The sequence below is a fragment of the Zingiber officinale genome, chromosome 10B (assembly GCF_018446385.1).
Source record: "Zingiber officinale cultivar Zhangliang chromosome 10B, Zo_v1.1, whole genome shotgun sequence".
NCBI classification, from domain to species: Eukaryota; Viridiplantae; Streptophyta; class Magnoliopsida; order Zingiberales; family Zingiberaceae; genus Zingiber; species Zingiber officinale.
Window position 1 is genome coordinate 88,874,690 of NC_056005.1, and position 144,179 is coordinate 89,018,868.

The window sequence follows — 144,179 nt, forward strand, 5'->3', positions numbered from 1 at the left end:
CGTCGACTTCCTCTCGGGCGAAAACGTAGCCGCAGCTCGGGCTTCACCTCCGGTGGTCGGACAAAGACACTTCCGTGAGATCTTCTTGGACCCGAGCTTCTCTTGTCGAAGGGGGCACGCGGACACAAAAAGGAACGCCGAGATTTGAAAATAGCCAAAACCTAGCAGCCATCTTCTCGGTTGTAAGTTAAAGAGCAAGGGTGAGTTGCTTCTCACCTGCAGTAAGATAGTTCCGGGTTCTTTTCCTTTTGTTTCGAATTTTTTTTTTTGATGATTGTCGGTTTAGGGTTTTTGCCGTGAGTTGCTTGTTTCAGATTTGATCAGGATGTATAGTTAGGCATGTGGTTTATTTTCCGAAGCATGAAGTAGGGAGCAAGGAATTTATATTGCTGCCGTGAGTTGCTGTGCAGTTCAGAATTTACTGTTCTAAGCAATGAGCATGAAGAACAATTAGGGTTTTAGGTTTCCAGTAGCAAATTCTATACTATTTGCAATTGCACACATTGCTATGTGTTCATTGGGTTCTTCAGGATTTGGATTTCGGGTCTTTTCTTCTGTACGGCAGTGGGTGGCGGCATTTTATCTGATTGGGAGTGTAGCAGTTTGCAAGAGATGAGTTTAAGAATGCAAATCATTAGATAAGCAATGTTTAGAGTATTAGTGGTTATAACTTAACTTTATTAGTTTGCTGCCATGGAGACTTACCAATTGGTACCACCCGAACCAAGTCTCTGATAGCTTAAAATTGATAAGAACAATTTTATTAGATGTTGTTTTTTTTTTAGAGCCTTAGTTACTGCTGTGAACTTATATTAACCCTTACGTATTCTGTTGGTTATTCTAGTAAGCACGAGGTTTCATTTTTCCCTTAGCTGCAGTTTGGTGTCATTCCTGTTTTCGAGTGTACAGATTTGAAGTTACCATTCCCTTGATGAGCAAGAATAGCCTTGATTAAAATATGTAGTATTAGTTTCCTTGCGTATCATAGTATGAACAACCTTAAGTTCCAGCATGTAAACATTAGCATTTCTGTCACTTCCATTTGGTTTCGGTTTTGGTAATGTATGTGGTTTCCTGGACAGATTCGTAGCAGATAAAGATGGATTTTCATTGGGTTTTATTCTAGTTTTCTACCATATATGCTAGTTCCTAGATTAGTTCTTGCAAGCATTAGTATACAATCCAAGTTCTGCATTTTATTATAGTAGTTTTTCCTTTGGACCTTTGTCTCTTAATGTTGCATAGGAACTTATATGAAGCATGTTGTTTTCAGCAGTTATGTTTTAATTGAGTAGTGTTAAGTGGTATTCTAAAGGTGAAGTGCTTTTGGATGCTTTAATTTAGACTAAGCATTTGAGATTAAACACCTTGAAGTATATCATTTTAAGCATTTAGTTTAGTTTTGTTAGAGTATATATGAGAACTCATCCCCTCTAAATAAGATTTTTGATAAGTATTGTATGTGCAGATTTCTTTTGTATTCTATGCATGATTATGTGTTACATAGTTAGTTTCATTCATAGATGCATAAGAAAGATAAATAAAAGTATAAGAAAGATAAAAAAAAAGTATAAGAAAGATAAAGAAAAGAAAGAAAAGGCCGAGGCCTTAAGTAGATCCCAAAGTCAAGACTTTAGGGATTTTTGGCACACAAGATGTCTATTAAAATGCCAAGGTATTTAAAAAAGAAGTAATTAAGATTATAAGTATTTTACTTTTAAGAAGAGGCTAGTACCCGACTTCCGAGGTTGTCGTTAAACAAATCCAGGTGTCCAATTCCGAGGTCTTGGCCCTAGTAGACCAAGGTATGCTCTTTTAGGATTGGCGGCTCGCTACCCCAACCTATTAGGGAACGCGCATAAAATGGTACTATGCCTGGGCCCAAGAGAAGTTGATTATTATTTTGAAGTATTAAAAGTATAAGCTTTTGAACAAGTAAAATAAGTTTCACATCAATACAAAAGTATTAAAAAATAAGTTTCACATAAGTATTAAAGAATAAGTCTTTAAGCAAGTGAAATAAGATACAGAAGGTGTTTAGAATTCAGTAAGTTAAGTTCTTTATGCAAGTATGATAGTATAGACTTGCTTTACATGTTTAGCCTTTCAGTATGTTTCTTTACTAATAGAAGAGCATGAGTTAGTTTACTGTTATTTGCTATTTATGAGCATGATTAGCTATACATGTTTAGTATTTCAGTTAGTATGATTCCTTTGCTATTTATGAGCATGAGTAGCTTTATATGTTAGTATTCAGTTTTAGCATGTTTTTATTTATATTCATGCATATCGAGTTTTTGTGAGTTAGATAGCGCTCACTAAGCTTTATGCTTATAGACTGCACTTCCTCCTACTGCAGATAAAAGATAAAGGAAAAGGATAAGAAGGAAGGCGACAACGAGATGCTGTGACGATGTGTGATGCCAGGACTATGGAGAGATCTTGGGACTTAGCTTAGAAAAATTTATTAAGACTGCTTCCGTCGAATTGTTAAAAGAATTTAGAACTTGTATATGCTATTTTCATTGGAGTGTTTTTATCATGCATTGATAGAGTTATTTCTTTCAGTATTTTGATTCTTTTTCATATATATAAACTGCGTGGTTGTCTGATATATGTTCCAGCCGCCTGTGGCTGATGTATACAGTGTTTGTATATCAGTTTAAGGTCACCGGTACAGGGGAGATTCTGCCGAAATTTTTCGGTAGGGTTTCCATGTGATTTTTAATCACACCGGTTAAGTAGAGTTAGTGGTTAAGTAACGGTCACCCTTAGTTAGTAGTAGCAGTAAGAAGGGTGGTTGTTACAGTTGGTATCAGAGCAAGTTCCCATTCTCTAGTATCACACACACATCAGCATCATCCTTGCCGTCTTCAAGTAAGAAAGTATTTAAGTTTTCCTTTTATGCTTTCTTTATTATTTGCAGTATAGAGTATTTGCTTATATGCTCTTTAGTAAGATAGAGGTTTATTTCTCTCTTATCTATATACCTAAGTTTGATTAGAAAGGATAAAGAAAATATCAAGTCTTTCTTTTCTTTGCATAATTAGATGTCAAGAAGAGGACGCCCACGTACCGCTCGTACTGAGGACCAGGCTCAGGAGAACGAAGGGCCCAGAGTAGCTGAACCAAACTCTCTGAAGTTGTTGCTCAACTCCAGAGACAAGTAGCAGAGCAGCAGCAAGTGATCGTCAATCTGATGGCGAATCAGCAGTCAGTCCCTCCCACTCCTCCAACCATTAATGTGGAGACTCCAGTGGTGACTGAGGTTCCACCAGCTGCCCTGGAAGTCCCCACAACACCTAGAAGACAAGAAGCATATCTGATACAGTGGCTGAAACTAAAGCCAGAGAGTTTCTCAGGCACGACTGAGCCCTGGGATGCTCAGGCTTGGTTCAAGACACTGGAAAGCACCATGGAGCTTCTTGACTGGCCAGAAGTCGAGAAGGTCAAGTGTGCCTCTTTTTGCCTATCTGGAGATGCTCGTATGTGGTGGGAGCGAGTTAAGAGTAAGAGAATAGTCAACCAGATGAGCTGGGCTGACTTCGAGGAAGAGTTTTACGAAGAATTCTTCCGCCAACGGATTACCAATAAATATTATGAGGAGTTTATAGAATTTAGACAAGGTGACCTGACGGTGGAAGAAGCAATCAAAAAGTTCAATAGGCTAGCTCATCTCTGCTCAGAGCTAGTAAGTACAGAGAAAGAACGAGTCAGACTGATGCTCCGAATGCTGAGGCCAGAAATAGCACTTAATGTGAGTAATGGAACTCACCAACCACTGACTGGTGAAGAGCTGGTCAGCAGGGCATTAGTCGCTGAGCACTATCTGAACAGCATCAAGTCACAACAAGCGCTACTCAAGCCAGTAAAGTTAGAAGACAAGACAGTGGGGAATCAGAGAGCTCATTCAAGTGATCAGAACTGGAAGGGCAAGGGTAATAAAAGGAAGCAATGGAATTCAGGAGGTAGCCACGAGGGAGGTCCAGCAAACAAGCAAACCAAGTTTCCTCCCTGTCCTAAGTGTGGAAGAGTGCATCTAGGAACCTGTCTTTTGGGTACGACCGGATGTTATTCATGTGGGCAAGAAGGACATCTAGCTAAAGCATGTCCTAACAAGTTTAAGGCACCTCAGCAACAGTCAGTGCAATATGGAGGCAGGCCTACACAGTTACACCATATGATAACATCACTAGAGGGACCCTATCTCAGTCAGGGAAGGTTGGAAGCTCCACCAGTTCAAACTGATGCCACAGTATTTTCTCTCACTAAGGAAGAAGCTGCCAGTGCCTCCGTGGTAGTCACAGGTCAAATAACTAACCTTTAGCATTTAGCTACTGTCTTATTTGATACTAAGGCTACCTACTTTTTTTTTTTTTGTGTCAATTTCTTTTGCCCAAACTTAACAAGTACCCACTGTCCAGAATTATTCTAAGTTCGAGGACGAACTTTTTATAAAGGAGGGAGAATTGTAACACCCCAAATTTCATGATTTAGAGTTCTAAAAGTCCATAAAAATATTTGAAAATACTTTTAAAATATTCTAGAGATTTTTAGAAATTTTTATGCAATTTTTGTAGTTCGTTTGGTATTTTTACCAAGAGGAAGAAGTTTAAAAAAAAAGAGAAAAGGAATATGTTGAAGCCAAGTTTTAAACCCACGACCTCGACTCGAGCCGAACCTCAGCCGAACCCAACCAGCCAACTAGTCTGCAAATGTTTTGTTAATTATATATGGAATAAAATGTATATAAGGTAGAAGTTAGTAACAGAGAATAAGAGGAAAAAGGGGTGCAGCGAGGATCGAACCTGCGATCTGTGGCTTCGAGAAAAACCTGCTTGACCGACTGCGCTCGCGGGCTGTGTTAACCTAAGAGGGAGAGAAAAATATTTAAGTTATAGTAAAGAACAAAGTTAGACCTAGGTTATAAAAGGGATATGTTAAGAGGAGAAGGGAATTATTCCCGTGACCTAATCTCGCGATTCCTTCCTCTCTCGTGGTGTCGACTTCCTCTCGGGCGAAAACGCAGCCGCAGCTCGGGCTTCGCCTCCGGTGGTCAAACAAAGACACTTCCGTGAGATCTTCTTGGACCCGAGCTTCTCTCGTCGAAGGGGGCACGCGGACACAAAAAGGAACGCCGAGATTTGAAAATAGCCGAAACCTAGCAGCCATCTTCTCGGTTGTAAGTTAAAGAGCAAGGGTGAGTTGCTTCTCACCTGCAGTAGGATAGTTCCGGGTTCTTTTCCTTTTGTTTCAAATTTTTTTTGTGATGATTGTCGGTTTAGGGTTTTTGCCGTGAGTTGCTTGTTTCAGATTTGATCAGGATGTATAGTTAGGCATGTGGTTTATTTTCCGAAGCATGAAGTAGGGAGCAAGGAATTTATATTGCTGCCGTGAGTTGCTGTGCAGTTCAGAATTTGCTATTCTAAGCAATGAGCATGAAGAACAATTAGGGTTTTAGGTTTCCAGTAGCAAATTCTATACTATTTGTAATTGGACACATTGCTATGTGTTCATTGGGTTCTTCAGGATTTGGATTTCGGGTCTTTTCTTCTATACAGCAGTGGGTGGCGGCATTTTATCTGATTGGGAGTGTAGCAGTTTGCAAGAGATGAGTTTAAGAATGCAAATCATTAGATAAGCAATGTTTAGAGTATTAGTGGTTATAACTTAACTTTATTAGTTTGCTGCCATGGAGACTTACCAATTGGTACCACCCGAACCAAGTCTCTGATAGCTTAAAATTGATAAGAACAATTTATTAGATGTTGTTTTTGTTTAGAGCCTTAGTTACTGCTGTGAACTTATATTAACCCTTACGGATTCTGTTGGTTATTCCAGTAAGCACGAGGTTTCATTTTTCCCTTAGCTGCAGTTTGGTGTCATTCCTGTTTTCGAGTGTACAGATTTGAAGTTACCATTCCCTTGATGAGCAAGAATAGCCTTGATTAAAATATGTAGTATTAGTTTCCTTGCGTATCATAGTATGAACAACCTTAAGTTCCAGCATGTAAACATTAGCATTTCTATCACTTTCATTTGGTTTCGGTTTTGGTAATGTATGTGGTTTCCTGGACAGATTCGTAGCAGATAAAGATGGATTTTCATTGGGTTTTTATTCTAGTTTTCTACCATATATGCTAGTTCCTAGATTAGTTCTTGCAAGCATTAGTATACAATCCAAGTTCTGCATTTTATTATAGTAGTTTTTCCTTTGGACCTTTGTCTCTTAATGTTGCATAGGAACTTATATGAAGCATGTTATTTTCAGATTTGAGACAGTTAGATGGAGAAAGATTTTAGCAGTTATGTTTTAATTGAGTAGTGTTAAGTGGTATTCTAAAGGTGAAGTGCTTTTGGATGCTTTAATTTAGACTAAGCATTTGAGATTAAACACCTTGAAGTATATCATTTTAAGCATTTAGTTTAGTTTTGTTAGAGTATATATGAGAACTCATCCCCTCTAAATAAGATTTTTGATAAGTATTGTATGTGCAGATTTCTTTTGTATTCTATGCATGATTATGTGTTACATAGTTAGTTTCATTCATAGATGCATAAGAAAGATAAAGAAAAGTATAAGAAAGATAAAAAAAAGTATAAGAAAGATAAAGAAAAGAAAGAAAAGGCCGAGGCCTTAAGTAGATCCCAAAGTCAAGACTTTAGGGATTTTTGGCACACAAGGTGTCTATTAAAATGCCAAGGTATTTAAAGAAGAAGTAATTAAGATTATAAGTATTTTACTTTTAAGAAGAGGCTAGTACCCGACTTCCGAGGTTGTCGTTAAACAAATCCAGGTGTCTAATTCCGAGGTCTTGGCCCTGGTAGACCAAGGTCTGCTCTTTTAGGATTGGCGGCTCGCTACCCCAACCTATTAGGGAATGCGTATAAAATGGTACTATGTCTGGGCCCAAGAGAAGTTGATTATTATTTTGAAGTATTAAAAGTATAAGCTTTTGAACAAGTAAAATAAGTTTCACATCAGTACAAAAGTATTAAAAAATAAGTTTCACATAAGTATTAAAGAATAAGTCTTTAAGCAAGTGAAATAAGATACAGAAGGTGTTTAGAATTCAGTAAGTTAAGTTCTTTATGCAAGCATGATAGTATAGACTTGCTTTACATGTTTAGCCTTTCAGTATGTTTCTTTACTAATAGAAGAGCATGAGTTAGTTTACTGTTATTTGCTATTTATGAGCATGATTAGCTATACATGTTTAGTATTTCAGTTAGTATGATTCCTTTACTATTTATGAGCATGAGTAGCTTTATATGTTAGTATTCAGTTTTAGCATGTTTTTATTTATATTCATGCATATCGAGTTTTTGTGAGTTAGATAGCGCTCACTAAGCTTTATGCTTATAGACTGCACTTCCTCCTACTGCAGATAAAAGATAAAGGAAAAGGATAAGAAGGAAGGCGACAACGAGATGCTGTGACGATGTGTGATGCCAGGACTATGGAGAGATCTTGGGACTTAGCTTAGAAAATTTTATTAAGATTGTTTCCGTCGAATTGTTAAAAGAATTTAGAACTTGTATATGCTATTTTCATTGGAGTGATTTTATCATGCATTGATAGAGTTATTTCTTTCAGTATTTTGATTCTTTTTCATATATATAAACTGCGTGGTTGTCTGATATATGTTTCAGCCGCCTATGGCTGATGTATACAGTGTTTGTATATCAGTTTAAGGTCACCGGTACAGGGGAGATTCTGTTGAAATTTTTCGGTAGGGTTTCCATGTGGTTTTTAATCACACCGGTTAAGTAGAGTTAGTGGTTAAGTAACGGTCACCCTTAGGTAGTAGTAGCAGTAAGAAGGGTGGTTGTTACATTACCATCCCACTACCGGCTCAGTTGGACCAATTCTCCGAAGGTGCCACAGCAATAAGTCTTTGCTTTCTTATTGTTCCTTTCTTCTTATCCTGACTTCTTGTTTATATGAATAGGCTTTTTCCCAGTCAATGCTATTGAGTTAGACCTTCTCGTATATATAGCGGCAAAATAAAATCTTAAAGGATCGTGTATCCGATCTAGAGTCTCAACTTTCTGACCCCTCTTCAGTCATTTCCCAACTAAAGAAGAGGTGGAGACCTTGAGAAAGGTAAACGCATCCCAGGCACAGACCCTAGGCCAAGCGCAACTGGAGACTGACCGGCTCTGGGATGACGAGAAGATACTAGAAGTGTTCCACTAGTCCTCTGAAGCTAAGTACCAAGAGGAGCTGGCTCTCAGTGAGAAGGCACAGTCAGAGCTGGCTCAACAAATTGTAGCCTTAGAGGACTTCAAGCTCATGCATAAACAAGAGATGTGTCGTCTGACCAAGGAACTTAACTCTAAGGACATGCTCCTCATAGACCATAGAAGGGATCTGGAATCTCAAACTCAGAGCTGGACTCATTATGAGTAGAACTATCTCAAACCCGATCGGCATTGTCTCAGTCAGCCTAGGCCTTGGAGACTTACACGGTGGGAGAGAACGAGCGTCGTTTGACTGATCGGGCAGAATACCTGCACTGTCCAGAGTTTGGCTCTCAAGTGGGAGATCGTTTTCTTTGATCGCTGGACTATGGAGCGATAGGAGTAGTCCAACAACTTCAAGAGGGAGGGTACCTGTCATCTGATCCTCCCGATGATTTCTTGGACCATCATCGGATCATTAGAGAAATGTCGGATGATGTTTTTTTTTAATTTCAATGACCTCCTCATCTAGCACCTATATTATCTTGTTTCCTGCTTATGAAGGCTTGCTTTATGGCTCCTTATTACTTTTCCTAGGGGTTTTCCTATTTTTCTTGGATTAGTTTCACATGTGTAAGTGAGGTATAGTGTGTTAGGTCACCAACCCTAGAACTGTATGTGATAGATCTTTTCGAATCTTTGCCCACCCTGGCTGAGATGACCAACCAGGGCTGATGAGCTTGGTCTGAGGCTTGTAGTAGGATCTATCTAAGCTCTACGTTCGTAACTCAAGGGCTTCCCATGAGGACTTCCGAAACGCCTGACCGAAAGCTTAACTTGGGTCGGGTTTAACCAGCCAAGGTTTTGCTCATATGCCAGTAGCTCTCATCTCTGGGCATGAGATCTTTTTAGCAAACAACTACTGTTACAAAGAATCATACTCTCATACATAATAAGGTTGGAGGTAATTAGCACTTCAAGGACGCTCCAAACCTCTACCTTGAGCATCCTCTAGATAATAAGCACCGGACACAAGCTTCTTAATGACCTTATAAGGGTTGTCCCACTGAGGTGTTAACTTAGTTACCTCTCCGACCGATCTGATCCTTTTCCATACTAAATCCCCTTCTCCAAAGAAGCAGGGAATCACCTTCTTGTCATAGGTTTGTCGTATCCTTTGCTGGTATGCGGTTAACCGGGCAACCGTCCTTTTCCGAGTTTCACTGATTCGATCCAACTCTAGAAGTCGCCACTCAACATTCTCAGGGTCATACAGTAACCGCCGATCGAACAAGACTCCAACCTCGATAGGCACGACTACTTCGTTGTCGTAGATGAGATGGAAAGATGTGAGTCCCGTACTTTCTCGCAGGGTTGTACAATATGCCCAAAGAATGCTCGGGAGATCTTCAACCCAATCGCCACCCACATGATCCAACTTGACCTTTAATCCTCGGATTATCTCCCTGTTGGTGACCTTGGTCTGCCCATTACTTTGTGGGTAGGCCACGGACGTGAAATCTTGAGTGATGCCAAATCCTCGGCACCATTCTTGAATCTTGCATCCTTAGAACTGTCGACCATTGTCTGAGACTAACTTGTATGGGATTCTGAATCGGTGCAAGATGTTCTTCCACAGAAACTGGATGACAAATTCCTCCGTTATCCTGGTCATGGCCTCTGCCTTCACTCATTTGGAAAAGTAATCCACCACCGCGAGTAGAAAGTGTTTCCTATCGGAAGCTATAGGAAAAGGTCATACAATGTCCATACCCTATTAATCGAAGGGGAAAGAGACTATGGAAGTTCTCAAAATATCTGTCGGCCGATGGGTCAGGTTCTGATGCTTCTGTCAAGAGAGGCAGGTGATTACCAACTACTGAGCGCCCCATTGCAAGGTAGGCGAAAAATACCAGTCCAGGAGTACTTTGCGAGCTAATGTCCTTCCACCTACATGGTTACCACAGCGCCCTTGATGCACTTCTTGCAGAACATATTCCACCTCGTCCGAGCCTAAACATCTAAGCAGGGGTCAGGAGAAGGCCCTCTTGTACAATTGATCCCCTATCAGTGTATACGCATACGCTCTTTTTCTGATAGATCTGGCTTCTTCCGCCTTGGGCAGGTAAGATGCCTTATTGAAGATAGATGATCATTGGCGCCCTCCAGTCAATTGACTCATCCATATTGTTTTGTAGATCGATCTGGACTATCAAGAAGCTCTGGGCTATTGACCTATTCAATACCCAAGTGACCAAAGAGTTGGCCATTTTAGCTAGTTCATCAGTCCTTCCGTTATCTACTCAGGGAATCTTAGTCACTGTGACTTCCTTGAAGCCCTCCTTCATTTTCTCATATGCTTCCCTATATAATTGTAGTCTCTCACTGTTAACCTCAAAGTTGCTGACTATTTACTGAGCTACCAGCTGAGAGTCTGAGTAAATGACCACCCGAGTGGCTCCGATGTACCGAGCTGCCTGCAATCCTGCTAATAGCGCCTCATACTCTGCCTCATTATTGGTGGCTCTGAAATTTATCCTAACGGCTAATTGCATGATATCTTCCTGAGGGGATATTAGCAGTATCCCTACTCCGCTTCCCTGCTGAATGGATGACCCATCTACAAAGACCTTCTAGGTTTTTTCAGAGTCAGACTGATGGACCTCCATCAAAAAATCTGTCAGGGCTTGTGCCTTAATCGAAATTCTGGGCTAATATTGTATCTCGTATTCTCCTAGCTCGGTAGCCCATTTGATGAGTCGACCAGCTACCTCCATGTTAGTAAGGCCCCATGGTGTTGTTGGTCAGAACAATGATTGGGTGTGCCAAGAAGTAAGGTCTTAAGCGGCGAGCCATGAGGATCAATCCATAAACCAACTTTTCCAAGGTCGTGTATCGGGACTCGACCCCTTTCAATAAGTAACTGAAGAAATATACTGGCCACTGTACATCATCCTGCTCCTTTACCAACACTGCCCCCATGATCTCAGAGGTAGCTGACAGATATACCCAGAGAGGCTCTCCAGCAATAGGCTTAAATAGGGAGGGTAAGGTCTCCAGATGTTGTTTTAATTCCTCCAAAGTTTTGCTGTACTCTTTATCCCACTGAAACTTGGCAGCCCGTCTGAGTACCTTGAAGAAGGGGAGCGCCCGATCTGTAAATCGGGATATGAACCTAGAGAGTGTTGTAATCCTACCCACCAGTTTCTGTACTTCCTTCAAATTCCTAGGCGTTTGCATGTCATGGAGGGCCTGAACCTTCTCCGGGTTAGCTTCGATTCCTCACTCAGTAACGAGATACCCTAGGAATTTTTACCCCTCGAGCCCCGAACAAACACTTCAGTAGGTTTAACTTTAAGTCATATTGTCGTAGGGTATCACAAGTTTCTTCCACATCAGCTATAAGGCTAGTGGTTGTGGTGGACTTGATGAGGATGTCATCTACATAAACTTCCACATTCCCCCCGATCTGCTTCCGAAAGTTCTTGTTAGTCATTCATTGATACGTAGATCCTGTGTTGCGTAGACCCAACGACATAACCATATAGCAAAAAGTGTCATTGACTGTGACGAAGCTAACCTTCTCTTAATCTTCCAGAGCGAGAGGGATCTGATGGTACCCTTGATAGACATCGAGTATACAGATCCTATGACAACCTAAAGTAGAATCCACCATCTGGTTAATTCTTGGTAACGGGTAGTAGTCTTTAGGGCTAGCTCGGTTGAGGTCTTGGAAGTTGATGTAGACCTTCCACTTATTGTTGGATTTGGACACAAGGATCATGTTAGAGAGCCAGGATGAGAACTATACTTCTTTAACATGCCCTGCTTTCAAGAGTTGGTTTACTTCAGCTCGGATGATCTTATTTTGTTTGGACGAGAAGTTCCACTTCTTTTGCTTGACTGGCCGAGTATCAGGCAGAAGATGTAGCTTGTGCTCAGCTACCTTGGGCTTGACTCCCCGCAACTCCTCAGGGGATTAAGCGAAGACGTCCCTATTGCACGTCAAACATTTGACCAGATCTATTTTGATCTCGATCGGCAGATCGCCTGATATACAGGTGATGCTCTTTGGTCACTCTAGCTAGAGCTGGACTTCTTCTTAAGGGATGGGCTCCTCAACTATAGGTAAGGGATCCTCTTGGATGACGTGGATTCCGCCATCTTAGTTTCTTTGGGCCTTACGGGCCTCCACTCTTACCATGTCAGTGTAACACTTGCGAGAGACCAGTTGCTCGCCTCTGACTTCCCTGATCTGGTCTCCTACAGGGAATTTAATCTTTTGATGAAAAGTGAAGACTGCCGCCCGGAACTCGTACAGTGTCGGTCTTCCCAGGATAACATTGTACAAGGATGGTGAATCCACCACTATGAAAGTGCTTCTCCACGTCCTCACTGGGGGCTCGCTACCCAGAGATATGGCTTGCTTAATTTGGCTCACTGGTCTTACCTCATTGTCGGTACCCGTACAATGAAGTGGCCACTGGCTGGAGCTCACTAGCGTCGATTTGCATGTTGTTGAAAGCATTCTTGAACAACACATTGACAGAGCTCCCGGTATCAACAAAAACTATGGTCACATGGTTGTTGGCTATGACTGCTTTGATTATTAGAGCATCATCATGCAGGAGCTCCAACCCTTCCAAGTGTTACGGTCCGAAATGTAACGTCCGCCCTCCCACTGCTTAAGGAGGGACGGGGTTACTTACTTACATACATGCATACATATAAAATCATGGCAGCAGAAACAGTTATTTATTTTTTTTTCTCTACACTAATCATCATACTTATCATACTGAACATGTAGACTTACTAGTATTCATGCATACAACTTAATTAATACCAACTACTTGAAACGTAATTCATGATATCATAAGCATACTAGCATGAACATGAAGAACATAAGTGCATAACTATCCATACTAGTTAAAGTACTATCAAAGCATAAAGATAACATATGGTTCATATGCAAACTTAGAACTTAAAAACATATAGCAGTTTTCTTCCACCGTGCCACTGCCACACACACTCTTGCCCTTCCTGCTGCTCCTCTTAGTTTAGTCATTCCTTTCCTTTTTCTGCAGTACAAGGAAACATAAAAACTATAAGCTCATAGGCTTAGTAAGTCTCTTTCCTACTCACAAAAACCATGATTCATGCATGAATATAAAGTGATAACATGTTCATTTGGTAAATCATAACATAACATGTGAGAGCATAACATAAAGTCATATCATATCATGTGAGAGCATAAACGTAAAGTCATATCATATCATGTGAGAGCGTAAACATAAAGTAGTAACATGATCATATAAGCATCATAGACATATTTCAAGAGCATCTTTAAGAAGCATAAAGAAAAACATATAACATGAACTTGTAAAAGCAAGATGTTCTTTTGAAAACATGTATCATGAAATGAGTATATACAAGATGTCCTTTTGAAAACATATATCATATACATACTTAAACATAATCTCAACATAAGGGCCCGGCTTGTACCACATACATACATAAATGCGCGCATCATAAATAGATCCAAGGTAGCAAATCTTGAACCTACTAGGAACTAGGCCCGTTTCATAGATCATCGACCTAGGGGCACTTAGGAGCTCATCCCTTTTACTAGGCCCGTTTCATAGACCATCGACCTAGGGGCGCTTGTGGAGCCCACCCTTGGTACAAGTCATACAAAGTAAAATAGCATGTCATATCTTGTCATATCATAACATATCATGTTCTTGTCATATCATAACATTTCATGTTCTTGTCATATCATGAAGAGTGCTCTTGATCCCAACTTAAGGGAAGCATCTCTTAGGCTTTTTCATCTTACATAAGCCTTGCATAAACATAGCATGATGGCACCAAGTCCACATAACATATAGTATATCATAAAAACATAATATGATAACATGAAGTGCACATTATATAGCATCTCATAAAAACATAACATGATAACATAAAGTGCACATATCAAATAACATGGTGACATAAAAATTCATATCATATCATAAGAGTCAACATCATACATGATTAAGGTTTTTGAAACTTCTTACAAGCCCTAAATCATGCTTGGCTGAAACATATAAACATACATCATATATTTTCAATCAACATGGATACATGAAATCAACTACCTAAGTCTTCATAATCATTAATCATAGCATGTAAGACCTTAGGAACCCTAGGTAGCTTCTTAACCTCATTCTTCTTATCTTGGCCGAAACATGAAGGCATGTTTTAAATTTTCCTTTAATCAATTTAAAGCATGAAACTTTTGCAACCTACATAGCATAGCAAATGAGTCCTTTGGTAACCATAAGTGAGGTTCTAACTCTAATATTCAACCTTGGCCGAAACCTCAATGTGGTGTTTCTAGGTTTTTCATGCAACATAAGCCATGGAAATTCAACCTAACATTGCATAGGAAATCATACATCATGAGGAAGCATAAAGCAAGTATAGTTTAGGTCTACAACTCTCTCTAAGCCTCTAATTCAACCTTGGACGAAACCTAAAGGTAAGGTTTCTAGGTTTTTCATGCAACTTAAGACATGGAAATTCAATCTAACATTGTATAGAAAATCATACATCATGAGGAAGCGTAAAACAAGCATGGTTAGATTTCAAAACCTTGCCCTAGACCTTGTGTTCATCCTTGACCGAAACCTAAGGTAAGACTCTAGGTTTTGTTTATACATCATGTAACATGAAAACTTAACTAACAACATGTAATAGATCATGTATCATGAAGGAGCATAAACAAGCATGTTTAGGTTTCAATACTTTGCTCTAAACCTTATGTTCCATCTTGGCCGAAACCTAAGGTAAGGTTCTAGGTTTTGTTTATACAACATGTAGCATGAAAACTTAACTAACAACATGTAATAAATCATGTATCATGAAGGAGCATAAACAAGCATGTTTAGGTTTCAACACTTTGTTCTAAACCTTATGTTCCATCTTGGCCGAAACCTAAGGTAAGGTTCTAGGTTTTGTTTACACAACATGTAGCATGAAAACTTAACTAACAACATATAATAAATCATGTATCACGAAGGAGCATAAACAAGCATGTTTACGTTTCAACACTTTGTTCTAAACCTTATGTTCCATCTTGGCCGAAACCTAAGGTAAGGTTCTAGGTTTTGTTTACACAACATGTAGCATGAAAACTTAACTAACAACATGTAATAAATCATGTATCATGAAGGAGCATAAACAAGCATGTTTAGGTTTCAACACTTTGTTCTAAACCTTATGTTCCATCTTGGCCGAAACCTAAGGTAAGGTTCTAGGTTTTGTTTACACAACATGTAGCATGAAAACTTAACTAACAACATGTAATAAATCATGTATCATGAAGGAGCATAAACAAGCATGCTTAGGTTTCAACACTTTGATCTAAACCTTATGTTCCATTTTGGCCGAAACCTCAAGAGTGAGGTTCTAGACTTTTTGTTACAACATGAAGCATAAATTGTAAACTTGACAACCATAAGTGACCACAACTTCTTATCTTGGCCGAAACTTGCAAGGAAATCCCTAAGTTTTTTTTTTCAACAACCTTTAAACATAAAGCGTACGAAAACTATTGTACTGTAGGTGAGGGGATACTTGCATCTCTCGCTTAATTCTCTAAGAGAAGTAACCTTGGTTGTGAAGCTTTTCCTAGAGAGAAACTCCTTTGCTTGGTTCGGCAATGGTGAGGAAGAAGGGGCTTGGGTTTCGGTGGAGAGGAGGAGGGAGGAGGAAGAGAAGAAAATGAAATTTTCTCTTTCCTTTTCTCCTTTTATTCCAAATGAAAGGAAGAAGAAAAAATGAACTTTTCCTTCCCTTTTCTTTTACTCATCCTAAATGAAGGGAGGAAGTAAAACTCTCTTTTCATTGTAAGAAGAGGAAGGAAACTTGGACTTCTCCTCCTTAGTGAAGAGAGTCTTCACTTTCCTTACCTTTAACCATAATTTCCCTCTTTTCATATCAACACACCCCTGCTGGGGCTACTGGTTATAACATGGAACCACTCACTAAGAGGTCCAAGGTTCAATCCTTGGTCATGCCTCTTTTTGGTTCTTTTTATTATATATATATTTTTAAAGAAGAATCCACATGAAACCTATTTAATCATGCATAAATTCATGTAAAATTTCTAGGGATTCTATGCGTGTTACAGTCCCCCATATCTCATAAAAGTTTGTCCTCGAACTTAAAAATAGCTCCGGGTAACTAAGGTGGCCTAGGACTTCCTGCTGAGTGCGTCAGCCACTTTATTCGCCTTTCCCGGATGGTAGAAGATCTCGCAGTCATAGTCCTTGACTAGCTCAAGCCATCTACGTTGTCTCATGTTTAGGTCCTTCTGTGTGAAGAAATATTTTAGACTCTGGTGATCTGTATAAATCTTACACTGTGCTCCATATAGATAATGCCTCCATATCTTGAGAGCAAAGACCACGGCTGCTAGCTCTAAATCATGAGTGGGGTAATTTCTTTCATGTTCTTTGAGTTGCCTAGAGGCATAGGCAATGACCTTGCCATTCTGCATGAGTACGGCTCCGAGTCCTAATCTGGAAGCGTCGTTGTACATATCGAACCCTTCGTTACCTTCCGGAAGAGTGAGAATTGGAGCACTGGTCAATCTCCTTTTCAATTCTGTGAAACTCTTCTCGCAATCGTCTGTCCATTCGTACTTCTTATTCTTCTGTGTGAGAGTTGTCATAGGGGTTGCAATTCTAGAGAAACCCTCTACGAACTTCCGGTAATAGCCTGCTAGCCCGAGAAAGCTTCTAATCTCACTGGCATTCTTTGGCCTGTTCCAGTTACTCACAGCTTCAATTTTGATTGGGTCTACCATTGCTCCATCTTTAGAGATAACATGACCCAAAAATGATACTCGATCGAGCCAGAACTCGCATTTGGAAAATTTCGCATACAGCTGCTTCTCCTGAAGAATTCGCAAAACTATGTTCAGGTGTTCAGCATGCTCCGCTTGAGTTCTCGAATAGATGAGGGAATCATCGATGAAGATGATCACAAATTTGTCAAGAAATGCTGAGAATACCCGATTCATTAGGTCCATAAACAAGGCAGGAGCATTTGTCACTCCGAAGGGCATAACTATAAACTCATGGTGTCCGTATCTTGTTTGGAAAGTCGTCTTTGGTATATCATCCCTTTCACTTTTACTTGATGATAGCCAGACCTCAGGTCAATCTTAGAGAAGACGGTGGCACCCTTTAACTGGTCAAACAGGTCGTCAATCCGTGGTAGAGGGTACCGGTTCTTGATCGTCACTTTATTTATCGCTCAGTAGTCTATGCACATTCGCATAGACCCATCTTTCTTCTTCACAAAAAGTACTGGAGCTCCCCATGGGGAGTGACTAGGGCGGATAAGTCCCTTGTCAAGTAACTCTCTAGCTGTTCCTGAAGTTCCTTCAATTCAGCCGACGCCATACGGTAAGGTGCTTTAGAGATCGGTTTAGTATCCGGAATCAATTCGATCTCAAATTCGATCTCTCTATCTGGGGCTAACCCTGGTAGTTCGTCGGGAAATACCTCTGGGTAATTGCATACAACTCTGACATCTTCCAGCTTCAATTCCTCTGCTTGACTTGTATCAACCACATGTGCTAGAAACCCAGTGCATCCATTGTCCAACATCTTCCGTGCCTTTAAGGCTGATAAGAATTTCTTAATTTCTTTCCTTGTCTCTCCAATAAATTCGAACGTCGGTTCTGCTTCTGGCTGGAAGACCACTTTTCTCTTATGGCACTCTATCGAAGCACCGTACTTGCTCAGGAAATTCATGCCCAATATAATATCATAATCCTGCATGTCAAGCACTATCAGATCACAGTAGAGTTCTCTGTCTGTGATTCTGATGGGCGTGGCTCGGAACATATAAGTAGATGACATTACTTCTCCCGAAGGCAGGGTCGTTAAGAATTTGCAATCTAAGGCTTGGGGTGACATGTCTATCTTTCTTGTGAACAGGGTAGAGACGAACGAGTGTGTTGCCCCAGTATCAAATAATACAGTAGCATGCTGACTAAAAATAAATATCTAACCTGTGACAACGGTAGAAGCATTCGCCACATCTTCCTTGGTGAGGGAGAAAATTCTGGCATTCATCGTAACTAGCGGGGCCTCCAATCGCCCTTGACTTATCTGAGGACCTTCTATCGCAGCCTGCATCAGGTGTAGCTGTGGGGGAGCACCTCTATTCTGGACATACTGCTAAGGAGGTATCTGACTCTGGGTAGGACAGTTTCTGGCTATATGTCCTTCCAATCCACAATTGTAGCACTTATTCGTGCCCATACGACATTTTCCCGGATGATTCTTCCCACATGTGGTACACTGAGGGAACGTAGGTTGCTTGCTTGCTGGACCACCCTTAGAGTCATTCCATTGCTTTCTCTTGCCACTGTGGTTTCCTTTCCAGTCGGCTTTGGTGTTTTGAGATTTCTGTCCTCCCATCTGGGCTTGACTTTTGCCCTCGTTCAGCGACTTCAAGTAGTGTTCGGTGATCAGGGCACTGCTGATTAACTCTTCGGTAGTCTGCGGTCTATTAACTCCACCGGCCACATTCAGAGCTATCTCGGGTCTAAGCATCTTCAGCATAAGTCTGACCCTTTCTCTTTCTATGCTGACCAACTCTGGGCATAGGCGCGCTAGACGGTTGAATCTCTTCACAGCTTCATTAACTGAGAGGTCACCTTGTCGGAACTCGGTGAACTGGTCGTAGTGCTTGTTCGTCACACGCATGTGGAAGAATTCCTCGAAGAATTCAGTCTCGAAGTCCGTCCATCTCATTTGATTTACTTGTCTCTTTGCTTTAACTCGGTCCCACCACATTCTGGCATCGCCCGTAAGACAGAACGATACACACTTGACTTTCTCATGTTCAGGCCAGTCCAATAGCTCCACTATGCTCTCCACAGTCTTGAACCAGGCTTGGGCGTCCCATGGCTCATAGTTACCGGAGAAAGCTTCCAGCTTCAGTCTCTGCCACTGAATCAGATACGCCTCCTGACGAACCACTGGAGTTGGGCCTATCGGTGGTACAGGTGCCGGTGGCATTGGTGCAGCCACAGGTATGACTAGCATCGTATTCTGATTCCCTGGTGGGGTAGCAGGGTTCCCTTGCTAATTCATCAGAGTATTTATTATTTGCTGTTGTTCTGTGACCTGACGCTGGAGTTCAGTGACTACATGCATCAGATCAGGTGGAGGTACTGTCTCATCGGTTCTAGTATTGCGTCTTCTAGCCATGCTTATCTTCATGAATGACAACAAGGCTAGCATAAGTTATAATTATTCCTAATCTACCATCATGCATACTTAAACTAAAACTGTAACTTATCATAAATAAAAAAAAATGGAGTAGACATGCATACTTAAATTAAAGCATTCCTTATCATACATAAAAAAAAAATAGCGTAGGCATAGAAATTCTAACTTGGAGCGGCAGGATGTAGGCTTGATGTGTGTGTGTAGTGGAAAGGCAGACCTGCTCTGATACCAAACTGTAACACCCACCCTCCCACTGCTTAAGGAGGGATGGGGTTACTTACTTACATACGTGCATACATATAAAATCATGGCAGCGGAAACAGTTATTTAATTTTTTTTCTCTACACTAATCATCATGCTTATCATACTGAACATGTAGACTTACTAGTATTCATGCATACAACTTAATTAATACCAACTACTTGAAATGTAATTCATGATATCATAAGCATAATAGAATGAACATGAAGAACATAAGTGCATAACTATCCATACTAGTTAAAGTACTATCAAAGCATAAAGATAACATATGGTTCATATGCAAACTTAGAACTTAAAAATATATAACAGTATTCTTCCACCGTGCCACTGCCACACACACTCTTGCCCTTCCTGCTGCTCCTCTTAGTTTAGCCATTCCTTTCTTTTTTCTGCAGTACAAGGAAACATAAAAACTATAAGCCCATAGGCTTAGTAAGTCCCTTTCCTACTCACAAAAACCATGATTCATGCATGAACATAAAGTGATAACATGTTCATTTGGTAAATCATAACATAACATGTGAGAGCATAACATAAAGTCATATTATATCATGTGAGAGCATAAACGTAAACTCATATCATATCATGTGAGAGCGTAAACATAAAGTAGTAACATGATCATATAAGAATCATAGACATATTTCAAGAGCATCTTTAAGAAGCATAAAGAAAAACATATAATATGAACTTGTAGATGCAAGATGTTCTTTTGAAAACATGTATCATGAAATGAGTATATGCAAGATGTCCTTTTGAAAACATATATCATATACATACTTAAACATAATCTCAACATGAGGGCCCGGCTTGTACCACATACATACATAAATGCGCACATCCTAAATAGATCCAAGGTAGCAAATCTTGAACCTACTAGGAACTAGGCCCGTTTCATAGACCATCGACCTAGGGGCATTTAGGAGCTCATCCCTTTTACTAGGCCCGTTTCATAGACCATCGACCTAGGGGAGCTTGTGGAGCCCACCCTTGGTACAAACCATACAAAGTAAAATAGCATGTCATATCTTGTCATATCATAACATATCATGTTCTTGTCATATCATAACATTTCATGTTCTTGTCATATCATGAAGAGTGCTCTTGATCCCAACTTAATGGAAGCATCTCTTAGGCTTTTTCATCTTACATAAGACTTGCATAAACATAGCATGATGGCACCAAGTACACATAACATATAGTATATCATAAAAACATAACATGATAACATGAAGTGCACATTATATAGCATCTCATAAAAACATAACATGATAACATGAAGTGCACATATCAATTAACATGGTGACATAAAAATTCATATCATATAATAAGAGTCAACATCATACATGATTAAGGTTTTTGAAACTTCTTACAAGCCCTAAATCATGCTTGGCCGAAACATATAAACAAACATCATAGATTTTCAATCAACATGGATACATGAAATCAACTACCTAAATCTTCGTAATCATTAATCATAGCATGTAAGACGTTAGGAACCCTAGGTAGCTTCTTAACCTCATTCTTCTTATCTTGGCCGAAACATGAAGGCATGTTTTAAATTTTCCTTTAATCAATTTAAAGTATGAAACTTTTGCAACCTACATAGCATAGCAAATGAGTCCTTTGGTAACCATAAGTGAGGTTCTAACTCTAATATTCAACCTTGGACGAAACCTCAAGGTGGTGTTTCTAGGTTTTTCATGCAACATAAGCAATGGAAATTTAACCTAACATTGCATAGGAAATCATACATCATGAGGAAGCATAAAGCAAGTATAGTTTAGGTCTACAACTCTCTCTAAGCCTCAAATTCAACCTTGGCCGAAACCTAAAGGTAAGGTTTCTAGGTTTTTCATGCAACTTAAGACATGGAAATTCAATCTAACATTGTATAGAAAATCATACATCATGAGGAAGCGTAAAACAAGCATGGTTAGATTTCAAAACCTTGCCCTAGACCTTGTGTTCATCCTTGACCGAAACCTAAGGTAAGACTCTAGGTTTTGTTTATACATCATGTAACATGAAAACTTAACTAACAACTTGTAATAGATCATGTCTCATGAAGGAGCATAAACAAGCATGTTTAGGTTTCAATACTTTGCTCTAAACCTTATGTTCCATCTTGGCTGAAACCTAAGGTAAGGTTCTAGGTTTTGTTTATACAACATGTAGCATGAAAACTTAACTAACAACATGTAATAAATCATGTATCATGAAGGAGCATAAACAAGCATGTTTAGGTTTCAACACTTTGTTCTAAACCTTATGTTCCATCTTGGCCGAAACCTATGGTAAGGTTCTAGGTTTTGTTTACACAACATGTAGCATGAAAACTTAACTAACAACATGTAATAAATCATGTATCATGAAGGAGCATAAACAAGCATGTTTAGGTTTCAACACTTTGTTCTAAACCTTATGTTCCATCTTTTGCCGAAACCTAGGGTAAGGTTCTAGGTTTTGTTTACACAACATGTAGCATGAAAACTTAACTAACAACATGTAATAAATCATGTATCATGAAGGAGCATAAACAAGCATGTTTAGGTTTCAACACTTTGTTCTAAACCTTATGTTCCATCTTGGCCGAAACCTAAGGTAAGGTTCTAGGTTTTGTTTACACAACATGTAGCATGAAAACTTAACTAACAACATGTAATAAATCATGTATCATGAAGGAGCATAAACAAGCATGTTTAGGTTTCAACACTTTGTTCTAAACCTTATGTTCCATCTTGGCCGAAACCTAAGGTAAGGTTCTAGGTTTTGTTTACACAACATGTAGCATGAAAACTTAACTAACAACATGTAATAAATCATGTATCATGAAGGAGCATAAACAAGCATGCTTAGGTTTCAACACTTTGATCTAAACCTTATGTTCCATTTTGGCCGAAACCTCAAGAGTGAGGTTCTAGACTTTTTGTTACAACATGAAGCATAAATTGTAAACTTGACAACCATAAGTGACCACAACTTCTTATCTTGGCCGAAACTTGCAAGGAAATCCCTAAGTTTTTTTTTTCAACAACCTTTAAACATAAAGCGTACGAAAACTATTGTACTGTAGGTGAGGGGATACTTGCATCTCTCGCTTAATTCTCTAAGAGAAGTAACCTTGGTTGTGAAGCTTTTCCTAGAGAGAAACTCCTTTGCTTGGTTCGGCAATGGTGAGGAAGAAGGGGCTTGGGTTTCGGTGGAGAGGAGGAGGGAGGAGGAAGAGAAGAAAATGAAATTTTCTCTTTCCTTTTCTCCTTTTATTCCAAATGAAAGGAAGAAGGAAAAATGAACTTTTTCTTCCCTTTTCTTTTACTAATCCTAAATGAAGGGAGGAAGTAAAACTCTCTTTTCATTGTAAGAAGAGGAAGGAAACTTGGACTTCTCCTCTTTAGTGAAGAGAGCCTTCACTTTCCTTACCTTCAACCATAATTTCCCTCTTTTCATATCAGCACACCCCTGCTGGGGCTACTGGTTATAACATGGAACCACTCACTAAGAGGTCCAAGGTTCAATCCTTGGGCATGCCTCTTTTTGGTTCTTTTTATTATATATATATTTTTTTTAAAGAAGAATCCACATGAAACCTATTTAATCATGCATAAATTCATGTATAATTTCTAGGGATCCTATGGGTGTTACACGAAACTGATTTTGGGTCCAATAACTTGCTCCCGACAGCATCTTACAGCATGTATCTCTAGACGACGCTCATGAGATTTTCGAGCCCTAGCGGAATCTCCATCTATGGGCCCTTCGGAGATCATGCTGATCTCTCGGATGGCCGTATTTTCCCTGTTCTCCTCCTCCGGGGATTCCCCTGGCTCCTTGCTCTAACCTGGCTGTTGGCTTTCCTTACCTGTATTTTCGGGCAAGGATTTACCTAACTGACCTACCACGGTAGGCTGGCTAGCCAGCAGCCTCTGAAGCTTAAGCGTAATCTCAGGCGGAGGAAGGCCTAGTTCAGCTGCACGCTGAGTGTCACGAGCGAACAGGACGCAATCCCTAGTGGCATGGGTGTGGACCGATGGTAAGTGCAATAGTGAGGTCCCCACTGACCGAGTCTTGGAGCTTAGACAGATTCTACTCGTTGAGCCGACCTGGAGTCTTGACCGGGTAGGAATCCTGGTCATGCATCCTTGGAGCAAGGAAAAGGCTGAGCTGGAGGTTGGAGTGGTCTTTTCTCCGACTTGTTGGCAGGAGTAGGCGCCTTGTCTGCTTTTCGCCGAGCCATCTGGGCCTCTTCTACGTTGATGTAGCTGCGGCCCTCCCCAGCATCTCATCAAAGTTTCTTACTGGCTCCCGAATAAGAGCCCGGAAGAACTCCCCCTCCACCGAGCCGTGGGAGAAGGCGCTCATCAATATCTCCGAGGTAGCGGATGGTACGTCCTAGGCTACCTAGTTAAAGCGTTTGATATAACTCCTAAACGGTTCCGCAGATCCCTATTTGAGGGCAAAGAGATAGTGGTCTATCTTTTGATACTTCCTGCTACTAGCAAAATGATGTAAGAAAATGGTATTGAAGTCTTAAAAGCAGGTGATGGGCCCATTCGATAGCCCATTGAACCATTTTGTGCCAAGCTGAATAGAGTGTTTAAGAACACCCGACATTTGATGGCGTTATTGTATTGATGTAGCAGCGTAGCATTACGAAACTTTCAGAGGTGATCCTCCGGGTCCTTGATACCATCATATTCTCCAATGGCTGGGGGCATGTACCCCTTCGGTAGCTTTTCCTCGAGTACCCTTAGAGAGAAAGACACTTACTCTTCAAGTACCTTCCTGGGCTCCTCCCGGAGAACTATGACTTTCCCCTTCTATGAATCTCTAGGCAAGGAGCTCTTGGCCATGGAGGCTTGTGGTTGCTCTTTCTTATTATAACAGTTCGGGCCCTTGTTGTAATAGTCCGGGCATGGCTCCCGATAGAAGGCTTGAGGGAAATTCTTGGGTTGTCTTCTTTTAGATCCCCTATCTGAGACGCGGGATGGGTCCTTGGAAATTGCAGGCATCTTGTGTGAGTGTAAAGTGGTGGTCTATTTTTCGGAAATCACTCGCCTCTTGGCCTCCTTAAACAGTTCATATTCTCCTATTGTCATGGCGACGCTGATTCTTCCAGTATCCTCCATCTTCACGTTCCAGAATAGACGAAGGAAGTTCCCACAAATGGTACTAAATTGATCCTATCCGGAATCTGAGTCAGACAAAGGTCGGATGAGCTGTTACTGGTGTTGACAGAGAGGCAACTAAGACACCCTTATCATATGTGCCCAAGAGAACAAACCCCCATGTGGCACTGACAGACGGTGGTAACTAAGTCAGCGTTACTTAAGATTTGCGTACACTCAAACAAGCACACGAAATGTTAGAGGCCGGAAACCAGGGGAAAAGTCCCCGGAGCAGGCCCTCCGATGCTCAAGTCAGGTACTTTTTTCCCAAAAGAAAGGTGTACGAAGGAAAAAGAAATGTAGAGGACAAATGCAAAAGTGCACGCGTACTTGCTCAAGGGAGAGGATCTCCATTTTTATATGACCATGCGTACCTCTGGCGCCTGACTGATGTCAGAAAATGTCGAGTGACAGGACCTGTTGGGTGATGGAATACGCGTGGCACCCTCCCATAGATTGGAAGAAGGTTCCAGTCACAGATGACCGCAGACCATTGGAATATTCCCTGACATACAGCGGTTATTCTCTGACAGACGGTTATGATTCCCTAAACTTGTTGTCACCTAGTGCCTTCTATCCCACCCGGGTTTGACTAGGGGTAGCCCGAGATGATCTTTCGGGTATAACACCTGGTTCAAGTCTTGATGAGAAGGACAAGCTGTGACAAGAGCCTCATCTTCCTGTTTGGATTGCTAAAGATCCGACCCAGAGTTGGCCTACTGAGAGCATCAGGACTAGATATATAGACCGAACTGAGAAAATCTGACCAGTTGGAGCAAGTCAAGCATTACCTCGGTTGCACATCATGTCACAGATCTGGGATCCCAATCTGTAAGCACCCAACTGGGAATCCTGCAGCTAATGACGTCAGGTGGCTCCACTTCTTCTTTCCCTAACTACTAACTGTCACGTCCCCTTGACTTCTGACTATCACGTCCCCTTAACTTTTGACTGTCACATCCCCTTGACTTCTAACTGTCACGTCCCCTTGACTTTTGACTGTCACGTTCCCTTGACTTCTGACTTCCTGACCTTATCAGACCCTCTCATTATATACCGTATCAATACTAAAGATAAATTTAAACTATCAATTCCTACAAAAATCATAATTCTACATTGTTAGAAATCACTATTCATTTTTTTATTTCAAAAATAATTATTTTTATCTAATCCATTATAAATACATATTTTGAATATGAATTTGGCCATCCTACAAGCAATTGTAGGGTCAGGCTATCCATTGAGCTAATGATCAATGGACTAGTTGAATGGTCTTCACGGATATAATTGAGTTGGTACTTAAATAATATATTGTCATATAGTTGGGTTGAACGGATTGTATTATATAAATTGATGAATCAATTAGATGGATTAGGTCGGATAGGTTAAGTGAGTCGGGCACGTCCTTTAGGCTAAATGCATCAACCAACATGGGCAACCTATATAGACCAATTGAGTCGACATATAGGGTTGGACTAGCCGAGCAAACTACATGAATCCATTGAAAAAGTCAAGGTGACTGAATTGGAAGGGTTAAATTAATATAAATTATCCTTTATCATTTGGATGACATTATTCTCAAGTTTCTAATGACTTAGTACTATTCATAGGTGCTTTTGTATATTTAAACTTTGCAAATTATAATAATTTGAAAATGTAATCTTATTTAAAAAGATATTAGAAATTACATATGTGAGTTTGATTTATCTATAATTTTATGTATTATCCTATAATCACCTTATAAATTGGATTAATGTACTCTCCTAATCATCATTACCATGTTAAATTACAACATTAGTTATCCACACAAATGCCATAATGGAATTGGGGCCAAGTTTCTTCATTCTTCTCCTACTTCTACCTGTTGTTAAGTTCAACTTCCAACTCTCTTCGTTCTCGAATGGACTTCAACGACACTCAAATGATCTAAATTCTTTCTTCTTCACTCCTTCACAGCCCTAACTAATGCTACTCCTATCTTAAACCATTCGCGGCTCTAACTACTGTTACTGTCGTGTTCAACTGTGTTGGATATTTTCTTTAAGAAAAATATAGGTGTATTGATTTTTAGTATTGAGATACAATAGTTGGACCCAGTTAGTCATCTCAACGATAAGTCGATGACTCTAACTGGTGGAACTCGATATAGTGATGTGGACCTTGTTCCATTTATACTCTTGACATCCCCTTTCGGTTATCAAAGTACCTCTTCGGATAAGAGATATACCTTTCTTGGTATCATTGTTACTGGCCTAATCTCGTCAGTTGTCGAGTTATCCCTTCGGATATTGACACAATCCCTTTGGGTAAATTTATCCCTAAGGATAAGAGTATTAATGTCGAGGTGAAGGTTAGACCTTCTTTCCTTAAGATGATATTTCCCCACCCAAGTGCATACGGTTTATTGGCAATCGTCTCCCAAGATACAACGACTTGCGTCTCGAAATGGGAGCACTCCAAATTTCAAGCCCTGTCAAACTTTCGAAGTCTTAAAACTCTTAAGAGAGGAAAGAAAGAGAAGAGAACCCAAGAGCAGAATTCACAACTTGATAATTGAGGTAGTGTTTGGTTTAGAGGTTTAGGAATGAGGGAATGGATTTATTCCCAAACTTTATATTAAGTTGATGGGAATTGAATTAAAATTTTAGAATGAAACCCAAAAACTTAGATATTGATGAAACTCACCTCCTCCCTTAGGTTTTGATGAGAATGAGAATGAGAATTAAGTTTTGGATGAAAATTCCCTTAATATATTTATTCAATTTTTCTTTCATATCACTTTCTCTCTCCTCATTCTATCATCACACTTTCTCTCTCATCATATTTTATCTCTCCCAACATACACTCTCTTTTCTCATTTTTTTCTCATCATACTTTCTCTCTCTTCATTCTCCTTGTTAATCATTTTTTTATGTTTCTCTCCCATCACACTTTCTTTCTTATCATACATTCTCTCTCATCATACTTTCTCTCCTCATTTTCTCTTATCACACTTTCTCTCTCTTCATTCTCTTTCATCACATTTCTCTCTTATCACATTTTCTCTCTCCTCATGCTCCCTCCCATCATGCTCCCTCCCATCATACTCTCTTTGCTCATTTTTCTCTCATCACACTTTTTCTCTCATCATTTTTTCTCATCATATTTTCCTCTCACATATGATTTTTTCTCTTATTTTCCTCTAAGGATAAAAAAGAAAATTTTAGTTTATTCCGATAGAAAATATTCAACTAATCAAACATTATTTTTAAGATTGATATCCATGCTCATACTCATTCTCATTCCACAATACTATGATTTTTATTCCCATTCTAATTCCTAGGAAAAAAACAAACACCACTTGAGTGTTTTGAGTGGAAGGAATGAGATTTATTTTATAGGGATGAAAGGTTACTCCTAAGAGGTGATAGGTTTCTTCCAAGAGGTGAAAAGATATGGGATGTGTCTTTTCCCTTAAACCTTTTCATTATGATTAATTAATTTAATTGATTAATATGATTAACTATTTACTTAAGCTATTATAAATATTAATTAATTAATTAATATCATAATGATTAATCTTTTAATTAATCAATAAAATTAATTATAATTTCATACCCTCAATGGTTCCACATACTCGAGTTAGCGTTCATCCATAAATCTAACTCGTATGCAAATTTCTGTCCGATCATATTGGACCAACCCTTCATTAGACATTAATTTCTCATTCACTCGAAAAATTGATTTACGATGGTCTACTCATGAAATAGTCGTCTTATCCCTACTAGTCACCAAACTAATTTTTCAACAATCCCCAACATGAATGGAAATTATTGATAAGTTTCAAGTCTCAAACAAGAGTTTTATCGGAAAACTATTACATCAGGAGAGGTAGCTTGTGACTTTGAGCCTTCCGTAGTATAATACGATCGGATTTACTTAGCTGCCCAATGAACTACGTCTTAAATTGTTCAGTCGTTGGTGTAAACTAAGACAAACATATCCACACAATAACCCCCTAGGATAAACCCAAAACTTATCAACATAACTTTTATTATCTCCTCAATGTTTAAGCCATTATTATTGAATTGAGGTGAATGTGATATAGTCAATTATTGGAATGTTGTTCTTCCTTGAAAAACATTCCTTGAGCAATATCCTACATTCTCTCCCTCGATCACCATAGATGATCTTGTTTAGTTGATTTTTTCAACCATATTTCTAATGTTTTATAAAACACTTCAAGGGCTTTAATTTTTCTTAAAAGCAAGTCTCCATAACTCCAATCTTCTATTTCACCCAGTTAAAACTGCGGTTGTCTAATCAGGATGATGATCACTATTGCACTTGTTGTAAAAAAGCGAGCTCAATCTAAAAAGTATGCATCACTTGGTCTTCCAATTTCACTCAACTAGAGCTATGATCATCTGATTGAAGTGTTGACCAGAATTGAATTACTCTTAGAGAGATACTCGACTCAAGAAGCATGCATCCTTTGATCTTCCAATCTCATCGAGCCAAAGCTGCGATTGTTTAATTGGAGTGCTGACCAAGATTGTATTACTCTTCAAGAGATACTCGACTCAAGAAGTATGCATCCCTTGGAGTGCTGACCAAGATTGTATTACTCTTCAAGAGATACTCGAAGTATGCATCCCTTGGAGTGCTGACCAAAATTGTATTACTCTTCAAGAGATACTCGACTCAAGAATATGCATCCCTTGGTCTTCCAATATTATCGAGCCAAAGTTGTGGTTGTCTGATTGGAGTGTTAACCAAGATTGTATTACTCTTCGAGAGATACACTACTCAAGAAGTATGCATCCCTTAGTCTTCCAATCTTATTGAGTCATAGTTGTAGTCATTTGATTGGAGTGCTGACCATGATTGCATTTATTCTTTGTGAGGCACTTGACTCAATTCTTAGTCACTTGTAACACATGTAATTCAATCCTTCTAACTCATCTATTTTGACCTCCACTTAGGTCTTATTGAGTTAGACTCAAGTCTAGCTTTTTACTAAGTGGGCTTGATCTTCTATCTGAAGACCTTTATTAGCCCTCTTTTTGGATAGTTTAAACTCACTATCCTCAACTTTGTGACTTTAGTCAAATGGCTCCTACAAAGCCTTAACCATCATTATACCCATGGTATAATTTTGTTGTCCATCTTTTTAAGGCATGGTTCTCACATAGAATAATTATATTCTTCCTTGCGAGTAACTCTCACATTACTTGAGGTTCACTTTTAGATGCGTTAGGACATCTTTTTATAGTAACCTTAAAAGATACATTTTCTTCAAGTAATACAATGTCTTTTATTGTCATCGCTTAAAGATGATTATGGAGAATTTCTCCAATTTCTATCAGTAGGAGTGGGACCCATGGTCGCCATAATTGTCAAAATCGTCTTAAGATTGTTGGATATTTTTCTCGACATGTATATGGATCTATGGTGTTGAGATCCAACAGTTGGGCCCGGTTAGTCATCTCGACAATGAGTTGATGACTCTAACAGAGCTCGGTATGACGATATGGATCTTGTCTCATTTAGATTCTCGACATCCCCTTTCGGTTATCGAAGCACACCTTCGGGTAAGAGACATACCCTTCTTGGTATCATCACTACTGACCTAATCTCGTCGGTCGTCAAGTTATCCCTTCGAATATCAACATAACCTCTTTGGGTAAACTTATTCCTAAAGATAAGAGTGTTAAGGTCGAGGTAAAGACTAGCCCTTCTTTCCTTAAGACGATATTACCCCGCCCAGGTGCTTACGGTTTATTGGCAATTGTCTCCCAAGATACAATGACTTGCGTCTCGAAATAGGAGCACTTCAAATTTTTTGCACTGCCGAACTTTCAAATCCTTGAAACTCTTAAGAGAGGAGAGAGAGAAGAGAACCTAAGAAGAGAATTCACTAACTTGAGAATTGAATATTTTGAGTGAAAGGAATAAGGTCTGTTTTATAGGGATGAAAGGTTACTCCCAAGAGATGAAGGTTTTTTCTAAGAGGTAAAAAGATATGGGATGTATCTTTTCCCTTAAACATTTTCACTTAAACCTTTTCATTATGAATTAATTAATTTAATTAATTAATATGATTAACTATTTACTTCATCCCTTATAAATATTAATTAACTAATTAATTAATATCATAATGATTAATCTTTTAATCAATCAATAAATTAATTATAAATTCATACCCGATGATAGTTTCACATATTTGAGTTAGCGTTCATCCATGAATTTAATTCGTATACGAATTAAATTTTCATCCGATCATATCATATGAATCATTCATTAAACATTAATTTCTCATTCACTAAAAAAAAAAATTAATTTACAAAAATCTACTTATAAAATAATTATCTTATCCTTATTATCCTTATTAGTCATCAAACTAATTTTTCAATAAACTGTTTGTCTCACGTGTTTCAAAACTGGGATCACCGACAGCTTATTGCTTGCCGACAAGAATCCTAACCAGCTTTGGAGAAGCTAATCCGCGGCATCCTCCTTCACTTAGTCCGGCTGAAGAGAAGTTTTGGATCGACTAGAATGTCGGTAGGCTCAAACTTATTCAGATTTACAAGTTTCTTTTAGAATACTTTTCTGGTAAAAGGAAAAAGTTTCTAAATAGATCAAGTTGCATAAATGATTTGAAACTTCGATTGAAAAAATGGACCCAACTAAACAGCAACTTGTCAAATTTGAAAATCATGCCGATCCATAAATAATAATTAGAGAATGATGATGAACAAGAAGAGCTCTCAGAGGTTCCTTTCAAGGATCCAACAGCACCAGACACTAAAAGCTTATTCCACTGTACATCTGGATAATATTACAAGGGTGTTGCACATGAAATGTGGCCTACAACTTTCACCACACCGACACCGACAACAATGCCAGTAAAATATAGCCAGTGTGTTTTGCTTCCTCTGGTAACTTATGATTCACAGGGTTGTGATATGAAGCTAGCTGCAAGGAATTGATGCAAATGGATACGAATTTATCAAAAGTTGACGGTTTCTACAAAATAGCATAAAAAATAGAAGTTTATTACTAATAACCAATCACTGTAATATCAAAGTTGATCAGCGCCATGGGACGAAGATGTTAGGCATATAATGGCACTTGAGAAGAACAGTGTTAGTAGTTGAGAGACACGAAACTCGCTTTGTCAGCTAATCAACCATCACCAAAAGATACTTCTTCGATTTGAGCCTTTGATATAATCACTTTCTTGTAATTCTTTTAAAATCTCCAACTTGTCGAACAAAATGACCAGAAAACTTAGTGAAAAATGCAGTAGAGACAGACCATACTACTATCAGATGCTCCAGGCTCATTCAATCTGGCAATTATTGGTCCATGGAGACCTGAGGGCCTGCAGATTTGAGAATAGCAAATGCGACAGCCTTTTCAGATGACAGCAACTAATCCCACGATGTCACGGATAATGCAACCCGGAGATCATTGGATGTCCCACATATGTACATGCGATGCGTCTGGATTTCTTCCATGTTGGATGTAGGAACACCAGTAGCATACTGACTGTCTTGTATGCGATCGTTAATGGAGAAAATTATTTCTCTTAAGATAGGTTCGTGCCCATTTAGAAGATTCCCCATGCTCAATACTTTTCTCCATGATTGAGTGGCAGTGGCGGGAGGAAACAAACTTGCTACAGCATCTCTTTCATCCATCATTATCAACTGCTTGGTTTTGAATTCCTAAAACAAGTAAAAAAAAGTCCAAAAATTAGACAATACTCAAAAACAACTCTCTTGCAAAAGAACTTGCTAGGAACGGTAAAAGATTAATTTCATAGTTATGCCTATAGCTATTGACTTCTTTGTCGACAAGAATCTACAAAAAAAAGATACATTTATCTTAGCCTTTTATCATCTTCGTGAAGTTGACAGGTTTCACTTACTCCTCCATACTCTACTCACTTCTGGAAAATAGCCTACAGACATTAAAAAATATCTTTTTTTTTGCCTCCTAGACTTTTGAGATTCTCCTCAATTTACTTGTCATGCAAGGTTTTGTTAGAGCCTGACCATCTAATGGTCAAGCCATGTGACCACCACATGGAAGCGATATGGAGATCAGTAGTGTGAGGAAAAGAAAAAAATAAATAGAATAACTAAAAATATATCTGTTTGGATCATGGTCAAACTGTACCAACCTTCATGTGGCTTCCACATGGGTGCCACACATCCTAGGCAGTTTGGGTATTAGAGGCAAACCAAAAGGGAAAATAAAATTGAAAAGAAAATTAAGGGAAAAAACAGCATAACTAATTCTAAGGTTTAGCCATTAGACTAGGTATGTCTCAGATGAGGTTTTCTGTTTTTATCTAACTCCCTCTCAACTTGGAGATTACATATCTATTTTGCCAAATTTGCTATACAGAGACATAAATGGAGTAACAATAAGAGTTTTACCAAAAATGTCTATTCTTAGACATAACTGCATCGTGAATGAGGTGAATTGACCTCAATGTGTTTAGTGCATTCATGCAAACAAGAGTTTGTTTGGAATGTAGGTTGCTTGATTCTTGCAATATATTGGCTCAGTACTAAAATACCAATGGCGTTATATTGGACAGGCTTAATGATCCTCTTCGTTGCACTTGAGATCAAAATTGAGTGACTTCTTAAGGGTGCTTTGTAAGCTACATGCAAGAATTTTATTTTAGATTGTAATTTGTCTTTTTAAGCCAACATATCTGATACCTTAGTCACCCTACAAGCAGCATGTGCTGGAGGTTACACCATGTAAACTGTATCAAGACAATCATCAAATAGAAAAAAACACTTTTAACATTCATCTGATAGACTCGAGTCACATAGGAGAAAGTCTTTAAAAAGTCCACAACATTGGTCTGTGCATCCTTTGGATTACAATGGTCAATTTGGCATTTAAGGAGATACTTAAATATAAACAATCATTGACAAACACAGGTTCTACAATCTAGGTAGGAGAAACAAATTTTCATTTTTATCATGATTGAAGGATAAACATCTGCTCATCCATAGCATGTTTCCATTAGTATTAGGATGTATATTAAAAGCCTAGCTTTTATATGAACATTTATTTTGAAATGAGAATCATATTGGTCAAATGTTTGCATTTAGTTAAATGCAATTGTCCATTTAATTTATATTGTTAATGTGTGGTATATAAATGCATTTAGTTAATGTGTGGTATCACACAGAAGATAATATTATCAGTTCCTTATAAATTATAAATAGTAGCTCACAACCAAGATGGATTGGGACAAACCATTGGCATGGTTGTAGTGTGATTTGATATTAGTTTATCTTGACTATAAAATTACACTAGTACACTATGTGTGTATTGAGTAAGACCATTTGAAGTTGTTTCTTTTTATATTAACTGCATAAAAGAACAAAACCTCTGTTATTATGGATGTGCATACTCTAAACCCCAATATAATAACAAACACATATACTTAGTATTTATTTCTTTAATTTATCAAAAGGTGAGATTTATTCAGTTAAATCAATAGGCCCGATAAGTTGAGAAATAATATTATTTATATGGTGTGTGATCCTGTCCGAATGTTGAATCAACGGACGCTAGGCATGTGGCGCTCTCCGGGCCGCCGATGTAGATCTCCGGCTAGTCTCACGAAGCTCCGGCGAACCTGCACAGAAGTCGGGCCGGGAAGGGATTCCCGGCGGCGACCCTCCGACGCTCAAGTCAGGCAAGCAAGCAGTGAAAAGAGTGGCTCCAAAGGTCTTGAACGTGTACCTCCGGCGAAGTCTGCGACTCCTTATATAGAGCGGTGAAAGAGCTTCTACACGCTCACCGAGGCACGTACGTGTCCGCAGCCCATACCTCGGTATGTGTTTGTCAGAAAGCTTACCTGATGCCATACTGCAACAATCCCATCGCGCCTTCGATGGGACAACAGGACACCCCGTTGTCAGACTAGGAGTATAGCCTAGCCATACGACTTGACGGCTGTCAGCAGATGTTCCTGTCCCTATTTACCCACCGCCGGCCAGGACGTCCGGCCGGAACGTCATCCGGACGGCCTTAATTCCCGGCGCCCGCCCATTACGTCCCGCCTTCTCTTAGGCTTTCCGCCGATCATTATTCTATCGTTTACCGAGGCGTGAACCCGATCCTCGTTAGGCGCCTTTTACTATCGATGTTTACTAGCGACCGATCGGCTGCCCTTTTCTCACGAGTCCGGCTCACCCTTCTTCGACGGACCACCGGCCCTTGACCTCCACGTGGCGTTGACTTTGGGGTCCCTCTTACCACCGGATCACTTGCCTTCCCTCGAGTCTAGTCGAAGGAGGCGAAGTCCACCGACCGACCGCCGAACGATTGAGTAACGACCGCTCATTAGTCCGCTCGGCCGTTTAGGAGTGCTCATCCGCTCGGTAGATTCGTCTGCCTTATATTCTTCTCGACTCCACGACCAACGCCTCCCTCATCGCTATCAAGTGTCCGCGATAAGGGGCGCCATTAAATCGCGACCGCTTACACGCGGCGATCGTGCGTTTGTCCGAGTATGGCGGCGTCACCTCCGATGGGACATCCGCCGTTTGAACGGTTGGATGATGACCTCGTTATCAACACCTGGATCGGACGGTGTAAATTGATCATGCCGCCTTTATAAAGCTCCCGACCTCTTCGCGCGATTTCGACCTTATCGCTCCACCATCCCTCCCTTTTTTCCGCGACCTTGCGTTCTCTCCGACGACTCTGTTCTCGATCATCTTCTTTGCCTGTAAGGATTCCTTTTCCTTGATGCCTCCTTTTTCTCTCTATTAGCTATTTCTTCATCATCCCGCATTCTTTCCCTGCTTTTATTTCTCCTCCTTCCATCGCCGTCCATCCCTAGCCTTATACCATGGCCAACACCTCACAGCCGACCGGCGGTGCTCCCATGGAAAGCCGGTTCGACGAGGAGGACGCGTTGCGTCTCGCTCGGACTTACGACATTCCTTCCGACCACCAAATAGTATTAGCCACACCGACCGATCGGCCTCACGAACCGCCGCCCCGAGACCAATTCTTAGCCGGACTGCGTTTTCCACCCCACAAGTTCTTCTTACAAGTCTGCAATTATTTTCGATTCCGCTCGGCCAGTAGTCCCTAACTCCATTAGTTGAGCGGAGTGATAGTCCTTTTAAACCGAACAACATCCCCTCGACCCTAAGATTTTCACTACTTTTTTATCCCAAGCAAGCCGAGGGGGTACCTTTATTTTCCAATCTATGATAGGTTTCGTCCTTTTGATAATATGCCGAGCTCCAACAAACATTGGAAGCTTTTCTATGTCGTTTTCCCGAGCCGCCAACTTTTCGTACCAAGTGGCCGGCGCAACCGGAGCTCAGCATATCTTCATGCGGCCGAGCGGTTGGTGGGTCAGCGCTATCACATTGACAAGCTACTCCTCCCAGGAGTAATGTATATATTCGGCCTGTCTTCCACCCCAGTCGATCTACCCTGCAGCATGAGTAAGCGATTCTCATCCCTCCTTTTTCTTTTGTTCTAATTGATTTAATCTTTGCTTCTGCAGCTGAAGTTATGTGGCGTGCTAAGGCGACCGAGAAGCTCAAATTGAAAGCCGCTCAGATTGAGGCGGTGAAGAACAAGGAGGTCGTCGAGCGGGGCCTTGATCCAGCCGATCCGACCGGCGATTAGGCGAGGGACTCGGGATGCCCCTGAAGCCTTAGCAGCTACTACCTCTCACGACGAGGCAGCGGGCGGCACAGAACCTTCTACCCAAGCCGAGGCGGAGGGCCGTTCGGCCGATGACGTGCCGCTACCGTCAACCGCCTTTGATGAGCCACACCGAGCGGGCGCGGATGCTCCGATGTTATCGGGGACCATTTCTCTAGAGTACCCCACATGGCTCTCGAGGGCAAGCTATGAGGTGCCACCGTCCCACCTTCTAGAACTCTACGCCAGATCGTTTGGCTTCCTCCTCGCCCACCCAGAAGGCCGATGCTTCTCGAGTGAGCCGAGCGGCTCGAATTTAATTAAAACCGCTCGCCTCCCTCGGAGGAATACATACGGTCTGGCGATACGGCCGGTGGTCCCCGAGCGATTAGACACCTTAACGGCCCTCTTGCAAAAGCTGGGAGGACGCCGGTGCCGAATAAAAGCGATGACTCCCGGCAGCTCGGCGACAGTCACCAGGCCACCGGTATGCTCTTTTCTTTGTTCGTGTATTTGAATTAAGTTTTTACCTGTTCTTTTTGCTCGTAGAACTGGGTGGAGCAGATTGCCATTAGCAATCGGTTGGCCGAGCTGGAGGATGAATTGAAAAAACTTAAAGCCGCCCGGGACAACCGACAATCGACGGCCGCTCTGGAGCAGGCTTCCGATCTGGCGAGCAAGGTCGTTCGGCTTGAAGCAATGGTCAAACAACGAGATAAGGAGATCAAGACGGCGACCACTTGGAAGCGACAGGCCATCGATGACATGGACCGAATGAAGGTGGAGATCAGAGGCCTGGAGCCACGCATCAAGGATCTGGATGCTCTTCTGGCCACCGAGAAGAAGAGCCGCTCGGCCGATCTTCAAAGATTTGATGGAGATTTGAAGGATCTCCAAGCTGCCAGCGACGCTGCCCACGCCGAGCTCAAAGAGTATCAAGAGGGGGAGTCGGCTCGCTCCGACGAGGTGAGGAAGGCATTCGTCCGCTCGGATGCCTTTGGGGAGAAATTTACTGACAAGATCTCCCTCACCTTTGAAGAGGCGATCAAAGCGGCTGTGGATCACTTAAAGGCCAAAGGCCACCTGCCCGCCGAGCTGACCATCCCTCCCGAGGACCTCGCGACCGTGATGGGCGCCATCCCTGATGCTCTTTTTGATTTCGACGCATGAGGAGTGTTTCTTATGAACTTTTTTGTATCCCCGCCGTTCGGCCAAACTTATTTTTGCTGTAACTTTTTTGGTTAGCCCTGTGCTTAATAGATAATCTTTTCCTTTCCTTCAACTTTTGTTTTGGCAAGAAATTTTTCTCTCGTCATAACTAAAGTGTTCTTTAAAACTCCTCCGCTCGGCACCACGCTCTGTCAGACTAAAGTCGATTGTCTTTAATAACGTCTTTCATCATGCGACTGAGCAGCCGCTCGGCATGAGAACGCCCTTCTTTGGTATGGTAATTATCTTTAGTTCTCATTAATCAATCTTTGCTTTGTGCCTTACCTCCCAAGGGGTTTTCAGCATATTTTTGGTAAGCGAGCCGCCGGTAGATGTTGGTCTTAACGACTGTGCTATCGTTGATCAGATCACGTGAATGGCTATCCGCTGACGCGTTTATACGCCGGCTCGTCTCGCGATATTTAACGTCGAAGCTCGACTTTACAGACGCCGGCTCGCCTCTCGATATTTAACGCCGAGCTCGACGGTCTTCCGCCGGACGTTTATGCCGCCTCGTCTCTCGATATTTAACGTCCGAGCTCGGCGGTCTTCCAGCTAATTTCGCCGATCGGCGGATCCATTGGCCATCCTTTGAATTAATTTTGCTTCCTGCATTACAAGGACATGGGCGACTAACATATACAAAAATGATTTACATTCGTGCACCTTTCACCCCGCTCGATAAGGTTGGAGATGATTCGCACTCCACGGTCGATCCAGCTGCCGCCCGTCTTCATCCTCCAAATAATAGGCTCCCGAGCGGAACTTTTCAATAACCTTGAAGGGGCCCGCCCAAGGAGCTTCTAACTTGCCGACATCGCCGACCGGCTTGACTTTCTTCCAGACAAGATCACCGACCTGGAATGATCTGGGGATTATGCGGCGGTTGTAGTTTTGCTTCATCCGCTGCCGGTACGCCATCAGCCGAACGGACGCCTTGGCTCGCTCCTCGTCGACCAAATCCAGCTCCATGTTCCTCCGTTCGGCGTTGCCATCGTCATAGCTCTGGATCCGGACGGACTCAACGCCGACTTCAACCGGAATAACCGCCTCGCCGCCATACACCAAATGGAACGGTGTGACGCCCGTCCCTTCCTTCGGAGTCGTTCGGATGGCCCATAAGACGCCCGGCACTTCATCCGGCCAACTTCCTCCCAAATGGTCGAGCCGAGCGCGCAGAATACGAAGAATTTCCCGATTGGCTACTTCGGCTTGACCGTTGCTTTGGGGATAAGCCACGGACGTGAAGTGTTGCTCGATGTCGTAGCTTTTGCACCAATCCTCTAGCACCTTCCCTGTGAATTGCCGCCCATTGTCGGAAACCAATCGGCGAGGGATGCCGAACCGACAGATGATGTTTTGCCAGATGAATTTTTTGACTATCTGTTCGGTGATCTTTGCCAGCGGCTCGGCCTCCACCCACTTGGAAAAATAATCGACCGCCACTAGCAAAAATTTCCTCCGCCATCGGAAATGGACCAACAATATCCATTCCCCATTGATCGACATGAAACGGTTGATGCCTTCATTTCCTCGGCGGTCGGTGGGAGAAGTTATGGTACTTCGGCACGAAAGGCACCGAGCGTCGTCTGCTTGTAAGGTCGGCCAAAAGTATCCGGCAGGATCTTCTTAGCTAGTGATCGTCCCGGATGTCCTCCGCACGATCCTTGATGTACCTCTTGGAGGATGTGCCGAGTCTTCCGAGCTCACGATTTCAACACGGGCGAGAAAGCCTTTTTGTAAAGCCGATCGCCGATGAGTGTGAACCGACCGGCCCTCCTCCTTAACAACCGGGCTTCATACTCATTGGATAGTGTGTCGCCCGAGCGGAGGAACTCTATGATGGGTGTCCGCCATCGCTTGGAAATGTGAGGCCTTCCATCCGGTCGACGCGCGCCACCAACAATACTGCTGAATGGCGACCGGCGTTATTGAGCTCGCGAGTTTGGCTAACTCGTCTGCTACCGGGTATCTTCTGGACAATAACTTTTCTAAAATCAGCTTGAGCTTCTCAAGGCTTCAGAGAGCTTGAGCACTATTGATTTCAGGTACCAGAAAGCTGCCGAGCGACCAACTGCGAATCCGAATGGAGCGTTACCCGACCGAGCTGCCTGCAAGCCGGCCATGAGGGCCTCATACTCCGCCTCATTGTTGGTTGCTTTATAATCCAGTAGGACGGATAGGTGCATCTTTTCTTCTTGGGGAGAGAGCAGATCCGCTTCCCTGTTGGGTGGACGACCCATCCATATATTTTCCACATAGCTTCCGGCTCGGCCTTTGAACCTCGTCACGAAAATCGCCAAGGATTGCGCTTGATCGCCGAGTGGGGTTGGTATTGGATGTCAAATTCACTTAACTCCGTCGTCCATTTGATGAGCCGTCCGGATGCCTCGGGATTTAGTAGAACACGTCCGAGCGGGCTATTGGTTTTGACGATGATCGTATGCGCCAGGAAGTATGGACGAAGGCGCCGAGCGGCGAGGACCAGAGAGAAAGCCAGCTTCTCGAGCCCAGTGTAGCGAGATTCAGCATCCTTTAAAATGTGACTAAGGAAATACACAGGCTCTTCTCCGCTCGACCTCACTAAAGCCGAGCCGATTGCATGCTCGGTTGAAGACAAGTACATATAAAGTGGCTCACCCGCAATCGGCTTGGCTAATAGAGTTCAGATATGCCTTCAGTCTTCGAACGCCCGATCGCATTCTTCATCCTAGTGAAACTTAGTGGCCTTGCACAAAATTTTGAAGAAAGGAGGCTCCGGCCGTTTGGAGATGAATCTGACAAAGCAGCTTATCCGACCGGCCAAACGCACTTCCTTGACTTCTTGAGACGGCATGTCTTGTAGAGCTTTCACCTGCTGGGATTTGCTTCGATTCTCTACCCCAGAAAGCGCCCTCCTTTTGCTCCGAACAGGCACTTCGGGATTTAGCTTGACTCCGTATTTGCGCAGTGAAGGTTTCCTCCATGTCTTTGAAGAGATCGGCGCTCGGACGGATTTGATGAGAATATCGTCCACATACACTTCCAGATTTCGATTTGCTCTCTGAATACTTTATTCATCGAGCGCTGTGGCTCCCGCGTTCTTCAACCCGAACGGCATCACATTATAGCAGTACGCGAAGCCGACTTTTCTTGATCTTCACGGCGGCGGCACTGATAGCCTGTAAGCGTCGAGCATACGTATTAATCCGTAGTAGTCTACGGTGATCTATCCGGCGGGGATAAAAGTCTTCGCAAGCTTTGTTGAGATCCACGAAATCTATCACTCTCCATTTGTTGCCCGGAGACCCGATACTACGTTCGCCCACCGGAACCGCACCAGATACGGCCGGCTTCGAAGCTTCTCCACCTCCTTGGGATGATGGCATTACGCTCGGCATTGAAATCTCTTTTCTCCTTATCTACCGAGTGTCGGTCGGACACGTGTAACTCGGTCTTCTGCTCGAAATTCGGCGGCTCATGTCGACAGACGAAGACATCATGATTTCTTCGGAGGCATTGGATCAGCTCTTCTTTCTGCTTCTCCTCCAGATCGGACGCGATGAAGGTCGTGGCCTCCAATCGGGTCGGGTGTATCTGCACTTCCTCTTTTTCTTCATAAACTAAAGAGGGAGGCCTTTCAGTTATGGCGTTTACCTCGATCCGGGGCGATTTCCGAGCGGAACTTGCTTATACTCGGACCATTTCAATGTAGCATCGCCGAGCTGCCAGTTGGTCTCCCCGTACCTCTCCCACTTTGTCTTCGACGGAGAATTTGATCTTCTGGTGGAAGGTGGAGACGGCCGCCCGGAACTCGCTGAGCGCCGGTCGTCCTAAAATGAAGTTGTAGGAAGAAGGAGAGTTGACCACCACGAAGTTCGCTGTCCTCGTCCTCCTGAGCGGCTCCTCTCCCAGCAAGATAGCCAGTCGGATTTGCCCAACCGGCAGGACTTCATTGCCCGTAAACCCGTAGAGCGGGGTCGTCATGGGCAGCAGCTCGGCTCGGTCAATTTGTAGTTGATCGAACGCCTTCTTAAATATGATGTTGACCGAGCTTCCTGTGTTAATAAATACGCGGTGAATAGTGTAGTTGGCTATTACCGCTTTGATGAGCAGAGCGTCGTCGTGGGGCACTTCAACTCCTCCCAAGTCCCCGGGCCCGAAACTGATTTCGGGCTACAGCCGACTGCATGGATCTGGAGCTGCCGGACGCTCGCCTTTCTGGCTCGGTTGGAGTCTCCTCCAGTCGGACCACCAGCTATGATGTTGATCTCGCCTCGGGAAGTATTGCTTCTATTTTCCTCTTCCCGAGCGGACGGTCGGGACCGTTCTCTGGACGCTCGGCGATTCTCTTGCCTTGGAGAACGATGCCGATCGGGAGTCTGTGGCTGTCGCCTATCAGCTCGCGTCCGATCGGCTTCATTAGTTCTCTGTCGCCTGTCGACTAAGGGAGACCGTCGTCCGGCATTCCGGGGCACGGGATGAGTCACGAAGGGAAGACTTCGGTAATCCCTTGTGTTGTGTGTATCCGGGGTCCATTTCTTCCTTGGCTTGGGCCGGGCGGCAGCTACCTCTTACACATGGGACCTGACGTGGGGGGATCGGATTGCTTCGGCCCTTGGTCCTCTGGGCGGCTGATGTGTGGCGTGTGGTTTCCGCTCGGCCGGAGGAGCCCTCTCGGTTGGAGTTTCTTTTTTCCTAGCCGTTTGTGCCTCTTCCACGTTGATGTATTCGTTCGCCCGGTGTAGCATGTGATCATAGTCTCGGGGCGGCTTTCGGATGAGCGATCGGAAGAAATCCCCATCCACTAGGCCTTGTGTGAAGGCATTCATCATGGTTTCCGAGGTGGCCGTTGGAATGTCCATCGCCACTTTGTTGAACCGCTGGATGTAAGCTCGAAGCGATTCACGGGCTTCTTGCTTGATGGCGAACAGGCTTACGCTCGTTTTCTGGTAGCGTCGACTGCTCGCAAAATGATAGAGGAAGGCCGTTCGGAAGTCCTTGAAGCTGGTGATGGATCCGTCCGGCAACCTCCGAAACCACCGTTGAGCCGATCCCGAGAGGGTGGTGAGGAAAACCCGACACTTCACCCCATCTGTGTATTGATGCAGGGTTGCCGTGTTATCAAACTTACCCAGATGATCATCTGGGTCGGTTGTCCCATTATACTCGCCGATCGTCGGAGGCACGTAGTGCTTCGGCAGAGGATCTCGTAGAATAGCCTCTGAAAATTGGCGATTAATTCTCTCGGGCGATGCGTCCACTCGGGGGGCTTTCCCTTTCCGGTCATCTCGTCTAGGCATTTCATCTGAAGAAGATCCCCGATCTCCGGCGGGGCTTCCGCTCGACCGCCAGACGCTAACGTTGCTTGCTGCTCCGGCCGCTCGGCTGTGGCTTTCTGTTTTTGCTCCACAAGCTTGGCGGCCCTTATCTCGATCAGAGCGTCGAGTTCCTCGTTCGAAAGCGTCACCATGTGTTGTCGTCCAGCCTCGTCCATTGTTTCCGCTCGGATACAGGAACGTTCCCACAGACGGCGCCAAATTGATCCTGTCCGAATGCTGAATCAACGGACGCTGGGCACGTGGCGCTCTCCGGGTCGCCAATGTAGATCTCCGGCTAGTCTCACGAAGCTCCGGCGAACCTGCACAGAAGTCGGGCCGGGAAGGGGTTCCCGGCGGCGACCCTCCAACGCTCAAGTCAGGCAAGCAAGCAGTGAAAAGAGTGGCTCCAAAGGTCTTGAACGTGTACCTCCGGCGAAGTCTGCGACTCCTTATATAGAGCGGTGAAAGAGCTTCTACACGCTCACCGAGGCGCGTACGTGTCCGCAGCCCATACCTCGGTATGTGTTTGTCAGAAAGCTTACCTGACGCCATACTGCAACAATCCCATCGCGCCTTCGATGGGACAACAGGACACCCCGTTGTCAGATTAGGAGTATGGCCTAGCCATACGACTTGACGGCTGTCAGCAGATGTTCTTGTCCCTATTTACCCACCGCCGGCCGGCTAGACGAAGAGCGCCGTCCGGACGGCCCTAATTCCCTGCGCCGGCCGGGCGGCGCGCCCATTACGTCCTGCCTTCTCTTAGGCCTTCCGCTCGGTCATTATTTACTATTTCATTGAGTGTCGGAACCTCGATCCCTGTCAGGGCGCCTTTTACTATCAGATGTTTACTGGCAGACCGATCGGCCTGCCCTTTTCTCATGAGTCCGGTCGGCTCACCCTTCTTCGACGGACCACCTGGCCCTTTGACCTCCACGTGGCGTTGACCCCTCATTAGGGGGTCCCGGGCTCTTACCACCGGATCAGTGTGTTATTGATTATAAAAGAAAATTGTGTCATAGTAATCTAAGTTGATAATGCCCCCTTGAGGAGCTCATAAGGATTATCATGTAAACTCTGCAGGTGGACTTAGTCCGACATGATAATAAGGTTGAGTGGTACTACTCTTGGAGTTAGATGTTAATTAAGTGAGTTGTCAGTAGCTCATTTAATTAACGGACATACGATATCTTAAACACAGGGAGACTAACGCACTCATGATAAGGAGTCCATATTGTAATATGGGATTGGTGTGGTAGTTCAATAATAACTCTTTAGTGGTATGAGTTATTATTGATGAACTTGAGTTGGGTGTTCGGGTCGAACACAGGAAGCTCAAGTCCATCAAGAGGTCAAAACCAATTCCTCCTCTTGGTTCATGTTGTAGCCTCTATAAAGCCTCGCATTCACCCGTTTTAGTTTTGCTTCCTACCCAAGAAAGGGGTCGGCCACATCCTTGCTTGGTGCCCAAGCAAGGGACCGGCCAAGCCTTGCTTCCTACCCAAGAAAGGGGTCGGGCAAGCCTTGCTTGGTGCCCAAGCAAGGGGCCGACCAAACCAAAAGGAAAAGAAAAGAAAAAAAATGGGAGATTTTTTCTCAACAGAATTAGAGATTTTTCTAAAAAGAATTACGTTGATTCTTTCTTAGAAATTTTCTAAAAAGAATTATACTAATTCTTTCTTAAGAAATTTTTCTAAAAAGAATTATGTTAATTCTTTTCTAAGAGATTTTTTCTAAACAAAAATCTATTACTTTTTCTCCTTTTTTATCTGGGACAAAGGGTTATAAAAGGAGAGGAGGTTGTGCCACAAAAATCAACAATTCAATTAAGAATTGATAAGTTTCTCTCAACAACTAAAAACCCTCTCCTTTCCCTTAGTGTCGACGCCCCATTCTTTCTTTTCTTTCCTCTAGGGCTGGCGCCCCACTTCTTTTCTTCTTCCCTTTTCTTCCCTCTAGGGTCGGCGCTCCATCTTCTCTTGGTGGCCGGAGCTTGGAGGAAAAGAAAACGAAAAGACGAAGCACCTTGGTGGCCGGCGGTTTGGAGGAGAAGAAGAAGAAAGAGGCTTTGTTTCTTTGCATCCTTTGGTGGTAGGCGGCTTGGAAACAAAAAGGGTTCGGGTGTTTTTTTTGTCTTGGTAGATCGTCGCCCACACGACGTCCAAGTCCAAGAAGAGGAGAGGAATACGGTAGAAGATCAAGAGGTCTTTGTCTACGAAGAAAGGTACGACTAGTTATTTATTCCGCAGTACAACTAGTTTTGTTTTCTTTGTATGGATCCAGAAATACCAACACAAGAGGCTAGCGATTTTGTGTTTTCGTTTTCATACTTCGATTTGTGTTTCAATCTGTGCTTTGACTGAGGTCTCGGTAGTTAAACCTAAGGTTACTGTGAAAAGTTTAAATATTCAATTTCTTTGAAAGACTTTGTCTAGGAAGTGGTGGATGATCCCATAATCAAGAAGGCCTAGTGCCTCGCCTACGACCTAGAAGACGATCCTTGAAATAAATATTTAATCAGCTTCTGTAATATGGTTTAACTTCCGAAGAACACAAGGGTTGAACTTGGAGTAAAAATGTTAAGTTTCGTTTCCAATCCAGATTTAACTTTGAAGAACGAACTTGGAGTAAAAATGTTAAGTTTCGTTTCCAATCCAAGTTTAACTTCTGAAGAGCACATGGGTTGCTAGGAAAAGTTCTGTGCTTGTATAATTTTTTTTTTTGTACAGGGCAAACAGAACGGTATTCCAAGTAGCACCCAGCAATTAGGATCCCTAAGTTTGAGAATCTTGATAGATGACAATGACATGACAAACTTGAAAAAAAAAAACATGAGCTTAAATTCTCAAAGGAAATAGAGCTGCCAGTAGGTTGCACGGTGGAAACATGCATGGCTTTTCTGAGAAAAAAAATAGGTGAGTAAATTTTAGAGGAAGGTGGATCAGAGATTGGAGGATCTATGGTTAGAGATCGCTAGTGGAGGCCAAGAATTTGATGAAATAAACTTTCTATGCCAATGATAGACCTCTAATGTGGACTTTTATGGTAGAGAGGAATGAGGTTGATTATAGTAGTATAATTTTAAAAGGTGATGATGAAGAAGCCAAAGAAATATAATAGTCTATAAGTGTATATTAGTAGACATACTAGATCATAAAACTTGAAGGCCCTTTGAGCTCAAGAGTATCCAAGAAGATGTCATGAATAGATCTAGGGCTATGTTTGTCAAGTCCAGGTCCAAGAATATAAACAAGCAAAGACCCTTGATACTAAAGTAAATTTGTTTAGGAGAAAGAAATGAGAGAACAGTTTTATCATCGAGCATAGAAGAGACATGATTAATGAGATAACATGAGATTAAAACATCTCCACAATATTGGGTACATGCATATGAAACATGACAATACATGTAATATCAAGTAGGTGGTAACTTTTGCATTCAGTGATACCATTTTATCAAAAGATATATGCACACAGTTTAGTGGATGATGTGTTGTGAAGCATAACATGGTTAATTACAAGTATACAAGGGCATTAATAGTGCATACATGTTGCTCGAAATGAAAACTGTCTTTATTTTGTAACAAAATAAATACAACAAGGACCTCCGAATGAGTTCACAATACATATCACAATGAACAAGGCCAAAGGGAGAAGTATTCTTATGAGTACTAGAGGAAAAGGATATACATAGTGCTTATCAAGCTCACATGCTTCACATTAGAACTTTTCGTGAAGGTGGATAACTATAAACTCTTTTATTTTAGACATACAAATGGCCAAGACGATAATGCCACTAGTATGGGAATATGGGATGATGTTGGTGATAGTACGAACATTGGAATAGAGTTGGTTAGTAGAGTGAATCCTTAACAACAGAGAAAGGTGAGTACAAACATAAGTACAGAACAATTCACAATTACATCATATGTAAAGGCACACCTCAATCATGTAGTTGGGAAATCTTGGATTTACCATGGAAATTTTATTAAGAGTGGAGATAGTTGTAACAAAATTGAATGAACTAGATAAGTTCTAGAGTAATGCTTAAAATTGTTCATATTTGGCAAAACTCAGTCACTATTGTGGGTGTATGTCTAGAGTTAGAAGATAATGAAGTTGTGTTTGCTTGTGTATCAACTTGTGTTGTAGGTGGCCTAACTTATTCTTGCAGTGATCTGATGATGGTTGGGTAATTACAGTGGACACAAGGTGGATATGAGCTATATCCAATTCCACACCCACAACCTCCCAAACCTTGTCTAATAGCATGAGTTCTACTGCCTTATATGAAGATGAGAAAGTTCTGGGTGGAGGGTAATATGAAGTACTCGAGCATAAACATTTGATAGAAATGGTATTTGTAGAATCTGAAAGTAATTGAGTGGATGACTGGAACTTGAAATTCTTCTTGTTAGTGCTTCAGAATGTTAGATTCGAGGAGAAATGATGATGTATAACCAGTTCATCCTACTTGCTTCAGAAACAGCAGAGATTTCTATATTCAATAACTATATTTCTATATTGAATGGATATCTTGTTTTAAATTTATTTATTTTTATATCTGGTTATGCATGAGACATTTTGCCGAGGAGACATATTTCTTTAATAGTTGTTTTAAATGGCATATTCAGGCCTTATTATCTTTATGCAATTGCTCAACGTTATATGGTAAACCTGACAAATAAGGGATGAAGGGAGAGAAACTTAAAGGGATGTTGGCGTCACACACAATAGGAACATCAAACATCATTTGAGTTAAATAACCTAACATATGTTTGGATGTTTGTGATGAGGAAAGCGAGATTGTGGTGCAAGATGGAAGGGGCATTATCTAATAAATATTATGTTAAAATTAGGTATTTTATTATCTTACCAGATAGAGTTAAAGTCATGTATTTAAAGCCTATAAACATAGGAAACTCAATCTAAGATTTTCACACAAGACTAGGTATGTCATGCACTGTTTTCTCTAATTATCTAACGTGTCTCTTGCACCCTATCCACCATATGATCCACATGACTAGAGGTTACTTGTAATTTGATTAACAAAGTCTCATTTGGGTGTAAATTATACGAAATCTGGTAATTTTGACGTCTAGGAAAAAGTTGCTAAAACATGTAAAATATAGGTACAAGATGAGATTATTCCTAAAGTAAAAGCAAGAGATTAAGAAGATACATTAGCCATATTGACTTAATCCTAAGACAAGGGAACATAGTGACATGGTACATGTACCATCGAATTTTTGGTCTCTTTCAAATACTCTCATCATATTCACACCACATGATAGTTAGACACCGACATTTCGAATCCACATCTTTGACCAAGTATAAATTATTTAGAAATAATCGCATTAGACACTTAGATTTGCACCTATTAGAGTCCGAGTAACAGAATGTATGATGATCTATTATCATGTTGAAAAATGAATCAAGAACTCACAACTCCCCAAACTTCTACTAATTACATGAACTGGATCTTGCAAGAAGAGGAAAACCCCAGACCAACTAATTATGGTAAATTAAAACCTAAAACATTGGGAACAACACCCAAAGCTCTAAGCATTTAAGCTAATTGACACCTTTAAGAAGGGAAGCACTCCACCCAAATGATGAAAGCAACACTACAACCAAAAACTTAGGAAACAACTCTCAAGGCAGGTTTCAAACCCAAGATCTATATAATATATTGTTTAGAAAATATCAAAATGATTGTTTTAGATCAAAATTAAGAAAATTTTAAGGGGAAAACAATTAAACATGATCTAGACAATTGAAACAATGGATAAAATGTGTTCCAACAAAACTGAGTAGGAAACATGTTATTTTATCATGAAAATAAGGGTAAGCATAAAATGCATTCCAACTAAGTAGAAAGCATGTAATTTTATTAGGAAAGATAAAGTACCTGATCATAGCATATGCTCTCTAAACTTTTACCCATTTTAGGTTGGTAAAATGCAAAATAGTCATTGAACACTGCTTCCGAAAGTCGTGGAGCATCTAGCAACTTACGATGGACTGAAGCTGCAAGGATTAACAGCTTCTCCATGTGCTCAAATACAAGACAAAGCTGTCTCAAGTTGCCAATCAATTCATCCTTCTCAAGAAGATGATTTGCTGTAAAAAAGAAGACTTAGAATTGGAAGTTGTATGTGTTCCATTTCGCTAATTCTAAAAGTAGTGTACTTAGAATGGATAACTACCACTACAGTCAAGCAGATGATGTATGGAATTCACCTAATCAAGCTACAAGTCATTGACAACAATGGAGATGTTGAATAATAGTTTCTGAGCCACAATAAAGGAGTTCAAATTGGTCATCCAAACCATTGCATGTAAAAGGGCAACTACTGCAGATGTGAACTACTCACATTGGCAGCAAAAAGTTGTCATTAGATTTTCAGGATATCAGATCATTTTTATCAAATTTACAAGATATTGAAGACAGACATTAGCAATGAAAGATAATTAATATTTGAACTTAAATTAGGGACCAAATTGCTAGAAAGTCTAAAGTTTACAAGTTGGAAGGTAAGTTTTCCCTTTGAGCTAATATCACATACCTTGAAAATATTTCAAAATTGATGCTATTGTAAGATAAATTTGATCAACTTCTGTTTTCATATGTTTGAAATCACCATATAAAGTCTGGTTCAGAATGCCAGTTGATGCTCTAAAGGCTGCGCAAACCATTTGCTCAAGCAGCTGATGTGGTCTCAAAGTTTCGAGGTAATGGAGTATCTGTACAAAGCATCAAAATTCTTGAATTCATGTTATATAATTACACACTTTTTGTTAGACTTGGATTTATCCATGACAGGGACAACAGACTATAATGGCAATTAAACTCACTGAACACACTAAAAGCATACAGATCATAAGGCGAAAAAAATGCACCCACAATCACATCATAAAAACACGCTGGTGCAACACATACCTAAACATGTGTTAAACTCAGCGCTCCTGGAGCAATTTCATAATCTGGATATCTACTCTATAAATTGACAAAAATATCTACCTTTTATTTTCGAAAGTAAAAGATCTTATCCCACATAGCTACAACAAATATTATGTAGTTTGAACTTTGAGCCTAAGAGAAACATGTAGAATACAAGTCATTTAGGACAAGTACCAGTAGTACAAAGTGAGACAAAAGCTTCCAATAACATCAACATGAAGGTTGACGATTCTAGTATATTACAAGCTTCAAATGTTAAAGCTACAAATTGGTACCGTCTATAAGATAGTTTATTCTGATAACATTCTTTAGGACAAGTATCAGCAGTTCAAAGTGCGGCCAAAGCTACTGATAACATCAATATGAAGGTTAACAACTCTAGTATATTATAAGCTTCAAATGTTAACCAAGCTACAAATTGATACCGACTATAAGATAGTTCATTCAGACTTCGAGTATGCCAATTATGAACATTTATCTAAAATTTTAAGCTATTTAGAATGACCTGCATATTCTTGAGAAGGTGCAAAACACATGTACCCCACAAACAATGACTATAATCTACATTCAATGCATAAATGAGTAACTCAACAACATATTACATGAAACTCAACAATCTAATTTTAGATATTCGATCAGAAGAGCCTAATGGCAGAAAGTTAAAAAGAAAACAAGCACCAATCTGCCTCCCTAGTAAGATTCTTTTCATGAAGGTGCAAATAAAAACAAAACTTTAGCAAGTACTTGATATTCAATAGAATAAGTACCTTTTCTCCTTCTCGAATAGGATCAAGAAGTGGCTTCTGCTCAGAAACAGGTAAAGGTAGGGAAGTATTCCAAATCTGCCGCCATAAATTCCCATGTTCAGCCATACGTTGTGAAAGCTTCCCTTGTGGAGGCCAGTGATTTAGTTCACCTGTGCGTGCTTCCATTTCATTAACCTCCCAATCACCAGGTGAATGCCACCGGATAAAATCTTCAAACACTGCATCTGGGTTTGCAGCCTTGAATGCTGACATATCTAATCAAGCAACATGAAACATTAAATTCCATGCATGAATTTCTAATTTATACATACTTTCTCTAGGAAGACAAAGTGAGTTAGATAAGAATAGTAGGGAGAGTGGAACAAAAGGAACACCAGAAGGTTTGACTGATTTAAGCTTAACATATTTTGACCTGCACAAATCTATACAGAGAGATGATTATGAAGCTGACTCAAAAAGGGTGAAAAGAATACATAGCTTCATTGCTTACTCAAAAAGGGTGAAAAGAATACATAGCTTCATTGCTACTGTCCCAAAAAAGAGCCTACCACATTGGATATTAAATTAGCAAAAGGAAAAAACAACTTATCATCAAAAGTGAATATGACAAATTTGCAACCAATTATCAAATATCAATGAACTATACATTTACTTCATTCCAAACTGAAAAGAATAAACATACAAAGGAACTGAAAATAAATAAAAGAAACTAATTTAGAAATGCAAACTTGAATATCAATAACTAGAAGAAAATTGCTGAACCAAAGAAAAGCTACAGAAATCTTACCAGATGAGAGGATATCTCTTTCCAATTGAGCAGAGAACCTCTGTACACAAGAATTTACACAAAAATTCTCATGCATCAAATGGTGAAGATGTTGATTATTTACAGAATAAATAGGAAACATAAAAAATGTAAAATAATTTTCTGAAATAAAATGATTCAAATATGTTCTAAATAGAACAACTTGGCATAAGTAGAATTCAAAGAAATAAAACAATATGCCTTTATACCAGAACAGAGATATTTAAACTAAATCGACTCTTGCTTCAGGATGCCTTCTCTCCATATTTAAAGGAAATTAGATTCAGGGAATTTTCCCATCCAGAAACTCTGCAAAATTTTGATGGTTATTATTTTGAAATCAAAATACTAGCCCATCATTCATGGCATCATTTCATATGGCTGGTGGATAGAATTTCAATTATGTCATGCAGAGAAGGATCGTGGACAGAATTCCAATTAAGTGGTCAAACCAATGGTGATAGGAAAGGATGAATGTAAGTGAAATCATCTAGATATGCAATATTTAAGTCAGTTATGAATGTTGAGATAGCCAAACTAGTATCTTTACTCTATATAAATTGATTACCATATATTAGGGACAATAAAATAAGATAAAATTTATTTAAATAAAGATGAAGATATAGTAGGGGATAGAGCCCAATGACGTAGAAGGATCCATACAACCGACTCCACTTAGTGGGATAAGACTTGGTTGTTGTTGTTGCTATTGTATATTCTTTGCTTTACCACACTAGGCTTTTCAGAGAGAATGAATAAATATCTCTTGGAACACTAATTAACTTTCAAGATACAATGTTAATCTCAATTTTGGTGCTAGTCTACTCCTAACTTGGAAAGATACTCCATTCTTGCTGAATCGACACAAAATATGGGTGAATCCTGACCAAGCAGTGAACCAACATTTTGCATGAATTTGTTTCATTCTTATTGGCATAATCCTGATTCTTCAATCAACCACGCTCTTAACTCTATTTAAAATACAGTTCCCTCTGATTGCTTCCATAAAATTATAACATTTACCTCCACACTTTAAGATTGTTGTTTACCCTATCAAACTATGGCAAACTTATGATATTTTTCAAGCCTAACTCAATTTTCCACAAGTCTCAGATCTCAAAGATTTCAAAATTAATCTCGTTGAAGTGCATATAAATCACACTAGCTTTTCAATTTGCAACTGCTTCCAACAAACTTTGCTTATTTTTTCCATGTAGCATAATGATGTAGCTGGAAAATTCTAAATAAACATTTGAAAATTTTTCCCTCTGGCATCTTCAATTTCCTTAGATTTTGATCTAAATAAACATTTGAAAATTCTCCCATCATGAAGCAATGTAACAACTTCGAAAAGATAGAATTTAAACTTGAAATGTGAAATCACATCAATACTTAGTAATGACTAATGAGTACCATAACTTGATAGCAAAGTTTCAAAAAGTGACCTACATGGCTGCTGCATAGGCATTTGCAGCAACGGACCACATCCCGTATATCCAATGCTATATGCAGTTGGACCACACGGCCTATGCATACACAATTTGTGCGGTCATATATGCAGCCATTATGAAGACATACAAAGAAATATTAATAATAAAAAAAAAATGAAATTGTGGTCATCTTATGATTGTGAAATACTTTGTAAGCTAAGCTTTTGGTGTGAACTTATGGGTGTTACTTTGAACATTTGTTTCAATTATATGCATGTTACATATATATGAAATATTCTACATTGCCGATTATTATAGTATCATAGGTTGTATTAATTTTATATGGTTACATATACTTTGTATATGGCCTACATGGGATAATAAATAGGAAGTAAAGAGTTTTTAAGGTATCAAAAGTAATTTGAATTATTTTGAGCAAATTAAAGATTTGTGTCTTTCCATATTTATTTAATATTCTGATAAAGTTGGGCACTGATATATGGGCAACAGATATGAGCGGCACCAACTCAACCTTTGAAATGATAAGGGTGTATCTAGAGTAAACAATAATAATGTTCTAAGTTATAACTGTATTTGTTTATTTGGTTGTGTTAATAGCTCGTTTCTAAATTAGATGGCATCTAGTTGCAATATCAACTCTGCAATGGTCAGCAAGGTCAGGGTAGAGGAATCGTCTAAGGCACACCTGCTGGACCAGCAAGTTTTGCATAATAAATAAGAACTTTACATACTCTGTGTGTGTGTGTGTGTGTGTGTGTGAGAGAGAGAGAGAGAGAGAGAGATGTTAAAGTTAGAAAAGGAAACCAAACTTACAAAAGCATCACCTAAAGCTTCAACAGCATGGAGCCTTTCTTCATGCATATCTTCTGTCATAATTGGTGCATCCTAAAATTGAAGACATGGAAAGGACATTTAATACATCAGAAATAAATCTCTGATATGTAGAAATGCACAAAAGAACCAATATGAAAAGATAACCTGTGTGTATGGAGCATGCATCTTTTGGCAAGAGCGCAACAGCATCATTGAACCAACAATACCAGCTGATCCTTTGTGTAGTTGATTTGTTGTTTGTTTATTAGGATATTCTTCTGTGCTAGTAAGCTTTTCAGAAGAACTTGAGGAAGATACTTCTGAATCTTGATGCAGAAAAATTCTCAAATTACTGTAAAACAAAGTTTTAAGTAATTTAAATATGAGGATAATGAACCATAAACAGGTTATCTTGACCATTACATGAGAATTCTAGAATAGTAGTATCTAAACTCAATAGATGCAAAGATGGGCTAATTGGACCCATCTGAAATATAGAAGATGCAGTCAGAGAGGGCTACCTAAGAATTTCTCTCTAATCTCAATATGGCATGAGATGAGAGTGAGTTTCTTATCTAGGAACAGCCTTACCAATCTCATCTCAGTCGATTGGCTGACATCCCTAGGCACGCAACATTCCATGCTCGAACATCCCCTCATTCTTGATGTAACATCTCTCGATCTTCAAGTGCCTTCATCATGACTGATTAATATGACACCTCTATTGTCGTCCAATCACACTAATAGCAATGGAACCATCGTCGCTTCATCACCCATAATCCCATCATTAAGGAACTAGATCCCAAGCATTATTAGAATTGTAAGGTTGCCATTGATCAACCATAACCTATCGTCATCTAGATTAGATAATCCCTCAAAAACAATCTTAGAAATGGAATATGAAGCTAAAAAAGAAATGAAATTTAGGTAAAAAAAAAAATCATTTGAGATGTATCAAAAATATGATGTGAAAGACACCTGCGAATACCTTTTTAAGATATATCAAAATCAATGGTGAAGTCCAAATCAGATGCCAAAACAGGAACTCGGAATGGTGTTAGTAAAGTAATAGTCTCTAGGAGCAGCAGCAGTAAGCTCAACTCTTGGCCTCCGACTATAATAAGTTCTTATTGGTGTTGAAATCTCTATAGAGGAGGACTATGAAACAAAAAGTGGAGTTGGAACAAGAAGTTTTGGGGTAAAGTAGGAAGAACATGTATATCAGACTCAAAAGTAGGCAGTGTGTAGAAAAGAACAGAGTATAATCAAAGGTCATATCAATAGAAATAAAGGCACATTGCAACTCAGAAAAGTAGCCTAATGGCCTGTCTTTGTGCAAAAGTAACCAAGAAAGAAGCATTTGACTTTCTAAAAGACAACTTGTCTACCTAGGGATGAGAAACATAGAAAACATGTATACCTAAAGACAAAAGGTGGAAGTAAATAAAGAAAATTACAACAGTAAAGAATAGTGAAGGGGAATGACTATTAAGAATGGAAGAATTCATGATTTATAAGATAACAAGCAGTGAAATGGCATCATCCTAGATTTCAATGGAACTCCTACACGCAGTGAGATGGCTCAATTAGATACCTACTTTCCTCTCATAATACCATTTTGTTGAAGTATACGACAAAGAAGATTAATAAATGATACCTTAGCTAGAACTAAAGGATTAAAAATTTTAAGAAAATTACTCAGCATTTTCAGTTCTCAAAGTTTTAATAGCCATTCCAAATTGAATCCTTATCTCAGCAAAATAGAAACAAAAAATATAAAAGAGTTAACAATATTCTTTTGATAAAAAAAAAAGCTTGTTATTCTAGAATAGTCATCAATGATTGAAGGTACTGAGTATTTGAAAACAAAGCTTTGAACAGACATGGCTTGTAGCCTAAATAGCAGTGTACTATGTAATAAGGTGCAAAGCTCATGCTAAGAGACAACGATTCCTAATTAACAAGATTCAAGTTCAAGATTATAAAGATTGGATAGGCTAGGGGCCATCTTCTTTAGGTCTCAAATGATATAATCCTCTAGATCCTCGCCCTATACTAGATACTTAGTTCGTCAATTCTTAATGGAAATAAAGTAGCAAATTTTATTGAAAAATTTAGAAAACTAGTGAATTTTCTTGCCTATTGCAAACATAATAAAAATAAAGGTAATTAAACAACCAAAAAAAAAAGTAACAAAAGATGGTGTATGTGTGACCTAGACAAATGCCCTTCTTAAAGTCACTCATCTACTAGGTTGGCATGGAAAGCATAAGATGGTAATGTAAGGTCAAAGAAAAGAGAAATGTTACTAGACTTATGCTCAAAAGCTCTTAAATCTAGAATCTAGGTGTTCTCCACGAACAAGGCTGCTAGAGACTGAGCTAATTAATGCATTTTGAGTAGCTTGCAACTGAAGAAAGGATTTACAGTCCTCGATACACCAACAGTGTGTTTGGTATTGAAAGGCTTACTACCAAGAAGGCCAACATGAGCATTTTGCTTAGTCATATCATGATGCAGAGACTGAAGAGATCCATACTGATTTTTTTTTTCTCATTTTTGGAATAAGTGTACAATCTGAAAGCAACTAACCGAAGCACAGATTGGAAGGATCAAATCACAGATCACAAAATTGATATGAAAATTGCAGATTTCATCAGCGCTGTAAACCGATGTCTGGAAATCTGCTATCAAAGAAGCAGTTGAAGGGGCATCTGGAAGAAGAACGTAGGTGAAGGCTGAAAAAGAAACCAATCTGGGTAGATCTGCACTTCAGCAGTACGGTGAACCCAGATCCAGAGAAATCAACTAGAAGCAAACCTGTCAGCAGAAAAAACAAAGTGGAGCTAATATCTGATCAGAAAGTGGATAAGCAGTGGAGAAACTGGAAAACTCTAAGAAGTATACTGTATTCTGGAAGAAGTCAAATCAAAGAAAGAAATTGGAAAACTGGAATGCTTAGGTAAGCTGTTCTGAAGGACAGGAAGAAATATGTTCTGAAAAATCAGAAGAAAAAATCAGATCAATTCTGAATAGGCCAAAAACATAAAACCATAAGCGGTGTTGCTGACAGTAGGTCATCTTCCCTATTGTGAGCATCCAGATTCAACAGAGACCAGAAAACCTGCACATGTTGATACTGAAAAATGTAGGAGTACAAGCATTAGGTAAAATATACCGTCTCTAATACGACATGGATAAGATGATATCAAAGTTGAAAATAATAGCTAAGAGTGTATTCGGTGAGTCAAAGGAACACACCACTAAGTAAGGAATTTTGGTGATGGAATGCGAAAGTATAAGAAAAAGTGAAGGAAAAACGAACAGCTTAGAAGAAATTATTATAAGAATGAGGAAAACTTAAAAAAAATATATAATAGTCAAGAAAGATACTAAGAAAGTAGTACTTGAAGTAACGAATGAACTTTTGAACAATTATATCAAAAATTGGATACAAAAGCAGAGAGAGAAAGAGACATTTATAGAATAACTAAAGTGAGAGAAAGGAAGACAAAATCTTATCCAAATAAAATATATTAAAGATGAATGCAATAGGGTACTACTAGTAAACGATGGAGAAATGAAAGAGCAGTGGAATAAATATTTTTATCAACTTTTAATAAAGGTTTATGTGACCAACTTAACTTAGGTAATTTAATTAGATCAAATGAGTATAGAAATTTAAATTTTTATCATCGAATTCAAACTTTAGAAGTAGAACAAGTTTTAAATGGAATGCACACAGTTGGACCAAATGATATTCTGATAGAGATATGGAAGTGTCTAGGAAAATAAGGTATTAAATGACTTACAAAATTATTTAACATGATATTGAAAATTTTAAAAAAAAAATGCATGATCAATAAAGGGTAAGTGCTCTAGTTACCTTATATAAGAACAACAGAGACGTACAAAATTATACAAACTATAAAATATTAAACTAATGAGTCATACCATGAAATTTTGGAAAAGAGTAATAGAAAAAAGATTAAGGAAACCACGGTTACCAAAAATTAATTTGGGTTCATGCCTGGAAGGTCAACAATAGAAATTATACATCTTTTTAGAAAAATATCAGAATCAAAAACAAGATCTATACATGATTTTCATTGACTTAAAAAAGCTTATGATAGAGTCCCGAGAGAAATTATATAGAGAATTCTAGAAAGAGAGGTGTTAGCATAACATATATTAAACTAATTAAAGATATGTATGAGGATGTAATGACCAGAATGAAAACTTCAAACAGAGTAACTTAAACATTTCCAATGAAAATAGGGTTACATCAAGGATCAACTCCAAGTCCCTATCTTTTTACACTAATTATGGAAAAACTCACTTCACGCATTTAAGACACAGTACCGTGGTACATGTTATTTACATATAATATTATTTTGGTAGATGAAATACGTGAAAAGTAAATGCTAAACTAGAATCTTGGTGGGAAATACTAAAAAAGAAAGGTTTTAGGCTTGATAAAATAAAGACAATAAATGGAATTTAAGTTTAGCAATATTAGATGTAATGAGATAATTGTTAAAATAGAATATGACGAGTCACCTAGAACTAAGAGCTTTAAATATTTAAAATCATTTTTATAAAACGATGAAGGGATTGAGAGAGATATCTTACGTAGAATATAAGTAGGATGGTTGAAAGAGAACGTCGGATGTTTTATGTGATCATAAAGTGCCTCTATAACTTAAAGGAAAGTTCTATAAAATCTCAGTTAAACCTGTTATGTTATATGAAGTTAAATGTTGGATTATAACTCGAGCACATAAGCAGAAGATGAAAGTTATCGAGATGAGGATGTTAAGGGGGATGTGTGGGCACAAGGATGGACAGAATAAGAAATTAGAGCATTAGAGAGAAACTTGGAGTTGCATCTATTGAGGGAAAACTCTGATAAGCGTTTAAGATGGTACGGGCATGTACTTATGTTCTAGTTAGGCGATGTGAAACTATGACAAACACACACATCAAACGAGGAAGAGGGAGGAAGACCAAAAAAGACTTGATTAACAATAATAAAATAAGATAAAATTTATTTAACTATAAATAATGATACAGTAGGGGATAGAGCTCAATGGCGTAAAAGGATTCATATAGTCGACCCTACTTAGTGGGATAAGGCTTGGTTGTTGTTGTTGTTGGTATTTTTTGTTTCTTGAGAATCTGGAAGAAGACCTCACTACGTGGGAGTAAACATGCAAAGGAACACCATAACCATGCTTCTAGGAGTGGATGTGACAGAACACAAGGATCTCTACAACAAAGCTTTTAAGGCAATGCAAGAAAAGGTTATTTGTGGTCAGGGACACCAAAAGAGGAAGAGTGGAAGACAACAGATCGGACACGAGAAGTTAAGATTCTCTCATGGGAACTAGGAAGGAATAGGGACACATGGCTCTAATACCGTGGTAATTTTCAGGGTAATTGTTATTCTCCTAGATATTTTCTTCTACCTTGATATAGATTGTCATTATTGTTCATTTACATTTATAACCTTCAGATTGGTATATTACAATTTACTCCTCCCCCCCCCCCCCCCCCCCTTCCTTTTTGAGGATAAAAATTATGGTCCTAATACTGAGAGGATATTGTTCCTATTTACTAATTTTACAACTCTGAAGTTGGACTCCAAAAAGAAGGGATCCCATCATAATGAACAATATTGGTTGGTTTTATAAGGTATTAAAGATTCAGTATATCCAGTCCTATTTTCTGATGCAAACAGAAGACTACCATGAGGTAGCCAAGTAATTTTCAATAAGAAGAAAGTGCACATAAAGAATTGGAATGTGCACGTTGGAAATAAATTTTATAAAATTTTGATATTAATTAAAATCGTAGTTTAAAATCTCGAGCCGAGTCAAGGTTTCAATCCCGAAACAAAATGATACAGTTTTGGTATTGTATCTGTAATTTCGGTATTTTTAAAATAAAAAATATATTAACTAAAAAAAATTAATCTAAATATTTAAAAATAAAAATATAACAAATAAAATAATTTTTTTAATATATATATATATATATATATATATATATTAATGAGATTATTTTATAAGGCTTTAATTAAGCATATTTAAATTATCTCAATCATACCTGAGAGTTGATTAATAATAATATTAATTAAAGCCTAAATTAAAAATCACCTATGTTCCACGACAATGGCGGGCCCGCGTGGCCCGCGCGACACATCCGAACTTGTCACCGAGCCTGGGCTATGCATTCGAACTCGTCGTCAGACTCGGACAAAGCGTCTAAACTCATCATCAAGCCCGGGCGATGCGTCGCAGCACGCCAGCACCGGAGGCATACTTGTGTTGGTGCCGGTCCGCGGACGGAACGAGATGTCTCACCCATATCAGGTGAAACGGCTCGAGATTTTAATCCATGATTAAAATTCAAATCATTGTTACGCCCATGGATATGCATTATGGAGCAAAGTGGGTTTGCATAATACACTTATTTTTCTAATTTCACATCAGTTTTTTCTTGGTTAGAAATTATTTAAAGATTATCAACTTGCATCTGAATGCTAAATGCTCAAGAAATGGTTTATGACAACCAATGTAAAAGCAAGACAATAATAATTGCATCTTACCTATCATTTTCTTCTTTCACAGATTCAGATGGATAAGATGGAACATTTACCTGTATTTCGAGTTCAACGGTACTATAATCCACTCTTAACTGACAAAGAATAAAAAAAACCCAGAAAATAGTGGGTAAACCTTTTCATCATTAGTATGGTTCACATTTTCAGTGCTCTCGAAGTCATGGCTTGGGTTCTTCTTCTCAATGCATATTGCAAGCTTGAAAAATATGAAACACAAAAACTGAAATTAGACCATTTTATTAATCAAAAGTTAATCAATATGACTCGTTTATATATTCAATACCAATCAAATAGGAAAGAATACCACTTTTTACAAAATACAATAATCTCAATACACATCGAATCAAAAGAACTCTTACCAAACTAAAATATAATCATTGATCTCCTACCAAATTAAAATATATCAAACTTTTTTACACCAAAAATGAATAATTATCAAATCTTAACTCAAAATTATGACTAAAAAATTAATTCTTTTCCATGTTTGCATAGCAATTTCAAATAGTGTTCAATTCCAGTCAACACTTCAGCCCATTGACCAACACACAAGAACACCCAAGACAATAAGACTTCCTCACTCTACACACACGACAAGGACAATGATTGAAATGACCACATAAAAGATAAAACACATGCAATGAAAAATGTACGATGAAACCATGGCTAGGTTGCTAGTGCATCTCTCGTGGCAGCATCATTCGTGAACATCATTTCACAACACAACATCACTTGTGGAAGTCACTTGGTGACACGACAAAACAACTTCAACTTTTACATGATTCAACATCTGATTCAGTGATGGAACAACTCTGAATTGACCACCCCTTCCAATGTACAAGAAATTGAACTAGTGTTTAAAATTTTAAATAATCAAGCACTACAATGATTATGAGAAATCATTAAAAAAAGACAGCCGGTACACGAAGCTCCCATCAATGCTGCGTTCATGGAAGAGTTTATTGTACGCAGTCTTACTCTGCTTTGCAAGAGGTTATTTCCAAGAGTTGAACTCGTGACCTCCAAGTCACATGACAACAACTCTACCGTTGCACCAAGGCTCCCCTTCTGGATAGTCTACAATAATCATTACTTAATGCAAACTCTCTCCTAGTATCGGCAAGTGTTTCTCATATCAACTTAGTAAAAATCATAATGGGATGTTAAGTGGTAAATAAAGAAACTAATTCATTAGGCAAACATTGGATCATTTAATAGTTATATCAATATTTCCACCTTGATCATGCATTAACATATTGCCGATGTGTGATGGTGATGCTTGACACCACTCTCTACCACATAATGGGAGACTCCAAGGGCTCATGTTCATTGGATGAGTTCAACCACACTCATTGATTAGCATTTAATATATCATAGTGAGATAGTTTTTTGTTGTGAGATGATGTATTTCCTTTCTTGCAGTTGGCAGTTATTATTTTATTATTCATTGCATGTTATATTTTGTTGTTTATGTTTATTATTAATTATAGTATTGCTTGGCTTACTCAATTTTCCCTGATGACTTTCTTCCTTTGCCACTCTAGGCCACAAGTGGAAGCATTTTAGGTTCAAGTGAATTGAGGTCTGATTATTGCTAGGTGGAGACTTTGAGGAAACTTCACAAAGTCTTTCAAGGATTTCGGGCTTTTCAATTTTATGCTATCTATTATTTGTTGTCTTGGAAATTAGAATTCTTTTATATATTCTGATCCTTCATTTATCATTCATTTGTCATAAGTGTAAAATTGTGTTTAATTTTGCAAGTTGGATTTTTTATGGCTTCTCATTGTGAAAAGTTTTAAAAACAATGTCATGTCTATCGCTGCGGAGACTCACATGGGATATGACAGTGGGAGAAATGATTCATTCCCCAGTTGTCTTGTGAAGTTGCTGAATGTAGATCAGAATGCAGATCAGATATATGTGGCAAGCAGAAAATTCCATGTCAAGTTTCCAATTTCATCTGGATTTGTGTTATCTCCTGTGCTGCCAATGGTCGTGTGTTTGAATGGAAGAAGAAAGAAAATTGACCAGAGTAGTAGTGAATATGAACACTGAACACCAATGTCATGCCAATAAGGATTCCCCTTCTATCTCTAGTGACATAATTCGATAAAAAGTGATGTAATAATAACATCACAATTTTTCAATCTCCAGTAGATATATATGCCATTGTGTAGAAACAATGGTCAAGTGGATAGAGGTAGGATTATGCCTTGTAATACGTGGATCCATATATAATTCTTCTAAGAACCACCAAAATATTTCACTAATAAAGCCGGGTTATGAATCTCCAAATTGATAACCTTTAAACCTACTTCTTCACACACTAGACGATGTAACATTTGTTCCTAAAGCCATTTCCGTGTGTTGAGCCCGAACCCACCACAAGGAAGTTTAGATAATACATCTCTCAAACTTGTTAATTACCAATACTACCTGCCATGGCAAGGAAAGAAAACCTGTGTGCAGCTTGAGCTTTTTGTTCCCATCTTTAATACTAGTGGTTTCCGATAGATAAGGCAATTATTCATATGTCGCAGCAATAATTCTCCAAAAGCACAAACTCTAAGTTTGCTAATTGTGTTATTTAGCATAATTTTTTAGAACTCAATTTAGAGTTACGGTAACAGTAGACAGATTTTACCCTTTTTACTGTCCTTTTGTATGCCTAGGAGACACTTCCTCATTGGCATGCTTCATGCCTTGCCACATAGCATCATACATGTAAAGGCCAACTAATAATTAAGTGCATGAGGATAACAGAGGAATGACCATCAAAACTTATGAACCTTCAAATATTGGAGGTTACCTAAAGTTGACTGCGTGCTTTCTTTTCTCCTTTTGAGAATGCATCAAAAAAAAATCTTAAGCATGCTAAAAGATTAATCTTTGATATAATAGGTAGAGCAAAGTGATGGAAGATGTATTTTGAGGTGATAAAAGATATTAAGTATGTAAATCACTATATGCATTCAAAATTATGCAGCAGGAAGATGGAAGTGTACAATTATCAGTCATGTTAATTGTCAAACTAGGAGCCATACCATTTGCAATTTCTGATGTATAAGACAAGTAGACAAGTCAATGGTGGAACCCTTGGGCATATTTGGCAAAGGTTGTGCCTCATCCCAGCACCAGCAAACTTCACGAACAAATTCAATCCAGAGGGATGCTACAGCTAGATTAACAACCAAGTCATTCTTCAGATTAATGTAAATTTTATAAATATATGATTGAATTCAGAATTAAAATGGAAGTCAAAGGTAAATAAAATTTCTTAGTCCAACAAAGTTCACAAATAAAATCACAAATTTTATATTTTAAGAAGAGGCAGATGAGATCAACTATAGATACAAACCACGTATATTACAACCACCGAACCAAAGTGAATGTAGGCAAAACTGAGTAAACAAGGACTCTAGAGGTGCGCCTTTGATTGCACGGCAGTGTTTATTTTCACATTCCAAAGGCAAGCTTCCATCTGGAGGTAGCACAAAAAACCGAATTTATACAATGAAATAAAGAAATAATAATAAAAATCATTTGAGTCTCGTTCACAATAATTAAAGCATGTTAGAGCAAACCTCAATCATCATTTTTTGAAAACAATTAGTGTAGTTATCTTCTCAATTAGGAAAGTCATAATTCCTTTAGAGAAGGTGCAAGTATTAGCACACATGTCTACATGTTAATCCCATATTTAGAACCCAAATAGATGTAATACCTAGTCTTTTAAAATAAATTGCAATTTTTTAAATTAGGGAACCCTTTTGAAATATCACCAATTAAAATTCCCAAAACATTTTTTTTCTCTTCTCACCTCACTAGTTCAACAGCCCCTGTCGTGCAACTCAGCCACTATGCCATTCCCAAGATCCAACCTCCTCTATCTCTCTTGTGCTAACGCTACTCCAATCTCCTCATGAGACTTGGTCAACACTGACAATGTCATCAGTACTCAAGCCAAATGCCACTAACCTTTTTATAGACATTGTCTCCTCCACAAGACCGGAACTAAGCCAATCACCTCCTTCATACAACTTTGCATCCGTAGACAAACAGCTAACAAAGCATACCATTATTACTCTAGAAGACCATTTACAAGGATGTGTACTGGACTTTCATGGCAGTTGGGCAGGTCATTTACACCTTGTGAAGTTCGCTTCTAATAATAATTATCACTCATCAATCCAAACCTTTTGAGGTACTTTATAGGAAAGCTAATAGATCCTCAATGCTAGGAGATAAAGTTGGTGAGTGGCAACTGTTAGGTTTGCAGTAGGCTTAAAGAGATGCATGGTTACTATAGAGGATCAAACAGAGATGTAGAGAGCCGAGTCATTAGCTGGAGACCATTTTTTCATTCACATATCCCCTAATTGCGGAAATTTGGCCTTAAGAGGAAATTAACTCCCAAGTCTATTGGGTCTTTCAAATCTTAGAGCAAGTTGGTCTAGTAGCCTACACACTTGCTTTGTCGTCTTCGCTGGATGGGATTCATGATGCTTTTCATGTGTCCATGCAAAGAAAGTATGTGTCAAACCCAATTAGCAGTTCTGTTTCATCTGATTCAAGTGATGAGGAGCCTCTCGTTCACATTCTGGACCGTAAGGAGCATCATTGACATAACAAGAAATTATAGCCCATGAAGGTTGGCGACAACACCATTCATATCAGAAGGCTGCTTGAGAGCTGGAGGAAAAAATTCAAGCCAAGTACTCATACCTTTTTACTTAAGTTAATTAGCTAAATTTATGAACCAAAATTTATGTAAGAAGTTAAGATGCAATAACCTCTTTTTAAAAATTAAGGGCCAAAATGCAATTTCACTAGGAGATTTGTTTTGTAATATCACAATTAAAATCCTTTTCTGGGGCCCGCATTGATGGGAGCTTCGTGCACCGAACTGTCCTTCATCACAATTAAAATCCTTAAACTATTTTTCTCTTCCCCCTTCCTGATTAATTGCTTCTTCACAAGATAGCAACTACCATGTATCCTAAGATGGCAGCTAATATGTGATTCATGGTAATTTGTTGCAGGATGAGAACATCAAGAAGACAAATATCAGTATAAGATTCTTGACACAAACAAATAAGATAACATAGATGACAGCTTAATTATCTATGAGATACCATCATGAAAAATTTCTTTCAAAACACGATCAACAACTGTTGGGGGAGGTATAGTTGAAGACTTTGAACTACCAGATGCTGGATTTTCGACTGTCTAGCATAAAAGAGAATTAAAAAGTGAGGAAGAATAATCTGTGTATTAAATATACCACTGCAACAAGTACGGGACAGTGTAATAAACATAAAAAATAACCTGAAACAAAGTCTTCCAAAAATTGCGCCTCGTATGATTTCTCTAATGCACTTACTAGAAGATGTAATTGCGATGCAAATCCAACAAACTTTCCTGGAGAATCATGTATCCTAGAAGAAGTATCAAATAATGACTTAATTGACAATAAAATGGGAATAAAATATGTGGATGGTCAATCACTTTGCCCTAAAAAAAGAAATATCGAATAATAAGTTAATTGGCAATAAAACAAGAAAGAATAAATGTGGATGATCAATCATTTCGCATGCCAATTTCACAATGGAGGAAACTAAATTAGGGGAAAAAGATGAATAAAGGGTGTAAAGGAACAAAAAGAAAATTCTTATAAGTATTACATATGATGATGTCTAAAATGAAATCTTTGAGAAGTTTATAACACAAGAAAATACAAAACAACAAACTGAACTCTTTAGATTTCTCTTTTAGTAAATTATAGCAGAGGAAAGAGCAGAAAATAAATAACCTTGGAAGATGACAAATTGGGATAAAAGATTAATCAGTGCATTAAAAAGATTATATTATTCCAGAAAGAAAAATTAAACACCCCAAGCAGAGAGAAAGTACTGTCCCAAATAGGTTTAAGTTATAATGAATAACTTCATTGTTTGATGCTTGGCATTTATTGTAATCATCATCATGCAGTGTGTCCTGATTAATTAGGGCTCAATTATATGAATCTTACCCTTGCATTAAGCTCTATGCAAGGTTATAGCACTAATAATATTGAAATCAATTTTAATATACTAATGATAAATTTTGGTACAAGAGTAATGTTTGAAATCTTGTAATGTACTATTTACTATTTAGATTAATCAGGTCCAACAATGCATCAATAGGCGCACTATACAATTCCGATGGTTTCTCAATGAAATGGAAATGCAAGCACTGTGATACATACTACAAGCTACTCAGAATGCCCACCTATGCCAAGCAAAATATTGCTTGTATCAAGAAGCAAACAGCTGACATCACCTAATGGGATAAAGCTTGGTGGTGGTGGTTGTTATTGTTGAATCAAGAAGCAAACTGCTTCATATCGGGCAGTATGTACTTCCAATGGCTTATCAATCGTGTATTGCCCATATAGCTTATCAAACAAAATATACTGATTTAAAGTTGCTTGCATACTCCCTCAACCTCTATTCTTCTCTATTCCCCCAATTTCTTTTGTAGTCTTGAAAAATAATAATCATGCATGAATGCTATGAAGCTAGAGCAATTAAATCAATAAACATGCAAACATTGTGTTCATGTATTCAACCATGGAAGCTGATAAAATTGTAGACAAATTTTTATTCAACTTAATCAAATAATTATTATACAACCCTATTTATAGGCAATACCACATCTAGAAAATAAAGAAAGACAATTTATCAAATCTCCTTAAAACAATAAGGACTAAACTGGGAATATATATATATATATATATATATATATACACACTTTTGTTAAACTGCGGACAGTCCTCTGCTGACGTCGTCCCCGGCCGTAGTGTTTTTATTTTTTATTTTTTTGTTGATCCTAAGGACTTTCTAGGAGATCAATTAGCTAATTAACGGTTGAAACTGTATAAAAAAGAAGAAATATTCTCATGCGAACAGACACCTAAGGTCATCGAATTACTAGAATGCAACTAAAAGTTTTTGACAAATTAATTGAGAACCAACATAGAAATAATTCTATTTTTTTGGAATGAAACAATCTTAGAGAAGGGATATGAAAAGTAATATCTATATATCTATATATATATATATATTCTATCCTAAGGACTTTCTAGGAGATCAATTAGCTAATTAACGGTTGTAATTATATAAAAAAGCAAAAATATTCTCATGCTAACAGACACCTGAGGTCATCAAATTACTAGAATGCAACTAAAAGCTTTGACGAATTAATTGAGAACCAACATAGAAATAATTCTATTTTTTTGGAATGAAACAATCTTAGAGAAGGGATAATATCTATCTATCTATGTATAGCTTCCTATATCCTAAGGACTTTCTAGGAGATCAATTAGCTAATTAACGGTTGTAACTATATAAAAAAGCAAAAATATTCTCATGCTAACAGACACCTGAGGTCATCAAATTACTAGAATGAAACAATCTTAGAGAAGGGATATGAAAAGTAATTCAAATTTATTTCAGCAACATTCAATGTGTGCCAAAGTGTGACGAGTGTCAGCAATGCACAGCGCCAAAACTGTATTGATACTTCAAGATTGAACAATATTTTTAATCTTATGAGGAGTAAATAGAGGGTAACAATAATTATTTTCTCAATTTTTGAAAGATGAGTGACATACAGGGTGTAGTGTCCATTACCTGATTAATCAAAATTTAACAATATAATTGAATAAATTGATTAATGAGATTGAACTCACTTATTATGATGCTACTAGAATCAAATAAGTGTGCATTCTAAATCTTAGATAGAATGCTTCGAATTCAACCAGCATAGGAATGAGCCAGTACAGTTTGATGTTATCTCAGAAAAATTGCTGAAGTGAACATGCAAACAAAGAAGTCTTACATGTTCGGGGAAATGACAGGATATAGAAGCCACTTTTCTGCATCAAATGAGGATGCATTTTCTAGTTCTGCCATCTCAGGAGAAGTCTCAAATGTCCTACTTGACCAAATTGCGACCAGCTCAAAAGCTGAAACGAACAGGAGGTAATAAGTCATATCATCAAGTGATAAAACTGGGATAAGTGCCATTGTCTCAGAAAAACTGACTAATGCACTGAACCATTAAACCTCAGATTGAAACTGCAAAAAAATGAATAAAATAGATTCGTAACCAACTTCTTTGGGTATGAATCAATTACCAATACAATATATGCTAGGCAAGAAATCCATCTTAATATGAATCATCTTAACATCAAAGAAATCATTAATTGAAGTTGCAACATAAACAAAATTTCTTGGACCAATTTTGCAGAACCACAATGTTCAATGTCAATATTTAAAACTAATTACGATCGCATGAAAAAAACGAGGAGTTATGGTCCACCTGTTTGAAATAATCTAGCTGGCACGCTGCATGCAGAAGTTGTGTTCAGCAGCATTTAATCAGGAAACAGCCTGTTGAATTTCTTAGGCTGATGTGTAAACTGAAGGAGGAAGGAGGCTTGGGATTTCGGGAGTTAACAAGTTGGAACTTAGCTACCTGGCTAAAGTACTTTGGCGGATTGAGGTAAAAGCAGATGCTCTTTGGATCAAATGAGTCCACCACAGGTATCTATATGAGACGTGCAGATGTGTGGTCCGGGGAAGTATCCCCTTCAGATTCACCATTGTTTAAGAGGTTACTACTAATACGGGACCGAATTTTTTAGGATGCGGGCTCAGCATCTGATGCTAGACAAAGACTAGGTGGAGTGGCACAAGCATATAATTTCTTTAGACGTCCCAGTCCAAAGAAGGTATGGACGCGAATGGTGTAGAAAACTTACTTGCAACCTAGTCATGTTGTCACTTGTTGGATGTTGGCCTTGGGGTGTCTTCACACTAAAGACAGGTAGGAGTATTTCGAGGATAAGTCGTGTGCATTTTGCCAACAAGAAACACGGGAGTATCTGTTTTTTGGGTGCCCCCTATTGCTAAGTTATGGAGGAGGGTCTGGCTCGAGCCATACACAAAAGAAGATATCCTCTTTCAGACGGGCTCTAAAGTGTTTGGGAGATGTTATCGTGGGAATAGGGTATTAACGAAGGCTCTGTACTTGGCGGTCTTCGTTAATACACTATGTATGGAGAGTTAGAAATAAATGTATCTTTGAGGGTGAGCAACTACGTGTTGAGAGGATATTCAGGAGTGTGTGTATACATGTATATAGGTCTTTAGGGGTGTTGTAGCGTTTAAAAAAAAACTGGTTCACTTAAACAAACCAAGATTTATGTTATTCTTTAATTCTAAAGGGTTTAAGTAATTAATATATTAATGGGTTAACGAACCCAACCCAATTTGCTAGCAACCCGACCCGGCTTCTTTTAAATACAAGTTTTATCTTTCCTCCCCTCACCCTTAAAGTCGTCAGCCTCCCCACACCCTCATCCAAACCCTAGCAACTTTGGAAGAGATAGAAGAAGAACCTTGTCAAAACGCTTATGGTCGTCTTTCCCTACGTCTCCCGAGTGATCTCCCATACATAAAACACCAAGGCAAGTACTCTATTGTTCATTTTGAATTTATTACACCCTATGAATTTTATTATGATATTTTGATGTATTTTGCACGTTTTAACAAGGTTTTGTTTTTGTTATTTACTGCATCATAAGGATCCTATCATTAGGGGTGTCAAAAATGAACTCAATCCGACGACCTAACCCGAGTTAACCCGAAAAAAATAATGTTCGGGTTGAGTATTTCCGGATTCAAGTTCTAGTTCGGGTCGGAGGGTTTTCGAGTTAAAAATTTTCGAGCCGGGTCGGGTTAGGTTTTAATTGACCTGGGAATTTAGGGCTTAGTGGATTTTTTTTGGGTTAAATCAAATTTTATTTTAAAAATAAAGATTTTTATGTATATTAATACCAATGTTAGTATGATAATGATAGAGTATCAAGATAAAAGTGAAGAATTATATGAAAAATAGCAACAAAAAAAAAAGTCGTTTTGATTCCAATTTTTGGGTTATTCGGGTCGGGTTCAGGTTCAGGATTAGGAGTTTCGGGTTGAATTTGAGTTCCGTTCGGGTTGGGTTTAAAAAAAAATTCCAACTTAACCCGAACTCGACCCCACCCATCCGAATTGATACCCTTACCTATCATGTAGATTTGAAGTTGATTTCCGGATTTGATAGTTTATGGATTTGATTCCCAACCATTATGATGCTTTGATAATGTTTTATCTACTTCTTGACAGGAAATCGGGACGCTGGAATTTTCGGTGGAAGATGGCAGGTCGAAGAGCAGGGAGGAGGAGGATCGGCGGCTGGAGATGCTGGGCAGATTTCGTGAGGGAAGAAGGGGGGCTGGGGTTGCTAGGCAGATTTCGTGAAGGGCTGAAGATGCTGGACAGATTTCGTGAATGAAGAAGGGGGTTGGGATGCTGGGCAGATTTTGTGAGGGGCTGGAGATATTGGGCAGATTTCGTGAGGGATGGAAGGTGGCTGTGCTTGGCAGATTTTGGTGGCTGAGCTGGGCAGATTTCATGAGGAAGGGAGCTGTGCTGAGCAGATTCCGAGGGCTGTGCTGGGCAGATTTCGTGAGGAAGGGGATGCTGAGCAGATTTCGTGAGGAAGGGGATGCTGGGCAGATTTCGTGAGGGAGGAAGGAGGTTGGTCGGTGAGGGAGGAAGAGGGTTGTTGATTTGGGGCTGTTCTGGTGAGAGAGGCTGTAGCGGGCTGTTTGAGTGAGGAAGGAAGGGGTTAGAGTGGGAGTCGCGAGATGAGGTTAAGTGTCCAAAAAGGGATGGACAGGAGAGCACAGGGTAGGGTCCTTAAAACAACAGTTTTTAGTTTTATTTACTTTCCGTGTATTCCGTGAACTTTATTATCATAACTGTTAGTAAGGTGTGATGCACAAAAGTTTAACCGGTTGTTTTAGCATGTTAAGTAAAATATCTTATTCATTTAGTAATGACTTTCTATGCATGAAAAGTGAAAATGTTTTGTTTAATAATGTGATTTGTATGTATTTATGTGATGGATATGAGAATCCGGCTTAAGAAGGATCCGGTGAGCCTTATCAAAACATAAGGATTTGGGAATCTGGCTTAAGAAGGGTTCGGTGAACCTTACCAAAATAGAGGAGTTAGAGAATCCGGCTTAAAAAGGGTCCGGTGAACCTTACCAAAATAGAGAGATTAGGGAATCCGACAGAAGAGTTCGGTGAACCTTACCAACCTAATACTATGATAAACGTTTGGTCAAACGATCAAAGGTTAAAAGTATAAAAGGGCTACACTTGATAATCTGAATTCTTATAATTTACGAATCTTACAAGTAAAATAAAAGATAACGAAGGTTAAAAATTAAATGTTAATTTAGGGTAGTTTAGAGGTTCATGAAACTGAAATCAAAGGATATTCTCCGTTGATATTTAATATGGGAATTTATCAAATATTTCTCTTAAATGTGAATAGATGTTATTTATATAAAGGTTGAACTTACTGTGTCTTTAAACTCACTAGATCCATATGGTGCAGGTAATGAGGAAATGGAAGGACTTGGTGGATGAGCCTTCTTGTACCTGACAGGGCACACCCAAGGGCTTCTTTTATTAGTCTACTTTTCTACTTGTATTAGGATGTTGGTCCTTTAGTCGGAGTTGAGTTATCTGTTTTGATAATCGGTTGAGTTCATCTCACTAGTTAGTTGCACTCTCTGCTCTTTTGAAAATTTTATTTACTATTATGATGTTCAGACTCAAATTTATTTTGGTTTCAAGTTTAACCAGTTTGTAATACATTATCAGTTGGAGTTGTTTTATTTAATTTGAGTTTCTTTAATGTTAGTACTGCGAGGTTCGTGAAATATATATATATATATATATATATATATATATATATATAGAAAGGCTTAGGATGTTTCATTTGGTATAAGAGCGGTTGTTCTTGTAAGGGATGTACCTACTGTCAGGTGTCAAACCCATGAAGCCAAGCCCCAAGTTTGTAACTTTAAAGTTAAATTTTTTTTTTCTTATTTTATTGCTTACACTGAGGAATTTAAGAATTTAACTGATATGCCCTTAAAAAATAATAATAATAATAAGTAAATAAATACATAAATAAATACATGCAGATTATATGCTTGTTTTCAATCATGAACAGAGATGCCACCGAAACAGTACGTGTGGAGGAATAGGAGGAATGGAGAGGGGCATAAGGAGGCACCACCATTGCTTGAGACACCTCCTCCCCCTCCACCCTCTCCACCCCCGGACGCTGGCACTCGTATGCTAGAAGGTATGGCACGATTATTAGGACTAATCACCCATTCGTGGCGGAGGGATGGATTAAATCTTTAGAGGTAATATTCAAGTTTATGGATATGACAGATGTAAACAGGGTGCGTTGCACTACCTATTTGCTGAAGGAGGATGCCTCTTTGTGGTGGAAAGGAGCAAAGAAGCCGGTCGACCTGAATACCTTGACTTGGGAGGGGCTCAAGAAGATATTCTACGAGAAGTACTTCACAACAGATGTGCGGGCACAAATAAAGAGAGAGTTCATGGGCCTTCAACAGGGAAATTTATCCGTTGCTGATTACGTCCAGAAATTCGAAAGGGGTGTCACTTTGTGCCTTTAATCGCCAATGACGCTGAGGAAAAACTGAGACACTTCTTGGACCGATTGCGGCCTACTATTTGTCGCGACGTCCTGATGGCGAACCCAACGGAGTACTCTGCTGCTATTACCAGGGCCTTCCGAGCAGAGCAAGCACTGAAGGATATCGATTTTGAGATGCAGAGAAAGAGGTAGTATCCACCGCAACAGCAGCAGAACAAGAAGTCATTTGTAAGACCGCAAAGAACTCAAGGACAACAGAAATAGCAACCTTTGAAGGGAGATGTCCCGAAATCAAATGACAAACCCTTGTGCAAGGAGTGCAACCGTCATCATTTTGGCAAGTGTATGTGGGGATCAGGTAAGTGCTTCAAATGTGGGGAAGATGGGCACAAAGCTACTGGATGCCCGAAGCTGAGGCAACCCACGACTGGTCAGGTTTTTGCAATGTATACCGAGCAAGCAGAGCCCGATACAACACTTATCACGAATATTTCAGTTAAATTCAGTACTTTATATTACCATATTATTTGGAGTGCTAAGTTCAAATACAAGGATTATCATCAAGGTAAACTCGGATTGATGAGTGATTAGGTTGTATATTCCAAAATTTTAGAATTATTAGAGAGTAAGATTTGGAACTTATAATGTCTTAGGAGCAAATTTTATTGATTTGTATGTACCAAATTAGGCTCACAATTTGAAAGGGGATTTTCAGGAATGTGATATAGTAGGTTAAGAACTTTTGTGTGGGATATGATGGTATTGTTGTCACATGTAGGATAATTATAGCGCGTGTAGCCACTTATACCTTGCTAGATTCTAGAGCTATACACTCGTTCATATCTAAATCCTTTATAAAGCGGTTGGGAATCTTACCAGGGCCGATACAGAAGCCAACTTTGGGTTCCTAATGTTGATTCTCTTTGAGTTGAAGTGTTGACCGAGGCGCATAACTCTCCTTATTCTATACACCTAGGGAGTACCAAGATGTATAAGGACTTGCAACTATTGTACTGGTGGTCAGGTATGAAACGGGATATCGCACATTTTGTAACAGAAAGCCTGACTTGTCAACAAGTGAAGGCGGAACATCGGAAACCAGCCGGGATGCTTAGACCACTTCCTATTCCCAAGTGGAAGTGGGAGAACATTACAATAGATTTTATTGTGGGTTTACCAAAGACAGTAAGAGGCTTCAATGTTATTTGGATAATCGTTGATTGTCTCACTAAGTCAACATATTTTCTACCAATAAAGACGACTTTCACTATAGGGCAGTATGTGGAGTTGTACATTCGAGCACGGAATCCCAGTCTCTATAGTGTCTGACAGAGACCCGAGGTTTACTTCATCCTTCTAGAAGAGTCTACATGCTACTATGGGAACAAAGTTATCGTTCAGTACAGCTTTTCATCCTCAGACAGATGGACAGTCAAACCGGGTGATACGGATTTTATTGGACTTACTACGAGCTTGTGTGATTGACTTCCCGAGGAGTTGGGAACAGAAGTTACCTTTGGTCGAGTTTACCTATAACAACAGTTATCAGTCGTCTATAGGAATGGCTCCTCATGAGACACTCTATGGAAGAAAATGGCAATCACCTATTCATTAGGATGAAGACAGAGAAAGAATTGATATTGGGCATGAAATATTCGGCATGCTGCAAATTTTAGTAGTTAAAATCCGAGATAGGATGAAGACTGTGCAAAGCCAACAGAAGAGTTATGCTGCCAAAAGAAGAACAGATCTCGAGTTCGTGGTTGGTGACCACATCTTGTGAAAATAGCACCCTTGAAGGGCATTATGACGTTTGGGATGAAGGGCAGGCTCAGTCCTAGATTCATTAGACCTTTTGAGATCCTAGACAGAGTGAGAACAGTGGCATACAGAGTGGTCTTACCGTTGAATATTGCAGGGGTGCACAATGTGTTCCACGTATCGCTGAGGAAATACATGTCAAATCTTTCGTACGTCCTGAACTATGAGTCATTGCAACTTACAGCATATCTAGCCTACGAGGAGAAGTCGGTGCAGATTTTAGATAGACAGGAGAGGAAGCTGCGGAGGAGGACGATCAAGATAGTCAAAGTAAAATGGTTGAATCACTCCGACAAGGAGACTACTTGGGAGATCGAGTCAGAGATGAGGAATCTAATTAATGTATTAATAGGTTAACGAACTTAACCCGATTGCTAGCAACCCGAATCGGCTTATCCTTTTAAATACAAGTTTTATTTTTCCCCTCCCCTCACCCTTGAAGCCATCGGTCTTCCCACACCCCATCCAAACCCTAGCAACTTTGGAAGAGATAGAGGAAGAACCTTGTCTAAACGGTTAAGGTCGCCTTTTCCTACATCTCGCGGATGATCCCCCATACATAAAACACCAAGGCAAATTCTCTTTTGTTGATTTTGAATTTACTGCACCCTATGGATTTATTATGATATTTTGAAGTATTTTGCACGTTTTAACAAGGTCTTGTTTTAGTTATTTACTGCATCATAAGGATCCTATCATGAAGATTTGAAGTTGATTTCCGGATTTGATAGTTCATGGATTTGGTTTCAAACCATTACGAACACTGGAATTTTCGGTGGAAGAGGGCTGGTCGAAGAGCAAGGAAGAGGACCGGCAGCCGGAGATGCTAGACAGATTTCGTGAGGGAAGAAGGGTGCTGGGGATGCTGGGCAGATTTTGTGAAGGGCGGGAGATGCTAGACAGATTTCGTGAAGGAAGGCGCTGGGAATGCTGGGCAGATTTTGTGAGGGGCTGGAGTTACTGGGCAGATTTCATGAGGGAAGGAAGGGGCTGTGCTGGGCAGATTTCGAGGGCTGTGCTGGGCAGATTTTGTGAGGAAGGAAGGGGCTGCACTGGGCAGATTTTGGGGGCTGTGCTAGGCAGATTTCGTGAGGGAGGAAGGGGTTGAGCTGGGCAGATTTCGTGAGGGAGAAAAGAGGTTGGTCGGGTGAGGGAGGAAGAGGGCTGTTGATTTGGGGTTGTTCTGGTGAGGGAGGTTGTAGTGGGTTGTTTGGGTGAGGAAGTAAGGGGTCAGAGTGGGAGTCGCAAGGTGCAGTTTTGCGTCTGAAAAGGGATGGATGGGAGAGCAGATGGCAGGGTCCTTAAAACAATAGTTTTATTTTTATTTACTTTCCGTGTATTAGCACCGTGAACTTTATTATCATAACTGTTAGTAAGGTGTGATGCACGAAAGTTTAACCGGTTGTTTTAGCATGTTAAGTGAACTATCTTATCCATTTGGTAATTACTTTCTATGCATGAAAAGTGAAAATGTTTTGTTAAATAATATGATTTGTATGTATTTATGTGATGGGTTTGGGAATCCGGCTTAAGAAAGGTCTGGTGAACCTTACTAGAATAAAGGGGTTAGGAAATCCGGCTTAAGAAAAATCCGAAGAACTTACCAAAACAGAGGGGTTAGGAAATCCGGCTTAAGAAGAGTCCGATGAACCCTTCCCAGCCTAGTATTAGGATAAACGTTTAGCCAAACGATCAGAGGTTAAGGTATAAAGGAGCTACACTTAATGATCTGAATTCTTATAATTTACGAATCTTACAAGTAAAATAAAAGATAACGAAGGTTAAAAACTGAATGTTAATTTAGGGTAGTTTGTAGGTTCATGAAACCGAAGTCAGAGAAGATATTTAACATGGTAATTTATCAAATAATTCTCTTAAATGCGAATAGATGTTATTTATATAAAGGTTAAACTTGTTGTGTCTTTAGACTTACTAGATCCACATGGTGCAGGTAATGAGGAGACGGAAGGACTTAGCGGATGAGCCTTCTTGTACCTGGCAAGGCACACCCGAGGGCCTTTTATTAGTCTACTTTTCTACTTGCATTAAGATGTTGGGTCGTCTAGTCAGAGTTGAGTTATCTGTCGGTTGGATTTATCCCACTAGTTAGTTGCACTCTCTATTCTATTGAGGATTTTATTCACTATTATGATGTTCAAACTCAAATTTATTTTGGTTTCAAGTTTAACCAGTTTGTAATGCATTATCAGTTGGAGTTCTTTTATTTAATTTGAGTTTCTTTAATGTTAGTACTGCGAGGTTCGTGAAACATTTATATATATATATATATATATATATATATATATATATATAAAGGTCTAGGATGTTTCAGGTGTACTTTGATGTGATGTTGCATCCGTCATAAATAGCCACTATAGACCATTTCTTGTACTCTTGAACTATGATATGAAAAAGATATATATATATTGAAAACTAATTACAAGGCAAAAAAATATCCACATGTGTGACTTAGGTATATCCTTTTTGCATCAGCAACTTTCTTTACCCACATCCCAATAACCAACCACACCAAAAGTTGAAATAAGTAGCACACACACACACGTGTGTGTATTACCCTATTATCATTTTACAATTAATTGCCTAAACATGAAATGATTACCAATACATCGTAATCCATTAACAATTAGGTCCTCAACATTTTGCCTCATGCTAGCTTAAAAGTATTATAAAATCACAACTTGTTACAAAATTATAAAACCTCTCAAAATCGTAGTTGGCAATCTGCTAATTAATCATAGGAATCAACAGAGTGATGATCTCCTTAAACTGAACCTTCATCTTCTCCCTGATAAAGTCGCATGCAACCTCTATATGTTTTGTGTTGTCCTCTCATGAAATACTAAATCGAAAGCAATGTGCATACAAGCTTGATTATCGTAATATAGGTTCGCATTGAGTAGGAGCACTACCTAATTTGGTTGACAATTGCTCAAGCAAGATAAACTCATATGTAGATAGAAACACAATTTAGCGACTACAGTTTAATTCTTGTCCTCTTCCAAGATACTAGATTGCCTTCTAAAAGAACACATAATAATCTTGTGTTTGATGTAGAACTCCTATCTCAGAAACAGTTTGCCTAATATGCCTATGCAAGTGTCGGTGGTTGTCTTAAATACCAACCCTACAAATAGGAGTTGCCTAGCTCATGGAAGCTTCATGGACCAATCGAAAGTCTTGTTCTCATCTTGTGAAGCCATGCTGGTGTGTCGCCTAGCCCTCATCCCACCGCCTTAAGGAAGTTTGTCATTTGTTGCCATCGTCTCCAACCCCACAAAAGCTTCAAGGAAACCTCATGCATTGTCCTCATCCATGCAGAAACCTTTTGCAATAGTTGGCGTCCTCACATGAAGTTTTGTATCATCGTGATCGGTTTCATCATCTCATACATGGAGCCTCCAGAAATTAAGTAAATTCTAGTTTGATTCATGGAAATCTTTTATTTTCCATTTCATTTGCTAAGAACTTTGAAATTAAAAAGAAATTAAAAACAAATATTTATCATTAACTTTCTAACACCTCCAAATTAATCATTCATTAATTTTACTATCAACTAGTCTTATGAGCTATTATCTCCATATGCAATACCTGGTAGTTTTACTATGGTCACTAACAAGATAATTTTTTCTTTTGTTTCCTTTCCTTTTTTTCTTCTTTTTTGCATTACTAACCATATATAGAAACCTTTTACCTCTTATAGTTCCTTCTTTTTTCTGCAAAATAGCAATCCAACATGTGTAGCAAATACCTTTTTCTCAGCTAACTTTAATGAAGATAATAAAAAAACATGTGAATCATCATTAACAAAAAGTATACCTATGAAAGAATAGACTTTGTTTCTCTGTTATTGTGTGTTTATACGGACATACCACACAAGAATGATAATTCCAAGTTTTAAGTGTTAGCACCTAATCATAAGAATCTCAGGATGTCAAGCTGCATATGCTGAAGTTAAATCACTGGAATTGTAAAATAATTTTATTTGCAAATTTGAAGTTATGAAATGTGCTGTCTCGGCTAAGGTGTATGTAATTAAAATGTACCTGTTACTGGATCCTCTGCGGAATACCATTCTGTCCAAGGACAGTCATCATCCCATTGGGTTTTAATGTGTTTCAGAATATCAGTATCTCCAGCTGATTCTTTATCTTCAGGATCAATACTATCAAACTCATCATCAGACTCAAATGGAGGAGTTCTATATGTGAGCTTCATTGCAAACTGAACATTGAAAAATCTTGCCGAAAAATCCACAGGATATAAGGCCTCCAAAAGCAATTAGAATATGTAAGAACCAAGAGAAGTTTAGCAGGTACGGATAAGTTAATACATAGCATATTTATGTTATCTCATATCATGAAATAGTTTGATCATCAAAATAGGCAGTATTATTTGTATATATTAGTTAATATATCTGTCAATTAGCTAGCTGTCAATTAACCTAATTATAGTTTCCTAAGATAGATTCTTTCTTAATATAGATTCCTAGTTTGTATATAAATGCCTCACTCTTCAATAAAGAAGATATATCCTTTTTATCTCAAATAACAGGTAGGATTATTGACCACAAGAAATGGTAAAACAACAGCAAAAGGCAACAAAAAGGTTCTTTCTAAGAAAACAATGTGGTATGTTAACTATGATAGATCTAATAATAGTCCACTAACATAGATAAACTTGAATCCTTGCTAAGTATCGAATATGAAATTTTAAAAGGATTTGTGGCGATGCGATCAGCAACAGCTATATCATACTAGTCATTATTTTCCTCCTTTTGTTTAGCCAAAGGGAACAATTGCAAAAAAGAAATAGAAATGAGAAAAGTACAGGAATGGCTTGCAACAAAAGACCATGAAATGTAGCAGACATCAATAGACTAGTTTCCAGCAAGAAGACATCTTCCATCAAAAGGTAAGAGAAAAAAATTCCAAATTCACAAAAGAATTCCAAATTCAATCATGTAGTAAACAAATAGTTAGGCATACCACACAGCTAATTAGAGGGTTCTGCTTTTTATTAAAGAAAGAACAATGGCAAAATATAGCAACCACTGAGGGATGTAAGCTCACTTTTTTCTGAGGAAATTCTTTTTGTCACTTTGTTTTGCCAAAGTTTACCTCCACTACAATTCATTGTCTTCATTACCTGTTCATATGATATTGGATTTAGCTGTTTTTTAAATGACAAGGAGATTCCTAAACTATCATACTACAAAAATGGGCAAAATAATATTTTGAATTTCATCTCCTTCCTGCTCTTTCCTCTTCCACTTCATGAACTTGAACTCCTCTCGTGTCTTCTTCCTCTTCCTTTTGGTGAGCTTCTCTTAAAACTTTCTTCCTCTTCCTTTTGGTGAGCTTCTCTTAAAACTTTCTTCCTCTTCATCTCCATGGAACTACTTCCATCTTTTTTCTCTTCCATTCCCCCACTTTCATCTTCTCCTTAACCTCCATGAACTCCCCATTTTCTTCCTCTTCCTGTCTACGAGCTCCTCTTCCGTCTTTTTCCTTTTTGTTTCATAGGACACCTCTAACTCCGCCCGGTGAATATCTCATTATGGTTAGTCTCAAACCCAAATAAAAATTAAGGAGGAGGGTTACATTAAGTTGTCAACCAATACAAAAACATAGGCAAATATTATGTATGGATCCATCAAACTTCCATGGACACCTTTTCCGCCTTCCTCTTCCTCACATCTTATCCTATGAGAGCTTAGATAGGTCCCCTCGGGACAATCTAGTGGCTAGCGCATGAGGTACTGCTAACATAAGGTCTGGAGTTTGAATCTCGGCATAGCCGAGGTAGATGTCTCCCTCATGCGTCAGTCACTATTCCAAGGACTATCAGCCACCCATGATTTATCTCCTCCGTGTTGGCCCTGTGATAGGTTGACGGGGGCACTGGGGGCGAGTGCAGTTGCCTTTTGCCAACTATGAGAGCTTAGATAACCCTTCATCCACTTCAAGCTCTTGAATTCATGCATGAAACCCTCCCTTGAAGACTCAATGGAATCATATGCTTCATGAACAAAACTCTCCCATCATCAGTGGTGCCACATTGTTGTTTGCAGTGTTGGTCACATCATTGCATATCCTAAAGTTGGTAGAAATCTCCAAGTAAATAGATGAAAGGGGAAAAGACTACAAATTCATAGGGGTATTTTGTTTATGTGAATAAAAGAGGAAACAGATGATTCTCTTAGGTGGTGAGGGATCAGTGTGCCAAGTGGCGTGAACATCAATTAAGGAGGCAATGTGAGATTGCATTATCGATGGCACAGATGGGTAACCCACAATTAATAAAAAACAAATTAGAACTGCAGTGACTCACAAATTTTGAGACAAATAACTCATAAAGGCCCTCCAAATGCATGAGCCTTATTGGGACCTGACTGCCAATCCTATCAGAATCAAACCTTCTGGTGAATATAAGGCCTAGATTTTGGATTCCAACATATGCTTTTCGAGAAGGATCATGCACCGGAACAAATGCAGGCCAATTGCTGCATATGAAAACTATAAACTATTAGTAAGACTTGCTTGGTGTTTCCATGGACTAAATGAACATACAAAAGCATCAACCTTCCATATCAGTATGTCTTACCAAGTTTCTTTAAGGTATAGTTCATCTACAGAATTTACAGTAGAATGATTGGATTTCATGCCACTTATAAATTATACGCTACTGCAGCTATATCAAATTAAACTAATGAACTAGTTATTTGGATATGCACAACAATTTTGTCATTGGATTATGAACTAGTTATTTACCCACAGTACATAAATTTATCACAATTTGTAATGTTTTTTAATAAACACTAAATCACTAACAGCATAGTTGTCATAAAATGTCTTGAAGAAACAGCAGGAAACATATATAAAATATCTGATGAAAGATATAAAATAAAATGTCCATGTAAATCTTTTGCCAAAAAACAAGTGCACTATCTGTGCAATACCACCTCTCACATCCTACTTCACTTTTTCCTACAAATATTGTATTTCTGTTATCCTACAATATTATATTTCTCTTATAATTGCAAAATACAGTGTTCAAGGAAGCAGTAAGTACAAAAACAAGGACATACCAAAGAAAAAAAAACAAGAGATAGCTGGCAGAAGAAAACTTGATTAGACAACTCACCTGCCACAATTTGTCAACGCAACGGCAACAGAACTTAATAATTTTGTAGATTCAGGTACATCAAGAACTACCCCACTAGCACTTACAGGCGCAACAACCTGGTTGTGAAAGTAAAACATACATTAACAGTTACAAACAAAAAAATTACAGTTGTTAACTAGTTATATTGACACTGAGCACAACAACATCAGATGTGACTTCTTCTAAAACAATAATAAGAATAATTTTGTCAACCTTCAGTAGTAGATTCATGAGGAACTAGGAGTGCAATGGGTAAAAGAAAGGAAGATTTTTTTTGAATCCCCAAATTGGAGATTGGCATATATAACAATTCATCCTTTACATGATGTGGATCCTCTCACATAGTCCTACTTTCAAACACTCTATTGGTATGCCTGAGAATATTTTTAAGACAATTCAAATTTTGTTATTGAGTTAACGCTAAAATTTACTGAAAGCCATGTTGTATATATAGGCATTCTATGGGATGAAGAATGTATAATATCTTCAATTATCTCAAATTTGCCAAAACAAAGAGATACAAGATATCAATTGAAGTTGAAAATGCTAAAATATAAATGTCAAGAACCAATTTGTGAATATGTAAATATATGAGGATGCAAGTGTAAATAGTATTAGTCTACGAGTGAACAATTTGATGCTTACCCCATTATTAACATGATATCAACTAAGTAAGATGATTGATGGATAATACTTTAACTAGAGAGGAAAATTTGAATGATACTAGAGAAATACCCTTTAGCATTGTTGCTTCTTAGCACATGAATGGAGATTCAATATTATATGGTCAAGTGCCCACAAACTAAGCAAATGAATACATAAGGAAATGATACCATAATAAAGGAATAGAGAGCAATACAAGGAGAACAAAGGTAGAGAAATAAGGGATATTCTCTATATACAAGAATTCCTACGATTAACAGAGATGTTCCAAGAAATATTCTAGGAGATATAGAAGGAAATAAAATGTTTCAAGTGAAGACATATAATTGCCAAAAGTACAAGAATCTTCCCAGCATATGACAAAAGCTCTCCTCATCTTGCCCTATGGCGAGTAGGAACTTGGAAGTAGTAAATTCTGAATTAAAAGAAAAAAAAAATAAGAAACTTCAGTTACTCTAATAATCTTATTTGCAAATTCAACAACAAAATGGCTCCGCAACATAATGCTTTGTTAACATTAAGCATTGTTTGACCTAATGTTTATGATTCAGCCTGTAATAATGGCATTCTTGAATAACCCAAGTAAGCTGTCCTCTATTTCCAAATGGCTGTCCTTTTATACAGAACCACTAAAGGCTATTATTTGACTGACTGTTTCTGATCTCCACTAAGCAAAGTCATAAGTTTCAACCAATATACATGATGTTTTATTAATGAGGATATGTCAATTTAGAAATATCTTTGACTGGCATACCAGATCTGCATATCATCCATTTTGCACCTAAGGTAGTTTCATGCAGCAAAATAGGGTGTGCCATGTGAACTGTAGCATCACCCCATTCCATTGTTAATGGTCATTGATTAATGCTAGCAGAAAAATGTACTAATTTCATGGATAATCTACCAAGCAAGTTCTAAGCATAAATGGAAGTCAAAAACATACCAGAAAATCAGACACACCAAAAGACAACTGCAAATCATGCAAATTATCATCCCAATCTGCAGCTTTGCCTGTTATAATTTGAATTTAAGGGACAAGAGCAGTCTCATGTACTACGAGAAAAGAAAGAACTATACTTCAATATTCATTTACCATTATTAGAGACACCAAAGTAATGCTCAATGCGGAAAAATTTTGTACTATACTTTATCTCAGATTTGACCTTGAACAAATTTCCCCATGAACCTAATTGTTCTGCACCTTTATCCTGAAAAGAATAAAGTAATCCTTAGATAGGGCACATGTGTCATATGTATTCTACTGGCACATAGCCTAGGTAACACTAATTCCTAACTACAAGTGGAACAAGGAACACCCAGTGTTGTCAATCATACACAAGTTAAGATCCACTCTTGCATCACATTGAAGAACAAATGGTCCCAGATCTAAGATATCAACTTCAAGTGCTGCTTCTATGCCACATTTAAAATTATGATATTATAATGTAAGTAGTTGGATGTACCTGGACATTCATATTTGCATACTGAATATCCCATTTAGGAAGTATGGAAGCTTGCCAATACATACCAAAAAAGGTGAACTATAATGCTCTTAGTGTGTTAAACTGCTAATGCGTAATTAACATAGGCATGGCTGAATTGTACAGCTTAAAGATGCAATATTGAACAAAATTAAACAATTCCATAAAAAGTGCATAGGCAGAGTGCTGCAAAGTGCACATCAAAGTATTGCAATTTGACAAAGCCATATAAGAAAACCAAAATTTGAAATTAAAATTATATAAAAAGAAAGGTTCACAGTACTAGAAACAACCAAAATATATAGTAAGATTGTAAGAGTTATAAATTTGGTTAGCGAAACATGTCTTTTAGAAGTGGCATCCCTAAATATTGTTTCTTCAATTAGAGATCGGAGGAGTGAAGGACCTCCCAAGTTATGGCCTTAGATAATAAACAAAAGGAATAAATAATCAAAACTAATTGCTATTATCACAGGATTTTAGGAGACTACTAGTTTGGATTCTGATGTTAATTGAATTAGCTTTTTCACAAATCATCGTTTAGATTATTTAAAGATATGGAATAATTATCAAAGATTTCCTTGTGCATTAGTCAATAAATTATAATTATTTTTGAAACAATTATAAAAACATGAGATGCCAACTATGAATAATTCAGAAGAAAAAAATATGTTGTAACTAAAAATTTGGAAGACGTGATGAACTTAGCAATGAAATAGAGCCAAGATAACAATTAGGCAATATATGGTTATAGTTAAGCATTCAACTACAAAATAGTTAAGATGATAAGTAGAATAGTAGACAAAAGAAATTATGTCCAACCCATTTTCTTTTGTTATCAGTTTTGCTGAATTTAGTGAAAACTGTCTAAAACCATATATCTATAAATTAATTCAAGTATATAGCTTTCCTATTCAATTCCTCCTTGTGACATTTAAATATCCTATTTGAGCTTCCTATGCCAACTTCAACTATGTTTATATTATGCCCCCAGGGCAATGGTGCAATGGTTAGGCCCTTCTACGGATAACCAAGGGATTTAAGGTTCAAATCTCAATTGCGGCGTAGTGTAGGGGATTCAATCCTATGAGAAGCCAGCCTAAAAATGTTAGCCGTCTAGATGGGCTTGTCGAACGGCTGTGAATAGCCTTCACAGCTTATACAGAATTATCAAACAGTTGTGAATAGTTTTCACAGCTTGTATAGAATAAATAGTTATGTCGAATTGTCGAATTGTGACAGTTTGAACAGCTATGAACAGTAATCACTGTGAGCACAAAGTAGGAAATCAAGGGATATAGTTAGAAAGATATTAACAACCTTCACAGCTTATACAGAATTGTCGAACAATTGTGAATAGCTTTCACAGCTTGTATAGAATAAATAGCTGTGTCGAATTGTCGAACCGTGACGGTTTGAACAGCTATGAACATTAATCAAGCACAAAGTAGGAAATCAAGGGATATAGTTAGAAAGATATTAATTTCCTATATACAGAATAATTAGTTTCCTATTCGCTATTAGTTTCCTATTCTCTCTTCTATTATAATTTTGTATATAATGTGTGTTCCCATTCTGAATGTAAAATAATTTGGAGAATCAATTCTTTCTACATGGTATCGGAGCATTAAGCCTTCATTGAGCTTCTGCATTTCTTTATCATGGCGAATTCTGCATTTCTGCATTTCCTAGGCGGATTCAACAATGTAGAAATTGAGAAACTTCGAGGATTGTTGAGTTCTCTTGATAAACCGTCTAGCGCGTGCTTTTTGACTCTCTTAGGTATCTCCTCACTCCCTTTTTGTATGAATACCTAAAATAGTTTTTTTGATAACTTATGGATAATAGACTATGGTGCCACAGATCACATAACTCCTAATTCTCAAAACTTTCACACTTAAAACACCAGCCCAAGTAATAGAAAAATTATAATAGCCAATGAAACTTTAGCTACTGTTGCTGGTTTTGGAAATATTCACCTTACCCATAGCCTTATCTTTAAAAACGTCCTCCATGTACATGTTTCCGTTCAAAAATTAACTACTAAACTTCACTGTCATGCCATTTTTTCCCCTTCTTATTGTGTTTTCCAAGATCAAGACTCGGGGAGGAGGATTGGACTTGCTAAGGAACATAGTGGCCTTTACTACCTTGAATCCACTAAGAAGAATAATTTGTCTTTGTCCTTTCACAGTTCTTCCAATAAAGATATTATTTGGTTGTATCACAAACGTCTTGGTCATCCCTCTTTTAGAGTTTTAAGGGCTTGTTTCCTCATCTTTTTCAAGGATGGGATGTTTCTGAATCTCATATGCAAATTGGCAAAACATTATGTGTACCATTTCCTATTAGCAATAAAAAAGTTCTACTCCCTTTCATTTAATTCATAGTGGCATATGGGGTCCTTCTAATATTTCCAATATTTTTAGGAAATCAAGAGATTTAGTTAGAAAGATATTAATTTCCTATTTACAGAATAATTAATTTCCTATTCGCTATTAGTTTCTTATTCTCTCTTCTATTGTAATTTTGTATATAATGGATATTCTCATTCTGAATATAAAAACGCTTCCTTATACTCTGCTGACCAGTGAGAAACGTCTGTGAGACCAGGCCGATTACCCCAAGATTAATCGATTCGAAGAACTAGATAGTTGGTGCCAACTTAAAAAAAACTATGTTCATATTATATTTCCAAATTAACACTACAGATTTCCTAAAAAGAAACATAGCATGGTGCTAGCGTGACAGCTGTTTCAATAATCAACCTCAAAAATCAAAATTTGTTTTTAACATGTTTTCACATATCTTCCGTGGGTAGTTGGGATTCCTAATATTTCTCTAGATTCCAGGAAGTACTACATCCTACAAAATTGCCAGTAACAGATTATGAAAAAGGTAAAATACCATACCACCAAATTCTTATGGCCATCAAGCATCCATGCACGGCAAATGGCTTCTATTTCAGATATAAACCTTGTTAAAAAGAAAACAGTAAAGATCAATCAATATGGAAATCAAGGAAAAAATCAATCAAAGGAATCAACTCATTATCAAGGTTGGCTAGTGGAAATAAGTTGGCCCTAACCACCATGGAAGGGATCAATACATGTTTCCATCACACCTACACAAAATGGTACCTTTCCCACGAAGATGCGAGCGTAAAATCATCGAAACCCACAAGCTGCCAAGAAAAGCATATCACACATGACATGTCATCCAATGGAATATTAAATGATAAACAAAGAAGATTTAGCACAAAGTTAGTTTATTCCATGCACCATAAAGAATCACATTTTCCAACTCAGTCACACCAGGAGTTAGTCAAATGAATTGGAAATCCAGAACAGTGTCAGGATTGAGAACTTTGCAGTTCACTTTAGTACCTCATGGCTCATGCCATTGATTTGCCAAAAATACACATGAAATTTTGACTAGTACAGTCCAGTATGTCAACCAACAGTTTCAGACTGATAACATTATATGGTCATACTGAACTATACACGTCTTGTACTACTTGGTAGTATGGCATCAATCGATCAATATATCTCTGTAACTGGTGCGCTTTTTTGGGTAGAAATAACAAAGAATATAGTGAAGGATAACAGACAACTTGATAGGAAAAAGATTTCTATATACAATATGTGTAGTCAGATTTTTTTAAGGTGAAAGGAAATATTTCCTCCCAATGAGGTTTCTCTTGTGTGAGGAAAAATATATATACTCCCTGGAAAATGCACAAAGCAAGTGATGATCAATGTACCAAAAGATTGGAAGGCTCGGCTCAAGCAGAGAAATATTGTTAGAAATTTGTGTCATTTCTCCTAGAAAATTGGAGAAAAGAGGGGAGGAAAGTATGATCAATTAGAGGAAACCTCCAATAGCCAAAGGATTTTTATTCATGAGCTTGCTTAGTGCCAAAAGGACTTTCGTACCTCTGTTGTCATGACTTGTCAAATTTTGAACAACACCTCTTCTGCTTTATCACACTGTGGTGAGCTAAAACGACTAAAAAGACCATCTACAACCCTACCCATGATAAAGGTGCATAGCATAACTCAAACAATTCGTACCATCAAATGGCTCCTCCTTCAAGGCTTATAAAAGTTATCTCAACCTTGGAGGCATTCGGCCTGAAATGAAGGAGAAATAACTTTCAACACTCAAAGTCCATATGGTAGCTTCTCCAATAAGGAATTCTATATAATTTTTTGCTATAAAGGATCTTCCTACCATCATGTTAAAACTCATCGAGCATAATTGTTTTAACAACCTAACGCAACCCTCCTCCTTTATCCGGGCTTGAGACCGGCCATGACCGGTCGTCATGGGCGGAGAAACTATGGCAAATATTCAATGAATGGATCCATTAAACTATTGTGTTAATGCTAGGTTGTTCCCCGAAAGGAACACGTTGCAGGGACCAACTGTAACGTCTCGGCAAGGACCGCTACATCTTCAGAACTCGAGTGTAGTGCTAAATATGCAAGAGTTCGCGTTACATGTCCGACTGTAACGTCTCAGCAAGGACAGCTACATCTCCATAAGAATTTGGGTGTAGTGTTAAATAGGCAAGAATTCTCACACCATAGGTTGGATAAGAATAAATATGATAGGAAAACTAATAATCTAAGATTTGAAGCATAGAAACTCTCACTGGTAAATCAATGGAGGTAGTAGATATGATGATTAGAAGAAGAATTAGTATGTTGTGTGTACAAGAGACAAAATGGATAGGCGAGAAGACAAAGATGATAGAAAACTCAGGTTTTAAGTTATGGTACACTGGAAAGAGTAAAGCAAGAAATGGAGTGGGTATTATTGTAAATAGTTTGCTAAAGGATGAAGTTGTAGGAGTAGTTAGAAAAGGGGATGGAATTATAACCCTTAAGATAATAGTGGCGAGAGAAACTATGAACATAATTAGCGTATATGCACCACAAATAAGATTAAATGAAGCTACCAAATCAAGGTTTTAGGAGGACTTAGATGAAATATTACAAAATATTCCACCAAATGAAATGATTTTAATGGGAGGTGATCGAAATGGGCATGTCAGAATGAAAAATGAGGAATATGAGAGGGTACATGGGAGTTATGAGTTTGGAACGAGAAATGAGGAGGAGAAAACTATATTAAATTTTGCGATAGTATATGATCTTATGTTAGCTAATACATTTTTTAAGAAAAGAAAAGAACACTTGGTCACATTCAAAAGTGGGAATAATAAATCGCAAATTGACTTTCTTATGGTTAGGAAGAAGGATAGAAAGATTTGTAAAGTTTGCAAAGTCATCCTTGGAAAAAGCTTAACTACCCAACATATGTTAGTAGTGTTGAATATACGCCTCAAACATAATATCAATAGAAAGAAAATATATATGATTCTTAGAATTAAGTGATGGAAGTCAAAGGATAGGAAACAAAATATATTTAATAAGAAGGTAGAAGTACAAGCATTAGGTGAAATATACGATAACTCTAATACAACATGGGATAAAATGGTATCAAAGTTGAAAATAGTAGTTAAGAGTGTACTCGGTGAGTTAAAAGGGCATGCACCATTAAGCAAGGAATCTTAGTGGTGGAATGAAAAAGTACAAGAGAAAGTGAAGGGAAAACGATTAGCTTATAAGGAATTATATATTTATAAGAACGAGAAAAACTTAAAAAAATATACAATAGCCAAGAAAGAAGCTAAGAAAGTAATGAGTGAAGCAAAAAATAAAACTTTTGAATGATTATATCAAAAATTGGATACAAAAGAAGGGGAAAGAGATATTTATAGAATAGCTAAAGTGAAAGAAAGGAAAACAAGAGATCTTAGCCAAATAAAATGTATTAAAGATGAAAGTAATAGGTATTAGTAAACGATGAAAAAATAAAAGAGCAGTGGAAAAGGTATTTTCATCAACTTTTTAATGAAGGTTTAGGTGACCAACTTAACTTAGGTAATTTAAGTAGGTCAAATGAGCATAGAAATTTTAATTTTTATCGTAGAATTCAGATTTTAGAAGTAAAACAAACTTTAAATAAGATGCATAATGAAAAAGTCGTTGGACCAGATGATATTCCGATAGAGGTATAGAAGTGCCTAGGGAAACAAGATTTTGAATGACTTACAAAATTATTTAACATGATATTGAAAACGAAAACAATGTGTCTGATCAATGGAAAATAAGTACTCTAGTTCCCTTATATAAGAACAAGCGAGACGTACAAAATTGTGCAAACTAATATTAAACTAATGAGTCATACTATGAAACTTTGGGAAAAAGTAATAGAAAAAAGATTAAGGAAGGAGACCACAGTGACTAAAAATCAATTTGGGTTCATGCTGGAAGGTCGACAATAGAAGCTATACATCTTCTTAGACAATTAATTAAAAAATATCGGGAGCAAAAATAAAATCTACACATGGTATTCATTGACTTAGAAAAAGCTTATGAAAGAGTCTCAAGAGAAATTATATAGAGAATTCAAGAAAAGAGAGGTGTTAACATAACATATATTGACCTAATTAAGGATATGTACGAGGCTGTAATGACAAGAGTAAAGACTTTAGGCGGAGTAACTGAAGTATTTCCAATAAAAATAGGGTTACATCAAAGATCAGCTGCTATGGAACCGAGAGATTTAAATATTTAGGATTATTTTTGAAAAACGATGGAATGATTGAGAGAGATGTCTTACATAGAATACAAGAAGGATGGGTGAAATGGAGGGGAGCATCGAGTGTTTTGTACGACCGTAAAGTACTTCTTAAACTTAAAGGTAAGTTCTATAAAACCGCAATTAGACCTGCTATGTTATATGGAGCTGGATGTTGGGCTATAACTCGAGCACATGAGCAAAAGATGAGAGTTACAGAAATGAGGATGTTAAGGTGGATGTATGGACATACGAGGATAGACAAAATAAGAAATGAGAGCATTAGAGAGAAAGTCGAAGTTGCATCTATTGAGGAAAAGCTCCAAGAGACACGTTTAAGATGGTATGGACATGTACTTAGACGACCAATAAATGCTCCAGTTAGGCGATGTGAAACTATGATAAACATGCATATCAAACGAGAAAGAGGAAGACCAAAAAAGACTTGGTTAGCCACAATAAAACACGAGAAAATTTATTTAAATATAGTTGATAATATAGTAGGAGATAGAGCTTAACGGCGTAAAAGGATTCATACAGCCGACCCCATCTAGTAGGAAAAGGTTTGGTTGTTGTTGTTGTATAATTGTTTTAACAATATCTTGTTTTGTTCTTCAAATAAAAATAAATCAATAAATATGGCAATTCTAAAGGACGTTTGCCTAAAAAAAATTGCAACTTTATTAGGGAGATTATAACCTAAGGTGTTGACGTCTCTGATGCTAGTAAAGTATATGGGAGGGGCTATGGAACGGCAATGATAATCATTGGGGATGCTAGCAGTGGAGTAATTTGTGTAAGAAAGATTTGGCATAAGAGGCATATCACATAGGGGGATGGTGGTGGTGGTGGTGGCGGTGGTGGTGGTGAAGAGGATGATTTGTGATTTAAGGATAATTGGTGGTCTTGAGGGACAGTAGCTCCAATACCAAGTTGATAGGAACTAGAAAATCAGAGAAAAAAGGGAAGGAAAAGGATGATCACTTTAAGATATCAACCCCAATAGCTAAAGGCTTTTTATTAATAAATCTTGTTTGATGCCAAAAGACTACATGATGTTAACCTATAGTCATCTAAGAAATGCCTTATAGCAATAAAATAACTAACCTACAGAAAAATTAAGGAATAACTTGTTCTTAAGAATAAAGGTTGTCGTGATGAAATAACTTATTCTAAGTGAATAGAGGAAGATAATTCTAAATTGACGTATTAATTTGAATAAAATCTCCTTTTAGGGCAGTAACAAATATGCTTTCACGGCCCGGGACCAAGTTCCAGGCCCCTGAACAGATCATTCCCCACGAATCAACGCCATTCTTCACAAACTCACAAGCAGATTGTCACGACACAGGTCATCAAGCAAACCAAATCAGCAGAAAAGGCCTCATTCTTAATACAACACCCTTACCATCTAGAGATTGAATTATTCACACAAAAAATGAAGTCTTTTTGGTAGAATTAAGTTACCTGAATCAGAAACCAAAGGAAAACAGAATGCTCAACCAAATAAAAGGAGGACTAAAACAGAATCCTAATGAAATAAAACAAATCAATAGAACGGTCGAGCCAGAATAAAGGAGTTGAAGCAAGTTTATTGAGATCGCGGGACCTAACGTAAATGGTAGAAATAGGAGATGAAAAGAAAGATACCTCTTCAGTAAGTTCTTCTTCCTCTTCGTCTTCCTCCTCCTCCTCCTCCTCTTCGACTACTCTTTTATGCTTCGCATTGCTTGGAGACGCCATGGGCGAAGGCTTACGTCCGACGACTACGAGCTGCAGAAACAGAATGGGCAGGATCAAAAACGGAGACGGCTATAGCTGTTATAAAAGGCAAGCCCTTCTCAATCAGGCGGATCGGGTCGGCTATTGTGGATCATGCTAATTATGTGCCCGTACTCCAAAATATAATACGTATAAATTTATATCATTTAAATTTATTTAATAAGGTAATTAAATTATTATTTAAATTTATTTGAATATGATTCAAATTTAATTTTAATTTAATTTATTTAAATATTATTAAATATTTAATTTAGATTTATTTAATTAATTAATTAAATTCATATAAGAAACATCTTTCTTCATTTATGAGTGCTCGTGTCCTCTTTATTCTTCGTTCCATAAATACATTAAGCTCCAAAGAATGAGCGTCCTCCCTCCTTCCTAGTATTGGTTGTTACTAAAAATATCATATCGATTCTTCTGTATAAAAATTTTGTACAAGTCATGAACTTTTCCTAACAATTTATTGTGTTCTTTATAAATTAAACTTGGAATCGCAAACAGAACTTAACATTATTGATTCCAAACTTAACTTATATGTTCTTAAGGTTTAGACTTGAATCGCAAACGATGCTTAACATTATGATCCAAATTCACCCATGTTACAAATTCGATTAAATATTTATTTCAGAGATTGACTCTCAGGTCAAACATGGCGAGACACTAGGCCTTCTTGGGTATGGGATCATCCACCACTGCCTCGACAAAGCCTTTCAAAGAAATTCAATATTTAATCTCCTTATAGTAACCCTAGGTTTAACCATTAAGAACAATCAAATCACAAGATCGAAAAAACAAAAGAAACACAAATTCGAATCACAAATCCGAAACATAGAATCACTAGCCTCTTGTGTTTGGTATTTCAAGATCTAAACAAAAGGATGAACTAGTTATGATGCGGAAACTAATAACTAGTTATACCTTTTGTAACTTATAGACCTCACGATCTTCTATCGTATTTCTCTTCTTATCTCGGACGTCGTGTGAGCGACGATCTACCGAGACGAGAATCCACCCAAGCTTCCTTCTTCTCCTTGCAAGTTTCGGCCAATCAACAAACTCCTAGAGATGAAGAACTTCGGCCACCAACCAAGCTCCAAGGGATGCTAAGAAACAAAGCTCCTTATCTCTCCTTCTTCCTCTAACAAAATCCGGCCACCAACCAAGCTCCAAAGAATGCTAAGAAACAAAGCCTTCTATCTCTCCTTCTTCCTCTAACAAAATCCGGTCACCACCAAGCTCCTTGAGATGAGATATTGTCGGCCACCAAGGAAGAAGAATAGGAGAAGATGAAGTATGAGAGGGTCGGCCACACCACCAAGGAATAGATGAGAGAAATACTAGATTATGTGTTATGAGGTGAGACACCTCTACCCTCTCTTTTATATTTCTTGGTCTTGGCAAATAAGGAAAGTTTTATAAATAAAATTTTCTTATATTCCTTGCCTAATGTTTAAGAAGGAAAATTTAATTAAAATTTCCTTATCAAACCTCTAATAGTCGGCCACCTTATTCCCTCCAAACAAGGAAAGTTTTAATCATAAAATTAAAACTTCCTAATTTATTTCCAGAAATTTTAAAATAAAAATTTCTCTTTAAAATTTTCCTTCATGGTTGGTTACAAAATTTCTCTTTAAAATTTCCCTAATTTAATTTTTATAAATTAAAATCTCTCTTTTAAAACATGTGGATGATTACAAAAAAGAAAGTTTTCTCAAAATTAAAATCTTCCTTTTCAATTTACAAATAAGGAAAGATATAAAATCTTTATTTTAATCTTTTATAGAAAACTATAAAAGTAAAAATTTAAATTTTAAAACTCTCTTTTAAAATCATGAGGATGGTTAAAAAAAAGGAAAGTTTTATCAAAAATTAAAATCTTCCTTTTAACTACAAATAAGGAAAGATATCAAACCTTTCTCTTAATCTTTTATAGAAAACTATAAAAGGAAATATTTAAATTTTAAACTCTTTTTTAAAATCATGGCTTCCACATAAGAAAAGATTTTAAAATAAACTCTTTTTATTTTTTATGTGGTCGGCCACCTAAGCTTGGGCTCCAAGCTAGAGTCGACCACACCTCAACCCATCCAAGCCTTATCTTGGTCGACCCTTGCTTGGGCTCCAAGCTTGGCTTGGCCGACCACCTAAGGATGGGTAAGAAGATGGGTATAGGTGAGTATAAGACTTTATAAATAAGAGGCTACGACAGGGACCGAGAGGAGGAATTGGTTTTGATCTCCCGATGAACTTGAGCTTCCCATGTTCGCCCCGAACACCCAACTCGAGTTCATCAATAATATCTCATTCCACTAAAGAGTTATTATTGAACTACCGCACCAATCTCATATTACTATATGGGCTCCTTCTTATCATGAATGTGTTAGTCTCCCTGTGTTTAAGATATAGAATGTCCACTAATTATATGAGTTACTGACAACTCACTTAATTAATATATAGCTCCAAGAGTAGTACCACTCAATTTCATCGTCATGTCAGACTAAGTCCACCTGCAGGGTTTACATGACAATCCTTATGAGCTCCTCTTAGGGGCATCATCAACCTAGATTATTAGGACACAGTTTCATTCTATAATCAACAATACATCATATAAATAATATCATTTCCCAACTTATCGGGCCTATTGATTTATCGAACTAAATCGCATCCTTTGATAAATCAAAGAAATGAATATTAAGTATATGTGCTTGTTATTATATCATAATTAAGAGCACACACTTCCATAATAATAAAGGTCTTGTTCTTTTATTTAGTCAGTATAAAAAGAATATACCTTAAATGGTCCAGCTCAATACACTCTGAGTGTACTAGTGTAATTTTATAGTCAAGATAAACTAATACCAAATTACACTACGACTATTCCAATGGTTTGTTCCTATCCATCTTAGTCGTGAGCAACTGTTTATAATTTATAAAGAATTGATAACATGATCTTCTGTGTGTGACAGCACATACCATGTTATCTACAATATAAATTAATTGAACAACTACACTTAGCTTATAAATGTAGATATTTGACTAATATGATTCTTATTTCTACGTAAATATTTATACAAAAAACTAGGCTTTTAGTATATATTCCAACACCTAGTTCATTCTGCCTCCCGATATAATCGTCATCGTTACGCACTCTCTCTTCTACCAACGTAGTCGCCACGCTCTCTCTGTGGCCTCCTCACAATTGCACAAATGGATGTCACCACCTCCTCTGGCACATCTTTCTAGGTGTAAATCCTTATCCCTCACTTTATCAAGACCAGATCTCCTAGTCCCAAAAAAAAAAGTGGATCAGGAGATGGTCCACTCCCAATTAAGACTAGATCATGGTCACAATCTGGCTGCAATTGGTTGCGATCCTTTCCTGGATTCACCATCCTCACTAGGTTATAGTTTGGGTCAGAGCGGACGGTCAGAGGTCGCCCAGAGGCTGCCGGAAGTGAGCAAGTGTTCAAGTTGTCGGAAGCTGAGCAGGAGGCGGCCTCTGGGCAGTCTCCGGCCGCCTGTTCCAACCCAAACTATAACCTAGTGGGGCAATAAACTAGGGAGGAATCACAACCAATTATGGTCGGATCACAATTACGATCCAACCACAATTGGGAGTGGTCCATCTCCTGGTCTACTTTTTTGTAGACTAGGAGATCTGCTCCCCTCTTTATCCTCGCCAATCTTATCCCTCTATCTATCCTCCTCCTCCTTCTTGTGTTCCTAATAGAGAAACAATTTCAATCTGTAATATGTACTTTTCTTCTTGTTTTTTCTCATTCCTTTTGATCTTTTTTCTCGCCAATGTTGTCCCTCTCTTTATCCTCCCCTCCTTGAATCCCTAATGGAGAAACCATCGTCCCCTCAAGACAGTCTAGTGACTAGTACATGAGGTAGTGCAACTATGAGGTCTGGGATTCGAATCTCAGCATAGTTGAGGTAAATACCTTCCTCATGCATTAATCACTATTCCAAAAGCTAGTAGTCACCCGTGATTTACCTCCTTCGTGTTGGCCCTAGGATGGATTGGCGGGGTGTTAGGAGCGAGCGAATCACCTTTTGCCACCTAATGGAGAAACGATCTCAATCTGCAATATGTCCTTTTCTTCTTTTTCTCACAGTTATTTCTTATCCCTAAGGAGAATCGCATCCTTCAACTTGTCTCCCTTTCTTTTGGATGTAGATAATAAAAGCTAGTAGTGACTTGGATGCAAGGCCGACTCTAGATTTTAAAGGGTTCGATGTAAAATAAAAATTTTAAAAATAATTGATCCTGTCCGAAAATCGTAGAGATGGCAATCTGAGGATGTGAATGTTGCGTTGACTGAATGTAGACTCCGCTCTACTCTGCAGCACAAGAAATGTCAGTGTTAGGCCATGGAAGGGGTTCCCGGCATTGGTTCTTCGACGCTCAAGTCAGTCACCAGAAAGAGGAAAAAAAATGGAACAACAGGAGACACAGGCGTGAATAGTGATAATGAATAACGCATACCCTCGTCGGTGTATGGAACCCCCTTTATATAGTGCCCTAGTGGGCGACATGCACTCTTCTCAAGGCATGAGTATGTTCTCCAATTATCATGGGTACATTCTTTAACTGATTGTGGGCACATTCTCCAACTGATCATGGGCACATTCTCCAACTAGTCATGGGTACGTTTTCCAATTTGTCTTATGAAAGGACCTGTTAGGAAGTGCCTCTAATATTATATCTTAACAGGACATGCATATTCCTGATAAAAATAGTAGAAGTTTCTATCGTATGATCAACCTGTTGACCATGTCTCATGTCAGCAACACTATCTCCCAAAAAGATATCCTGAAATACGTTAGTGATCTCGTTGATCGCTCGAGTGGGGTAACCGATCAGTTGAGACTCTGTCGATCGTCGACCTCTGCTATTCTTCCATGGAATGGCTAGGTATAGTAGTTTGTTATCGCTCGGCTGGATCAATGCTTTGGTCATCCCAACGGTCCTCTGCTTCGTGACGAGCACCTCAGATTGGACCAGCCCTTTGCCGGTCGGAAGCTTTTCGCCCAATCAGCCACTGCAGTAGAGCTCCACTCAGCCTCTTTTGGTGAGCCTATTGGTCCTCTAACGTTGACCTCCTTGACTTTGACTTATACGTCAGCTGCTATCTCCATCCTTGACTCACACTTAGTGGGCCCTTCTTTATCACCAAATCACAGACTTCCCCTCAAGTCCAATCAAAGGATGATGCAAGTCTGACTGATTGGACGAGTGCATCGAGTGACCTCCTCTAATCAGACACTCTCTTTGCTTTGGATGTCGGCTGGCTCATATCTTCTAATCGTTGTTCGACTTTTATTTTATTAACTTGAGCCTAAGTGCCATTTGAATATTTTGAGCATCGAAGTTCTATTGTTGACTTAGAGATCTAATTCGCCGACCGATCATTCCTCTCTTAATCCCGAGCTCCTCATAAGCCAGGTGGTGGATCAATCACTCGGCTATATCATAGTAAGATATCTATGTCGATCAGGATCGTTGACGCCAACACTTAGTGAATTTTTCCATTTCTCCATGCTTTCCTGGATGAGCATCCTTTCATAGCAGCTGATGTCATCTAAATTTCTGGAAAATTGTGTAAATCTTTGAGCATTATGGCTAAGCATATGGTCATGCTTTTTAATTAAGCCTCATTAATGCTCTTCTGTAGCTGACTACCACATACCCCATCTTCTGTCGTTGCACGTTTAACGTGATAGGCATATATCTGCTAGCGATGTGACAGACGCCTTTTTAAATTCCACAGCTAGATTTCATCCTAGTTTTACGCAACCCTTGATCGGACGGTTCTGGGCGATCGACCGTGAGGTTTATAAACCTTCATTTGCTCGACTTCGCCTTGTGCTTTCATCTTCGAGCACCCTCCTCATCTTCGGCGGCGATTTTTCTCAGTAAGGTCCTCTTTCTTTTCTTTGTTTAATCCATGCTCTGCTTCTTTCCAATTTCTTTGCTTTCGATGGTTAGTTCTTCACAACCTCCTATATCCGTCCTCTGGCTCTGGTATACTTCCACAGAGTCCAAATTTAACGGGGATAAGATAGGCCAGATGAAATCCATATATCATTTTCCATCTGATTATCAAATTGTCATTCCCTCCACTTATGATCGGCCACACGAACTATTAGCCGACTTCCTGTCCTTCTTTAAGGACCAATTTTGTGTAGGCCTTTGGTTTCCCATTCATCCCTTTTTTTCCGCCGTCTGTAAATATTTCTACATCTCCCTACATCAATTAATATCGAACTCCTTTAAGTTGCTGTGCGGGGTAGTAATTTTGTTCTGCCTGCACGGCATTCCCTTGACACCTCGAATCTTTCATTACTTCTATTACCCTAAATTATCAAATCCAGGGACCTTCTTGTTTCAAGCCCGAGTGGGCTTAGTCTTTTTTGACAAAATGTCGTCCTCCAATAAGCATTGGAGGAAATATTATTATTTTTTGTTTATTTTCTCGGGCAGCCCGACTTCTCGACCAGCTGGCAGATGGAAGTGATGATGTCTCCGTCGCTCGGGAGATACCGAAGCCGATCGAACTATCTCCAAGCAACATCTAGTTTGGCCGGTCAGAAGTATCACATCCACCGGTTGTTGTTGGAGGGTGTCTTGTACGTGTTCGACCTAAGCTTGATCCGAACATGACTGTCGTACAACCTAAGTATGTTCTTTCTTCTTCTCATCTTTGAATCTAACTATTTTTTTTTCCTTTTTTGCAGTCTGAATCATGCTGAGGGTGTGTCTAGCCGACAAAAGTAGGCTCGCGGACGCAGAGATCAATGTGGTGGGCATGGTCGAGTTGGAGAGTCGCAACCTAGCGCCGGTCAGCCATTCGGACAATCTGCTCAGTGAGGCTGAAGAGACACATGCGCCGGTTAGCGAGGGTGGAGCGAGTCAAACAAAGGCTAGCAGAGCCATAGCCACTACAACTGAACTACCTCCCGAACGACCTACCATGTTGCTGATTGCGGTGACCTCAGAGTCAACTACCTCCGAAGAACCTCTGATATGACGTAAGAAGCACCACGGGGAAGCTTCCTCCCACTCTGCCACTTCCACCCTGCAAACTCCCACTCGTACCGATTCTCGCCCATCATCCGAGCGGGGTGAGACATCAACGCCTACTCTTCTCGAGCAAGGAGTCGTGGCACTCCATACTTCAATATCATCCGATCGGACACGTTTGCTGTCCCGGCTGCCATCAGGGGCAATCTGTGCACCGCGGATCGCCTTCATGCCATTGCAATCCTCGTCGGTCGCACAAGTATCCATCATCCGGTCGTCCCCGACACCCAAGTCTACGGGCAAAGCGACTTCAGAGCCCTCTAGCCTGAGCAACTAGAGGCACATAACAACCATCATCCATTTACCCACTATTGAATGGTGTCAACCAGGTGACGCCAAGGCCCTTTCTCCCGAGCACCAAATTCGAATCTAAGGGCCACTAGCACAGGTGTGGGCCGATGCTAGTGCTTGTGCGGCGGTCATCTCTCCGGGAGAGCTAGCGGACATCCACACCCAAATGGCCACCAGGGTATGTATATTGCACCTAGATATACTTGCTTATATCTCACTCAGCACTTACAATCCTATTGCCACTACAATACTCGGTCGAGAGTCTGACCATGTGTCAAAGGCTAGCGTTTTTTTAGCACAAAGTCCAGCAGCTTCGCGCCATGAGCGGCTAATCAAAGGTTGCTCGGGCACGTTCGGAGCAGCTGACTGCTGAGGCTGCCCAACTGAAGGTCGATCTACAAAAAAGCTCTAAGCTGCTGCAAGCGGAGAAGGCCAAGAGTGTTGAGCAAGCTTCGCAATTGGCGAGGCTCAACAAGATGCCCAGCTCCTTTAAATCGAAGATTAATTTCGCCAATGCCTAGAAGCTCCGAGCAATTGAGTGTTAGTGTAGGGTGCATCAAAATTGAACCTGAGTTTTGATGTTGTCAAAGGTTCAAGTTAAGTCTTGTTGTGATCTAACAAGTTGACTGAGTGTGCAGGTTATTTACTCAACCTAGGGAAAGTCTTAGCAAATCGTAAAAGCCAAGCAAGAAGCTCAAGTAGGTCGAGAGGATCCGAAACTTGGCAGGGAAGCTCGATAGGTCTCGAGAACCGTAGATCGAAGGGAAGTCCTGCTGTGTCGTTCCGATGCTAAGCGATAAAGTCTAAATAGGTTTGGAGGACCAATGTTTGGCAGGTAGTTTGAGGTAAGCAACTGAAGGGAGTGACAGTAAAGTCGTATTCCAGAAAAGAACAAGCCCTAGGTCGTTGATCCAACTAAAGAAACTGCGAGGATTTCTAAGTTGAAATCAAGATAGTGTTACTGTCTATTACTACTCATGGATCTTATTACTGTGTGAACCTCTATTTTATAGTGAATTGTCTAACTCTATTTTATAGAGAGTGGCTTGGTCGGTCGACTGAACACAAAGATTGGTCGACCAAACAAGGCTAACTCAGACTAGATACTAGTTTAGACTAAAGCAGAGTAGAGTCTGATCGAAGTCTGATCGATCGAGCAAACTAGAGGATCGGTCGAGTGAACCAGAGGCTCAGTCAATCAAACTAGAGGATCAGTCGATCAAACCTTGATGATGTAGCACATATCAGATCGATTAGAAGCAAAGATGGAAGCTTGATTGATCAGTCGATCGAACTAGGGGATCGTCAACCAAACAATCATCACATTAAAGGCTCATTAATGAAGAATCTTGACGAACGAGGAAAGTTCACCATTTAATCGATCGAACAAGGTGATCGATCCACCGAACCATTAAATGTCATTAATGCCTGAAGATCGTATCTTAGTGAAGAAGGAAGGAAGCGGTATCAGTCGACCGAACCCGAGAATCGATTGACCGAACGGTAACGATTCTTATAAAAGTGAAGTTCGAAGTCCAAGGCTGAATATCTATTTCCTGTTGATCCGTGTACAAAGCTGGTGTTCGTGCTACATCTTCATAGGCAAGCTACTACTCCAAGGAGTGCAGACAAGCTGCATCCTTAATTCCTTATTCTTACATCGGTATAATTTTTATTAGCTTGTATTGTACTTATTTTCTAGTAAGATAATAGGATGTTACTATCTTACATTTTTCATTGTATGAATTGCTTCTTTCAGAAAGTTTCGAAAAGAAGCATTATAGTAAATTGTCCAACAGTGCAATAAAGGATCGAGGGTCTTGGAGTAGGAGTCGGCCTAGGCTCCGAACCAAGTAACCGAAACGTGTATTTCATTTTCCCCTGTGCTCATCTTGTTTTTTTACTTTACAAAAAGAAAGAGTTTTTAATGAGAGATATTCACCCCCGCCCCCTTCTATCGGTTTCTATCGATCCTTCAATTTGTATTAGAGTCAGGTAGCTCTGAAAATACTTAATCGTTTTTCAAGCAATTTTTTTTAAAAAAAAACTTTTCTTTTTTTCTTAATTGTTTATCCCACACTACTAATCCCAAGACGAGAGTTTTGGAAATCTTCTTCTCCTTTTTTCTTTGATAGCAAAGATGTCAAACTCCTACCAAGAAGAATACAACACCGTTCACCCTCCTTTGTTTAAAGGAGAGAACTTCAGCTACTGGAAAAAACAGAATGGAGTGCTACCTCAAGTCCAACATCGAGCTCTGGTTCACCATACTCAAAGGATACACTCTCCTGATGATAGATGGAAAGCCGGTAGAACCAGAAGACTGGATCCCTCCGATAATCAAGAAGGTGCAACTAAAGTATAAAGCAATCAACACCATTCAGTGCGGCCTAACGATGGAAGAACTGAATTGAGTCAAGCCCTATAAAAATGCTAAAGAACTCTGAGACCATCTGGTGAAGCTGCACGAAGGAACTAACGAATCTAAGGTAAAAAAATAGATTTATTATTAAATAATTTATTTAATATTAAAATACTTCTCAGAGAGACGGCCACACAACTACACGCTCGACTGAAAGATATTCTCAATGACCTACATCTAATTGGACACTATATAGAGAATCGTAATACGATAAGGTATGAATTAAACGTCTTCCCAAGAAATACTTTGTATGCATCAATAGTAGATGCATACAAAGTTTCAAGGGATCTTTCAATTCTTAAATTAGATGAACTATTTTATGAATTAGAATTGCATGAATAGTCTAACTTGAGTTAAGTTGAGAAAGAAATTGCTTTGTATGCAGGATCAAGCAAAGAAACCAAGACTAGAGTCAAGAAGGAACCAAAAAGTGAGTCTAACTCTGACTTAACCAATGAAGAGGAGCTAGTCAACATGGTTCGAAAACTACTGACAAGGAAGAAATTCAAAAGGAGTACTAAGAAGACACCAATCAACCAGATGCAAAATAAATCAGAAATAATTTGTTATGGATGCAACAAGAAAGGGCATCTCAAAAAGGAATGCCCTAATTGGAAAGAGGAAAATCCAAAATCAACAAGAAGAAAAAAGGCCCTCAAAGTGACGTGAGATAAGTCATCCTCCGAAGAGTCCGATGCGGAAGAACCGAAGCACTCAAGCCATCTTGCTCTTATGGCAAGAAACGAAGATTCTGAGTCCGAGGAAGAGTATGAGTCTAAGACCGACACCGAGTCCGAGAGAAACTACGGATCTGTATCCATCTTCAAAGGTCTCAATATGGTAACCTTTTATTCCAAGTTGAATTTACTTAAGGTAGTTAAATGTATATTTAAAAAATTAACAAAAACTCAAAATAAAATAACTTACTACTTAAGGAAATTGATCACCTTAAGGAGCAAGTTAACTTGAGTAATTCGACTAACCAAGTTCAAGTTGGAACTTCAACTCAAGTTGCAAAACGTGAGGAAGAAAATTTTAAATTGAAAAGTCAACTCGAACGACTTAAGAAAACGTTGAAAAAGTTTGAGTTGGGATTCAAGTGTCTAAATATGGTACTCGGATCACAACGAGCCATGTACAACAAATCGGAACTTGAACAAAACCAACAAATCGTATCTATCTCTAATTAGTCAAAATGTTAGAAATCAAGTCCAAGCATGGGCCCCTAAAAGTATTTAACTAAACCAATCAAACCAAACTAATATTTGATCCCTAAGAGTTAAATTCATTACTTAGATAGACCATATCTAAGCTATGACTCAGGAGGAGCAAATGGAAAGACTGTTCAGCCAACTTGATTAACCTACTTTGCATACTTAGGATTAGGTTTACTTTTTGCTTAGTTTAGAACGGTTAGTTAAAAATGTTTACCAACCCCTAATAATATAGTATCCGAATGGATTGGGATGATAGTACATCAAAGAAGCTTTGTCAAAGGCATGTCTAAGCTGAATCTTATGTATTCTATCTGGTGTACTAGACTTAGTGATCTGACCGAAGCTACTCTAGTCAAACATGGGCTAGTTAGACTAAAACTTAATATTAAGTTTTTTGAGCAAGACTATTTTAGAAAGTATTCAGCAAGTTGTCCACCATTGATACACAAGAAGGTCACATGCTTCGCCACTGAACTGAAAACTTATCTTCAGAAAACTTGCTTGATTAACCCAAAGCTAAGTCTGAATCTACAAAAAAACTTCGATGTGGCACTGTACTTATAAAACTAGCATCACTATGTTAACAAAGCTTCAATCCATTTAGACCACCATTGAAAAGATATCTAAACAGTAATTGAGGGTATATTCTGACTTGTGTGAGCCATGTGAACCCATATAATTTGGAATAGGTCTGATCTGACCCCTCTAGGGACATCAATAAATCTTGACTGAAACTAATTGATTGACCTAGAGGCCTTGGATTTCTAAAATCCTGGTATTGATAGGAAGGGGAGAGTGTGTGAATCTATTTATGTCATCCAAACCTGGTTCCGAGACTCCAACCTGAATTTATGGTTATGTGCCAAGTGGCACGTGACCATGGCATTATTTTTTCAAAATCATCTACAGCATGACGTTAGTCTTGGAAAAACAACTCCCTCTTGGTGTTGTACTTATAAAATCAGCACCACTATGTTAACAAATCTTCAACCCATTTGGATTAGCATTGGGAAGATATCTAAATAGTAATTGAGAGTGATCCGGTGGTCAAGGCAGGGGACCCCATTGCAAGAGGTCAACGCCACGTGGAGATCAAAGGGCCGGGGGTCCACCGGAGGAGGATGAGCCGACCGGATTCGGAAGAAAAGGACAGACCGATCGGCTAAACCGAGGAGCATCCAACAGTAAAAGGTGCCCTGACAGGGGTCGGGGTTCCGACGCTCAGTTGAAACAATGTCTGAGAGCCGAGCAGAGGGCACTCACCCGGAAGTCTCCCCAGCATATCAATGCAAGCAACAGGCGAGACGTGAGGGGCGTGCCGCCCGGCCGACGCAGCGGATGAAGGTCGTCCGGACGACGGTCTCCGTCCAGCCGGCCGGACGTACGTCCCAGCCGGCGGTGGGTAAAGGAGGACAGGAACATCTTCTGACAGCCGTCAAGTCCTATGGCTAGGTCATACTCCAAGTCTGACAACGAGGTGTTTTGTTGTCCCATCGAAGATGTGATTGGACTGAAGTAGTATGGCGTCAAGTAAGCGTTCTGACATACACATACCGAAGTATGGGCTGCGGACATGTATGTGTCTCGGTGGACGCACAGGAACCCTTTCACCATCCTATATAACGAGCCTCATACTTCGCCGGAGGTACGCGTGAAATACCTTTGGAACCACTTCTTCCACCACTTGCTTACCTGACTTGAGCGTCGGAGGGTCACCGCCGGGAACCCCTTCTCGGCCCGACTTCTGTGCAAGTTCGCCGGATCTTCGTACCACCGGCCGAAGATCCACGTCAGCAGTCGGAGAGTGCCCCGTGCCCAGCGTCCGTTGATTCGGCATTCGGATAGGATCAGAGAGTATATCTAACTTGTGTGAACCCTATAAACTCATATAACTTGAAATGGATCTGATCCAACTCCTCTAGGGCCATCAATGGATTTTGATTGAAACTTATTAATTGACCTAGATGCCTTATATTATGAAATCTTGGCATTGATAGGAAGGGCAGAGTGTGTAGAATATATTTATGTCCTTCAAACTTGGTTCTAAGGCTCCAACCTAAATTTATAGTCACGTGTCAAGTGCCACGGACCATGGCACTATTTTTCCAAAACCAATTATAGTGTGGCGCTAGTCTTAGAAAAATAGCTCTCTCGTAGCACTGTACTTGTAAAACCAACACCACTATTTTAACCAACCTCTAACCCATTTGGATCAGCATTGGAAAGATATCTAAACAATAATTGAGGGCATATTCCAACTGATGTGAGTCGTATGAACCCATATGATTTAGAATGGGTCTGATCCGACTCCTCTGGGACCATCAATGGATTCTGACCAAAATTCATCGATTGACCTAGAGACCTTAGATTTCTAAAATCCTGGTATTCATAAGAAGGGGTAAGTGTGTAGAATCTATTTATGTCCTCAAAACTTGGTTCAATGGTGGACAGTGGTTGATCAACTATAGTGTAGCGTTGGTCTTTGGTGAAAAACCAGCTATCTAAATAGTCAAAATGCTAGTATTTTAGACTATAGTCATGTGACAAGTGGCACAGACATTGGCGTTATTTTTCCAAAACCATCTATAGTGTAGGGTCTTTGAAAAACTAGCTCCGTCATGGCACTGTACTTGTAAAACCAACATCACTATATTACAAAGCTTCAACCTATTTGGACCATCATTGGGAAGATATTTTAATAGTAATTGAGAGCATATTCGGACTTGTGTGAGTCGTATGAACATATAGAACTTGGAATGAGTTCGATTTGACCCCTCTAGATCCTTCAATGAATTTTGATCGAAACTCATTGATTGACCTAGAGGCATTGGATTTCTAAAATTCTAGTTTGGAATGAATGAGGTAAGTGTCTAGAATATATTTATGCCCTCCAAACATGGATCTAACACTCCCACAAGAAGTTATGGTCATGTGTCAAGTGACATAAATATTGGTCCTAATCTTGCAATACTAGCACCAATATTGGTTCTGGTATTGCAAAACCAATAGTAACGTTGCCTCTTGGCCTCTTCAAACTCAATATCCAACTAGAGAGCATTTTATAAATAACAACATCAATGACTTCTATCTAATGGTATCATATCATTTTCAAGATTGGTAGAATTTACAAAAGAGTTGAGTTTCATAAAAATTAGTAAACTTCTGGTAAATCTATGACAGATATAAAATATCATCCAAGATTTAAAAATAATAGTTTTACAAATTCCAGTTCATGATAGGAAAATTCTCTACACACAGGCCAAACAAGCCAAATGTGATGTCTGGAGTATGGGGCATGTCCAATCCTCGTATATAAACCTGCGTGTGATGCAAATCAAAGTAAGCAAATTGCAATAATCATAAAATAATGAATGGCTTATACAGAATGAATGTTTGAATTCATTCTTCATTTAAAAAACAATTTCCAGAGTCTGTATTCTTTATGAGCCTTGTAATATTTGTATTCTGATACCATAAAATAAAATCCTAAAAGTCTTAAACCAATCTACTTCGTAACTAGTAAAAGACTTAGTTTTCCATATGCAATCATAAAACATGAGAATGTTTTATTTTTACATGAACAAAATCAGTTAGCAATCATATCTAATGGAAACAACCCAGATTCAGGATAGATAGCATATAGGAAAATCATAAAATATTTCATTTTTTGACATATAACTACCAATAATTTGTAACTATAAAATGGAATGTAATCTAGTTTAAATATACAATTAAAATCTAAAACAACAACTGACGGCCAAGATATAACAACTAGCAACTGCAGGGCCTCATTGTCATCAATAATACTAATCTTACAAGATGTTAACTCTAATTCATCTAGAGAAAAATTCAAAGTACTTACTTCAGCATTCTCAAGCTATAATTTAGTTAATGAAACCATTTGAAAGGTATGTAAGCATGTTGAAGAATACAAATAATAAAGATGATGTTGCAATATCAAAATGAAGAATACAAATAGAAGAAAGATGTTAAACCTTCATTCATCCTACTCCATGGTATTAGTGTTGGGACCTTGATGTCGGATTAGAGGGGGGTGAATAGCTGATCACTCATGTCATTTACTTCCTACACTTATTAGTTCACAGCATAATACAAGAACAAACTAACAAGATGAAAGCTAACCTATAAATAATAAAGACAAAAAGATAATAAACCAAATGATGCGTTCGTTTACATTGTTCAGAGATAACTTTCTCCTACTTGACAGTATGTTCGTAAGGTGGGCAGGACCTCAATCTGTCAATGGATCAACCTTCGGCAAACTCTGGCTAGCACAACCTCCTTATCGGTGGAGAAACTGCAAGTACCCCGTGTAGTTTTGATGCGATCAACTAAGTCAGAGTTAGGTTATATTATCTTTTGATGTCTTGTGTCTAAGTGTGGAGGAATTTAGGAGCACAGGAAGTCGAGCGAAAGACGCAGCTAATGAGAAGGATGGCATGGGAGGGAGTCGACAGGTTCGGTGCGTCTGAGGCACGAAGCATGAGGCACTACAGAAGAGTATGCTAGTCGACAAGAATGAGATGCATAATGTTTCCGAGGGATGAGAAGTCAAAGCGGAAAGTTGCTCGAGAATGTTGGAAAATGGGTTTAGGTGAGCCCTATTCCGATGGCGAAATCACCCAAACGAGTGAAGCCAGAGCGAAAGACTCATATGAAAAGTCAACATGAAGTTGACTGGAGTCAGGGCACTCAGAGCTACTCCGGGCGCCCAAATCAGTTTGGTTTAGATGGGGCACCTTGGAGAGGTGCCCCTGTGCGAAGGTGGTCCAGGCGCCCAGAACCCTTCTAGGTGCCCAGACCAGAAAGTTTATCCAGACCCATTGCGATGCAATCCATTGTGACACGGATAAAGTTTTATCCACACCTAGGTGTCCGAAACTCTTCCAGGGGCCGGAGCAGGGTTATAAATACAACCCTAATCTTAGTAGTTCAGAACAACACTTGTAAACAATCTTCTTTTCTGTTATACTTTGTGATCTAGTGCTTTAACTGCTGTAAGAAGCTTCTCCGTTCGAAGGAGATTTGATAGTGAGCTTTCAACGTCTTGGACTAGTAATCTTCTGATTACAAATCAAGTAAATTGTTATGGCTCTTTTCATTTATTAATTAGCTTGTCAATCTTTATTATACAAGTGTTTTATTATTTCCAAAGTCAAGAAAAATGTTTGTTTGTTTTATATTTTACAGGGCAATTCACTCCTCTTTTGTCAGCCACAAGGGACCAACAAAAATCTCACCACAACTCTTGACCACAAGCACTTGGATCACAAGGAGAGCTTTGGAGACTCTAATAGGGGTTAACCACTTCTATTGTGATCGCTCAAGCCAACCATCCCAAGCTTCATTACATAGAGCTTGGGGAAAACATCCAAGTTGTTTCTCTGCTATCATTCGATTGGTAAAGTTGTCAGTCAACTGACCTCTATGAAAAAATTGACCGTTACACCCCAACGACTCACGGCTCAATTCCAGACGACTGTCATACTTACCAGTTGATTGGTCTTTATGGACTAAGCAAATAGAAGTATTCTATTCACTACTAGTCGACTACTAACTTTAGCAGTTGACAGGCACTTGTGCTAGTCGACTGCACCAATCGACTAGTAACTCTGTAACTACAAATTTTGCATCCTTCTGAGTTGTTGGTTCTCAACTACTAGTTGACTAAGACATATACTAGTCGACTGGTAAACCCTAACGTACAATTTTACCCCCAAGTATAATCATTCATGTATTTGTCCTTGCCTGCATAACTCTTGACTTTACCTTTAAGCCTCCTCCATCAGCCTTGCACCCCTTAGATGTCTCCCCATCCTTCACGCCTTACCTTTAGGAGCTTCTATCGGCCTTATTCTTGTTGTCCGGTCTTCCCATGACCTTACCTTCTAGCCTCCTCCATCAACCTTGCGTCCCTCGAATGCTTCCCTATCCTTCATGTCTTATCTTCAAGGGCTTCCTTCGACCTTCATCTTTATCCTTGCCAAGCTATACTTGGACTTACACCGCCAAGACTCAAGCTCGGACTTACACCGCCAAGACTCCACTTGGATTTTCACTTTTGCTAAGATCACACTTGGACTTTTCTTGTTATACCTGCATCTTGCATACTCACAATATATATCAAATGCAATAATAAACTTAACTTAAACATTTATCCGAATATTAAAACCTAAGGTCACATCGATTGCTTCAACAGTATTTGTATATTTTATTGACCATCATTATGTCCTTCTATAAAGCATATATATTTTTTCTAGGATACTTCATTAGTTTTTTTAATTTTTTTTCTATTACTTATTTTTATGATAAATTTGGTTTCTCGTGTATATTGATTATAGAATGAAAATATCTCTTCTAGTGATGAAAATTTTAGCCTAGTTTTTGGTTTTCGATCATTATCAACTTGGGGAATGTATAGTTGAGTATTACACTAATTTACTTCCATTAATATAGATAAGTGTACAATAGTACAGAGGGAACACAAACAATATATCAGTTACTGGATAGATATAAGTCAAACTTAAATGATATTTGAAAGTTTCTTAAGCAATAGTTTTCTTGCTTTGGATGTATTAGCAAGATAATTATATTTAGCTATTTTTTAAGAAAAATTAAAACCCCAGTATAAACGTGCTGCTGGTCTTTAAAATCCATCACCAATGTTGGCGTTGGTTTTTGTTAGGATCGGTTGAGCTAGAAGAGGGGGGGGGGGGGGGGAATGGCTCACTTCGTTTTCTTGATCGACTTGATTTTGCGTAATGGAAACTTGAAAGTGTTGGATCGAAAGTGCTAGAAGAGGGGGGGGGGGGGGGGGAATAGCGCTCGTGGCTTTTGTAACGACCACCCTTCTTACTACTACTACTCTCTAAGGTGACCGTTACTTAACTATTAACTCTACTTAACCGGTGTGATCGAAACCACGAGGAATCCCTATCGAAAAATTTCGACAAAATCTCCCCTGTACCGGTGACCATAAACATCAATACATACACAGTATACACAGCCACAGGCGGCTGGAACATATATCAAACACCCACGCAGTTTAATAAGTGACAAAAACTATAATATCTATCTATTACATAGAAACTCATCACAACATGCAAACTAAAACACGAATAAACTCAATAGGAACATAGAATATAAAATACAGTCTCAATGACATCAACCATAGAGTACAACTCAATTACTTCTTATCCACTAAACACGAAAACTCAAAGCTTCCCAGATCTTTCCATAGTCCTGGCATCACACACCTCCATCAGACACCCTCCTTGTTGCCTTCCTCTTTACACTTTAACTTTTCCTTTATCTGCAGTAGGAGAAAAAAATAAATCTATAAGCGAAACGCTTAGTAAGTACTAATCTATCTCACACAAACTTGAAAATGCATAAGATGCAAAGGATACTGAAACTAAAAATGCTAAAAAGAAAAGCTACACATGCTCATCTAATAGCAAAACACTAAAATAAACTGCATACTCATGATATACAAGAATAAATCTGTGTGCTGGAAATAAAGCTAATCATGCTCAATAAACTCATAAGGAAAGTAAATGAAAATTAATACTGTATGCTTAGCATTATAAGAGCTAAACTTTACTTGTTCTAAACATAGGTGATACTTGATTCATTTACTTATAGCCTTATACTTGAAATTAAGATTTAACTTTCTTCTTTTCTTTCTTTCTTGTGCCCAGGCTTAGTACCATCTTATGCGCGCTCTCTAATAGTGACTGAGGTAGCGAACCTCCAGTCCTATGAGGATAAAGACCTTGGTCTTACCAGGGCCAAGACCTCGGAATTGGTCACCTGGATTTGTTTAACGACAACCTCGGAAGTCGGGTACTAGCCTCTTACTTTACTTTACTTGTTATCTTTTCTAACTAGACCTTGGTCTTTTTCTTACTTGTAGTTACCTATAATCCTCAAAAGGTTTAATAGGGCACATAATTATTCCACTAAAATACATAGCTATTCATCTTATTAAAATAGCAAAAACAACTAACTATATGCTTCAGATTAAAGAGCTATTAAAAGCTAACTAGCACATATATGTATATGTATCAAAACAAGAAACTTGAAACTAAATTATAATTCAATACTGCTCATGCTATTCGAATACTGCAAGTGTATCTAACAAGTAGAGAATTGCAACTAACTAAGCATGCTATAAAAATAAAGCAAGCAAATCAAACTACAAGATAAGCTTAATAGCTGTTCATGTTCAAGAAATTCAAGAAACTAACACTACATACTTTAAATGAAGGTTGTTCTTGCCTTTCTGAGTAGCAAGGAAAATGCTAAACTCATTCTAACTAAATAAAAGGTTGTTCTTGCCCTTTGAGTAGCAAGAAAAATGCTAAACTCATTCTAACTAAATAAAAGGAAAACAAGTCTGAACACTCTAAGCATGCTACAATAAACATAAATCAAGGAAAGCGAATCTGAACTCTCTAAGCATGCTACAATAGACATAAATGAAAGGAAAGCAAGTCTGAACTCTCTAAGCATGCTATAAAATAGAGCAAAGCTACGAAATTCTAAAACTGAATTGCATGTTGAAATGCAAAGGAAACTAAGCAACTGAAATGCAAGGAAACCAAACACTGGAATGCTAGATAAGGTAGCAAAATAAGCTAACTCCGAATCCTTATAACAAGGCTGTTCTTGCCCTTAAAACAGCAACAAACGATCTATCCAAACATACTAGTGTACCAAATTGTGCATGCTCATTAAATAGCAAGGAAAACTAAACCGTGCATGGCTGTTCATTTCATTACAGCAAGGAGAAAAACAGTAAGAGCTATAAATCTACAGCATCTCATACTCTAATAATTCAACAAAAGGTCTATAACTGATATGGATCCAAAACGGGCTTGTTCTTCTTGTTATGTTCCATGGCACAGACCAACCAGTAAATTACTGTTGTACAGAAAACTGAGGCAAGGAATGCAAGGTTCACTAGCTGTTTAAACTAAAGATCTGCTGAACTAAAACCCCTTGCAACATGTTCACAACATAAGGCAACAGAAATATCTAAACTGCCTATAAAATCTGCATTATAACTTAATAAAATTTACATGCCATACTAAACTAAAGTGCCTAAAAATAACATGGTACAACTAAACCAAAACCTGCTAAAGCTTAAAACTGTGCGAAACTTATTCAAAGCTCACTACAACAGGGATACTACAGCAGCAACACATTCCAAAAATTACAGCAAGAATGCTACAGCAGAAATTCTACAGCAACAGCATATTCCGAAAACTACAGCAGGAATACTACCATGGAAGAAAATCGGATTCCACAGAAATTTCAAAAGAATCTGCTTTTTACTTTTTTTCCATTACCAGTACCAAGTTAAGCTTGCTAAATTGAAGCATAATAAATCAAGCTTGCATACTATCAGGATTAAGAAGCCTAACTATTTGTCAAACCCATTGAAACCTAATCCAATCAAAAACCCCTCCTTTCTTCTTTGATTCACGGCAGCAAGCACAACCAACCGGTTGTACCATATGATCCGAAAGTAGAGAAAGCAAGGAAAACTCATGCAAGCTTCGGAAACGAGAAGAGGAACAAAGAATAAACCTCGGAGCTACTCCTACCACAGGTGAGTAGTACTTACACAACATTCTTAGACTTACAACCGAAGGAGGAAGATCTAGGGTTCGAAGGAGATGAAGATCTCGATTTCTCCTTCGTGCTCACGACACTCTTTGTTGAGGTGATCCCAAATTCGTGAAGCTCTTTCGGGAAAAGCCTCTCGTCGACCGCCGGAGTGAAGACCTAGCGTCGTCGCCCCTTTTTGCCCGAGAAGGATCGCTCGAAGAAGAGGGAACAGTGCCGTCGCGAGGAAGGGGAAGGAAAGGATCGGGTTTTCGGCGAGAAAGGGAAAACCTAATCCCTTTATAACTAGGTTTTTTTTATTATTAACTATACCTTAAGTATAATCCGTTCTTTCCTTATTCAGCAACAGCCGCTGGCACAATTGGTTGGCTGCGTTCTGCTTAAGGCGTAGCTTGCGGGTTCAAGTCTCGGTTGCAACCATTTTTCTTCCTATTTATTCTCTATTCATTAACTACTGCTTAAATAGAATATTTCTCCTTCTTTAATAAGAAACGCCCGCTGGAACAGTTGGCTGGCTGGATTCGGTTAAGGCTCGGTTCAGGTCCACGGTTCGAATCTCGACTTGAACATTTTTTTGTCGAAACTTCCTTCGTTTAGTAAAAATACCAAAAGACCTCCAAAAATTACATAAAAATACTCTAAAAATTCCTAAAAATCTCTAGAATATTTTAAAAGCATTTCTAAATATTTTTAAGGACATTTGTAACTCAAAATAGGGAAAATTGGGTCGTTACAACTTTCACACTTTTCATATTCAAAAATTTAAGTAACACCGCGGAAAGTAAAAAATATACACACAAGAAGACCAAGATTTACTTGGTTCGGAGCCTAGAGCGACTCCTACTCCAAGGCCCACACTCTTTGAGCGTTTACTGTGGGCAACAACTATAATCACGTAAATCTTTTACAAAAGGAATACAGATGCTTAATAAAAAATAACACTGCCGACAATACAAGAGATGAGTGGAAATTAGTCGTCAGTTGTCGGAGCAGCAGAGTGTTGCTTGAGTGTTCGGAGCAGCGTGCGAGCGCACAGGATGTTCTGTTCGAGATTGATTATTAGGCTTCTTCCCGAGGCTCCTTTTTATAGGCTCTATAAGACTGATCCAGATCCCCAAGTCTTGGGATCATGTTTGACCCGAGGCGGATCGGTAGACCGATCCCCACGTTCGGTCGACCGATCAGGTGATCTCCTCCTACTTGATCCACCCGACCCGCTCGCTCCGCTTCGATCTGGTCAAGTATTATCCTTGGTTTGGTTGACCGAAAACTCAGTTCGGTCGACTGATCCCCTGGTCGAGCCCGGTCTATTCGCTGGAAATATGATCTGCTGCTTTGGGGGTTCGGTCGACCGATACCCAAGTTTGGTCGACCGATCCCGGTCAATTTTGACCCTGCACAGAAACTGTTAGAAATGTTTTCCTGTAAAACAGAGTTAGAATATAGCAGAAAATATATAGGTAAGTAAATTGACAGTCTTCGGACTACCCGGTTCTGACTTCGGATTTTCGACCGGAAACCCTAGGTCGAACGGAGCCTACTGTTCCCTCTTCCGGGGAACACGTCCTCACCTACTCCCCTCAGGAGAGATTACCTGATGCCAGTTCGGTCCTCTAGGCTGACTGGACTTTCTGCCTAGGGTTTCCATCCCCTAGGACCTAGGGTTACCGCCCCCTAGGGTTTTTCTCTACCTAGGGTTACCACCCCCTAGGACCTAAGGTTACCTCCCCTTAGCATTTTCCTTAACCTAGGGTTACCACCCTTAGGGTTTTCACCTGCCTAACCACAGTCAAGACTTTCCTGAAACTTATTTAAGAACGTTAGATAACAAGAAATCTTAACTTTAAATCTCTTTGTCATTATCAAAATTCTAGGTTCGATCATCGGATGCTTCTCACACCAACAATCTCTCCCTTTTTGATTATGGCAACAAAAATTCAAAGTTAAGAAAATAATGCCATAAAAAGATAAGCATGAAAAGACAAGCATAAAATTAAGTACAGAGCTAAATTAAGTGCAGAGCTCCCCCTTAGTAAAAACTTAAGTATAAAGACTCCCCCTTAACAAAAGCTCCCCTTGAATTCAAAAAATTTCTATTATTAAATTTTCTTAAACTTTCTGTGAATTCTTTGAATTTTCTTATACTCTCCCCCTTTGTCATATATCAAAAATAAACGAAAGAGTAAAGGATAGGTTGAGTATAAGCCTTAGCTTGTTTTGAGAAATGATAATTTTCATCCACAATAACTTTAAGAAGATAGATGAAAAGTTTAGTTTTGAAAAAAACTTTTAAATCAAGGGAAAACTTTGATAAACACTTAGCTGATTTTCTTGTAAAACTTTTTAGCTAAGTGAAATTAGTAAAGGGAAAATTGCTAAAAAGGATTAAGTTTGAAACATACTTTAGCTAAGAAAAACTATTTTTGATTTTAAAGAGTTACTTAGCTAATTTTGAAAAATTACTTAGTAAATTTTGACAGGTTTTTGAAGAAATACTGAGTAAGTTTGATAAGTTTTTGAAGAAATACTTAGTAAATTTTGAAAGAATTTTTGAAGAAAAACTTAGTTAAATTCAAAAAAAACTTTTTGAAAAACTACTTAGCTTAATTTTGAAAAAACCTTTTTGAAATACTTAATAAATTTGAAAAACAACTTGGCTTTAAAAAGATATTGATAAAAGCTTAGTTAAGATAATAAACAGTTTAAAGCTTAATTAAAAAACTTATTTTTCTGGATAAAAATAATTGGATTTGTTTTAACTTTTCAAAGAGTTTAACTGTTAAATAAAAAACTTGACTTGACTCCACTCACTCCCCCTTAATTAATGCCAAAATAAATCCCTAGGGTCCTAGAGTCCAAGAATGTAATATATAAAAACATAATAGGTATTTTATATTTTCCTAATTTTCAATCTCACTCATTTTAGGTTATCAAGCATGTTCAACTTATGAGTGAGTGTGAGATGGAATTATTTTTTATTGTAAATTGATATTTAAAATAAGTTTAAGTATGACTTTCAAATGAGTAAAACATTGAAGATTTTAAAAATTATAATTTGAACATATGGTTTGAAAATTAGTTTTGATTTAAAAATTAATAATCATTAGCCTTTTTTTAAAAAAAATTATGATAACAAATCATATTTTGAGATAATTTTTAAATTGATTTTCAAATGATTTTTAAAATGATAGATAAATAATTTTTAAAATAATTTTTAAAATAATTTTTAAAACAAATTTTAAATAATTTTTCAAATAATTTTTAAACTAATTTTTAAATAATTTTTCAAATAATTTTTAAAATGACTTTTAAATAATTTTTCAAATAATTTTTAAACTGATTTTTAAATATTTTTTCAAATAATTTTTTAAAATGATTTTTAAATAAATTTTCAAATAATTTTTAAACTCATTTTAAAATAAATTTTCAAATAATTTTTTAAACTGATTTTTAAATAATTTTTTTGAACCAAATAATTTTTAAAATGATTTTTTTAAAAAAATTCAAATAATTTTTAAAATGATTTTTAAATAATTTTCTAACTGATTTTAAAATAATTTAAAAAATGATTTTAAATAATTTTTCAAATAATTTTTAAAATGATTTTTAAATAATTTTTCAAATAATTTTTAAAATGATTTTTAAATAATTTTTCTAATAATTTTTAAATTGATTTTTAAATAAATTTTCAAGTAATTTTTAAACTGATTTTTAAATAATTTTTAAAATGATTTTTAAATAAATTTTCAAATAATTTTTAAAATGATTTTTAAATAATTTTCAAAATGATTTTGAATTAATTTTTAAAATAATTTTTAAATAATTTTTAATTATTAATTTGATTTCAATATTTTTATTAATTAATTTAATTTAATTTAATTCTTAGTCATCTCACCCGATCTAAATTTCAAATCAGGGAATTCTATAATTGTAACGAACCGACCCCTCGGCTCCTCGAGCGACCCAACTGGCAGCCCCTTATGTCGTCGACCGACGACCCTCGGTCGTGCCGTTACTCACTAGGTCTTCCCACCCATGACCAGTGGATTTTTGCCTTCCCTAGGATTCGAACTCTAGACCTCCAGGCTAAGTACTAGAGTTTATGAATCCTGGTAGCCAAGTGAGCGCCAATAAATTGTCACGCCCGAGGTAGTCCCTACAGATAAAATTTCAGCAGCATCTCCCATGTACGGGTGACAATATAAATCTTAGAATACATATATCAAGCCATCGGCCCACACGGCCGAAACAATACAATACAAACACTATAACAATCCACGCAGTTTATATAACAATCCACGCAGTTTAATATACAGCCTCCGGCTGTCAACAAAATGTATAAAAAGGAAAGACGATATAGAAAACATCGCAGATATATGTAATCCTACTCCACTACAACGAAGAAAACATAGTCTACGAAGTAATGAAATACCGCAGCGGAAAATATAGGAAGCAAGCCCAAATAGTCGATATAAGTCCACAAGTACAAGAACCCCCCACATCATAAGTACATAAAGACGAAGTAACGAAAATAAAAATCGACTACAGAAAATCCTCGCGATAATGGGGCTAGCGACTGGAATCTCTCTGCGGCCTCAACCTGAAAAGTAGTAATGTAACGGTGTGAGTCTAAAGAACTCAGCAGGTAACCAATAGATATGTACAGTAACATATAACTACCAGCAATAACCTATGGTACAGTCTCCTAAACCATAAAACCTATAGTACAGTCTCCTAATAGTATAATAGGTATGCATAGTTGAATAAATTGTAGTACTAACAGTAAGCATGTAATACAGTTTACAGCAAGAATAATAAGAAATGCATAACTGAAATAAACTATACTCACCTGCGAGGCTTGATCATATGACTGTGAACATACACAGATAAAAATAGTCAGAGCAAATAAGCATGTATCATATATGCATGTCAATCATATGCAGTCATCAAAATGCATCATCCAATATGCAACAATCACAATAAATGCAATCTGTGCATATGATGTAATATGACATGGTCACCCCTGATGCCAATCAGCCATCTCACACGCGATGGTGAGACCGAGTGGGTAGGGTTGTGACACCGTGCACTCTGCCATCACTACCCCTGAAGAGTGACCGAGTGGACGGGATGCTGTCGGAGTACACCTATCCTCTTACCTCAAACATAGTGAGGGAGCGCAATGCTCTCATCTCCCTGTACGCGATGACGGGGAGGAATCCCTGCGTGCTACCACACTGCAGTCACACTACCCATGAGTGGACCAACAGAGCACTACAGAGCAACCTATTATACACACCCTGAGTGCTGTGCCACTACCCATGCAGTGGTCACGTTGTGTGCAGGCCCATGTAGCCGGCCGACGAGCTCAACAATAATGGAGTCGTCAATCGCCCAGCATGCAATCATGCGATATGGTGCATGCAACTACAGTATGTCATACCTGAACATATCCTCCTCCATATATGTAGGTGCCAAAGAGATAAACATATATATAACAAGGATAATAAACCACATGAATCCAACATCACATATCCAACATCTCCATCTACTAATCCAGTATAGAGAGAAGCACAATAAATAGTTCTATCTCTATGAGCACAGATAAGCATAGCAAGAAAGAAAAGCATTCTAGACTAAAGTATAGCAGCTATCAATAGAAGCATATATCAGGTATCAACTAAACTAAACCAGGGGAGTACTAACTACCAACACTAGTAAGTGTATATAAACTACACATATCATAAGACACTATCAAGAGATAAGTCAAAGGCTACCCGCCTCAAATAGAATGTATAATCAAGCAATCCAAAGTCAAGACGACCATCTCGAATCATAGTCCCACGTATATATATATATATATATATATATATATATATATATATATATATATATATATATATATATATATATAATAGCTAAATAAAATCCTTAAAATTAAATTAGGACAAACCCCTAATCACACAATCACAACCTACCTAATTAAATCTAACGGTCAATTAGGGTTAGTTACCTAATCCCTAATCACCAATTAGATTAGTAATCTATACTTAAATTAAATTCAATAGTTGACTAGGATTAATTATCTTAACCCTAATCATTCCATTAACTTAATCTAAGCAATTAAATCTAATTACACTAATCATGTATCAACTAGTGATATACTAACCATCTAGTAATCAAATCATACCCAAATCTACATATAAACCTAATTCGTATCATTAAAACAAAGTAATATTTGACCTCCAAAAACTTACCCAAACCCAAGGTGATCACCAGTAGATCACAACCAAAGATGTTGCTGCCAGTAAGGGAAGGATGCTGGATACCACCTCAATGATCACAATTCCATCATCACAACAACAGAACCTTACTGCTAAAATCCTTCCCACTGATCGGATGAAGATAACATCTCAGGAGATCAAGAAATCAACACCACAGAATAGAACCTCACCTCACCTCACTAGATCAGATCAAGAAAAGAAATCAGGTATTCGACTCGCTCCAAGTGAACACTTAGTGATCACGGCCAAAAATCAGTAGCCGGCGGCCAAGATTCCTCTCCGATGATGTCTCTAAGGCACAGATCAGAGAGAGCAAGGATAAATGTAGAGAAGATCCCTAATCTATCCAATACACAGATCCAGTGACACCTTACCTCCAAGATCGCTCCTCGGTGGTGTCGCTCGATCCAAATCCGACTGTGAAGAGGTGGATCACACTGTGAGCAGCACGAGGAGAGGAAAAAGAGAGGTCTACCGGTTGGAGACGATGCGAGATCTGGTCCCTCACCGTGCCCTAGCCATAGCGCCTTCGACGATCGACCGTAAAAATTCGTCGGAGCAAAGACTCCTCAGCCGAAGATGACCTGGAGCCTGCTGGTTTTCGTCAAGCTCCGGTGACTCCGCTGGTTTCCTTCGAGCTCCGGTGACGTGCCCTTCGGAAACGGATACGGATCCGTGGCTTCTCTCGGACTCGGTTTCCGATTCGTCCTCGCTTCCGGATTCGTTGGTACAGTCCCGGGCCGTCAACGTGAGAAAACTCGTCTGCTAGAGTTCTGCGTCGTCGTATTCCTCGAAGGAGGACTCGTCCCATGTTGCCTTTAGGGCCTTCTTTCTCCTTGATTTCTTCGGATCCTCTTGGTTCGGGCAGTTCGCCTTGATGTGCCCCTTCTGATTGCACCCGTAGCACGTCACCTCAAATTTGACTTTTGAGCTTGGTTGAGATTCTTTGGACTGGATGGCCTTTCTGACATCCTTTTTGTTGAAGCCTTTCTTTTTATAGAGTTTCTTCACTAGGTTGACAATTTCGATTGTGAGCTCATCGTCGTCATCATCCGAATATGGTTCTTCTTCTGACTCTGGTTCGGTTCTGCGTTTTGTTTTCGATTCGCGTGCTCTTCCTGTACTTGCAACCAAAGTCAACCCTTTCTCGACAGGGCGTGCATTAATCTGGTCATGCAACTCAAATTCGGAGAATAACTCGTCTAATTTAATGCAAGAAAGATCCTTAGAAACCTTGTAGGCATCTACCATTGATGCTCACAAGGTGTGCCTCGGAAAAGCGTTCAGAGAGTACCTGATTATGTCCCGATTCTCCACCTTTTGTCCGATCGCATGAAGGCTGTTGAGCAGATCTTGTATCCGGGCGTGGGGTTGGGTAGCCGTCTCACCTTCCTATAATTTAATATTGTATAATTTATTAAAAATTAAGTCCCTCTTACTTACCTTGGTGTCGGAGGTCCCTTAGTGAAGCTCGATCAGCTTCTCCCATAGCTCCTTGGCACTCGAGAATAGGTCGACGTGGTTTAGCTCCTCCTTCGTCAATCCGCACAGGAGGGTGCATGTTGCTCTGGCATTTGCCTCCACCTTCTTGATTGTTGTTGGATCCCAGTTTTCACAGGGTGTTGGTTTGCCATCTTCGTCAGTTGGTAGTTCAAATCCGGTCTTGACGATCATCCACATCTCGAACTGCTAATTCCAATCGAAAAAAACTTGATAAAAAAATAGCAATTTTGCTAATTCCAATCGACTCTGAAAAATAGAAAACACCACGAAAGAAATGCATGATTGGTGGTTGCACCAGATCTGTAACGACCACCCTTCTTAGTACTCTACTACTCTCTAAGAGTGACCGTTACTTAACTACTAACTCTACTTAACCGGTATAATTAAAAATCATGAGGAATCCCTACAGAAAAATTTCGGCAGAATCTCCTCTGTACTGGTGACCAAATCTATAATACAAACAAAGTATACGCAGCCACAGACGGCTGGAACATATTTTCCACAACCACGCAGTAATAAAATCACAATAAAAACAAAGAAACTACTCTAGCAATAGCAACAACTACAGCACTCCACAAATAATAAAAGAGACTAACTAGACATGCAGAAATAAACTCAACTACAATCCCAAATTTAATATAACATTAAAAGAGAACTAAAAGAAAGTCTTGACAATTTTGCCAACTACTTCTGGATCTCTCCACAGTCCAGTCATCACACACCTTCATCACCACCACCACCCCGTCGCCTCTCTTTCATATCTTAGCTTTTCCTTTATCTGCAGTAGGAGGAAAGAAAACAAAACTATAAGCGAAAACGCTTAGTAAGTACTAATCTATCTCACAAAAACTCGAAGTGCATAAAAGTAATGCAATAATACTGAAACTGAAATGCTAAAGCAAAGCTGCATGTACTCATGGTATACAGAAATAAAACTGAATACTAAACATGCTTACTAACTGACAGGAAAGTAATGAAACTACTACTGTAGGCTTAGAATTAAAGAGCTAAACTTTTATTGATTCTAAGCATAAACTTGTTTCATTTTCATATATCCTTATACTAGAAATTAATCTTTTAATTTCTCTTTCACTTTCTTGTTCTTGTTCTTCTTACTTTTCTTATACTAGAAATTAATCTTTTAATTTCTCTTTCACTTTCTTCTTCTTGTTCTTCTTTTCTTTTCTTTTCTTTTCTTCTTTGGGCCCAGGCTTAGTACCATCTTTGTTTTACGCACTCTCTAATAGTGACTGAGGTAGCGAGCCTCTAGTCCTATGAGGTAAAGACCTTGGTCTTACCAGGGCCAAGACCTTGGAATTGGTCACCTGGATTTGTTTAACGACAACCTTGGAAGTCGGGTACTAGCCTCTTACTTTAGTTTACTTGTTATCTCTTTTTAACTAGACCTTGGTCTTTTTCTTTTTACTAAGTTTTCTCATAATCCTTTATTAAAGTTTATTGGAATCCTTTAGATATACCTAACAAATATAGGATTACAATTAACTAAGCATGCTATAAAAACAATACAAGGGAAACAAATCTAAACTCTCTCTAAGCATGTTATAAAACAAAGCAACAAAAAAGCAAATCTGAACTTTTTAAACATGCTGTAAAATAACGGAAAAGAAAGCACATCTGAACTTACTAATTATGCTATAGAATAGAGCAAAAGAGAGCTAGTTTGAACTTTTAAAACATGCTGTGATAAGAGCAAAGAAAGCTAATCTAATCTTACTAATCATGCTATAAAATAGAGCTAGGAAAGCAACTTTAAGCTTACTAACCATGCTATAAAATAGAGCAAAGAAAGTAACTTTAAGCTTACTAAACATGCTGTAAAATAGGGCAAAATGAACTAACTCTGAATTGTTATAACAAGGTTATTCTTGCCCTTAAAATAGTAACAAATAATCTATCCAAACTTACTAGTATACTAAGTTGTGCATGCTCATTTAGTGGCAAGGGAAACTAACCGTGCAGGGCTGTTCACGTTCATGGAGGTAGCAAACAAAACCCAGAACTACCTACTATTAACTAAGGGCTGTTTATGCCCATTTGCTCGGCCAAAACAAGAAAATGAACTTGCTGGAATTTATGGCAGCAGGTGGACATACACGGATACTACAATCAAGAGCTAAACTTCCTCTATACAATTAAACTCAGACAATAAATAGCATGCTCAATAGGTAGGCTACAGAAGGTAAGGAATAAAAGGGAAAAACCCTAACTCATAGTCCTGTTCAATAGCAAAGGGAAAAACTAGAAAATACTGCTCAAGTTTTACTAATAGTAAAATTAAAAATCTGCTCATTGAAACAAAACTATACTATTATGAGAAGAAACTTTCATGCCCGGTTACTGGAAACAAACAAGTTTAGGGCTGCATGTTAAAAAGAATACCATTCATACTTAGTAAACCAGCAAGAAGAAGAGTCTAAAGCTGATATGAAATCTATGGGTTGTTCTTGTTCGGATCTTAACAGGAAATCTGCAGCTGAAATGCTAAACCAAGCCACAAAAATATCTAAACTATTTCATGCTCATTGCTTGGCAACAAAACTAAATTCCAAGGCTACATATATAATCCGAGAATGGCATCTCAACAAAGCAAGGAAGAAAACCCTAGCATATTCTTCTACTCGGCACAACAAAACCGAAAGCAAGGGACAAAACCCTAAAGCTTGTCTCTGCCGCCTGGAAACTTAGCTACAAGGTCCAACCGAAACTTTGAACACATGGCAAAATAACTAAGCAGCAATTGAAGAAAAGAATGAAACCAAACCCTAGCCTCATCAATTCGGCACTGAAATTCCCGTTAGCAAGGAAACGGAAATCTGAAATTCGGAGCAACTCCTACCACAGGTGAGTAGTACTTACACTTTGTTTGCTTGGACTTACAGCCGAAGGAGCTTTCCGGTTAGCTCAAGCAGAATCGCCACACACGCGAAAGGAGGAAGAGAAGAATTAGGCTTCGGTGATGGTGCCTTCTTGGATGAGGGTTAACTCACCAACCTTACTGTTAACAGCAACTTGTTAATTCCCCAAATCCATAACCAACCTCAGATTCCAAATTCTGCTCGGAAATAGAATACTTTGGACCCAATTTAGGTAAAGCAGAAAGGTTACCCTTGGCTTCTTCTTCTTCGGCAGTGGCTGACCAAGGCTGGCAGAGGCAACGGATCTCAATGGATTTGGCAGTCGACAACATCTCAACCTCTGGCAACCCCCACCCCGACCCTACTGCCTGGATATGAATGGCTGGAAATGGTGATGCGGCTCCGACAGCGTCGATCACAGGGAGTCGCTGGGAGAAGGGCATAAGGTTGTCGGGGTGTCGGCCTCCGCATGCGTAGCCGTCTGCGAGGCAGGCCGCCGTCGGGCGGAGGAAGAAGGACCGGGAAAAGAGGTCGCCGTTGTCGCGAAGAAGGGGAAGGATCGGGTTTTCGGCGAGAAAGGGAGACGCCGTCGCGAGGGAGAAGGAGAGGAATTTTGAGAGGAAATCTTTAGGTTTTCCGGAAAATAAAAACCTAATTTCTTTTCTTATACTCGGGTTATAATCATAACTATGCTTTAAACCTAATTCTCTCCATTCTTAGTTAACAAAGCCCGTGTAGCTCAGCTGGTTGGATTGTGTCCGGTTGGGTCAGTCCGACCCGAGGTCGTGGGTTCGAGCTTTGGTTTGGACAATTTTTGTGCAAACTTCTTTCGTTTTGTAAAAAATATCAAACGATCTCCAAAAATTGCGTAAAAATACTCTAAAAATTTCTAAAAATCTCTAGAACATTTTAAAAGCATTTATAGATATTTTTGAGGACATTTAGAACTCGAAATAGGAAAAATTGGGTCGTTACAATCCCTCATACCTTATAAAAAGTTCGTCCTCGAACTTAGAATAGCTCTGGATACTTCTGCCCCATACCGTCCTCCCGCTCCCAAGTGATTTCCTCGTGCTTCTGGTTCTGCCAGATGACCTTCACTAGTGGTACTTTCTTTGTTTCTCAATCTCTTGACTGCTCTGTCCACTATCTGTGTAGGTCTGCTCTCATAACTAAGATCCTCCTAGATCTGCACTGACTGAGGCTGAATCACTTGGCTCGGGTCATGGAGACACTTCTTTAGCATGGAGACATGAAATATATTATGTATTGCTGACATATCTTGTGGTAAGTCCAGCCTGTAAGCTACTTTCCCAATCCTCTCTATGATCAGGTAAGGTCCTACATAGCGGAGACTTAATTTGCCCTTCTTGCCAAATCTCATCACTCCCTTCATAGGAGCAATCTTAAGGAAAACTGAATCTCCTATTTGGAATTCCAATGGCCTACGGCGTGTGTCAGAATAACTCTTCTGTCTGCTCTGGGCAGTCTCAATTCTCTGTCTGATTTTTTGGATCGCCTGAGTGGTCTCGTCTATCAGCTCTGTCTGAATGCCCAGCTCTACTTCCATTTCTTTTCTCTCTCCTGCTTCTTGCCAGCATATGGGTGATCTGCATTTCCTGTCATATAGTGCCTCATAAGGTGCCATCTTGATGGTGGCCTGATAGCTATTGTTGTAGGTGAATTCAGTTAAGCACAAATACTTGCACCAACTTCCTTTGAAATCTAGCGCACAAGCTCTAAGCATATCTTCTAAAATCTGATTCACTCACTCTGTCTGTCCATCAGTCTGTGGATGGAAAGCTGTGCTGAACTTGAGCTTGGTGCCTAGTGCATTCTGAACGCACTCCCAAAAGTGTGAGGTGAAGCGCCCATCTCTATAAGAAATGATAGATTTAGGAACTCCGTAAAGTCTGACTACCTCTTTAACATATAGCTGGGTCAACTGTTCAATAGAGTGAGACACCTTGATGGCTAGGAAATGAGCAGACTTGGTTAATCGGTCTACTATTACCCATACCGCATCATATCCATTGGTAGTTCTTGGAAGACCTGTTATGAAGTCCATGGATATGTCTTCCCATTTCCATTCTGGTATTAGAAGAGGCTGAAGAATTCCTCCTAGTCTCTGGTGTTCTGCTTTGACTCTCTAGCATGTCAGGCAGGTACTGACATATTTATCAACGTCTCTTTTGAGTCCTGACCACCAAAACCTCTGTTTCACATCTTGGTACATCTTGGAAGAACCAGGATGCATGGAGTATGGTGTGTTGTGAGCTTCTTCTAAGATCTTCTTTCTCAGTTCTTCATCATTGGGCACGCAAATGCGACTCTCCTGATAAAGAATCCCGCTGTCTGTTACTCGAAACTCTGCTTTGTCTTCTTTCTGTATCCCTTGCTTGATCTTCTGGATGTCTGGGTCTTCACTTTGCTTCCTCTGTATCTCCTCAAGCAATGTAGACTCTAAGGTCAATGCAGAGAGTTGTCTTTCAATAAGTTCAAGTCCAAAATCTGACAACTCCTTCTGCAGTGGCAGGGCTAATGATGACAAAGACATCAGGGATGCACTAGATTTTCTGCTGAGTGCATCTGCCACTTTGTTAGCTTTGCCTGGGTGGTAGAGGATTTCACAGTGGTAATCTTTGACCAACTCCAGCCACCTGCGCTGTCTCATGTTTAAGTCCTTCTGAGTGAAAAAGTACTTAAGACTCTGATGCTCTATGAAGATTCTACACTGAACTCCATACAAATAATGTCGCCAGAGTTTTAAGTGCAAAAACCACAGCTGCCAGCTCAAGATCATGAGTAGGGTAGTTCTTCTCATACTCTTTGAGTTGTCTGGAAGCATAAGCTATGACTTTTCCTTCTTGCATGAGTACCGCTCCTAAGCCCATCTTGGAAGCATCACTGTAGATGTCGAAACTCTTGTCACTCTGTGGAACAGTCAGAATGGGAGCACTGATCAATCTCTTCTTCAGCTCTTGGAAACTCTGCTCACATTTATCTGACCATTCGAATCTCTTGTTCTTTCTGGTGAGGGCTGTTAGTGGAGAGGCTATCCTGGAAAAGTCCTCCACGAACTTCCTGTAGTACCTAGCTAAACCAAGGAAGCTTCTGATTTCTCTGACGTTCTTGGGTCTACTCCAGTTGTTGACCGCTTCCACTTTGGCTGGATCCACTTGAATACCTTCTTTAGAAATAATGTGACCTAAAAACGCCACCTGATTTAACCAGAACTCGCACTTTGAGAATTTAGCATAAAGCTTCTTTTGCTGAAGGGTCCGTAGTACTATCCTCAAGTGCGTGTCATGATCCTCTGAGGTCCTTGAATAGACCAGAATGTCGTCGATGAATACAATGACAAATTTGTAAAAATATTCTCTGAACACCCTGTTCATTAAGTCCATGAAGACCGCAGGTACATTAGTCACTCCAAAAGGCATGACTACAAATTTGTAGTGTCCAGATCTGGTCCTGGGAACTGTTCTGGGTGTATCACTTTCTTTCACTTCTAACTGATGATACCCAGAGCGCAGGTCTATCTTTGAGAACACTGTTGCTCCTCTTTACTGATCAAATCAAATAAGTCATCGATCCTGGGAAGGGGGTACTTGTCCTTAACTGCTACTTTGCTCAGCGTTCTGAAATCTATGCACATTAGCACGGATCCGTCTTTCTTCTTAACGAATAACTCTGGAGCTCCCCGGGGTGAATGACTAGGGCGAATGAAGCCTTTGCCAAGTAACTCCTGTAGTTGTTCTTGTAACTCCTTCAGCTCTGCTGGAGACATGCGATACAGAGCTTTTGAAATTGGATCGATTTCAGGAACCAATTCAATCTCAAATCCACTCATTTATTGGGAGGTAGTCCAGGTAGATCTGCTGGGAATACCTCGGGATATTCACAGACCACCCGAACCCCCTCTTCTTACCTTCTTTCTGTTCTTCTGCACTTACTTGACTGGGGCTCCGGGCTCGCTACTGTCTTGTCTTCTATCTTGGCTGGCTTGAACTCTATAAACTCCTCATAGTGCTTGTGGGTGATAGAACTCTTCATAGAACTCTAACTGAAAATCTGCCCAACTCATCTGATCGACTGTTCTCTTGGTCTTTATCCTCTCCCACCACATACGAGCATCTCCAGACAGGCAGAAAGAGGCGCACTTGACCTTCTCAACTTCTGGCCAGTCAAGAAGCTCCATAGTGCTCTATAATATTTTAAACCAAGCCTGGGCATCCCAGGGCTCAGTCGTGCCTGAGAATCTCTCTGGTTTCAGCTTCAGCCACTATATAAGATAAGCTTCTGGTCTCTGGGGTACTGTGACGGCTCCCTGGGTAGCTGGTGGAGTCTCAATTACCACTGGAGCCTCTGCAGCGATAGCTGGAGGAGGGGGAGGAACTGCTAGCTGGTTTGCCATCAGATTGGCAATCACTTGCTGTTGTTCTGCTACTTGTCTCTCGAGTTAGGTAACAACTTCAGAGAGATTGGGCTCAGTTGATCTAAGCTCTTCGTTCTCCTGATCTTGGTTCTCAGTACGAACAGTACGGGGACATCCTTTTTCTTAACATCTAATTATGCAAAGAAAAAGACTTGGTATCCTCTCTCTAACCCTTCTAATCATACATAAATATGAATAAAGAAAAGGGAAACAAAATCTTCTATCTTACTTTAGTACTAAAAAAAAAACAAGTACTCTATACTGCAGTTAATAATAAGGAAAGCAGAATAAAGAAAGAATTTAAATACTTTCTTACTTGGAGACGGCAAGGATGATGCTGATGTGTGTGTGATGCTGGAGAATGGAACACTGCTCTGATACCAACTGTAACGACCACTCTTCTTAGTACTCTACTACTCTCTAAGAGTGACCGTTACTTAACTACTAACTCTACTTAACCGGTATAATTAAAAACCACGAGGAATCCCTACCAAAAAATTTCGACAGAATCTCCCCTGTACCGGTGACCAAATCTATAATACAAACAAAGTATACGCAGCCACAGACGGCTGGAACATATTTTCCACAACCACGCAGTAATAAAATCACAATAAAAATAAAGAAACTACTCTATCAATAGCAACAACTACAACACTCCATAGATAATAAAAGAGACTAACTAGACATTCGGAAATAAACTCAACTACAATCCCAAATTTAATATAACATTAAAAGAGAACTAAAAGAAAGTCTTGACAATTTTGCCAGCTACTTCTGGATCTCTCCACAGTCCAGTCATCACACACCTTCATCACCACCACCACCCTGTCGCCTCCCTTTCATATCTTAGCTTTTCCTTTATCTGCAGTAGAAGGAAAGAAAACAAAACTATAAGCGAAAACGCTTAGTAAGTACTAATCTATCTCACAAAAACTCGAAGTGCATAAAAGTAATGCAATAATACTGAAACTGAAATGCTAAAGCAAAGCTGCATGTACTCATGGTATACAGAAATAAAACTGAATACTAAACATGCTCACTAACTGACAGGAAAGTAATGAAACTACTACTGTAGGCTTAGAATTAAAGAACTAAACTTTTATTGATTATAAGCATAAACTTGTTTCATTTTCTTATATCCTTACACTAGAAATTAATCTTTTAATTTCTCTTTCACTTTCTTCTTCTTGTTCTTCTTACTTTTCTTATACTAGAAATTAATCTTTTAATTTCTCTTTTACTTTCTTCTTCTTGTTCTTCTTTTCTTTTCTTTTCTTTTCTTCTTTGGGCCCAGGCTTAGTACCATCTTTGTTTTGCGCACTCTCTAATAGTGACTAAGGTAGCGAGCCTCTAGTCCTATGAGGTAAAGACCTTGGTCTTACCAGGGTCAAGACCTTGGAATTGGTCACCTGGATTTGTTTAACGACAACCTTGGAAGTCGGGTACAGCCTCTTACTTTAGTTTACTTGTTATCTCTTTTTAACTAGACCTTGGTCTTTTTCTTTTTACTCAGTTTTCTCATAATCCTTTATTAGAGTTTATTGGAATCCTTTAGATATACCTAACAAATGTAGGATTACAATTAACTAAGCATGCTATAAAAACAATACAAGGGAAACAAATCTAAACTCTCTCTAAGCATGTTATAAAACAAAGCAACAGAAAAGCAAATCTGAACTTTCTAAACATGCTGTAAAACAAAGGAAAAGAAAGCACATCTGAACTTACTAATCATGCTATAGAATAGAGCAAAAGAGAGCTAGTTTGAACTTTTAAAACATGCTGTGATAAGAGCAAAGAAAGCTAATCTAATCTTACTAACCATGCTGTAAAATAGAGCTAGGAAAGCAACTTTAAGCTTACTAACCATGCTATAAAATAGAGCAAAGAAAGCAACTTTAAGCTTACTAAACATGCTGTAAAATAGGGCAAAATGAATTAACTCTGAACTGTTATAACAAGGTTATTCTTGCCCTTAAAACAGTAACAAATACTCTATCCAAACTTACTAGTATACTAAGTTGTGCATGCCCATTTAGTGGCAAGGGAAACTAACCGTGCAGGGCTGTTCACGTTCTTGGAGGTAGCAAACAAAACCCAGAACTACCTACTATTAACTAAGGGTTGTTTATGCCCATTTGCTCGGCCAAAACAAGAAAATGAACTTGCTGGAATTTATGGCAGCAGGTGGACATACACGGATACTACAATCAAGAGATAAACTTCCTCTATATAATTAAACTCAGACAATAAATAGCATGTTCAATAGGTAGGCTACAGAAGGTAAGGAATAAAAGGGAAAAACCCTAACTCATAGTCCTATTCAATAGCAAAGGGAAAAACTAGAAAATACTGCTCAAGTTTTACTAATAGTAAAATTAAAAATCTGCTCATTGAAACAAAACTATACTGCTATGAGAAGAACCTTTCATGCCCGGTTACTGGAAACAAACAAGTTTAGGGCTGCATGTTAAAAAGAATACCATTCATACTTAGTAAACCAGCAAGAAGAAGAGTCTAAAGCTGATATGAAATCTATGGGTTGTTCTTGTTCGGATCTTAACAGGGAATCTGCAGCTGAAATGCTAAACCAAGCCACAAAAATATCTAAACTATTTCATGCTCATTGCTTGGCAATAAAACTAAATTCCAAGGCTACATATATAATCCAAGAATGACATCTCAACAAAGCAAGGAAGAAAACCCTAGCATATTCTTCTACTCGGCATAACAAAACCGAAAGCAAGGGACAAAACCCTAAAGCTTGTCTCTGCTGCCTAGAAACTTAGCTACAAGGTCCAACCGAAACTTTGAACACATGGCAAAATAACTAAGCAGCAATTGAAGAAAAGAATGAAACCAAACCCTAGCCTCATCAATTCGGCACTGAAATTCCCGTTAGCAAGGAAACGGAAATCTGAAATTCGGAGCAACTCCTACCACAGGCGAGTAGTACTTACACTTTGTTTGCTTGGACTTACAACCGAAGGAGCTTTCCGGTTAGCTCAAGCAGAATCGCCACACACGCGAAAGGAGGAAGAGAAGAATTAGGCTTCGGTGATGGTGCCTTCTTGGATGAGGGTTAACTCACCAACCTTACTGTTAACAGCAACTTGTTAATTCCCCAAATCCATAGCCAACCTCAGATTCCAAATTCTGCTCAGAAATAGAATACTTTGGACCCAATTTAGGTAAAGCAGAAAGGTTACCCTTGGCTTCTTCTTCTTCGGCAGTGGCTGACCGAGGTTGGCAGAGGCAACGGATCTCAATGGATTTGGCAGTCGACAACGTCTCAACCTCTGGTAACCCCCACCCCGACCCTACTGCCTGGATATGAATGGCTGGAAATGGTGATGCAGCTCCGACAGCGTCGATCACAGGGAGTCGCAGGGAGAAGGGCATAAGGTTGCCGGGGCATCGGCCTCCGCATGCGTAGCCGTCTACGAGGCTGGCCGCCATCGGGCGGAGGAAGAAGGACTGGGAAAAGAGGTCATCATCGTCGTGAAGAAGGGGAAGGATCGGGTTTTCGGCGAGAAAGGGAGACGCCGTCGCGAGGGAGAAGGAGAGGAATTTTGAGAGGAAATCTTTAGGTATTCCGGAAAATAAAAACCTAATTTCTTTTCTTATACTCGGGTTATAATCATAACTATGCTTTAAACCTAATTCTCTGCATTCTTAGTTAACAAAGCCCGTGTAGCTTAGCTAGTTGGGCTGTGTCCGGTTGGGTCAGTCCGACCCGAGGTCGTGGGTTCGAGCTTTGGTTTGGACAATTTTTGTCCAAACTTCTTTCGTTTTGTAAAAAATACCAAACGACCTCCAAAAATTACGTAAAAATACTCTAAAAATCTCTAAAACATTTTAAAAGCATTTCTAGATATTTTTGAGGACATTTAGAACTCGAAATAGGGAAAATTGGGTCGTTACAAGATCAATGCTACCATGCTCTAATGCCAATTGTTGGATCGAAAGCGCTAGAGGGGGGGGGGGGGGTGAATAGCGCTCATGGCTTTCACACTTTTCGTGTTCGGAAATTTAAGTAACGTAGCGGAAAGTAAAAAATACATACACAAGAAGACCAAGATTTACTTGGTTCGGAGCCTAAGGCGACTCCTACTCCATGGCCCACGCTCTTTGAGCATTTACTGTGGGCAACAACTATAGTCGCGTAAATCTTTTACAAAAGGAAATACAGATGCTTAATAAAAAATAACACTACCGACAATACAAGAGATGAGTGGAAATTAGTCGTCAGTTGTCGGAGCAGCAGAGTGTTGCTTGAGTGTTCGAAGCAGCGTACGAGCGCACAGGATGTTCTGTTCGAGATTGATTATTAGGCTGCTTCCCGAGGCTCCTTTTTATAAGCTCTGCAAGACTGATCCAGATCCCCATGTCTCGGGATCAGGTTTGACCCGAGGTGGATCGGTCGACTGATCCCCGCGTTCGGTCGACCGATCAGGCGATCTCCTCCTATCCGATCCGCCCGACCCACTTGCTCTGCTTCGATCTGGTCAAGTATTATCCTCGGTTCGGTCGACCGAAAACCCGGTTCGGTCGACCGATCCCCTGGTCGAGCCCGGTCCATTCGCTGGAAATCTGATCTACTGCTTTGGGGGTTCGGTCGACTGATACTCAGGTTCGGTCGACCGATCCCGGTCAATTCTGACCCTGCACAGAAACTGTTAGAAATGTTCTCCTGCAAAACAGAGTTAGAATATAGCAGAAAATATATAGGTAAGTAATTGACAATCTTCGGACTACCCAGTTCTGACTTCAGATTTTCGATTGGAAACCCTAGGTTGAACCGAGCCTACTGTTCCCTCTTCTGATGAACGCATCCTCACCTACTCCCCTCAGGAGAGATTACCTGATGCCAGTCCAGTCCTCCAGACCGACTGGACTTTCTACCTAGGGTTACCACCCCCTAGGAACTAGGGTTATCACCCCCTAGGACCTAAGGTTACCACCCCTTAGGGTTTTCCTTAACCTAGGATTACCACCCCCTAGTACCTAGGGTTACCACCCCTTAAGATTTTCACCTGTCTAACCACAGTTACGACTCTCCTGAAATTTATTTAAGCACGTTAGATAACAAGGAATCTTAGCTTTGAATCCCTTTGCCATTATCAAAATGTAGGGTCGATCGTCGGATGCTTCCCGCACCAACAGAAAGCAATGCTAACTCTTGTATTTACTTGGTATCCACCTCCTTAAGGAGTTGACTAGTCCAATGATCCACACCACCGTCACCCTTCCACTATCAAACTTCTCATTCTTGGAATTGTTGGAACCCCAAGGTGTTTTGATGTGATCAAACAAGTTAAGTTAGGTCCTGCTTTGTCTAACCCTTGTGTCTAAGTGTGCAGGAGCTTAGGAACACAGGAAGTTGAGCGGAAGACACGACTAGCAAGAAGGACGGCACGGGAAAGAGCTGACAGGCTCGGTTCGTCCGAGGGACGAGGTGACCGCAGAAGAGTACACCGGTGGACGAGAAGAATGTGCGCGGCGTTCGAGGGACGAGAAACCGGGAAGGAAGACTGCTCGAGGAGAAGGTCGGAACTTGGGTTCGGGTGAGCCATATTCCAGATGGCTGAGATCACCTAAGCTAGCGGAGCTGGAGCGAAAGACTTGGACCGAGACGAGCTGAACCGGAGCAGAGGTCCCGGACCGAGAAAAGTCAACTCTATTGACTTTCCTGGTCCGGGGCGCACGGAACCATTCCGGGCGCCCGGACCCGGATTTTGACCAGGATCGCGTCAAACGTGATCTGATCGTTGGGGGATAAAATTATATCCCCCCAGGACGTCCGGAACCCCTTCGGGGTGCCCCGACCAGTGCTATAAATATAGTACTGATCTGCACAGTTAAATCAACTCACTTGTAATCAGTTTTCTCTGTGCTTTCATTTCTGTTCTTTTTATTTGTGCTGTCAACGCTGTAAAGAGGCTACTCCACCCGAAGGAGATCATCAGATACTGCGCTTACTTTCCTTGGATTAGCAATCCCCTGATTGCAAACCAAGTAAACTCTTGTGTCTGCTCTTTTCATTTAGTCTCTTCTTTTTATTATTACAAGTGTTTGTTAATTAGTTGAATATCCGAGAAAGGTTTGTGGTTTATTTTTGTAGGGCAATTCACCCCTCTCCTCTTGCCCACCTCCAAAGGGACCAACAAGTGGTATCAGAGCAAGGCGCTTCAGGAGGACTAACCGCCGATCGAAGCAGCAAGATGGTCGGACCAAGCATCGTTCCACCAAAATTTGAAGGGGACTTCGCAGACTGGAAGCGACGTATGGAGGTATTCCTAAGAACTGATTTTGAAATTCGGTTTATTATGAAGTATGGTTTTGTAGCTCCTATGAATCAAGATGGAGAAGAAAAAGAAGAAAGCCATTGGATAAAGAAGGAGCAGAATGAGTCTGTAACGAACAGCCGTGCAGAATATCACCTACTGAGCGTGTTGTTGCCTCAAGAGGTCAATCGCATTGGATGCTATTCATCTGCTAAAGAACTCTGGGAGAAATTCCTGGAACTCCACGAAGGCACGTTCGAAGCGAAGCTCGCTAGAAGAGACATCCTTCGGAACAAGCTGAGGAACATACGTCTGGAAAAAGGTGAGAAGGTAGCCAATTTACACGCGAAGGTAAAATAACTAATTACTGGTCTCAAGAACCTCGGAGAAACGGTAACAAATCGGGACACAATACGCTACGCACTTAACGTGTTTCCCAGAACTTCAGAATGGACATCAATCGTCGACGCCTACTATATTTCGAAAGACCTGGAGGTAAGTACTTTAGAAGAACTCTTCTCCACTCTTGAATTGCATGAAACCAGGTATGCCGGGACAACAAAGGAAGCAAGCCAGATGATTGCACTAAACGCAACCAAGAAGGATGAACCCGAGTTAGATTCAGAAGACGATCAGGAAGCATACATGGTAAGAAACTTTAAAAAGTTTTTTAGATCTAATAAATTCAAAGAAATGCAGAATAAAAAGAATCCAAGAAATAGAAGAAGGATGCGTTGCTACCAGTGTCAAAAGGAAGGACACCTAAAAGAGGATTGTCCAGAACTAAAGAAGGACAAAGGCAAAATTCCCAAGAAGCACAAGAACCTAAAAGCTACTTGGGACGATACTTCATCATTTGAGTCCGAGATTCAAGAATATGCTGGGCTAGCGCTGATGGCAAGCTACGAAGGGCAAAGCGCATCAGAACCTAGCATCGATGAAGGGGGAGCGACCTTAGATGAAAGCAGCAAAGCAGGGGGAGATTCAGGCTTCAAGTCTGATATGGTAAGTGAGGTATGCCTCTTACCCCCTGATCAACTTTACTTTGGTATTAAGGCAATGGCTAAATCCACGTATAAATTAGAAAATAAAAATACCAAATTAGAAAATGAAATTTTAGAAACAAAAAGAATTTTGGCAAAATCATGTCTTATAGAGCATTTAGATAAATTGAAAATTGAAAATGAAAAACTAAAAGAAGAAATAGAAAGATTGAAAAAGTCTAATGGTTCAAATATTTCTACTTTTAGAAATTATAGAGGACTAAACTGGTATTATAGATTTCACCAAAATCAAATTAGAAAAATATCAAAGGCCTATGTACCTAGAAAATATTTAATTAACCCTGTAGAAAGGAATCTCTATTGGGTTCCACAAACCTGTTTAATTTAAAATTAAAATTAGACTTAGCATTTTCAACAAGGAAATTAAACAACTAATTTCTTTATGAGGCTTTGTCTAAGGAAGTGGTTGTTGCTCCAATAACCAAGAAGGCCTAGTGCCTCGCCACGACTTGGAAGCCAAGTATCGAAATGAAAAGTTTAATTGACTAACTGAAAAAGCATTAATTTAATTTACTTAATGCTTTAAAAGAGTTATTCAATTTGTGTTAGAAAATATTTATTTAGAAATTTTTACCTTAGAATTTTTTTTTTATGAAAATTGACTTAGAAATTTTTTTTATTACCTTAGGATTTTTTTAAAAAAATTGCCTTAAATTTTTTTTAAAAAAAATTGACTAAGAATTTTTTTTATGATAACTGCCTTCAAAATTTTTTATGAAAATTAGAAAAAAAAAATTTGGAAATTGTTTTTAAGATTTGCCATAGAAATTTTTTTTCCTTAGAATTGTTTAAAGAACCCCTATTTTTTATGTGATCAAAGGGAGAGAAGGATGTTAAGTCGAGGGGGAGGTAATATATTTTGAAATATCTTTAGACTTATTTGCAATCAATTGCCAATTAACTGTTTTTATTGCATCTGTTTTACCCTAACTTAACTTGGGTTGCTCACATCAAAAAGGGGGAGATTGTTGGAACCCCAAGGTGCTTTGATGTGATCAAACAAGTTAAGTTAGGTCCTGCTTTGTCTAACCCTTGTGTCTAAGTGTGTAGGAGCTTAGGAACATAGGAAGTCGAGCGGAAGACGTGGCTAGCGAGAAAGATGGCACGAGAAAGAGCCGACACACTCGGTGCGTCCGAGGGACGAGGTGACCGCGGAAGAGTACACCGGTGGACGAAAAGAACATGCGCGGCGTTCGAGGGAAGAGAAATCAGGAATGAAGACTGCTCGAGGAGAAGGCCGGAACTTGGGTTCTGGTGAGCCCTATTCCGGATGGCCGAGATCACCCAAGATAGCAGAGCTGGAGCGAAAGACCCGGACCGAGATGAGCTGAACCAGAGAAGATGTTGACTTTTCTCGTCCGGGCGCCCGGACCCAGATTTTGACCAAGATCACGTCAAACGTGATCTGATCATTGGGCGATAAAATTTTATCCCCCCAGGGCGCCCGGAACCCCTTCGGGGTGCCCCGACCAGTGTTATAAATATAGCACTGATCTGCACAGTTAAATCAACTCACTTGTAATCAGTTTTCTCTGTGCTTTCATTTCTGTTCTTTTTATTTGTGCTGTCAACGCTGTAAAGAGGCTACTCCACCCGAAGGAGATCATCAGATACTGCGCTTACTTTCCTTGGATTAACAATCCCCTGATTGCAAACCAAGTAAATCTCTTGTGTCTGCTCTTTTCATTTAGTATATTCTTTTTATTATTACAAGTGTTTGTTAATTAGTTGAATATCCAAGAAAGGTTTGTGGTTTATTTTTGTAGGGCAATTCACCCCTCCCCTCTTGCCGGCCTCCAAAGGGACCAACAGGAATAACGCCGAAGGTGGAGAAACCTTACAAGATTTACAACTCTCATTCTCCAAAGTAAAAAGATCACACCCACTACAATGAAGAAGAAAAGAAGGATTACAAACTTGAAATGCTTCTTCCTTGCAGAGTGAAACTTGAAAGCATGGCGAGATGGAGAGCTTGAGCTTGAAACACTTGAGAGATCTTGAGCACTCGAGAGATTGATCACCCAAGAGCGATGGAATAGTGTATTTTCTTTTCTACTCATGTTGCTTTCTCTTATCGCTTTTTAAACGTCTTGAAAACTAGCCGTTTCTCACATAATCGTCGCCTTGAATCGATTGAGTTTATATTCCAATCGATTCACAAGTATCCGTTGGAGGTCATTGCATCAAGATCAACGATGTAGGTCATTCTGTTTGAACTTCAATCGATTGGGACATTTCTCTCAATCGATTAAATTTATCAATCGATTAACGAATCGATTCAGATGCAGAATCGTAGAATCACAAAAGCACTGTGAATCGATCGGTCGATCGATTGGTTTACTCCAATCGATCGATTGATCGATCCAGGACCCTTCTGTGCTTCGTGCAGAAGTTTTACCGATCGATCGGCCAATCGATTAGTTTACTCCAATCAATCGGCTGATCGATTCAGAATCATTCTGTTCTTCGCGTGAGCTTAGTCAATCGATCGGTTGATTGATCCAGAAACTCCTTGTATCACAGCCATGCGTTTCAATCGATTTACTAATCGATTGTTGGTTTCCCGATTGATCACAAGTGTATTAATACATATTTAATTTAACAAATACCTTATGTCAGATGAACACATGTTCCCCTGGACTTTCTTGCCTTGTATCCAGCCTTCTGACCTGCAAGGGTTTCTGTTGCCATGAATCCGGTCCTCGACCTTCTTTGACTTTTCTTACCTTACATCTAATCTTCCGACCTGCAAGGGTTTCTCTTGCCAAGAATCCGGTCCTTGACCTTCATGGACTTTTCTTGCCTTACATCCGGTTTTCCGACCTGCAAGGACTTCTCCTGCAAACTCACAATGCATGTTAGATCCAACGTATTAACTTAAATTCAAATATTTGTCAACACATTGAAACTTCCATGGCATGATTGCACCAACAATCTCCCCCTTTTTGATGTTTGACAATCTATTTAAGTTTAGGCTAATTTCCAATACACCATAATAATAAAATGGTAAATAGTGATTGTGACTACGCATGAAATTCATCTGAATTAAGCATAAGCAGTACTAGCAACACATATATAACTGAGCATGAATTTCCTTTTTAATCAAATTAAGCATAAACTTTAAACGTATATCTCCCCCTTTACCAAATATCAAAAAGAAACTAGAAATACTCCCCCTCAATGGGTGCATTAAGCAAACACAATAGACCCGAGGGGTACGCCCCCTGAACCAAAAGACAATAGGGTAATCATGCAAACCATAGACTAAAAATCATAACTAAAAACAGTAGAGTCACAAAACATATGTCCAACAAGTCATATTATGGATACAAAACACGAAATGGTGGCGAAGATGCACACCACAGACTAAGAGGCACACACAAAAAAATATCCATACAGGAAGGAGACACTATGAGTCAGAAAGGAACATAAAACTCAATCATGTCGCCCTCAGAAGGAGCAGGAGGATCAGCAGGAGCAGCAGGACTCCGGGAAGCATCAGAAACAGGGGGTACATCAGCTGCCGGAGGAGGGGGCGGAGAAGAGCGGCTTGATATTCAAGAGCGTACTAGCTTGGTCAAAGAATCAACGCTCATCCATAAAGTGGCAATCTCGGCGCGCATCCCAGCAATAGCCATGGACAGCTCCTCAAAGTGAGTGTCCATGGTATCCTCAAGCGTCTGAATCTGAGTAGCCACAACAGGTCCTGGAGAAGTAGGCGTCTCAACATCTGCCTCTGGATCAGCAGCCTCCGGAGTCGGCGCTTGTCCTGCCCCCCTAGGTCGATCTCGTGGTCCCTCACCAAGAGCACGCCGGTCAATCCATCGGACGCCATTCGACCCAGCCTCAATGCCAGTCTTCGTGAAAAATCGTGCAGAGATGCGGGAGTGCAAAACTGTCATATATTGTAGCTTCCCCCGGGATACATCTACATGCATGGACTCTAACCAGTCGGTAATGATATTGCCAAAAGGCATATGAACTATCTGCTGCACAGGCTGAGTGAAATGGATGATGCAGTGAAAGATGTTCAAAGCAATGTTGACATCAAGGTGGTGTCGCATGACATACAGTAAAAACATGTAAGAGGGTCTGAGAAGGGCCAAGGCACGGGAGACGATAGGCAGAAGACAGTTAATAACGATTTTGAATAAGGCGTTGTCCAGGGCAGATAATTCAAGGGAGGAGAAGGTGGTGATATGTGCATTTAGACCATCTGGACGGGGGCGGCCAAAAAGAGTCTGATGCATGGAATCAATGGTGATATGCTCAAATGGCGGAGGCAAAAGATCTGGCAGGGTAGGGTAAAACACGAGATCATTCATCGACTGTCGACGCCCTAAAAATTGCTGAAGAATCGGATAAGAGAAATCCAAGATGTGCTTGGCAACACGAGTGCGATAAAGAACTCCATCCGAGGTATGCAAGTTGTTATAGAATTCGGAGACAAGTCCGGGATTGACACTTCGTTCACAATAGACAATGGAGGAAAGTCGGTAATGCTCTATTAAGGAGAACACTTCAAAGCAAGAGTCATGATAAAATTTTCGATCAATGGAACGAGGGGGAATCAATTTGAAAGTGTTTTGGTTAAAAGCTTGCTGCAAGGCAGCATTTGGAAAATGCTGATCAATGGGAGGCTGAGGGCGGGATTGCAGCCGAGACGAACCCTCACCTGACTCTCCAACCTTTTGTTTCTTCCTAAAAGATAGAAGGAAAAAAGAGATGCCCAAGGCACAGATAACACAATGCAAGAATGCCCAATGCAAAGATCATAATGTCGTGCATATGATGCATGAATGAAATGCACAAACAAACACAGTAAGATTAGCCACAGTTAGATCATAACAACAAAGGTTAGAGAGAAAGGAAAGACGACATTAGAGTTACCTAGGGTTTGGATTCAGCATCGTGAGGATACGAGGAGGACAGTGACCGCGAGCCCTGTTCGCCAAGAGGAGGAGAGCGGAAGTGGGAGAGTGGAAAAAAGGGCACTCGGTGCCGGAGAAGACTGTCAGAGAGGACGACCGACGAGGGTGGGTGTATCGCTGGAGAAATCGCCCAAGTTAGGGCACGGGCCGAGTCGAGAGAGAGAAAGCTGGGAGTGTGAGGAGACCTAGGTCAACAGTGCTTTTAAGTCGAATTTTGAATTCTCCACTCGATCGGTGGATCGATTGAGAGCAAGTGAATCGATCGACCGATCGATTCAAGGAGTGTCTATACGATTCAGACATGCAGCTCAATCGATCGGGTGATCGATTGATGCGTGCTGAATCGATCCAACGATCGATTCGGCGACGTTCTGTGGGAGAAATAGCAGCGTCCCAATCGATTGACCAATCGATTGGGATTCTGCTGCAGATTTGAATATTTTCAGAGTGAATTTAAAAAAAAATGCATGAATAATTTTACACAAAGCCAAAAAATCATGAAATGATGGGTAGACACTACAACTGTCTATTATGATCAGGGAAAAAGAAGTGTTGATGAAATTTATTCTTGTGGCCGAAGATTGACACGTAATTGGAAATCATCTAAAATGTCAATAATTTTTGTAAGTTCATATCTAACGACATAATAGTCACGCTTATCCAAACACATCCTTCAACAGGATTTTTCAAAAATGAGTTTGATATGTATTTCAAAATAGAAATTTTCAATCATAATCTTTGGGCTAAATGTACATGGATTGTGCAGTTGCTTTTTCTATGATTGGACAAATGAATGTTTCATATGAAAGTCACTTTTCTTGACCAAAATAATGCATCATAACAAGCATTATGACCAAGAAAAATGCCTCTAACCTCTCACCCCCATCTAAATCATACCAAGAGGACAATCCTATATTTTTGTGAGAGGCAAAATTAAGGTTAAGAGAACTTAAAGAACTTTACCTATGAAGTGATCATAGAGGATATGATCTAATCAATATAACACATTCCCAATTCTCTTCTAAGAAAATTAAATTCAACTTCGGGAAGAGACTTAGTGAAGATATCGGCTAAATTTGATTTTGACTCAATATAATTTAAAACGATGGCACCTCGAGTTACATGATCACGGATAAAACGATGTTTAACCTCTATGTGCTTTGTTCTTGAATGATGGACGAAATTTTTGATCAAGTTGATTGTACTCACATTATCACAAAGAACTTGAACATTGTTGTAGGTAAGTTTATAGTCCTCTAGAGTATGAGTCATCCACAATAATTGTGATACACACTCTCCCATGGTAATATATTCCGCTTTGGTTGTGGAGAGAGCTACACAATGTTATTTTCTACTTGGCCAACTTACTAAAGAGGATCCTAGAAGTTGGCAACTACCACTAGTACTTTTGCGATCCAGTTTGCATCCTGCATAATCAGAATCGGTATATCCCACTAGGTCAAAAGTTTCGATTCTAGGATACCAAAGGCCAACATTTTGAGTTCCCTTGAGATATCGGAGAATTCACTTAATGGAGCTCAAATGTGACTCCTTGGAACAAGATTGATACCTTGTACATATACCCACGACAAAAAGTATATTGGGTCTACTAGCCGTGAGATAAAGAAGACTTCCTATAGCACTACGATACAACTTGGAGTCAACTTCTTTTCCCTCAATATCTTTATCCAATTTAGTACTAGTGGCCATGGGAATAGATATTTCCTTTGCATTTTCCATTTCAAACTTCTTAAATAGCTCTTTGACATATTTAGATTGATGAATGTAAATGCCCTCTTTGGTTTGCTTAATTTGTAAACCTAGGAAAAATGTCAACTCGCCAACCAAACTCATTTCAAACTCTCTCTCCATGTGATTAATGAATTTATTTAAAAATTCTTTATTTGTGGAACCACAAATAATGTCATCTGCATATACTTAGGCCACAAACATATCATTACTACTATTTTTTAAGAATAATGTGGGATCAATTTTCCCTTTATGAAACCCTTTTGATACTAAAAATATTGATAATCATTCATACCAAGCTCGGGGAGCCTGTTTTAGCCCATATAAGGCCTTTTTAAGTTTATATACATGGTTTGGACATTCCAAATTTTCAAATCCTGGCGGTTTCTCAACATATACCTCTTCTTTTATAACACTATTTGAAAATATTGATTTTACATCCATTTGGTACAACTTGAACCCCTTATGGGCGGCAAAGGCCAACATCATCCTAATAGACTCCAATCTTGCTACGGGTGCATAAGTTTCATCATAATCTAACCCTTCTACTTGATTGGAACCCCTAGCAACTAATCTAGCTTTATTTCTCACAACCATTCCCTTATCATCAAGTTTATTTCTAAAAACCCATTTTGTATCAATAATTGATTTGTTGGTAAGTCTAGGAACTATATCCCAAACTTGACTTCTCTCAAATTGAGATAGTTCATCTTGCATTGCTAAAATCCAATCCAGATCAAACAAGGCATCATCAATGGTTTTTGGCTCTATTTGAGATATTAAGGCTACTTGACTTCCTTCATTTCTAAAGTAAGATCGAGTTCTTACTCCTTGAGTGATGTCTCCTACTACTTGATCTAAGGGATGATTTACATGAATCCTAGTAGGTCTTGATTCTTGATTTGTTACAATTTCGGGTTCAAGTGGCAAAGTGTCAATTTTCTCACCATCACTCTTTTGGTTTTCTTCCCCTTGATCATTTACTTCGTTTAGTGTTAGTTTCTCTAACTCAAATTGTAATTCTTCATCGTTTGCTCTTATAGGGTTCAAAGGATGATTTTCTTCAAATACAACATTTAGTGATTCTTCAACTAATTTTGATCTTTTGTTGTAAATTCGATACGCCTTGCTATGACTTGAGTAATCTACAAGAATACCCTCATCCGCCTTGGCGGAAATTTTTTTCAAATGATCTTTAGTATTTAGAATATAAACCTTACATCCAAAAACTCTAAGATGCTTAATGGTAGGTGGTTTATCAAACTACAACTCATGAGGTGTTTTTCCTAGAAACCTATATATTAAAGTTAGATTTTGGACATAACAAGCCGTATTAATTGCTTCAGCCCATAGGAAACTATGAAGTGAATATTCATTTAACATGCTCCTAGCGGCCTCTTGTAAAACCCTATTTTTCCTCTCAACAACTCCATTTTGTTGAGGAGTCCTAGGGTTGGAAAATGCATGTTTATAACCTTTTTCCATACAAAAACTTGTGAATCTATCATTTTTAAATTCACCTTTATGATCATTTCTTATTTTGTTTATCTTATGATTCTTTTCATTTTCTACTTTATTACAAAAAGTAATCAAGGTATCTAGAGTTTGATCCTTATGTTTCAAGAAAAACACCCATGTATACCTAGTGTAATCATCCACAATCACGAAGCA

At 39.0% G+C, this 144,179-nt stretch overlaps 2 protein-coding genes and 1 long non-coding RNA gene across 7 annotated transcripts in view; 2 read left to right on the forward strand and 1 right to left on the reverse strand.

Moving 5' to 3' along the window:
- The window catches only part of LOC122028641, a 12,411-nt gene extending 9,996 nt beyond the window's left edge, over positions 1–2,415 (forward strand). Inside the window, exon 3 of one of the 2 annotated variants that reach the window (XR_006124897.1) lies at positions 2,360–2,415. This is a non-coding gene — a long non-coding RNA (uncharacterized LOC122028641). The remainder of the gene's footprint in view (positions 1–2,359) is intronic. The other variant, XR_006124898.1, reaches the window with a different exon arrangement.
- A 1,125-nt stretch (positions 2,416–3,540) lies between these two features.
- On the forward strand, positions 3,541–7,440 carry LOC122030540. The gene is made up of 2 exons (XM_042589751.1): positions 3,541–4,307; positions 7,389–7,440. Exons 1-2 carry the CDS (start codon positions 3,722–3,724, stop codon positions 7,397–7,399), a joined length of 597 nt encoding a protein of 198 aa, XP_042445685.1. The 5' UTR covers positions 3,541–3,721; the 3' UTR covers positions 7,400–7,440.
- A 24,437-nt stretch (positions 7,441–31,877) lies between these two features.
- On the reverse strand, positions 31,878–92,709 carry LOC122028761 (rab3 GTPase-activating protein catalytic subunit-like). Of its 4 annotated transcripts, XM_042587636.1 has the most exons (22): positions 92,568–92,709; positions 87,407–87,450; positions 87,179–87,242; positions 83,879–83,993; positions 83,729–83,796; positions 82,102–82,199; positions 81,289–81,460; positions 79,002–79,224; positions 68,417–68,543; positions 65,864–65,973; positions 65,671–65,760; positions 63,894–64,016; positions 63,580–63,713; positions 60,651–60,731; positions 60,521–60,570; positions 54,076–54,262; positions 53,911–53,982; positions 51,629–51,668; positions 50,842–51,095; positions 49,680–49,857; positions 49,022–49,233; positions 31,878–32,622 (listed from the first exon to the last, which is right to left on the reverse strand). In XM_042587636.1, exons 1-22 carry the CDS (start codon positions 92,658–92,660, stop codon positions 32,326–32,328), a joined length of 2,832 nt encoding a protein of 943 aa, XP_042443570.1. In that variant the 5' UTR covers positions 92,661–92,709; the 3' UTR covers positions 31,878–32,325. The 4 variants fall into 4 exon arrangements, with proteins under 4 accessions (XP_042443570.1, XP_042443571.1, XP_042443572.1 ...); XM_042587637.1 differs by lacking the exon at positions 51,629–51,668 and having other exon boundaries at positions 53,922–53,982; XM_042587638.1 differs by lacking the exon at positions 92,568–92,709 and having other exon boundaries at positions 82,102–83,200.
- Positions 92,710–144,179: the final 51,470 nt, after the last annotated feature.

What these genes read in the sequence shown, in the direction of transcription:
- LOC122030540 (XM_042589751.1), top strand. Translation starts at nt 3,722, where the DNA reads ATGCTCCGAATGCTGAGGCCAGAAATAGCACTTAATGTGAGTAATGGA.
- LOC122028761 (XM_042587636.1), bottom strand. Translation starts at nt 92,660, where the DNA reads ATGGCGTCTCCAAGCAATGCGAAGCATAAAAGAGTAGTCGAAGAGGAG. An exon ending in ATGGCCATAAGAATTTGGTG is followed by an intron (nt 83,994 to 87,178) that starts GTATGGTATTTT and finishes TATTCTTTTCAG; the next exon opens with GATAAAGGTGCAGAACAATT. An exon ending in TACATCAGAAATTGCAAATG is followed by an intron (nt 60,732 to 63,579) that starts GTATGGCTCCTA and finishes ATATTTTTCAAG; the next exon opens with CTTGCAATATGCATTGAGAA.